The following is a 144179-nucleotide window of genomic DNA, read 5'->3' on the forward strand; positions in this document are numbered from 1 at the left end:
AAGTCTCTTCAGTCCTGTCCAACTCTTGCGACCCATTGTAGCCTGCCAGGATCCTATATCCATGGGATTCTTCAGGCAAGAATAATGGAGCAGGTTGCCATTCCCTTCTCCAGGGGATCTTCCTGACCCAGGGATCGATCCTGCATCTCCTGTGACTCCTGCATTGAAGGCAGATTCTTTATTACTAAGACACCAGGAAAGCCCTATCTGCAGATAGGTAGGTAGGTAGATAGATATGTGTGTATGTATACACATACCCACATAGATAATATGAAAACAGAGATATTTGTATATGTTTATGTATTCGTATTGGAGAAGACAATGGCACCCCACTCCAGTACTCTTGCCTGGAAAATCCCATGAGCGGAGGAGCCTGGTGCGCTGCAGTCCAGGGGGTCACTAAGAGTCGGACACGACTGAGCGACTTCACTTTCACTTTTCTCTTTCATGCATTGGAGAAGGAAATGGCAACCCACTCCAGTATTCTTTCCTGGAGAATCCCAGGGATGGCGGAGCCTGGTGGGCTGCCATCTATGGGGTCGCACAGAGTCAGACACGACTGAAGCGACTTAGCATAGCATAGCATAGCATAGCATGTATTCATATGTATGTTCTTAGCTCTGTATAATGAAGCGGCAATGGGGTAGCTTAGGTAGCAATGAGTACACCTCATACTAAGATTCTGGTTTCTAAATACCATTATTAATGCAAGGAACAAGAACTCCATGGAGAAATGACTAATTCAAGGCTTAGACAGAGAAAAGTAAAAGATGGATTTGAAGAATTTTATAATGCCAGAAAGTAAGATATTACTCCAAAAATTGTAGGAAAAATGAGACAGCTTGAAGGAGTACCAATAATCAAATATGGAACACTTTGAGAAACAAAATAATTAGTGATAATGATGGATTGTAACACATAGACTAAAATTAATATCCACAAGTTCACACTGAAATATATATATATCTCAGTGTGTGTGTATATATATATATATATATGTATGTATATATATATATATGCGAGTAAGCAAATTTGCAGCTATTATTATAGACAAGTCTTCAAAATTCACACCACCAGTAGTAATGAGACTTATAGATTGTTGGCACCTCTAATGTAGTGCACTGAAAAGGGCAAACATCTCTCCTGAAGTGTTTGCATTAAGAAATACACACCCTCAGTCTAACCAAGAGAAAATATCAAACAAATCCAATTTGAGAAAAATTCTCTGAAATAATTGACTAGGATTTTCCATTATTTCAAGGTCATAAAAGACAAAGACTGAGGAACTAGCCTAGATTTAGAGAAGAAAGAGGAGATATGACAAGCAAATGCAATATGGGATCCTGGATTTTAATCAGTACTACAAGGCAATAGGCAATCTCTGAATGTGATTCTATAAATTTGTTAGTAGCATTGTGACAATGTAAAGTCCCTGGTTTTAGCAATCATACTACAGTTGTGTCCAACTCTTTGCAACACCATGGACTGTAGCCTATCAGGCTTCTCCATCCATGGGATTTTCCAGGCAAGAGTACTGGAGTGGGTTGCTATTTCCTTCTCCAGCGGCTCTTCCTGACCCAGGGATCAAACCTGGGTCTCCTGCATTGCAGGCAGACACTTTACCCTCTGAGCCACCAGGGAAGCCCCACTATAGTAATATAAAGTGTTAACATTTGGGGAAGTTGAATAAAGGGTACATGGGAACTTATACTGTAATGTTTGAAGTTTTTTGGTAAACTATATGCAAACACACAAAAACTTGGTTTGAACATTTCTGAACCTTTTTTCTGTTTCCTTGTGGAATAAAGCTGCTTGTTTAGGAATAATATTAATTCAGTGGGGATAAGATTTATACCGGACCAATCATAACAGTAGGACTTCCCTGGTGGCTCAGTGGTAAAGAATCCACCTGCCAAAGCAGGGGACACGGGTTCGATCCCTGGGCTGGAAGATCCCCTGGAGAAGGGAATGGCAACCCTCTAATATTCTTGCCTGGGAAATTCCATGGAAAGAAGTCTGGAGGGCTACAGTCCAAGGGATTGCAAAAGGGTCAGACACAATTTAGCAACAAAACAACAACAACAAGTCTTAACATTCATGGAAAAAAAAATCCATGGAGTGTGGCACAGGAGACGTCTTTGAATGGCCATTTCAAGGCATCATATACTTAAGTGTCCCAGTGAATGAAATGCATGAGCTATACACATATATGAGGCTTTGAAAAATCATAGAATCATAGAATTTTCTCCCTGTAAAATTTCTTTCTTACATTTCCAACTTCTTAACATCAAGTTCTGTTACAACACTTCAGTGACAGGGAGTTCATGTTCTTAAAATACAGTTTACTTTATTGTTTAAGGGTTCTAGTTATCAAAATGTTCATCCTTTTATTAACCTAAATCTGTCTAATTGGTCTCAAGTCTTCAGTGTAGGACAGTCTAACTTCTTTTTCATAGGACAACTCCTATAAAAGTTTAGAGCCATGGTCACATTCACTTCTTCATCTCTTCTATTCCCAGTTCCTTCAGTTACTTCTTATATATTTTAGATTCCAGACAGCTTACTGAATTGATTGCTTTATTCAGCATAATATTATCATTCATTCGCTGAATGTAGTTCAGTTCAGTTTCAGTCGCTCAGTCATGTCCGACTCTTTGCGACCCCATGAATCACAACACACCAGGCCTTCCTGTCCATCACCAACTCCTGGAGTTCACGCAAACTCATGTCCATCGAGTCGGTGATGCCATCCAGCCATCTTATCCTCTATCGTCCCCTTTTCCTCCTGCCCCCAATTCCTCCCAGCATCAGAGTCTTTTCCAATGAGTCAACTCTTCGCGTGAGGTAGCCAAAGTACTGGAGTTTCAGCTTTAGCATCATTCCTTCCAAAGAACACCCAGGACTGATCTCCTTTAGAATGGACTGGTTGGATCTCCTTGCAGTCCAAGGGACTGTCAAGAGTCAACACCACAGTTCAAAAGCATCAATTCTTTGGTGCTCAGCTTTCTTCACAGTCCAACTCTCACAGCCATACATGACCACTGGAAATGTGGTATTTCAAGCCTAAAAGGAGTTGTTTGCTATTCTCTCTAGAGAATTCAAATGTAAAAGGTCCAATCAACCAATAATTCTTTACCTAACATGATTCATATGTACTAATTGATAAGGGAAATTAAAAATTCAAATTATCTCATTCTTTTTTTCTTTTTTCTTTTGGCTATGCCATGCAGCATATGGGATCCAAGTTCCCCAACCAGGGATCACACCCATACCCTTTGCAGTGGAAGCATGGAGTCCTAACCACTGGACCAACAGAGAAGTCCCCAAATTACTCATTTTAAAGAGTGATTAGAGTATGCACTTACCTATAATGCACAGGAATTGTGAATTTTTTTTTGGGGGGGGGCATCTAAAGTGAAAGAGGAGAGTGAAAAAGTTGGCTTAAAGCTCAACATTCAGAAAACTAAGATCATGGCATCTGGCCCCATCACTTAATGAGAAATAGATGGGGAAACAGTGTCAGACTTTATTTTTTGGGCACCAAAATCACTGCAGATGGTGATTGCAGCCATGAAATTAAAAGATGCTCACTCCTTGGAAGGAAAGTTATGACCAATCTAGATAGCATATTCAAAAGCAGAGACATTACTTTTCCAGCAAAGGTCCGTCTAGTCAAGGCTATGGTTTTTCCTGTGGTCATATATGACTGTGAGAGTTGGACTGTGAAGAAAGCTGAGTGCCAAAGAATTGATGTTTTTGAACTGTGGTGTTGGAGAAGACTCTTGAGAGTCCCTTGGACTGCAAGGAGATCCAACCAGTCCATTCTGAAGGAGATCAGCCCTGGGTGTTCTTTGGAGGAATGATGCTAAAGCTGAAACTCCAGTACTTTGTCCACCTCACGCGAAGAGTTGACTCATTAGAAAAGACTCTGATGCTGGGAGGGATTGGGGGCAGGAGGAAAAGGGGACGACAGAGGATGAGATGGCTGGATGGCATCACTGACTCGATGGACGTGAGTTTGAGTGAACTCCGGGAGATGGTGATGGACAGGGAGGCCTGGCCTGCTGCAATTCATGGGGTCGCAAAGAGTCGGACACGACTGAGCGACTGAACTAAACTGAACTGAATATTGCCCTGTTGCAGGGTGCAGAAGCTTCATTGATGCTGCCTAATGATGTGTGCGAGATATCCTGATATTTACGAAGAAATTAGACATTCAAAAGAATTCTTTGTTCTCAAAAGACATATATATACAAATTTTCGCTTTGCTCTCTGTTTTTGTGTTTCTCAGTCTTATTATTCATCTATTGGCACTTAAGCACATTCACTAAACTGCATCATAAACTCAAAGTAGATTATTTCACTTTACCCTATATGAGATTATTATGCTTATCAACCAATATTTGAGCCCTTAACATGAGCAAATCATCTAACCTGTTAAGCACAAAAGGACAGAGTATGGAGTTGAAAGTGCACATACTTAGATTTGAACAAATTACTAATCCTTCTAAGTCTTCATTTTTGTACGTGTAAAATCAGAATAATTACAACATTGAACTCATAAGGCAGATGATAGAAAACATCTAGGTGCTACATAAAAAAAGTTTATTTGACTACCTGGAGAAATATCCATTCATTATTAACATGATGTGCTAATGATGCGGAGAAGGCAATGGCACCCCATTCCAGTACTCTTGCCTGGAAAATCCCATGGACGGAGGAGCCTGGTGCGCTGCAGTCCAGGGGGTCGCTAAGAGTCGGACACGACTGAGTGACTTCACTTTCACTTTTCACTTTCATGCATTGGAGAAGGAAATGGCAACCCACTCCAGTGTTCTTGCCTGGAGAATCCCAGAGACAGGGGAGCCTGGTGGGCTGCCGTCTATGGGGTCGCACAGAGTCGACACGACTGAAGTGACTTCAGTGCTAATGATGATGATGTTGATGAAGCTACCAGCAGGTGTTCTTATTAGGCCGGTAAGAATAGTGAGTAAGGCACAAGATCATGTGTACATTTGCTTTCTAAAGCTTCACGGCCTTTGCCTTCCCTCTGGCTCCACTCCTCATCTATTTAAAGATCTCCCAGGATAGCTCAGGTCTTCTCTTCTATGAAGTTATTCTGAACTACTCCTCTAGAATGAACTTAAAATATGTTGCTTCCACTTACATCAATTCACATCAAGTACTAACTTCTGCAGTGGAATTTAATTTCAGTCTTTGTCTCTCAATCAACTTGCAGCTCTTTTGAGGAAAGAAACTGGTCTTATTCCTTGAAATTAAAACAGTGCCAATCATGTAAGTCATAAATGTCAAGTTCAGCACACTGAAGTTATTTTTTCCTAATATGTTAAAGAAAACACTTTAGGGAAAATCAGACTCCATGTTCATACAGTCCTAAGAATGGACTTTCTTATAACTTGTATAATTCTGTATGTAGAAAGTAAAGATTAATCAATAGCAAACTTTCCTTTATTTATATGTATATAATCTTAAACTAATTTAAGAAAAGGCATTTCATCTTGCTGAGTTAAGTTAAAAACATTAAGCTTCTTAAATATTTAACCAAGAGTGAGACTAGCTTTCTTCACAATTCTGTGTTCTCAAATTTTAAACACTTTCTACTATCATCTTCCAGATTCAGTTACAGTGTAGTTCTTAACATAACCCCAAGTTTTAAAACTAATGAAATAAGGTTAAACATCTAGTGATTTCAGACTTTTTTGGTGAACCTAAACATTTCTTCAAAAATAATTCCCATTAACAACATCTACTCTTTCAGTCTTTTTTCTCTAATAAAAACAAGAAAAAATTCACAGTGACAGTTCCAGAATCATCCACGAGGGGGCAAACATGCCTCATATACACACAATGAAGCAAAAACGAGTAATAAACTGGCTTCTTTGGTGGCTCAGACAGTAAGGAATCTGCCTGCAATGCTGGAGACCCAGGAGATGAATAATAAACTTGCTATACTGAGAAAAAATAAAAATTATATCAATAGAGAGATTTGACCCATATTAGAAAGAAAAGATGTTACATATCTCTTTGAAGATAATGTATTTGTTGAGCTTTTACAGTTTACTCTTATTTTCAGTGCCAGAAAAACACCTGGAGATTAGAGCTAGATGTAACAGTGGACAAATGTCTCTTTAGAGATAAGCAAAGTACTTGAAAACACTGAAAGCTCTATTATACTTATTTCTATTCCAACACCTTTAAGATTAAAAGTAGTCTTACAAAATGCATTTCTAACAGACTTTATCAAAAATGCATACCTCACCTCAGATAATGTCATTGACGCAAAGGTCAAGAAATTGCAGTCAAGAATTTAGCAGAAAGAAACACAGAGAATTCCTGTGTAACAGAGTGAACTGTGAAGGTTCTAACTATGTTGGTTCTTACAATCCCACTATCAGCCCACATTTCCCGCTCTTGTGATCCAACACAGAGTTAAAATCAAGTATAGAAAAATAAGCAATAAAACAAGTGCAGCGCTCAAGGCCTCATTCCCAAGTTCTCTGCTCTCCATGGTTAGAATGGTCCGCCGTTAGAATCACACTTCCACGTAGACTCTCTGAAGTCCCTTGGCCCTCACTCTCAGCTGGTATTGGCTGTGCAAAATGCCAGCCCCAGTGAAATGGAACTTGATGCCAATTCAGCATCTGTGCCAAACACCTAAACATGACTAGAGAAAAAAAAAAAGAAAACCAGCAACCTTGCTAATTGGTCTCATTTAAATTCACATTCATTTATCCCATGTGAACTCTTAGTACTTATTAGAAAACTGACTGCTTAATCAATTCTCTTTTCTTCTGTGCTAGACAACAATTTTGTAACTCCTCTTTCTTTACGTCTATAACATGTCTTCCTCTCTCTGAATTCTCGGCTGCTTCTTGTTTCACTGAGACCACAGGAAGGATCAGAATAGAACATCTATGAACTCCAAACATCCAGTCTGCCTCCCTACCTGGGTCTACCTGAAACTTCCTGTTGCCTTCCCTCCTACTTTAGCACAAGACATGTATGTCTTCTGTTCTAAGGCAAAACCCTCTCTTTTGCACTGGATCTCTCATCTCTTGCTTAATCCGGGATTTTTCTTCTACTGTATCTCCTCTTCCCTGAATCTTCCATTAGTTGTTCTCTACCAGATGTTCTCATTAGCATACAAAGATCTAATATCTTCCGTCTTAAAGGGAAAAGAACTTTTTCTTTGTTCCCATATCAGTTCTAATCATTGTCCCATCACTCCACTCCTCTTTATAGCCAACTATTCAAAAAAAGGTAGCTCTTTTCCCCACTTACCTGTTTCTCCCACTTATCTGTTTTTGTCCTCTCCACTATATAGAAACTATTTTCTTCTCAAGGTTATTAGTGATATCTGTGTTTCCAAGTCCTGTATTAAATTATCAGTTCTCATCTTATCCACTAGTAGGATTAATAGTCACTTCTCTTCCTTCTGGGGCTTCCCTGGTGGCTCAGAGGATAAAGCATCTGCCTGCAATGAAGGAGACCTGGGTTCGATCCCTGGGTTGGGACAATCCCCTGGAGAAGGAAATGGCAACTCACTCCAGTATTCTTGCCTGGAGAATCCCATGGACAGAGGAGCCTGGAGGGCTACAGTCCACAGGGTCTCAAAGAGTCAGACATGACTGAGCGACTTCACTTTCACTTTCTTTCACTTTCTCTTCCTTCTAACACCTACCACTTGGCTCATGGGTTCCTGTTAGGGTTAGGGTTAGGGTTCTTACTTCTCTTCTCACTTCTTATATCCTCTGGTGAATTCTCTAGATATTGGAGTGTCTCGTGGTTCAGTCCTTCAACATCATCTATTCTCTGCCTACACCTACTTATAAAATGATTTTATCTTTAAATCTAAAGACTTTACATACCATGTGCTTAATCACTCAGTCGTGTTCGACTGTTTGTGACCCCATGAACAGTAGCCCACCAGGCTCCTCTGTTCATGGGATTCTCCAGGCAAGAATACTGGAGTGGGTTGCCATTTCCTTCTCCATTTACATACCATGATGATTTACAAATTTTCATCTACAGCCATGATGTCTCTTGCTACTGAATTTCAGACGAGTATATCCATTTGTCTACCTCACATATTCACTAAGATCTGATAGGTATCACAAATTTATTTTGCTCAAAAGTAGACCCTTAATCCTCTAAAATTCTCTTGTGACCACTGCCTTAAAGGCCCTAAATTATTTTTTTACTGACTTAACTGTCTAGTCCCGTCTTCTTAGCAATTTCCCTTTTGATTTTGTTGTTGTTTAGTCCCTCAGTCATGCCCAACTCTTTGCGACCCCATGGGCTGCAGCACACCAGGCTTCCCTGTCCCCTGCCATCTCCCAGAGCTTGCTTAAATTTATGTCTATTGAGTCAGTGATGCCATAGCCAGCTCATTTCACTCAAACTCTCCTCCCAGTCTCTGAAACACAGATAGTATAAGCCCAACCACCTACATATGCCAAGCCTCTTTTTCCAATGTATTCATATGGCTTGTTCTCACACTTTTTTCAAATCTCTACTCAAATGTTCCCTAAACACCTTGTATAGTTGACCCAACCCTTGCATCACTATGCTGCTCCTTCATGGTCCTTTCTACCAAATAGCAGGCTATATTTATACATTTATGGTCATTTCCTTCTACTGAAAAGTAAGCTCCATGAAGAAGAGATCTATTTGTTCACTCCTGTATCTCTTGTGTCTAAAACAGTGGCACAAATTAGACACTCCTTCAATATCTGCTGAATAAATGGATATCAACTTGACTGATGACCAAGCGCATTTCATTGAAACTTTCTTTTTAATTAAATTTAAATTTCTTCTTTTTATTAGCTTAAATTTGGTTTGAAAAATAGAGACAATTATTTATAAAAACTATTCAATAATCTATTTATTGGGGCTTCGCAGTGGCTCAGTGGTAAAGAATCTGCCTGCAGTGCAGGAGATCTGCAAGAGATGTGGGTTCAATCCCTGGGTGCGGAAGCTCCCCTTAGAAGGAAACGGCAACCCACTCCAGTATTCTTGCCTGGAGATTCCCATGAACAGAGGAGCCTAGTGGGTTTCAGTCTATAGGGTCACAAAGAGTTGGACACGACTGAAGTAACTGAGCACACACACACACAGAATCTATTTATTACAATAGAAAAGTTTTTTCAAAGCCTGCTTTTTTCCAGGAGAGATTTTGGTTTTAGTTTTGTCAGATTCTTTAAAAACTTGAGGTTAAGAAATTTAAAAATCATTAGCCTGATTGTTTTATTTCATGACTTTACAAGATAATTTTTTTAAAAAAGAGTTTATCTCAGAATTAGTTATACCACACTATTGAATATATCATATGCCATTTACCAAGCATCTCACTTAAGTAAATATATGCATTTTACAATTGAATCTAGAGTTCCAATTACAGAATACTACCTGTATTATATAGATATGGTATTATGTGGCAATTCCTCACCAGTAAAAACAAGGTGAATTTTTAGTAATGTCTAAAGAAACAGTTTCTGTTCTGTTTGTAATCACTTCCCTTCTCTCATTTTCCTATTTCTGCTATAGATATTCAGTATCAAATACCAATCTTCAGACAATGATCATTTTCTAATACTCCTTTATCAGTGCTTTCATATTAATGCAGAAAATTAAACCTACCTATAATTACCCAAAAACAGTTCTATTTCTGTTACTATAGATTTGCTATCCCTGAACTACACTTGTGCATAATTTACATGATATGCTTTCTGACCTCATTGAAAAGGCAGATGTTTGTCATTAAAATTTTAGAATTCTGTAGAACATACTTAATCAACTTAAGCTGAGCAGCTATTCCCCTCAACACACATAAAAGTACTATTATTATAGAAATCCTCTTCCTATCCTTTCTCATAAATCAATTGCATAAAACAAAATTGATTGTCTTGGACTAAGCACTCGATTCTTTCCTGGTTAACTAAGTTTCTAGCTTAGTTAGAGCAGACCCCTATGCAGTGATGAGGGCAGGAGACCTGGCAGTCAGTGGGTGACAGATGCGTGGGCCAAATCACCCTGGCAACTTCTCTCCATAATAAATCTGAGAAGCTAATCTCTACTAAATTGTTAATGCCTGCTAATGAGATACTGGATACAGGGTTACTCCTTCAGATAGCCTATTTGCATTTTAATGAGTCTTTTCTGGAAGGACTCCTTAACCCAAAGCAGTGGTTCTAATGCTGACAGCTTCAGGCAGGGAGAGCCTCTGGCTCAGGTTTCATATTGTCTGTCCATTGTGGAAACTCATGGTATCTTTCACTATTCCACCTCTAACTCCAGGATATCAAATAGGAAGCATTGCAGACCTCAAAGTCACTATCTGAAGATTGTTTTTTTCAAAAAACAAAACAAAACAAAAAGGATTGTGCAATGAAAAGTCATAGATTAAAAAAATGATCTTTTTCACCTCACCTTAGCCATTACTCATTAATTTATCTGGCATATTGCTGCATGTCAAGCTCCAAGCACACAGATGCAAACCCTACATGTTGATGTAAGACATTTATCAGTTCACTTTGTAATTTTCTGTTTACCCCTATGTCTCTTGCCATGGTACAGTATCTGAAGCAGTTAATTCCTGCCATTTGATAGCTTTAATTTTTGCTTTTCCCATAGCACCCTCAACACTTACTGACTTCTATGAATAAAAAGAACCAGGCATACATATGTCTCTTTCAGTGATGGTTTTCTCAGGGTATATGCCCAGTAGTGGGATTGTTGGGTCATATGGTAGTTCTATTTCTAGTTTTTTAAGGAATCTCCATACTGTTCTCCAGAGTGACTGTATCAATTTACATTTTCACTAACAGTGCAAGAGAGTTCCCATTTCTCCACATCATCTCCAGCATTTATTCTTTGTAAGTTTTTTAATGACAGCCATTCTGACTGGTGTAAGGCGATACCTTACTGTACTTTTGATTTGCATTTCTCTAATAATGAGCAAAATTGAGCATCTTTTCATGTGTTTGTTGGCCATCTGTATATCTTCTTTGGAGAAATGTATATTTATGTCTTCCACCCATGTTTTGATTTTAGGTTGTTTGTTTTTCTGGTATTGAGCTGCATGAGTTGATTGTATATTTTGGAAATTAATCCTTTGTCAGTTGTTTCGTTTGCAATTATTTTCTTCCATTCTAAGGGTTGTCTTTTAATCTTGTTTATTGTTTCATTTGCTGTGCAAAAGCTTGTAAGTTTAATTAAGCCCCATTTGCTTACCTTTGTTTTTATTTCTATTACTGTAGGAGGTGGGTCAAAGAGGATCTTGCTGTGATGTATGTCAAAAAGTGTACCCCAGTGTTCATTACAGCACTTTCTACAATAGCTAGGACATGGAAGCAACCTAGATGTACATCAACAGATGAATGGATGCAGAAATTGTGGTACATATGTACAATGGAATATTACTCAGCTATAAAAAAGTATGCATTCAAGTCAGTTCTAATGAGGTGGATGAAACTAGAGCCTATCATACAGAGTGAAGTAAGTTGGAAACAGAAAGACAAATATTGTATATTAACACATGTGTATAGAATCTAGAAAGATGGTACTGATGAACCCATTTTCAGGGCAGCAATGGAGACACAGACATCAAGAACAGATTTGTGGGCATGGTTGGGGGGTGGTGAAGAAAGAATAGTATGGAAAATATACATTACCATATGCAAAATAGAGAGCAAGTGGGAATTTGCTGTGTGACACAAGGAGCTCAACTCAGTGCTCTGTAACAACATTGAGGGGTGAGGTGGCGGGGGAGATGGGAGGGGGATTCTACAGGGAGGGGACATACCTGTGGCTGATTCATGTTGATGTATGGCAGAAACCAACACAATAATATAAAGCAATTGTCCTCCAATTAAAGAACAAAGAAAAGCACCTGGCAAGAGTACTTTGATGGGTGAAGAAAACTAAACGATTATAAGAAACTCCAGTAAGTCCAACTTCATAGAATTAAAACTATAGTAGGAAGGACAATATGGTATGTTATGGGATTGTCCCAAATTACCACACTTAATCCCCACTACTGCACACAAATTAAAAGACATAATGAAACATCTATTTTGGCTCTTAAGGACAAGCCTATGTAATAGCCATTGTTCTCCTTATTTCAAAAAGAGAAAACATCAGGCTATGAATGGTAGGATCCAAGGCCCAGTCTCTTCAACTACAAAGCCCCTTGCCTTCACAGTCATCCTGGTCTTCTGGCTTCCTTCATCTTCTCATCCTCCCCTTAACATTACATGAACTTTTACCTCCAATACCTGATACCTAGCAAGTCCTTCAACTAAATGATAAATTATTAAGGCTTAGCATGTTCTGTCTTTCAAGGTATTTATTATTTGTTATTTCTTAACATCTGTTCCAGATAACTTCACATCATCTCATTATAACCTCACAATAATCTTCCTGCAGTTGAGATTCTAACCTTCTTTTTACTGTGAATCCCTTTGACAATCTAGAGAAGCCCATCTAAATCTTTTTAAAATAACACTTTTAAACTTATAAAATGCAATATATAAATTTCAAATGAAACTAATTGCTACTGTTTAAAAGATTTTAAAATTGTATTTACTTTGGCTGCACTAGGTCTCTGCTGCTGGCTGTAGTCGCAGTGAGCAGGGGGCTACGCTAGTTGAAGTGCACAGGCTTCTCATTGTGTTGACTTCTCTCATTGTAGAGGATGGGCTCTAGGGCATGTGGGCTTCAGTTGTTGGGGTCCTTGGGCTCAACTGCTCAGCTGCATGTGGAATCTTCCCAGACCAGGGATCAAACTCTTGTCCTCTTCATTGACAGGCAGATTCTTAACCACTGGGCTACCAGGGAAGGCCCTAATTACTAATTTTTAAATGCAGTTATTGGAATAACTTACAAACCAAATTTGTGATTTGGAAATGTATGGGCATTTAAGCTCATTAAATAACAAGATGTAACAGAGATTCTATTAACTACTATACTTAAAAATAGTTGTTGTTGTGGGCATAGGTTAACAATTCTGATACATGTGCATGGGAATTGAATAATTAAATAAATAGATGGTGGATGGTGGAAGCCACATTTCTCAATACTGAAATATGAATTTATGGATAAATAAGAAGAGAAAGCTAAAATAATCTGTTAATGGATTATAGTGCAGATATCAGTATATACTCAGCTCAATATAGGTATATCAATTTGTTATTTAGTCACTGAGTCGTGTCTGACTCTTTGTGACCCCATGGACTATACCCACTAGGCTCCACTGTGCATGAGATTTTCCAGGCAAGGATACTGGAGTGGATTGCCATTTCCTTCTCCAGGGGATCTTCCCAGCCCAGAGATTGAACCTGCATCACCTGCATTAGAAGTCGGATTCTTTACCACTGAGCCACCAGGGAAGCGGATATATTAATAGCTATATACAGAAATATTGATTGATATGTGTATATCCATGGGTTAGTACAGACATATATTTCTTTGCTCTCTCAGTTAAGAGAACCTAAAGAAATAATATCCCATTAACAATCAGCACATCTAGAGCCCATATTTTGGTTTCTATTACTACTCTCCAATAAAAGGAATCAGTGTTCCTTAAAGAACTGCGGCAGGAAATACACAAAATGAGCCTGGAGCATCTTGTGGTACCAGAAAGTCAGGAAGTGTTAAACACACCCATACACACACACGATAAACACTAGTACACACACACACACACACACACACCCCCAAAAGGTGTATGTCAAAAAAAGATAGCCACCAATAGAGAAAGCTCCCAATGGTGAGAGCTGGAACAATTTAAACAATAAAATAAAATACTACTGGATTATAACCCAAAGTATAAAATAAATATTCATGTATCTATACTGATATAAATAAACAATTGAATTAATTAATATTTAGGGGAAAATAGAACTTCCTATGTGCTCCAAGTGGTAAAGAACCCACCTGTTAATGCAGGAGACATAAGAAATGTGGGTTGGAACTCTGGGTTGGAAAGATACCCTTGAGGAGAAAATGACAACCCACTCCAGTATTCTTGCCTAGAGAATCTCATGGACAGAGGAGACTGATGGGCTACAATGCCTCAGTAGTACATTGCAAAGGGTCGTACACAACTGAAGTGCCTTAGCACACAGACAAATCTCCTATGCAGAAGAATTCCAAATAGTTTGTGTACATACTCTGTTCTCAAGGAGGTGAAGCTAAACTCTCCACTCCTTGGGTGTGGGCTTCAAATAGTGACTTCTTCCAACAAGTGAAGTATGGAGGGGTGAAGGAGTAACTTTACAGAGGAGAAATCTGAGACACTACCTCAGCCAGGTTATCAAGGTCAACATCAGCAGTCAAATCACAATGATAGTATGTACCCTTGATCTGACGTTATAAAAATGGCACTTTATCTGAGTGTTCTCCCAATAAACCATAATCCCAGTCTTATCATGGAAAAGCATTAGACAGATTACATTAGTGAAGTATGCTACAAAATCCTTGATCACTACTTCTCAAACCTGTCAAGGTTATCAAAGACAAGAAAAGCCGAGAAACTATCACAGCCTGGAGGCGCCTAAGGAACTTGATAACTAAACTGTACCGTGGTGTCCTGGATGGACGCCTGAAACAGAATGAAGGACGACAGGCAAAAGCTGAAGAAATCTGAATAAAGTACAAACTCAGGTTAATATTATTGTATTAATATTGGCTAGTTACTTGTAACTAAACTACTATTATAGTGGAAAGTGTTACTAATAGAGGAAACTGGGAATGGACTACAGGAGAATTCCAAACTATTGTTACAGGGAGGAATCTGTTTCTTGTACTTTACCTCTGTTTCCCATCTCTTTTATTTACTAAAAGGCTACTATTTATACATAATAGCCTGCCTCAGGGAACCCTGCCCTTCTGCCTGAATGTTAAACCAAAGTGTCTTTGTTCAGGGAAACACCTTGACTGTGTCCACAGGAGAATGGTGGCTTGGTTGCTGTGTCCAATTCTTGGGACCCGATGGACTGTAGCGCACCAGACTGCTCTGTCCTTGGGATTCTCCAGGCAAAAATACTGAAATGGATTGCCATTTTCTCTCCAGGTAATCTCCCAGACCCAAGAATCGAACCCAGGACTCCTGCATTGCATGAAGAAATCTTTTACCAACTGAGCTAAAAGGGAAGCCCAAATGAGAACAGCTTCAAGAAATAAGAAATTAACACATCTCTACCCTGAGGCTGGTCATTCCAGGAGATATTTGTGAGATAAATGGCCTTTTTACTTTACTTCCTCACTTTTTATGTTCTATAAAAGAACCTGGAATCCAGACCCTGGTAAGATAGGTATTTTGAGACATTAGCCTGCCATTTTCTTGGTCTGCCAGCTTTCTGAATAAAGTTGTTACTCCTTTCCTCAACATTTCGTCTCCCAACTTATTGATCCGCTGTGTAGTGAACAGACTGACCTTGGACTCAGTAGCACTATCTTAATTTTTTCTGTATATCTAAAACCATTATAAAAATATACAGTCTATTTAGTAAAATAAAAAACATAATGATGATTTGAGTGTAACATCAGGAGTGATGTTGTAGCCATGCGTTCCCGGAAACAAACTCACTTAGAAGGACAATGCAGATAGTGGAGTGCAGTTTATTACACCGGCAGGCCAAGGCACAGTCTCCTTTTAGCCAAGGGCCCGGACCAGTTTTTGTGAAAACCTTATATACCCTAAGTGTATGTGCATAAACCTGCCTCCCCAAATTCCCTGAAACTAGCTTGAACAAAGGAAAAAGAAAGATACAATCAAAGTTAACCTGTGATTCATATGGCTTAAGCCTAGGTAGTTAACAGTGGATAATTAATAGGCCTGTGGTCATACCCCAATAAGCGTAATAGAATGTATGATTCTATTCAGTTACACAGATAATTCAGTTCTGTTCAGTTCAGTCACTCAGTCGTGTCTGACTCTTTGCGACCCCATGAATCGCAGCACGCCAGGCCTCCCTGTCCATCACCAATTCCCAGAGTTCACCCAAACTAATGTGCATCGAGTCGGTGATGCCATCCAGCCATCTCTTCCTCTGCTGTCCCCTTCTTCTCCTGCCCTCCATCCCTCCCAGCATCAGGGTCTTTTCCAATGAGTCAACTCTTTGCATGAGGTGGCCAAAGTACTGGAGTTTCAGCTTTAGCATCAGTCCTTCCAATGAACACCCAGGACTGGTCTCCTTTAGAATGGACTGGTTGGATCTCCTTGCAGTCCAGGGGACTCTCAAGAGTCTTCTCCAACACCATAGTTCAAGAGCATCAGTCCTTCAGCGCTCAGCTTTCTTCACAGTCCAACTCTTACATCCATACATGACCACTAGAAAAACCATAGCCTTGACTAGACAGACCTTTGTTGGCAAAGTAATATCTCTGCTTTTTAATATGCTATCTAGGTTGGTCATAACTTTCCTTCCAAGGAGTAAGTGTCTTTTAAGTTCATGGCTGCAATCACCATCTGCAGTGATTTTGGAGCCCCCCAAAATAAAAATAATTAGGGTATTCTTTTAGGTGATTGAGAGCCCCCGGGCTCTTCCTTCCGGGGGCCTGGTTTTCCAGTTGGTATGTCGTTTCCTTAGGTACTGATTATAGAGCTCAAAGTCCACAGTTCAGCCCAAGATGGAGTCCTGTTTTCAAGATAGAGCCTGTTGTGTTTCCTCCTTCAGGATACTTTGAGATAGTTATAAAAACTGCAATAGGAAATTATCTGTGACATATACTAGTGACAAAGTCACAGGCATCCCAATACTATTGTGGTTTGATGTCTGCATTTATAGTTAAAAGAAATGCTAAACACTGTTTCAGCTAGAGATTAGTGAAATCAAAGATACAATATTCCCACCCAGACTACAGACACCTTTTGATACATATCCCCTGCTCTTTGGTGGTATTCATGGCGTAATTTTATGAAAGTGAAGCTCAGAGAAATGAATTAGATTGTTTTAGCTTGCATTCTAGGGTCCAGAATCCTGAGTCTCGCTGGATTCTGTTTGCTACACTATCTCCTAATTTTGGAGCCGCTAAACAGAGGTTTGGGGATTCTCCCTAGATCAAGCCTTGGCCTTGTGCAATTACACTCTTTAGGTTTCTGGGCAAATTCAAGCCTAAGACTGTCCTAGACCTGTTATTGTTGTTCATTCACTAAGTTGAGTCTGACTCTTTACGAACCCATGGAGCGACTCGAGCATGCCAGACTCCTCTATTCCCCATTATCTCCCCAAGTTTGCTCAAATTCATGTCCAGAGTCTTTGTGCTATTTAACCGTCTCATCCTCTCCTGACATCTTTTGCTTTCAATCTTTCCCAACAATAGGTTCTTTCCTAATGAGTCTGCTCGCTCTTCACATCAGGTGGCCAGAGTATTGGAGCTTCAGCTTGAGCATCAGTCCTTCCAATGAATATTCAGGGTTGATTCTCTTTAGGGTTGACTTACTTGATCTCCTTGCAGTGATGGGCAATTCCAAAAGGAAGTTGAGTATAAGAACTTCACTCACAGAACCCGTGTCCAAGAGCCTTTCTCATTGGGACTAACTCAACATTGGGAAAAGAAACCCTGGTTTAGCTGTACAGAGGACATCTCTTTGGCATTTTTTTTCCTTCTAAATCCTCAAATTGTTGATCTAAACCGCTTAGGAGTGGGAGGGAGAATGGAAGACAGAGAGACAGAGATACCTGCCAATTTAAAGAGAGAAGAGCTTATATGCATAGATGCTTATATTATTCCCAAAGCAATTCTGATAAAAATCCTTTAGGAAAGAAAGAGATGCAGCCATCTGTTAATGGGGATTCGGCTTCTTTGTTTCCAAATGTTATAGCTTTCACCAGAGCAGCCATCCCACGTGAGGCAGGGCTGGTATGGGAGGTATTAGAGGGGAAACATCTGTTCACTAAGTACTCTACTTAACAGCAACAAAATCCTGGGCCACCCCGTCTTTGCTTGAGTGCTTTCTCTAGCCGGTCCTACTTCTCCACTCCTCTGGGAGTTTCCTTTTCCATTACGTAGGTAAGAGAGCAAGAAGTCCTGGCTTTCATAATTGTGAGTGGTTTGACTGTGTGTGTACGTGCGCGAGTAGGTGTGTGTGGGCGTGTGTGTGTGTGTGTGTGTGTGTTGGAGGAAAGTGGAGCCTGCTACAAAGGGCTTAGAAATCTAGTTGCCAATTTAAAATATTTTCGGAGTGCTTGAATGCTAGCTCCAAAGCGAATCCCACTCTCAAATTCAGCAAAATGAACAATACTGATAAGGAAGATGAAGAGGGTGGGAAACCCACACGCCGGAATGGAGCTGTCCATGAGGCGGCAGTGATAGGGGAGCGCTCGGGGGAGAGGCGCTCTGCAGAGAGAGTCTCTCGGCTTCTTCTCTCTCGGTCCACCTTTCGGCGACCCTTCTTCGGTAAAAAGCATTCATAGAAAATAATCCGAAAGCCGGGAACCCGGGCGATTGTCGGGCGCAGTTTCTGGGCGCGGGTGCCCGCAACCGGGAGAGATCCCTCTCCCCCCGCGGCTGTTGCGGAGTGTGGCGATCCGGCCCGGGGCGGGGGATGACTTCATGCGGCCGGAGCTCGGCGGCGGGAGCGGCTGCAGCAGCTGGCAGGTGGGGTGGGGGCCGGCCGAGCTGACCACGCAGCGCCGGGCGCGGCGGCACTGCAGCCCGGGGCAGCGGACGCCTGGGACGTGCGCTGCCTCGATCGCGCCCCAGAAGGTAAGCTGCCGGGCTATCATTAGCCTCGGCCCCGCTGTGCGGTGCTCTGCGCTCGGTTAATAATGGGGTTTGTGATACCCTGGGAAGAAGGCGATTGTCCCTGCTGCATTCTGTATTGGGGTGAAGGAGCAACAATTGGAAATGTTAATCAAGTGCTTGGGATCGGAGGAGCGGTGTTTTGGGGCAGACAAAGAAGGCGGTCAGCCTCTATATTCTCATTAAAGATAATCGACCGTTGCAATGCCAGACTCACTTAGATATTCAAAGAGTATTCAAAATGTAAAATAATTTTGAGTTGCACTTTTAAAGTTGGTGCCTTCAACCTTCGTTTGGGTGTTTTCTGGTTTGTGAGCAGCAGGTCCTTGGCAGGAGCCTGGAGAAGTCATCGAAAATCTTCCCTCTTCTTTTGCCTTCCTCCGTCTTCCCCCTTTCCAGTGCTCAGAATGGGTTCCATGCACATTTCGACGTCAAACGCCCGCTTCAACACCTAACCCTTAGAAAGAGTCTCAGATTAGAGATGAAACTTGCCTTCTGGAGTTCAGGTTGGGTTGTGCAGCACTTGTCTCCACTTTTCCCTTCATTTCTCTTGTCAATCATTTAGTTGATTTTCCCCTCCCCCCGTGGATGCTGTGGCTATGCACCGGCCAGCTCTTGTCAGCCCCTGTCCACCACCTCTTTTCCATGACTGATTTTGTCAAGGACTCAGAACGGGTATTGCCCTCCACCACGTTTGGATTGTTACTTGTGTCCTTCCCCCAAATACAGGGCATGAAAACAATCCTTTCAGTCCAGTACCAACATGGTTCCCGATAACTCGCTTCATTGGAGTCACTGCAGCTACCCAAGACGGGTTTCGAGGACGGCAGAATCCGTTGGGCTGTGAGAAAGAGAGCTAGCTATACCTAACGTATTTTGCTCCTGTGCCTAAGAATAGGTGGAAGTAGGGATGTCAGCCAGCCTATCCCGTTTTTCTTGAAGCCTTTTTAGAAGGTTGTGAGACACCTAGCTGGGTAGGATTTGAAGCAAGTCCTCCGGCCAAAGCAAGCAATGCGTTTATCCTAGGATTCCCCCAATACCTCAAAAGAGTTTCCGGAGGCTTTCCCCACAGGCAGTGAGAAAGCCAGGGGAGCTGGCCAGTCTAAGCCTCGGGTTATTGGGGCATCCTCAAGTTTTTAGGGGTTCCGACCTCGGATTTCCCCACAGACGCCTTGCTACTGAGCTCAAGTGCCCATTCCTGTGGCCCACCTAAGGACGTGCATTTGAATGATATTGTGTTAAATGGTTAAGATGGCTGTGATGGGAATTGCAAATGTGCCACTTCCCCGACGGAGAACAGTTGAAATAAGCCGAATTGTGGTGTCTGTGTTAATAATATTCTATTTAGAAAGACATTTATTCTCTTTACATTTGAAATTATAGAGACAGTTTGACTTCAAAGCCCTGCAATTTTAACACATTGAGAGAGGAGATCAATGAAAAAGAGGACCAGGGTTGTATAGCTAAAAAACTGACCTCTGCTTATCTTTTTTTTTTTTTTTTTTTAATACGGCTTTTAGACAAAGATACTGGTTCTGCAAAATCATGTTACCTCTATTATATATCATTATTGTTTTTTCTGATTACAGACTCTCTATTTATAAATACACTGTGGAAAGATTTGAGTTGGTTTCTTTGTTCCTACCTTCAGTATATGAGGCAGAAGGAGTAGGGATGGGGGGTGGAATTTCACTCCAAGTGGTCTACTCCAGAAACTGTTCCTCTGAATCATGAAAACCTTTGGACCGAAAAATTTTTTGGCTTGTTGTTGTTGTTATTATTATTATCCGTTGAATGTGATTTGGGTTTGAGATATTAAATTTTCAAGATTCTGAAATTTTGACACAAGCACATCAACTAGACAGGGAAACAAAGAACAAAAACAGCAAAACCCTTTCTTTTACGACCTTTCTTACCTAATCGTAAAATATTTAACCATATGAATAATTATTCTGAATAATAAGTGAAAAGCATAGTAAATAATATTTCATTTTTAAAATAATAGCCCACGGTCTACAAAATACAGGTTAGTGCAATTGATCTTAAGTACAATAAAAATTTCTATAATTTTAAGAGGCATATTTATGTTGAAGATAGCACATGAAAATATGCTAATGATGGTTAGAAATTGAAAGTGTCTTTTACTTGGTTTCTGAAGAATCTGAATTGTTTGCCAAGAAGTGGGTGAGGACTAGGGGACTGGTGCTGCCTAAAATCATCTTACCTGCCAGTGATTTTACAGGTGAGATGAAGGCACTAAGTTATAGATTATGGTTGGAGAAGCCTTTAGGGAAGAAAGAAAATCAGATAGAAAATAGAATTTCCTATTGTAGTACAACTAAGATAAATAAATTTAAGGGATTTCTGAACTTAGACCTTGCTACATTTAAACAGTTTCTGAGGAAAGTTTCTAAATTCAAAGCCTTGGGAAGAAACAGTTGTGTGATATCCTGACTGAAACTGATTTATGACTTTATTTCTTTTTTTTAAAAAATGTTTCCCAGAGAAAGGAAAAAATAATCACCTGGTATTGAGGAGGAGGAACATCAAATAGAAGGGTGTGCACTATTAGATGTTAAATGAACTGTAGGAATGTTTTGTAGGCTTGACAAGATAGATTTGAAATCGGTCTGTTGCTTTCCAATCAAGTAAAAATGTATTTAGTCTGGTGGGTGGTCAGTGTTATCAGTAACTTTATTGTCATTATGCATGCATGCTCAGTCATGTCTGACTCTGTGACACCTTGGACTGTAGCCACCAGGCTCCTCTGACCATGGAATTTTTTTTTAGTTTTTTACAAATCCCCTTAAATTACCCCATGACCAGCCTAGACCAAGTAGTCTTTATTCCAGTTTGTGCCCCATGACATCACACCCCTATGTCGTCTTTGTTCCATTCACCCACATGTTGAAAACTTAACATCTTATACTGCTTCTTCCATGAAGCCTTCTCCGTAAGCCTACCCACCTTCCTTTGTGTCTCAGATGTGTTTCTCCCTTGTTTGAATTCCTATGGCATTTTCCATTTTGGTCTGCCCTTTAGTTTGAACATGATCTGCTAGAGAGCAAAGTCTGTGACTAACAACTTTTTATTACCTGCAACTCATAATACAGTGCTTAGCTATGTATATGCAAACTAGATGCTCAGCAATTTGATTTTAGTGAAGAAATTAGTTATTATTTTCCAGGGGTGTAGATCCACCTACTCTCATAGCCAAGTTGGGTGTGTGTGTGTGTGTTTAGTCACTCAGCTCTGCTGACTCTTTGCAACACTATGGACTGTAGCCCACCAGGCTCCTCTATCCATGAAATTTTTTTCAGGCAAGAATACTGGAGTGGGTTGCCATTTCCTTCTTCAGGGGATCTTTCCAACCCAGGGATCAAACCTGCATCTCTGGCGTCTCCTGCATTGGCAAGCAGATTCTTTGCTACTGTGCTACCTTGGAAGTCAAAAGCCAAGTTAGGCTCTAAATAATGTCTGCAAGTACCACTTTACTTGTTTAAAATCCTTATATAATGAATAAATAGTGAAAGTACATTCAAATAGTCATATTCAGCAAAAGTTATTGTGAACTTACATGCCCTTAAATGTATATTGGCTCATCCATATTAAAAAACATAGTAAGCATCATAAAACAAAACTTCCACTTATCCAAAAAGTCATTACCAAGACCCCTGTAATATATAATGAGCCTTATGCTTATATTTTCTTCTAGCAGTTTCATAGTTTCTGGTCTTACACCTGAGTCTTTAATCCAATTCAAGTTAATTTTGTGAGTGTTATAAGATTTATTGGTCCAGTTTCTTTCTTTTACATGTGAATATCCAGTTATCCCAGAGTTCCCTTATATGTACCTTTTCTCTTTTCTCTTGCTGCTCTTAAAATTCTTTCTTTGTCTTTGATTTTGACAATTTAATTACAATGTGTCTCAATGTAGCCATATTTGAGTCCAACCTATTTGGGGTCTTTGGACCTCATGGATCTGGTATCCGTTTGTCATCCCAGGTTTGGGAAATTTTCAACCATTATTGCTTTAAATATACTTTGTGTCCCTTCCTCTCTTTACTCCTGGAATTCCCATAACATGTATATCATTTATTCTTTTTCTTTTGTCCTTTCATTGGGTAATTTCTAGTGTCTTATCCTCTAGTCTGCTGATCCTTCCTTCTGCATGGTTGAATCTACCTTTGATACTCTATTGAATTCTTCAGTTCAGTTATTGTTATTGTACTTTTTAATTCTAATATTCTTGCTTGTTTGTTTTTAATATGTCTATTTTCTTGTCTTGTTCACTATTATTTTTCCCAATTTCGGTTAGCTGTCTGTGTTTTTTTGTAGTTCACTAAACTTCCTTAAGAGGATTATTCTGAATTCTTTGACAGTTCCTAGATCTTTACTTTTTTAAGGTCATTTATTGGAGCGTTATTAGTTTCCTTTGGTGGTGTCATATTTGCCTAATTTTTTGTGATCCTTGATTCCTTACATTGGTATATGGATATTGATTAATTTGGCTCCTCCTCCAAACTTTACTGGTAATTGTGTTCAGTAGTATATGGGGTATGAATTAGTTTCTTGGCAGGACACCAGGACAGCAACATATATATATACACCTGGTGTATATACACCAGGACAGCAATATATATATACAGAACCTATATATATATATAGCTCACTGTTTGGGGACCCAAGTCAGGCCAGAGTGTGCACTGAATTCCCTGGTCAGATGAAGACACTGGTTTTGCTTTGCAGATGGGGGTCAAGTGCCACTGTATCTTGGGCTGTTGAATGGGCTATATAGCTTCCCATGTGCTCTGGTTAGACTCTTGGTTGGTCAGACTGAAGTCTTTTTTTCCAGTGATGAGTAGGGCTATGAATTAAATTCCCTGCCCAGGCACAGCAGCAGGAGAAGCAACTTTAAAGCCAGCTAAGCTCTTTTGTTGTCTTAATTCAACCTGACCCACGCACCAGGTTCTCTGACTGAACAAGGTCACTGGCTTTTCTTTGCAAACTATCAGCTGTGCCTTCTCTAGGTTTGCTCACTGCTGGGCCACACAATTTCTAGGAGTCGTCACCAACCCTTCTAGTCATTCGGGGCAGGAAGACTCCCTTCACAGAGTGGAGATGGGGGATGGGTGAACTGGGGAAGGGCCACTCCAGCTATGCTTGATTTCTTAAACAGTTGCCCCAGTTGGGAGGAGCTGGGAGCTACTCTCAGCCTTGGCTAAGAATTAATCTCCCTGCCCAAGCATAGTATAGGAACCCTCCACACCTGATACTCTTTGCTTTGGGGGTGATTGCTCTGTCTGCCTGCCTCTTGGTTAGCGTGCCATTGGACCACACAGCTTCAATGATTTATTGCCAGCCCTTTTGTTCAGATGGCCGGAAGACACTCTCCACATTGGTAGGCTGTGACTGTGCTCTTTCCCTGGGGGTAGGCAAACCAGGCTCTAGGGCTATATGAAAATCAGGTAGGTCTGTACCCCTCTGATTTCCCTGGTTGTAGTGCACCCTAACCTGGCTCTAGAGATGAACAAAGACACTAGTTGTGATCATTACTTGGGCACTGCAGGTATGAATTCTGTCTGTCACAATCCATGTGCTGGCTGTTGCATGCCCCTTACCCCTTCATCACCATCCAGCTTTCAGTAGTCAAGCCCTGCAGATTCCCTGCAAACCCAGTGGAGCAGATCAGAGTAGTGGCTCCCACAAAGCTACCCCAATGCTAGGGGCAGTGCTCGCTGTCCCCCAGTTCTCTTCTCCTACTGGAAGAACCAGACCTTCAGTGGTGCTCCACTGGCCTGGGGGAGGAACAGTGTAGTCTAATACAGTCTGTCTTGGTCTCTGTGGTGCAAAGGTGCTTCAGCCTTACCTCTGTGTTCTAGAATTCTCTCAAATAGCATACTGTTTCCAAATAATTTTTGGTTGTTCCTCCTGTGAGGGCGAGTGGAGCCAGGAATGACCTTGGTGATGTCACACTCTGGGCTTACTTTCACAACACGATATTTCTGGTACATGAGATGAGGTTCTCCTTTTATTGTTATCCCAGCTTTAGGACCTGAAATCAGAACTCTTCACTAGCCTTGGCACAAAGGCAGCTGAGAAGACTAGGAAGCAAGTGCCAAGGAGGATAGTGAGTCAAAGAACCTTGATTCATAGAAAAGGAATCCCAGAAGGAGCTCTAAATGTTGTACATTCCAAATGATTTATTTAGGATTTTCCAATCAAAATCATTTTTACGAAAAAGAAACAGCCCTCAGACTTGGAGTACTATACTGCCAAATATGTGGAAGAGCATTGCCAGCAATTGAGTGGTGTAGTCTACTCTGAAATATATTCATTTTCCTTAGGATGGATGTATGTCTGCCTGAAAGTTAGTATTTCTTTCTAATAATGCTATACTACAGTAATATATTTGCTTTTTCCAAGAAATTACATAGCCCTCAGGTTCTAAAACAATTACCAGTATAAAAGTACATTAAGGTTTTTAGCTGATACTTAAGGAAACCAGTATGAGCTAACTGCTTCCTACTGATGCTAGTATTCAGACAGGTGTGAGAAGACCATTAACCTAGAAAAAACAGAGAGAGATGGAAAGATGGAGAGAAAATACTCAAAAAAAGACTACTTAAACTGCTGCTTTCTTTGTTGTTGTTCAGTCACTTAGTCGTGTCTGACCGACTCTTTATGACCCATGGACTGCAGCACACCAGGCTTCCCTGTCCTCCACCATCTCCCAGAGCTTGCTCAAACCCATGTCCATTGAGTCGGTGATGTCATCCAACCATCTCATCCTCTGTCATCCCCTTCTCCTGCCTTCAATCTTTCCCAGCATCAGTGTCTTTTCAAATGAGTCGGCTCTTTGCATCAGATGACCAAATTACTGAAACTTTGCTTTCTTTATATGTCCCAAAATATGATAATAGCTGTGTAAGTTCCTAAAATAAATGCAAGTTTATGGAAACTTCATAATATACCTAATATGAGGTAAATTTTTACTTTATTTTGTAGTTTATTTTTATTTTGGTAAAATGTCTCATAACATAAAGTTTACCATTTTAGCCAATTTTAAATGAAATCTAAGATTTTAATTAGATTAATTTTAAAAATAAAAAGCTGAATTTTTAATCTAAAACTACCTTATTTCATATTTAAGTACCTGCATTATGGTATATCTTTTGTTGTTTTTTCTTAGTTTCTCTTTAGAGTATCTTTTAAACTTTATTTTGAAACAAAATAATGAAATCCCAAAGATGCGAGTGTCTTATTTAAGCTAAACTACATAATGTTGGAATATCTGAAGTGTGAACACAATTGGCAAAACTTTTAACTACCTTCCTTAGAAGAAGGCTGTCTTGATTTACATTGTCTCAGAAAGGAGAAACGGAGAGCTTGCTGGGGATTGCATCATGCTTTACTTAATTAGACATTAACATGCTAAAAGGACAAGGATGAAGCAACATGTTATAACATATTTTTGAAAAGCTACATAAAGGTGAAGGGTTGAAAGAATACAGGCAGACACACCCTAGACATTTCACAGCAATATTTAAAGGATGCTGTTGCTTTAGTTGATTGGGATGGAGGAACCTATTAACAAACATTTCCCCTATGTACTTTTGTCCTTATTGCTGTCTAATCAAGCGCTCATTAAACCAAGCATTCTAACTTTGGCCTAGGTAATCAACAAGCCCATATCTTAATGCACTGCGATGAGCATGAGACTGAGGATTCTTGGTCATTGCAACACGAACAGCAGCAAAACCTGTTTTGTTCCTTCTGTTGTATACTGCAGAATGTGGATAGAGAGAAGTCCGTGATGTCTTTAGGCCATTTTTGACAGTTCTCTCCACGAGGTTTCACACTTGGGTTCTCTGGTAATCAAAGTGTAGTGAAAAACAACCAGGGTGCTAATGCTCTCTCTCCATTCACAAAATTTAATGCTTCTGGGATTTGCAGAAATAATGTTGAATTTGAATTGGTTGTACCCAGTAGGCACTGAGAATAATCCATCAGACTCACCAAATCCAAATTCAGATTTAAAGCCAGTGAAATTTTAAAGATTATAAAGATTTCCGTATTTGTGAAGTCACTATTTCACTACAGAAATTAAAATCTGACACCAAAATAAGCTGATATTAAAAAGTCCGTTTAATAAGGGGAGGAAGATTGGCATCTTGGCCATAGTAAAAAAAAAAAAATCAATAAACTGTTCAGGTAAAATACTTGTGTTTGAATTACCTCTTAATACATGAAATGGAAAATGAAATAAAATGGCAGTATAGCGTTAATGGAAGGAAAGCAATCTGGTTGATTTCAAAGTGTGTGAGTGTAAATAAAAGGGTTTTTTTGTTTGTCTGATTTAATCACAATTTTATTCTTGAAACTTTCAGGCAGCTAGCTTTTGGTCACTTTTAAGATCAATCAAAAAGTTCTAAACATTGTCTTCAAGGTTTGCTACTAGGCCCTCCTCTTCCCTTTCTCTCTTTAATTTTTTATTTATTTTGGGGAGTTTGGGCTACCGTTTATGTCCCAATCATGTCTTTCAGGAAGTGAATTTGGACCTTGAACCCCACCTAGTTTGAATCCTACCCCTACTGTTTTCTATCTTTATGACTTAGGATAAGTCACTTAACCACTGTGAGTTGTTTCTTGACATTTAAACAGGAAAATCATAGGGTTGTCATGAAGATTAAAGAAGGTAACATAAGAATTTATAACATAGTAAGGGTTAATAAATGTTTCCAGCTTTTATCTTTTTAATTTTTCTGAGCAATTTACAATGAGATCTCATTACCACAATTGTTCCCCAACTTTGTGAACCTCTTCCTACTGCTCTCTATTTTAAACTAAGCCTTGAAATGACTGAACTTCATGGGAAGGTGTCTCAATAAAGGTAATCCGAGTGGCAGGAGAGGTTGGAGCTACTGCAATGCAAAGTTGTCAGGCTCTGATCTGGCAGAGGCTGTGGGAATTAGACTTAGCTTCTATTTTTAATTCTGCAAGTAGTTGATTGGATGAGTTGGGAAAGCTCAGTTGGCATCTTACTCTCTTTCTGAATTGTACCATATGTCTAGTCACTCTTTTCACTGACTCATGATCAGACATGATATCAAGGTTGTTGAATATGGGTGTTGATTTCAGAAGCTAATGTTATAGAAAGTGGGAATTGCTCTGTCTTAAAAGCAATAGTTGACAATTTAATTTTTTGGTAATACAGTGTTGAAACTCTGGAGAGAAGGCAACTAAGGTCTTGTTAACATTCACTTCCTCTAACAAAAGCCTTTGAAGATAATCCCACTATCTGCCTTGTTCCCCAACCTTTTTTTTAAATGTGTAACTATTGAAGTTTTTTAAAATGTTAATCAATATCATTAAGTTGTCCAAAAAGGAAAATTAATCTGTAACTCTACTGTACATCATATACAAAGAAATCTTGGCATATGGTATCTTTCTATTTTACTGAATCTCAAAGAATTTAGAGCGTACATGTAAGAATTTTAATGGACTATTGTTCATTACTGTGTGCTACTGAGTAGATTCAATCACTAGCAACACCTTTAAACAGAATTAAAAAAATAAAGCCTTAATTAATATGAAAACTAGTACCAGAAACACCTGCCTATAACAACTTTACTTTTAGTACAAAGACATGCTTTAGTGTGATAACAATTTTGTTTAGCTTAAAAAACACATAATTTTATATTTTTATATGACTTTTATATGAACCATTTTGGTTTAAGCAAACAAGTACAAAAAGTGCCTAAAACCTTCCATTTAATATATGAGCTGTAGTTGTTCAACAAGTGAGCATTTTGTGGTGATAAATAGCTCTTGCCAAATTGGCAGTAATTTATTTCTGTTGGTAGAGTCTAATCCTGTGTGTGTGTGCCTATGAGCATGTACATGCATGCACGCTCAGTGTGTCCAGCTCTTTGCGACCCCATGGACTGTATAGCTCACCAGGCTCCTCTGTCCATGGAAATTCTCCAGGCAAGAATACTGGAGTGGGTAGGTTGCCATTTCCCAGGAGTTCTTCCTGACCCAGGGATCGAACCCGTATCTCCTGATTTGGCAGATGGATTCTTTACCACTGTGCCACTTGGGAAGCCACAAATCATGTGTACCTAACCTAACCTTATTCTTGTAAAGTATAAGACATTTTAAAAAGTTTGTCCTTACTTCCTAAACCAATATTTTTAATCCCCGTTTGAATGCTGAATTCATTAGTTAGTCACCAAAGGCTTGATGCATAGATTTTGTGTATAATCTGATCTTCAGATGATGTTGCACACAGTGAAAATTCCTGTTTTAAATATACGTGTGCATACATGTATATACAAATATTATACAGAAAATATACATATAGACATTCCCCAATTTATAATGGTTCAACTTAACGATTCTTCAGATTTACGATGGTGCAAAAGTGATACTCATTTAGTGGAAAAAATATTTTTTGAATTTTGATATTTTCCCAGGCTTGCACTATGCAGCTTGATGCTTTCTGGTGATGCTCAGCAGCAGCAGCTAGCTTCCACTCCCAGTCAGCCATGCGTCACAACTGACACACTTTACAACCATTCTGTTTTTCACATTCAGTAGTGTTCAATAAAACAAATGAGATGTTCAATATGTTATAAAATAGGCTTGTATTAGTTGATTTTGCCCAACTGTCGGCTAATGTGAGTGTTCTGAGTATGTTGAAGGTATGCTATGCTAAACTTTGATGGTTGGTAGATTTGGGTATACTATTGTGTCAATTGCTCAGGCATGTCTGACTCTTTGCGACCCCATGGGCTGTAGCCCACCAGGCTCCTCTGTCCATGGAATTCTCCAGGCAAGAATACTGGAGTGGGTAGCCATTCTCTTCTCCAGGAGATCTTCCGGACCAAGGGGTTGAACCCCAGTCTGCCACAATGCAGGCAGATTCTTTACCATCTGAGCAACCAGGGAAGCCCTGGGTGTCGTATAAGTGTTTGCAATTTATAATATTTTCAGTTAGCAGTGGGTTTATCAGGATGTAATGCTATATAGTAAGTTAAGTATTTTATGTGTATTATATATTAATTATATTTAATCACTTATGTGTCTATTAATATATATACATATGTATGGATTATACATGTCTGTTTTCATGAACATCTGCCTTCTGTTTCAAATATTTGATTATATTTAAGATAAACAAATTATTGGAGAAGCATTTGAATAATTTTTGTTTCCAGAGTCAAGTTTTGCAAAGAAAATTTATGTTTTCACTATGTATTTTTCAAAACTTAAAAGAATATTTTTGAAATTTTAAAGTGATTCTTTAGTATATGAATACAATATATTTCAGGTACTACATATGTTATTTATATATATATATATATATATGTAGATTTATACATATTTAAGTGTTTTAAACCTGATCTTACTGGGTTATAACTACTATACAATCATGTGAGAATAGTAGTATTGCTGCTTTTCAGCTTGGAATATGTTTCTGTTTCATTTGATTATATTTTATCCATTAAATGCTCTGGGCTTCCATTATCTCTTTTGTTTTAAGGAATACATTTTATGGTGCATTAGAAATTTATTCTTCTGTATTTCATGCCATAATTTTCAGTGTCTCACAGAATCCTAATTTGGAATGTTCTCACTTGAATTGTGTTTCAGAATAGAGACTTGCCCCTTTTGGAACCATCAGATCTGTTGGTTAGGTATTTCTCATTTATTTTGTTGGGGAAAGGGAGGAAGGAAACTGCACTTTGGAACTTTCTAGTTTCTTTCTACACTTGTACCTAAAAAAATTCACTCTCATAATAAAGCTAGAAACATGAGATTGGCAGTTACATAGTCCCAAATTAGGACAACCCAAAATACTGTAGTTTTTTCAAGTAAAAGAAGCAAACTTGGTCTGGCATTCATTTTGATCTTCCTCACCACCCTAACCCAGGTAGTTTACTATTAGCCAGATTTTTTAAAATAGCCACTTGTTGATTAATAATTTCAGTTTTTCCATTCTTAGATTCATAACAGTTTTATACAAAGTTTTAACAAATCTGTGAGATGGATTATTGGTTTCCTCTTGATTTCTGATTAGTTCTGTGATTTAAAGATGCTTAAAGAACAGACTTCTCAGTTAGAAAATATAAGCATAGTAAAAGCAAACTTTTTAAAATTAATTCTGGGATATATTCTCTTGATGGTAAAGAAATATCTTATAGATGTCTAATGTTTGGATGCTTTATAAATAAAAGTAGTATGATTAATCATGTATTAACCTATACTATCAGAAATGCCTTCTACATCCTTTCTAGGACACAAATATGACATTTCTATATTGTTTTCATTTAATCATTTTAATGAAGTATTACACATGTAATATTTCATAAAAACACACTGCATCAATTGTAATACTATATAGTTTAGGACTTTTGATTCCATATGTGAATATATTAACTTCCGTTGAAATTGCTACGATGTAGGGTCAAAATTAACTGGAAAGTTATTAGTGTTATTATTCTGGTTTCTAATAGCTTCTGTTGCAAATAAGTTATAGAGACAAAAATATCCCTGGTTTAGAGCTTCCGCACTATTAATGACATACTGAGATGTCTCTTGGCTATCAGTAAATGATATATTTTAGACCATAGCCTATGAAATGAATTGCCAGTTGGCAGGCAGCCTTTGACAATAAAAATGCACAGATGTTTGCTACTCTATCTTTGCAAAATCATTATATCACATAAGTATGATCTTAGTAATTGACATATGACTATTAATGTTCGATCATTCTCTATAATATTCCTGTTACCAGTTATTAATAGTATAATGGGTAGACAACAATTCTGTGGTATGTATTCATATTTTTATTTAAACTCAATTGTAATCTATATTTCAGTGGTGTTTTGGTAATATATCTACCACCTCACTTAAGTAGAAGGAAGTTTTCTAGAGGTTTCATGTCAGCTTTTAAATAAAGTAGTCTTTATCTGGGGCTTCCCTGGTGGCTCAGATGGTAAAGAATCTGCCTGTAGTGCAGGAGACACACGTTCGATCCCTGGGTCAGGAAGATCCCCTCCATTTAATTATTTTTGTTTAAAAATACTAATTTTTTTTCATGGTCTTTAACTATAAATATTGGAATTGTCTATGGAACTTATAAACATAGGGATAAAGCATATGAATTTTAATATATTTATAGTATATGCTCACCTTTATATAATAGCTCACAGGTAACCTTCACTATTAAGTATTTTTAAATGCTTAGAATAGGAAACAATACAGAAACTAATAAATTAAAATTGTTTTTTGTAGTATGTTAAGTGAGAAGAGAACGTTAAATAATACACAACGCATATTTACAGCTTGGTTTTCAGTGTCATATACATAGAGAAAAAAGACCTAAGGAAAATTTTAAAAATCATTTATCAATGGTTAACTCAAGAAACAGAGTCAGGGTGACTCTTACTGCCTTTTAATCTCTTTCTGTATTTCCAAAATCATTGCAATATATATGCATTACTTTTGTAACTGTTTAAGAAGAAATGTGCCAGCTTGGATAATTTTTTTTTTTTTTTTTTTTTTTATTTAAACATTGCTGCTGCTGCTGCTGCTAAGTCGCTTCAGTCGTGTCTGACTCTGTGCGACCCCATAGATGGCAGCTCACCAGGCTCCCCCATCCCTGGGATTCTCCAGGCAAGAACACTGGAGTGGGTTGCCATTTCCTTCTCCAATGCATGAAAGTAAAAAGTGAAAGTGAAGTCGCTCAGTCGTGTCCGACTCTCAGCGACCCCATGGACTGCAGCCTTCCAGGCTCCTCCGTCCATGGGATTTTCCAGGCAAGAGTACTGGAGTGGGGTGCCATTGCCTTCTCCTAAACATTGTCAGGTATTGTTAAAATGTTCAAGTTTTACATAGCTCTCTGGAAGACCTAAGTTGGTCATAAAAACACTGAATGTATTAGAGGAGGGGGAGATTTCCCTCATCCTGAAATAATAATGATAATATTTTTAAAGCATTAAATAATTTTCAAAGCATTTTTTACATACATTTTCTCTTCAGACCACCCTAATTCTCTAGAATTGGTAGAAAAAGGATTATACTCATTTAGCAGAGGGTATGGGAGGGAATTAAAGTTCATAAAATTTAGCAAATTGCCCATTTAAGAAGTGCACAGTTATTAAGTATCAGCCAGATTTCAAACCTGTTTCATGCCATGGCCAATCTAGTGCTTTCCTCTGTGCTGTAGGAACTGGACTCGTTTAAGAGAAAGTGGAAATAGACCTGACTTTTGTTCTAGTTACCAATTTGCCCAGAGACCTCACTGGAGCCTGAACCAGGAAAACTTACATGAATTTCTTTGTTCAGTCTAAAGAAATGGCTATATTAGATAAGTTCCTAGGTTTAATTTTTTTTTTAAATCTATGTTGTTTTTCACCCTATTCCCATTTGTGTATCTTGTGTCTGTAAATTTCTACAGAGAACCATGCCTCTTACCTAAAGGACTGCATTGCTTAATGAACAAACATTGACAGTGCTGATGCTGAGTTAAGTAACATGCCAGTCTAGTTTGCATGGACATAGTGTTGACATTGGTATCTTTCCTAATGGCTCAGAGACGGTAAATAATCTGCCTGCAACACAGGAGACCCAGGTTCAATCCCTGAGTTTGGAAGATTTCCTAGAGAAGGAAATGGCAACCTGCTCCAGTATTCTTTCCTGGGAAACTCATAGATGGAGGAGCCTGGTAGGCTATAGCCCATAAAGTCCCAAAAAGAGTTGGACACGAGTGAGCAACTAAACAACAACAAAATCTAAAATTCACAGAAAATTCTCTCCTATAACGACATTGGTCAACTGAAATGTAATTCACTAAGTTTCTGTGTGTGTTAGTCATTCAGTCACTAAGTTTCTATTAAGCATAGTTTAAACAGATCTTTATGAGATCTGCCTTAGCATTTTTATGCTCCTGAAATATCATCACTATAACCTGCTTTTTAAAATAGTCTTGACACCTACGGAATACTTTCACCTCCTACAGAAAGCAAGAAAAAGAAAGCATTTATGTTTTTAATTTCAGTGAAAGGTTCTTGATTTAAGAATTAGTCATTTACTGTCATTTGAATTTCAAGTGTGCTGTAAGTAGTTGGGGTTCTTCCTGTATGACTTCTCCAGAGTTTTCACATATATCATCATTAACTTCATCTTTCACTTGGGATTGGTAAAATAAAAAGTTTATTTACTACTATTTCTTAGTTTTCTTCATTTCAAATATTCAATGTCTTTTCAAAAATAGTATTATAGTCTTATACTGTTCATTGATAACAGATAATGTTAAGAAATTGTGATTCTTGTATTCAGTTTAAAAAAATGAGGAAGTAAAGAAATAATTACTGTAACAATTGTTTTTTCTCCATTTAGCTAAACATATTTTTTTAGATTCTGAGACTATGAATCCCAGTACTAAATGTTATATATACAAAGAAGTGAAAAATAATACTTATTATGATTTCTCTATACTAAACAACTGTTTTACAACCAATTAGAAGGACTTCCCTGCGGTCCAGTAAGACTTTGCCTTCCAACGTAGGTTCAATTCCTGATAGATGAGCTAGGATCCCATCTGCCTCGCAGCCAGAAAACCCAAACATAAAACAGAAGCAGTATTACACCAAATTCAGAAAAAGACTGGTCCGTGTTAAAAAAAAAAAAAAATTGTAATTTCCCCTCAAAATAATCCTAAGTGGCAAGCAGTATTATTACATATTTTACATATGGACAAACTGAGGCACAGAAAGATTAAATTATTCATAGTCATACAGATAGTATGGTGCAGATAAATGTTTAAAATCAAGTCTCTATTTTTGTGAGATTCCATATTCCCAACCCCTATAATGAATATAAGAGTTTGATACCTCCTATTTGTCATATGCCCATTAACTAGCTTTGTGGAAAGAGGTTGGGGGTGGGAAGAGGGAGGGAAAGAGGAAAAGGAGAAAGAATAAAGGGTGGCAGAATTGTCAGAATTTTGCCAGCTTGTAGATACGGTGTGTTATATCTTATAATAAGGTTCAAATTAAGGACTTGAAGAGATTTACATAGAATAAATAATTTTAAATTTCCTCAAGGGAAGTTTCTGGTAATATTATCAAATGGAGACAGCAAGTCAATTTCTATCTAATTCTAATTCTAATTAAAATGCTATGGCAGGTGCAGTGTTGGAACAAAAACAGTTCTGGTAATTCTCATGGTAATAATTCTACCTTAAGTTTATTATCTTTTTTCCACACTTAACACTCTCAGCTTACTTAATTTTAATACCTACCCTTTTTCAAAAGTACATAAATTCTAATTAGGCTTAAATCATAGGAAAATTGAAGAAGTTTAGAGCCTGTAAAAGAGGGAAAGCACCCATTTCGCACTCCCAAGTCCAGCTCTGTCCATTTCTATCAGAGCTATTCCACCAAGAAAGGAGGACTTACTCTGATTGGTCAGATTTATTTGAGCGTTCACTGAACCGTGTTCTTTTACATAGGGTCACTGTGTTTATTTAAAGGTACACAACAGCAGTTCCCACAGATTTTTCTTGTCTGTTGCCTGGTTCTATTACAGCAGGTAAGTGGAGTGAAGATCCTCAGAACCGAAGCCTCAGTCTCTTGTTTCTGTTTTGTTTCATGCACTAGCCATAGCCATGTCACTCAGTCGTGTCTGACTCTTTGCGACCCCATGGGCTGTAGCCTACCAGGCTTCTCTGTCCATGGGATTTTCCAGGCAATAGTTACTAGGGTGGGCTTAATCTAGCAGAACAGTAAACTCCTCTATGTTTCACTGGCCATTTCCATGCAGATGAGTCAAGCTCCATTTAGAGCCTGGAAAATCTTGCATGCTCTCTCATCAACTTCTTCTTTCAGTATATACTCAGAAAATGGTAACATGCCCCAGGTAAGCTTTTACCTCAGCTCTGACTCAAGGTTATCAGGAATTCCAAATCTCTGACATGTTCTGTATCTTAATCAACAGATAATTTGTACATACTCCCATGCAGTTGTGGCTCAGTGGGTAAAGAATCCACCTGCATTGCAGGAGATGAAGGAGACTCAGGTTCGATACCTGGATTGGTAAGATTCCCTGGAGGAGGGCATGGCAACCAATTCCAGTATTCTTGCGCAGAAAATCCCATGGACAGGGGAGCCTCGTGGGCTACCATTCGTGGGGTCGCAAAGAGTCAGATATGACACTTTTACACTGCTCATGCAACTGGAACCTATATCTGTGTTTATGTGCTTCAAGCTAGGATGACTGTAGATTTTAAACAAGATAATTTAGAAATTTTATTAAACATTTCTTATGTGGCAGGCACTGTTCTAGGTACTCTTGATAAAGTGTTAAACTGAGCACTTATAATCAACAGTCTCAGAAAGGGTGCTTAACATTAAAATTGAAACAAGGAAGATATACAGAAATCATACACAAAACCGACAAAAAGATGTCGGTTTAATATGCATGGTTGGCATTTTGGGGGTAAAAGACATCTAACACAAGGAGTTTTATAAGATTAATAATAAATAGTAATGTCATTAATCTTGTAAATAATTAATGGGCTACAGTCCATGGGGTCGCAAAGAGTTGGACATGACTTAGCAACTAAACACCAAGGCTGTCAGTGTAGTGACCCTTTTCTCTTTATTCTTCAGGTGGCATTGATCCTGTGCAATCAGAAGTAAGAGGGAATTACGGAGCATTCATGTCATAAATTAATGTAGATTGAGCCTGGTGATTATCAAAATCAGGTTGAATCAGAGGTAGTGCAAGAATGATGTTCTTTGGAATTTTTCCTTGATGACATCATTATCTATCCTTGAGTTACAATGATAGAAGCCAGTGAGTAATTTATCAGTTTGGTTCCCTGTGGGAACTAAGTTGAATGATGTTTTCTCCTTTAGTCATTGACTTTCTACAGAGATAGAGGAGGCACTTCAAGTTTCCCAGACAAGAAATCTACCAGTAAACAGCTATGATGGTAGATGTGTGTTATTTATGGCCATGGGCTTGGTGAGCTGCATTTTGACTACTTGTCAAGCATTCTGACATATTGGAACAGAAAGTGCTATTTAAATATAAACAGCAGTTTTTATTGAATTGCTATTAGTCATCTCTATGAGGAAGTGACCTATTAAGTAATAGATCCAAGTATAGGAGATCTGCCATGAAATAAGATTGATTTCTGCTAAAGAGACCTTAAAGTAACTACATGTTTACATTTGTGGTTTTTCTTCAATCATTTGTAAATTACCACAGAAAAATGCCATATGAAAAGCTATCAGAATTTACTTTCCAGTGTAGTTTCCTAGGCATTCTCTATCTCTCCCTCTCTTCCTCTCTTAGACCCAGACGAAGAGCAATGTGGGTCTCAAGCTTTAGTGAGAATCAGAAGGCTTGTCAAAACAGTGATTTCCGAAGAATCAGCTGGGAATTTGCATTTATAACAAGTTTCTAGGAGAAACTTCTGCTGTTGTTACCTATTTGATGAACCATTGCTCAAGTAAAAGGAATGGGAATTTAGGAAGCAGAAAGATTGAGAGCTGTGAAAAGCTGCCGGCAGCCTCTAATCTGGGTCACCAAGCTGTCCTAACTCTGGGGAAGATCACCACGACTGCCGCAGGGAGCTCATTGAAAGTAAATGGCCTTCCTCTGAGTGGAGGCTGAGGGCGGCAAGATAGAACACTCCTGACCTTCCTTCCCTCTCTTAAACCCAGGTTACCAGTTAATGGGCCGTTTAACCTCTCTTTGCTCCATTCTTTCTCAGATTCAAAGTGGTAATGGTAATTTCTTTTCCCTGTGATTAAAAAACAAGACAAAACAAAAATCTCGATGGTGCTTTCCCTATGTGAAAATTTTCTTTGGATTAATCCATCTATTACTCACTCTGATATAGGAAGGAAGAAATTTAGCAAAATTTCTCTCACTCTATAAAGTGTTAGGCTTTTAAGTTGAACTCTTTAGCAAAAGTTACCAAATACCTATTCTCCACTGCCTGGGGCTAGCTATTTTCTTGACTAAGACTTGGGGAGCCACAGGGGAACAAGTACTAGAAGAGACTCTAAAAAACCCTGTCAAATCCACACCACTTTCATCACCGCCAGCTCTCCATTTAATCCACTGCTCTTCTCACTCTTTCCACACCAGGAACACCAGCCTCTTTGTGCTTTCAATACTCTAAACATCCTCTCACCCCAAGACGTTTATAATTTCATCTTCTGGAAATGTTTAAGAAAAGTAATCCATATACACATACATAGATTATGATACTAGAGGGTATGATAATAGATGGGTTATGACTACCTTGACGTCTCTGCTCAGATGTCACCACATCAGTGAGGGCTTGATCATCCTATAAAAATAACTTTTGTGCGTCTCCATGCAGTTGCACATGTTAACCTTCACATGCTCCATTCCATCCCTGATTTGTTTTCTCTGTATGTTTGGTCCCATCTGCCAAACAGTATATTTTGGTGTTGGTTTATTTTCTGTCTCTTTCCTAGGTAGAATGCAGATTTCAGGAGGGTAGAGTCTTGAATTTTTTCATTGCAGAACCTACAATAATCATCGATATGTAAGAGTCACTCAGTAAATATTTCTAGGATGAAAAAAAGAAAGATGGTATATCCTTACCATAGGGTATTCATGAAAATTTTGGCATTGTTTGCATTACTTACTCAAAGGATTTTATACTCCACTCATACTTAACTACTGGCAGTTCTTTAGAACTATTGCTATTTATGCTCTTTAAATCATGCTGTAGCCTCTGCCTATAATACTCATTTCTAAACCTTTTTTTTGTCTTTCACATTTATGCATTTCCTCCAAAACACATATCAGTTGTACTATTCTTCAAAAGTATTTCATGATAAACTCATTTTTTCTCTGTGTCCTCCTTCCCACCCTGGTTCCCTCTCCTGGTACTTATCTAGTGGTTATGTTATACTATTCGGTCCAGTTGAAATTCTTTCCAATTTACCACAAACCACTTGAAAGCAGAGACAGTTTCTGACGTCAAAAGCACAAGCTCGAATGCCTGGCATATGACAACTCCTCGTAAATGTTCAGTAAATGGATAGTAATCCACCTTAATCTTTTTCTTATCATAAGAAGCTACTCTTCATTTCTCTAAACTTCTAAAATTTCCCTGAGGGATATGAGAGTAATGGTAATAAAAATATTTAACAATATGAAATAAAAGACAATAAAATAATAATAAAATATTAAATAAAAATAATAAAAATCAAGAGGATGGGCACTTATGATAACTAACTTGAAGATTAGCCTAGTAAAAACTGGAATAGTTCTCCCAACTATCCCTGGGTGGAGAAGGTCCCTTGGAGGAGGGAATGGCAACCCACTCCAGTATTCTTTCCTGGAGAATCCCATGGACAGAGGAGCCAGGCAGGCTATAGTCCATGGAATTGCAGAGTCAGACATGACTGAGCGATTAACACACAAACTCACAGGCATTACACACTCACAGGCTTCCCTTATAGCTCAGTTGGTAGAGACTTTGCCTGCAGTGCAGGAGACCCAGGTTCGATTCCTGGGTTGGGAAGATCCCCCGGAGAAGGAAATGGCAACCCACTCCAGTAACCTTGCCTGGAGAATCCCATGGACAGAGGAGCCTGGCAGGCTACAGTCTATGGGGTTGCAAGAGTCAAAAACGACTTAGCAACTAACTAGCCCCCCCACAGGCATTACAGTTTCAACAGAGGAATTTCAACATAGGAATTCAACATATGAAACATTCAGAACACAGCAGATCTTTAGGAGTCAAAGCTTGTTCTAAACTTTATGTAGCCATGGAGACTGGTAGAATTTGGAGATGTTTAAGGTAGTGTATGTGACTGAGATTTGCATGTTTGAAGATGATAAAGACCCATCCCAGCAGAAAGATCCTACACACAACTGAGAAAAAAAAACCACTGGGCATTGTGAATGAGTGTATGCCTTGGCAGAAAGATGTTACATCTGTTCTTCCTACATCTGTGAGTGAATTATGCATGATATTACAAGAGGACTTTAAAATATGAGCAATTGGAAGCAAAAATAATAAGGAAGTGCATAGAAATGCAGTGAGTGAGTATTGAAAGGCAGATGTGGTGTGCCGGTAGGTCTGGAAATCAACTGTGAGAACTTTAAGTTGATTAAATGTAACACAGAAAATGTACAAGAAAAAGTTGATGAGATCAAATTAATAGGCAAAATAAACAGTTTCCTCAACAGTAACATTTTTGCTGTATCAAAGTATGAATAAAAAGCAGCACATAAAGGATTGAGAAAATGAGTGTAATAATTCCTTTGTCACATGACTAGATCTAAGGGAAAAATTAGAACTCTATCTCAATGTATGGAGGGAATCATTGTTAGGAAATAGCATTTAAATTGAACAAGGATATTCAGGCATGATCCAAAGATAAGAACTTGCATCCCATTTTCATAAACTATGGTGCACAACTATCAAACAGTAGTCAGTATGGAGGTTGCAGAGAACAAACTTTTATTTGGGAGTTGGTCTTCCCTGGTGGCTCTGTGGTAAAGAGCAGTGCAGGAGACGTGAGTTCAATCCCTGGGTTGGGAAGATCCTCTGGATAAGGAAACAGCAACCCATTCCAGTATTCTTGCCTGGGAAATCGCCATGGACAGAGGAGTCTGTCGGGCTAGAGTCCCTGGGGTCACAAAGAGTCAGACATAGCAATTGAACAACAACAAGAATTGTACTTCTGGAGACACAGATTCAGGTAAAATCTAAAGAGTGCTCTGTAGAAAAGAAAGAGTCATTGCTTATAAAGATAAAAGGTACAAGGTTGTTAAAGCTATCTGGCAGGAATTATGATTGACGCAGGAAAGGAAGTATTTGTCCTTAAGGGATTCTCTGCCACAAGTTTTTAGGGTAAGGGTTTGATAAGTATCTTGAGTTTCTGGAACCTGCTCTGGATGCTTACGTCAAAACAATAAGTGATCAAAGTTCAGAGTCCACGTCAGCTGAGATGTGCTAAGTCACACTTGCTCAGTGGCCTCCTCAGAGGCTCCATTTGAGAGAACTCTCCTAGCAATACCAACTCAATTTTGATTTTCGTTTTAAACAACTTACCTTCATTCCTCAAATCTGTTCGGAACTGATAAGCATATTCTTGTCATAGTACTTACTGTCTCTCACTGCATTAAAATGTATAATCACTATTAGTCGTTTGGTTGTGTCTAACTTCTGCGACTCTGTGGACTGTGGCCAGTCAGGCTCCTCTGTCCCGTGAAATTCTCCAGGCAAGAATACTGGAGTGGGTTGCCATTCCTTTCTCCAGGGGAATCTTGCTGACCCAGGGACTGAACCTGGGTCTCCTGCATTGCAGGCAGATTCTTTACCGTCTGAGCCATCAGGGAAGCCCTATCTATATACTATACTGTATATAGAAGTATATATATATATTTTTTTAAATGTGTACTTTTGTAAAAGCTTTGTGAAATAACAGCTAAATTGTACTCAAATATAATTTTCCTTAACATTGGCTTAAATATTCACTATCGTTTATATTTTTTCCGATTAGTCCAGAATTATCAAATTAGAGAATTATCATTTTGAGACTAGTTTTTACTGACTTTAACTCCCATGTTCCTAATGAATAAACTAAGATTTTTTTATTATTAATATCTTCTGACCATTCAAAATTTGGATTGTTTCAAATGATTCTTCTTCCATCTCCACCAGAAATTTAGCTTTCTCTTTCTCTAGTGTAAGAAGAGCCTGTCTGCTTCATACATTTATGTCACTTTCTGATTATTATTTTATAATCTCTGTATTCCCCTAATTTTTAATTTAATGTTAGAAACTAATGTTGGACCTTTCTCTAGTCAAGTCAGTCCTGTAGCTTCCAGAACCAGTGTCTACGTATACATTTCTAAACGACGTCAACTATAGTTCACCAAGCTCTCTAGTTTTTTATAGTTTTATCACCTATTTTCACCTATACTATGACCTTATTTCTCATTCACATTTCAAAATTAAACTTTCAGAACTCCATTGCAACAATGATCAGTGGTGGTCAAATGAACTTGTAAAAAGATAACCAAAAGTTAAAGTACTGTAACCATTAGCAATATAAAAGTCCAACTACTGTCTGTTCTGCAAATTAATAGATAGTTAATACTAAAATTTGTAGTTTCACAATGGTAGTGTGCTTCTTTCGAACATTTATTACATTCCTGTTATATGCCGAGCACTGACTGACTCTTTGATTTCATTTTTGTCTCAATTGGTGACAAGTTTCAAAAATTTTGTTTTCCAAACACAGAGTGATAACTTGGTCTAAAAGCATGCTGTGGTATACACCAAATACTAAGATATGCATTCCTTCCATCCTCACTTTTCTGTTTGCATTTATCCCATCATAGTTTAAATATTTATTTAATTTATTTGTTTGGCTGTGTCAGGTCTTGGAGAAGGCAATGGCACCCCATTCCAGTACTCTTGCCTGGAAAATCCCATGGACGGAGGAGCCTGGTAGGCTGCAGTCCATGGGGTCGCTAAGAGTAGGACATGACTGAGCGACTTCCCTTTCACTTTCCACTTCATGCACTGGAGAAGGAAATGGCAACCCACTCCAGTGTTCTTGCCTGGAGAATCCCAGGGACGGCGGAGCCTGGTGGGCTTCCGTCTATGGGGTCGCACAGAGTCGGACACGACTGAAGCAACTTAGCAGCAGCAGTGTCAGGTCTTAGCTGGAGCACACTGGATATTCAGTCTTCGTTGTGGCATGTGGAATCTAGTTCCCTGACCAGGGATGGAACCTGGACCTGCTACACTGGGAGCATGGAGTCTTAGCCACTGGACCACCAGGAAAGTCCACTATCATCGTTTAGATTCTGTCACTTTTCACTTCAGCCCTTATAATAGTCTCCTATTATGGGAAGTCTCCACTTCCCATCTCTTCTCCATTTGTTAATTTCCTCAAACACAGTTCATACACACAGAACATCATCTGAATGATGTTCACTACTGATGGCTGCTTGCTTTCTCAAAAACATTTAAAACATGCAGAGTCTTAGAGGGGGAATGCTATCACCACCTGCTTACTTGAACCCAGCGTCTCAGAGGATGAAACTTCTTTCAGAAACGAGGAGGCCCTGCACGGAAATGAAATGAGGAAGTGCCACAGAAGAGCTTATGGGCCTTTTAATGACTTCTCAGAAAATATGCGTACACACATACCCCTGCACAAGATGTCCAGTGTGGTTTCAAAGAGATTCTCAGAGACCCCGTATGTCTTGAACACTGGGTTAAAACCCCATTTCCAGACGTTCTAAAATTTATAATAATGCAAAATTTGCAATAATGCAATCCAGAGAGCTGTGCAGTCAGACCAAATGACTTATATCCCTTATAGTATTATTTCTGCCAAGTTGCCCCATCTTCTATTGGCTTGCATAACATAAAATTCTTGCATAACAAGAATTTTTCCATCTTCCATTTCATCCTTTATACAAAGACTATATAAATGCACGTAATGTCTTGCATATTATTTCTTAGGGTTAATAGATACCTGGTGTCCAGTATAGAGTTTCATGGACTACGGGCTAACTATTCTATAAAGGATAAACTAGTTCTTTGAAAACTAGACTGTTTATGTATTTCTCAACGCTCTCTGTTTCGGTTATTCTCTCTTACCATTTCATAAATTCTTTTGATGTCTCTTCTGTACCATTTGTACTGAAGTGAAACAAAGCAGGATGTTTTTGTTTTCTCCATACTTTGACAGAATTGTAAGAATGGAGGCTAAGAGGCTGCCATGGTGGCAGAAGTGACAATCAAAACGAGAGAACCCCTAAGCGGGTGTGGTTTTCCGACTTCAGTTATCTGGGGGTTGTTTTCCAGTGCTAAAACTAGGATGTTCTGAATTTTGCCGTCCTGAAAGGAGTTAATGTTTCCTTCAATTGCTATTATGTTTCCTCTAAAATTCTTATTTAATTCCATTGACCACTGAATAAATCCAAAGTAAACTCCTCTGCCTGCCTCTCTAGACACTTCAGCTATTTAACCTATCACTACAGCTTCATCATCTCCCCTTCTCCTACATATAAGCCTATGCTGTCTTCAACCTGCACAAACCTCTCTTTGCTCCAGTGTTGGGGAGTTCTTCTAATCTCTGAGGCAGTTTTCGTTCTGTTGATTATGCCAAGATTATGCCAGGATTTGACTTTTTCAGATGTGATGCATATTAAATCTACTTTACATGTGTAACACGATTATATAATTAATGTTAGACCAAGAGTAGTATTACATGACACCTAATAGTGTCTATGATGTTATAAAACCAACATCTAAGTACATATATGTGTGTTTTTTCATATATATTCATGTCTTTCAACACTAACCTCACCCTCTACGTTCTCATGACTTAAAATGTGCTTTACTTTTTTATTTTCCAGGCCATTGCATGTGGTACCCTCTTTGCCTAGAATTCTCTTTTCTCGATACTTCTACTTGCCACAACTTGGCCATGTAACAACCGTATTTGGAGAAAACTTTTTCCCGCCCCTCTTACGGGTTGCCCAGCTCCCTGTTCTAAGCTCTGTCTATTCACAATGCATTGTAACTCCTTGTTTACTGTCTTAGTTCATCACTGTGTCACCAGTGCCTGTACAGCACCTAGCATATGCAAAGCACTCGAATGAATGAAAGTTGGTGACATTGAAATGTACATATAACTGGTTTAGAGGAGTTAAATGATAATTGTCATTGAAATCCATAAAGATATTTATGCTTTTGATCCAGTAATCCAAGAGTCAAAAACTCAAATGATTTAAGGGTCAGACAGGTAAGCTAAATGTGCAGTGTTGGCCTGGGGGGAAGGCAATGGAGAATATAGGTTACTGTACTTGCCTCCCTTAAACACATTCAGATCCACAAGCCAAAAAAATCATAACCTCTGAGTCATTCTAGAGAAATAATTCTGTAGGGAAAAAAATTAAAAAATAATTTGTAGTAATGTTATTTGTGAATCTAACTGTAATAAGGAAAAAAAGAACACAAATCTAATAACTAAAATAGGGACCTGACTAAATTACATATAGATCATATCCACTAAATGTTATATATTCTTTAGTATGAAATAATCCCCCAAACTGTAATATATGTAAACTGCATTTGTTGTTAGAAGCGGTGAAGGAATGATGTCAAACCCTATGTTTGCTGTAACTGCAGCCACGCACAAATGTGCATCCTTGTTTAAAAAAAAAAGGATTATGCAAAATGAAGACAGCTATGTTAGGGTGCTCAAAATAGAAATGATTTTTTTTTTAAGTTCAGCATTTAATAATGTCATCATTTTCCAATCCCAATCTCGGGAGAAAACTTTGGCAATATCTTTTTGAGTCTTAGAAGATGGCACCTAGCAAGCAGAACCAGGTTACTTTGGGTAAGAGCTGAAGAATATGAATTGTGGGCTGAGCTAGAAATAACATCGTCATAGCAACCTCCAAAGATTTCATAGGAAAAACATGGCTTGGATTTCTTTTTTTTAAGGAGTGTGACTAACAAGATCGCTTTTGAAACAGTTCTGATGTAGTGAGGGATAAGATACAATAAGTTTGATAAAGAGTTTTGTTGAGATTGGGATATGGTGGCTAACCTTGAGATCAAAAGTGAGACTCCCTAGTTTAGGCTTAGCACATTTCATTTGTTGATTAATATTTAGTGATTTAACACTTAATGTGATGCCAATCTGCCTTCCCTGCATATAACAGTATTTATTTAATAATAAACTTTTAATTGGAGAAGGCAATGGCACCCCACTCCAGTACTCTTGCCTGGCAAATCCCATGGACGGAGGAGCCTGGTAGGCTGCAGTCCATGGGGTTGCGAAGAGTCGGGCACGACTGAGCAACTTCCCTTCACTTTTCACTTTGAAAAGTGAAAAGTGAAAGGGACGGGGGAGTCTGGTAGGCTGTCGTCTATGGGGTCACACACGACTGAAGTGACTTAGCAGCAGCTAACTTTTAATAATATAATAATTCTATAATGATAATGATGGTTTTTATAAGTTAGAGAGTTCAGTTCTCCTTATCCAGAGACATTTAATGTATTTTTCTGATTCTTTGTTGTTGTTGTTTAGTCACTAACCTGTGTCCGACTCTTTGTGACCCCATGGACTGTAGCCCACCAGGCTTCTCTGTCCATGGGATTCTCCAGGCAAGAATACTGGAGTGGGTTGCCATTCCCTTCTCCAGATTTCCCCAACCTAGGAATCGAACCTCTGTCTCCTGTATTGGCAGGCAGATTCTTTACCGCTAAGCTGCCCGGAAAGCCCTTCTGATTCTTTATAAAGACTCAGTTTTCTGTTCTAAGCGTTTTTCTGGGATAATATGTATAACCTCCTGGAAACAGATGCCTGTAGAAATTGAGGTAACATTAGTGGGGAAATTATTGTAACTTCTTCCTTGGAAAGGGCATATTCCATCAGTCTCATTGCCTCGTTTGTTAAGCTGAATTGCCATCCTAAGTTACAAATCTTTTCAGTGTCCAAAATTCCTGCAAGAATTTATGTGTTAACCCTATTCTCTCTGAGTTTAGATCAGAAGTGTCCCTTAGATTATTTTATAAATCCCAGGAGGTTTCCTATAGTTTTCAAAAGCTGGTCCAGCCCACTGGCCATGAAATTGATCTCTTTATACAATGAAAGTTTCCTGAAGCAAATCAAATATGTGGCTTTGTACAATATAGCAACTAATGTTCTAAAGCTGCTAATTCTTTTGATCATGCTAAAACTTTTGAGTGGTTTCTTGACTGCATTCAGAAAATCTGCTTCTGATAACATAATCCTGTGGTATCAACTTTGTTATCTTGCACAAATAAGCAGTCCTGATATAGGGCCGCATGGTTAAGGAGGAAGACATTGTCAGTAATTACATTTAAGAGGAAACTTCTAGTTCGTCATTTTTTTCCAGTTCAAGGTAGATTTTTATAAATATGGGTTTATTATAAAGAGCAATATCTCCAAAATATACTATTGCTCATAACACATACAAATTTTTGACTCTAACTTTCCGTGTAACATTAAAAACAAAACCAACAAAGCACAGTCAAATCACCTATTACCTCAAAACAAGGAGCTGCGCAGCAGCATCGGTGTAATGAGTTAAGCCATATGAACAAGGAGCAGGGCCGAATTTGAAACCCCTACAGTTCAGGACTCATCATGGAAACTGGCACCTGATCATCCTTATAAGTAACCCACTTAGTATGTTCTTCTGAAGCTAATGGTAAAACTAACCGTTTTTAACCATCTGCTAAGGACAGAGATCATGTTATGGAACTTTGATTTCTATTTCCATTTCTAAGCATTTGACTGCGAATTAAACCTCAGATTCTTAAAGAACTCTGTCTTCTATGTGAATGGGATCTGTCCACTCATTCATTCAACATTTACTGAGCTGGTACTTCATATAAAAGACTGAATGAGTGGGTTAAAAAATATTTGAGGAAATTACTGTCTGGTTAGTCATACAGCTGATCTTCACTCATACTGAAGTTTTGAATCAGAAAAAAAGAGTTGAACTAATATTTGATAAGTTTTGCACATAAATAGTTCTAGAGAGCATAGAAGAAAAGACGACTTTTTCCATTGGAAAAAAAAATGACTTTTCTGAATAAATTAATATATATCTTAATCATTTATATTTCAAAAGAGGGGAAAGTTTAACAGATTTTTTTCTGTGAACCCCTACTGCTTTGAGGCATACAAAAATTTGTTGCTAATTTGAGGCTTTCCCTTTTTAAAGTCATATGCTAAGTTGAGCAATTAATAACCTTGAAATTTAGGAAACTGACTGACATGGACTACCTAGGAAGTTGTTTGCACTAATTTGATTTATAATTCTGCCCTAATCACTTGTAAAACTCAGCTAGACAGCAGTAAAAAGCCCTCTGCTTTCAAACCTCATGATGAAGTTTTCCAAGTTGATCTGAATTGGTTTCAAACATGATGCAAGGATGGAGATCACCGAAATTTAGTTTATCTGTACAGCCGCATACAAAAGAATGATATTAGACCACTCTCGTACATCATACATAGATATCAACTCAAAATGGATTAGAGACTCCAGGGTAGACCTGAAACTGTAAAACTCCTAGAAGAAAATATAGGCAGTACTTACTTTGACTTTGGTTTTAGCAATATCTTTCTGGATATGTCTCCTCAAGCCAAGGGATGAATAAAAACTAAACAAATGGGACTATTATCAAACTACAAAGCTTCTATACAACAAAGGAGACATCAACAAAATGAAAACTTATCAAATGGGAGGAGATATTTACAAATCATTTTTTCTAAATATCCAAAATATATAAAGAATTCATACAGCTCAAAAACAAAAACGCAAATAGTCAGATTAAAAAATAATTAGATAAGCCGAATAGCTGTTTTCCCAAAGAAGGCATATATATGGCCAACAAGCATGTGAAAAATGTTCAACATCACTAATTATCAGGAAAATGTAGATCAGGACCACAGAGAGAGATCACTTCAAACTCATTAGAATGGCTGTTATCAAAAAGACAAAAATAGCAGGTATTGGAGAGAAAATGAAGAAAAGGGAACTCTCGTGTCCTTTTGATGAGAATGTAAATTAGTGTAGCTACTATGGTAAATGATCATGGAGATTCCTCAAAAAATTAAATCATGATTCAGCTATCCACTTGTATTTACCTAAAGAATACAGGAACACTAATCTAAAAAGTTATATGCCCCTCTGTGTTCGTCACAGCATTGTTTACAATAGACAATATATGGAGACAACCTAAGTGTCCACTGGCAGATGAATGGATAAAGAAGATACATACATACACACAATAGAATACTGCTTAGCCATAAAAAGATGAAATCTTGGCATTTGAGACAGCATGGATGGACCGTATATGTTAACTAGAATGAATCTCAGATGGAAAAAGACCGATATCTTATTATTTCACTTATATGTGGCATATAAAAACAAATGAAACAAACAAACGAATCAAATGAACAAGCCAAATTGAGACAAACAGGTAGACACAGATAACAGAGTAGTGATTACCAGAAGGGAAGAGAGTGGAGTGAGGGCCAGATGGGCAAAGGGTAAAAATATGAGAGATGAAAAGTAGACTTTAATAGTGAGCACAGTATAGTGTATATGAATGTCAAAATTTAATATTGTACACATGAAACGTGTCATAAACCAATAAAATGTAATCGTTAAATAAATTTCTTTAACATGAAATAGCAACATACTTTGTCTAATTTACTTAGCTTCAGAATTTTCATTTGTACAGATTGAACAAGAAGAAGTACCTTCATTGGTCTGTTTGTTTTCTAAAATTCTAAGACTAAACTGTTTTATAGTGACTTCATAAAATTATTGATAAAATGCTTTCATAATCATGAAAATAGTATGATAAATATTATGATAAATAACTAAATAAAGATAAATGTGTAAGAGCTGCATTTTCTCAAACTGATAAAGTATTTTTTCTAAATGTATATCTCAAGAAGAATTAAGCTGCACAGATACAATATTTACTAATCTTCCTCAAATGATATGAACTTAATATCAGGAACCTGTAATATATTAATACCTTCATAATGGAATTCGGATTTTCTCAGCAGAAAATGATCAGGGCGTATGTGAATGATTTTTTCCCCCTATATTCCTGTTGGATTTGTTATCATGACCTCATTGTATATCATTTAAAGTGTGCTCTTAAGCATTTGCCAGTTAAAGAAACTCAATATAAAGACACAAGGACCCCATCTGAGTTTGCTGAATTTGCAGTGTTAATAAAACCATGTGTCATTGGAATCTAGTGTGTTATAGGAATTTTTTGCACAGTGCTAAGTCACTTCAGTTGTGTCCAACTTTTTGCTCCCTATGGACTGTAGCACACCAGGCTCCTCTGTCCATGGGATTCTCCTGGTAAAAATCCTGGAATTGGTTGCCATGCCCTCTTCCATGGGATCTTCCCTACCAGGGATCGAACCTGTGTCTCTTATGTCTCCTGATTGGCAGATGGGTTCTTTACCAGTAGCACCACTTGGGAAGCCCTTTTTTGCACACTTAGCTCTTAAACTAAGGGCTTCCAGGTGGCTCAGATGGTAAAGAATCTGCTTGCAATGCAGGAGACCCAGGTTTGATCCCTGGGTTGGGAAAATTCCCTTGGAGAAGGGAATAGCTGCCCACTCCAGTATTCTTGCCCAGAGAATTCCATGGACAGAGGAGCCTGGAAGCTCTTAAACTAATTTGTTTTGGATTCTGGGCAAATTACTTGGTACCTTGGTTAAGTGAGCTTTTGAAAAATATTTCATGTGTAGAGTCACTTCACATTGAGCTAATAGCTATGTGTTTGCTAAGTATTTTGTGAGGAAAAAAGAGCAAAGAAAGCTAGATTTTCTTAAAAACACCGAACTGTAATGTGTATGTAAAGACTGGGTAATTACTGGGCAGAAACAGGGCTGCCAATAAAGGTCAAATATATGCAACTACCTTCTTTTGCTGAAAATCTGTCCTAGTTCCATGTTAAATTTTATATTAAAATGATACTGCATTTTCCTATAATGATATTAGTATAACACAGAGGGTATATTTCTGACCAAAGACTCTACATCCACAATACATGATAAAAGCAAAGATGTGATTATTATCTACTATTATCTACTATTATTATTTACTCATTTAAATAGTAAAATATATTCTAAACCTCATAATAGACAAATATATGAAGTGTGAGGTGGTTGTATGTGTCTCTAGTTTATTTTAAAAAGGCATATATCATTATGTTTAAACCATATTTCTAGTATATCATAAAGTATAGCTACATAAAATGAACACATTAACTTTAATTACCACTTATTTACACTAATAGAAGTCTGTTCCCCAGCAGGAAAGATCTACATATGTATATGGGTGTTTGTGTGAGTTAAATGACTGACATCTTTTTAAAAACTGTCCAAGAAAGTTTTAAAGTAATGAATTTTCATGTACCATGAGGAGGTAATCAAAATCATTCTCCCATATTTCCTTAATTCTGAGGTGCCATATGTTGTATATGTCCTTAAGTTAGTAAAACTCCTTTTGGAAAGAGAAAAAGCAAGTATAGCAACTGTGCACATTAGAAGGAAGATTCTGATCTTTTAAATTTTATAATGAAAAAGAGGTATGAAGATGGAATACATTTTTTATTTACCTTAGAATTAAATTTGAATTTAAGATTAATTTCTACGATGTGTGTGTTAGTCTCTCAGTTGTATCCAACTGTTTGCAATCCTATGGATGGTAGCCCTCCACGCTCCCTTGTCCATGAAGTGTTCTCCAGGCAAGAATAATGGAGTGGGTAGCCATTTCCTTCTCCAGGAGATCTTCCCAACTCGTCAGTTGAACCTGGGTCTCCTGCATTGCAGGCAGAGTCTTTACCATCTGAACCACCAGGGAACCTTGTTATGCAATCTTTCTTGAAGAAATTTGTAATTTACTATGAGTGATTTAGAAATTTCCAGATTTCCATTCATTTTTGAATTTCGATATTTTGGCTAAATCCAATTATCTGTGGCTTCCCTGATGGCTCAGTGGTAAAGAATCTGCCTGTCAATTCAGGAAATGTGGTTTGACCCTGGGTCAGAAAGATCCCGTGGAGAAGGAAATGGCAACCCACTCCAGTGGTTGTGCAGATGGCTCTGCACATCACATTTGGACGGATACTGAGATAACATCAGAAGGGCTCTTCTCTTATACTTAGGACATTCTCTGAAATATCTTTCAGAGATATCTTGCCTGGGAAATCCCATGGACAGAGGAGCCTGGTGGGTTATAGTCCATGGGGTCACAAAAGAATCAGACACAACTTAGCAACTAAACACAACAATAGTCAATTATTTGAAATCCTCTCTCAATCTAGACTGCCCATGAGGCCAGTGCTTGAGTTGATCCTCTAGAGAGCTTCATGGAGAGTATAGTAAGGAGAGCTCTTGTTGAGTAATTTATAGATGGTTAACATCATTACGAATTGCTCCCAATTTTATTCATGATTCTGAACCCTTGAAATCATTGAAATATCAAAAGAATGAGTATAAAACTATTAGGAAGAGTCAATACTTGAGCCTACTCTCACGGTCTCTTTGAGGCAAAGGCACATTCTGTGCAGAAGTGTAAAGGAATATATTTTTGGAAAAATAATTCTAGTTACAGTTAGAAGTTGGTGAACTCTGAAGTTTCTTTTATTACTGGTGAAAGAGTTTAGAGCCATTGAAAACATTTCCCTCTAGACATTGATATGATGAACTTATTTTAATCAGCAGTTACAAAAGTTGACCCAAGTGCTAGGCAGTAGTGAGTAAGTTACTGGGCAAAAATTGTTTCTTTCTGTTTGTACAAAACCTGGATGCATCTTCTCAAAGGACAGAAGTAACCAGACAAAAGGGACGTTTATTCAAAACTATTGAAATTGGAGAGAGATTGAACTCAACTCTGCTGAAACAAAAGCACTCAAGGAGTACCTGGAGAGCCTTCTAAAACTTTTGAAGGCGGTGTCAACACAAGAGACTCTGTCTCCTGTAGCACCATCAGCTCTGCACATCACAGTTGGATGGATACTGAGATAACATCAGAAGGGCTCTTCTCTTATACTTAGGACATTCTCTGAAATATCTTTGTTTCTTTGGTTTATCACCAAAATGATTATTTAAAGGAACATCCTTTTTGTTTTTTTCAGATACACACAGGGAATGCTATTTATTAACTCTCACTATGTGCTAGAGTTATGCTGACAGTCCTCTTATATATCCCTATGTATCAGACAGGAAATGTTAAGACTCCTGATATTGGTCCCATCTGGTTAAATAAACTATTTAAAGGAGGATATTCCTGAACTGGAGAGGGATGTCTGGGACAAGAGCAAGCCAGATGGAGACAATTTAATCAACCATTTAGTCTTATCTGGAAGTCGGATAAAATTCAAATACCCATGTCTGGCTTATATGGAACTTATTTTTCAACGTAATATGGCTTGTCTATTTTTCATAAGAATTTGGGATGAAAAGGAAAAAATAATTTAATCTAGTCAATAAAAGAAATACTGATGATCCTCATATTTCTTTGAAATGCTTTGGTAAATTTCTTGACTTGTCATCTGACTGATTTTTACCCTTTTCCAGAAAAAGCTTACTGTGAGGAAGTAAGACTTAGTGCTTTTCCAGTGCATTCTTGGTATTCTTCCAACTCTTCTGGAAAACATCATTCTATCACATATTCTTATAGAACTGTCAGCTGAAATGAGGAACCCTCTTTCACAGATTCTGAGACAAACGTATCCGGATATTCTTAAAGAGACCATATCCAAAAGGCATATTTAAAATAATTAGTTCATCATCATGCCCGGGCAAGACTGCAAGGTTGCTTAGCAACAGAATCAGGCACGCTTAACAGGAACATGGATGGAAACAATGGAGAAAAGTGATCGAGATCTTAGCAACAGAATCAGGCACGCTTAACAGGAACATGGATGGAAACAATGGAGAAAAGTGATCGAGATCTTATAAAGGCAAATTCTTTGAATTAAATCTTCATGAAAAGATATCATGGAAAGAATGAATTTTTTAACCTAGGAATTGTTTCCTGAGATTGGTACAACATTATTTCATAGCTAAACATCAACCACTTTCCATAGACTAGTTAGAACAATGGTACTTTTAGTCTTTATGTAATTTAGGGCACTTACAAAACAGTATTATCAGTGTTAACTTAAAAATGCAAAATATTTCTATGCTGTCCCATTTTCTTTAAAGCTGTAGAACATAAAGAAACAAAGATACTTACAAAATATATACTTCAAATATATTTGATAAATGGTGTATTGTATTTTATGTCATCATACATAATTCAACTATAAAAAGCAAAGCTATATTCTTTTACATTTGAACAACATATAAATATATATATGTGTATATATGTATACATACATACACACAAACATGCATTGTCTATCTATCTAGTTCCATTTCTAGTAAAAAAAAAAAAAGAATTAAAGAAAGAAAAATCCTACAAAGCATTATCTCTTTGGGATTCCAAGACTGACTAATTTTTGACTAGTTTGACTGAATCGTCTGATTTTGTACTACAATACCTGAAAAAGCACTGACTTGCTTCTGTTAGTAAATGGAAACAAATCCAGCACATATGGGTTCTCTTGGTGTAATACGTAAACACCTAAGAAGCTCGGTCAAAGAAGAAGCTCGACATCCTGGCAGAAACCTCTACTCTGACCCTAGTCTCATCTCTGGCTTGGACAATTCACTTAACTACCATAGACCTCATGTTCCTCGTGTATAAAAGGAGACCTCCAGATTATTTCCACATTAAAACTCCTAAAGCTCATGGCCATCAACTCTAAGTAGCATCATTCATTTTACTCATGTGAAATTGGTTGTTTTACTGAATCGGCTATTGGACTACTGTCTTTATGTAAGTATTAGAAGTAGCAGGCTTGTTCACCAATACATTCAAGTATCAGAAGATTTTCAATACTGGCTTTCTTTTGTTGTTTTTCTCTTCATGCCTGATTACATGTTGCTGAACTGCTTTTTAGTTTCTGGAAGCTAAAAGCAGGCAGATGCAGATATCACATGAGCAGCCCTTTGTATCACCAGCCATTCTGTTTTTAAAACAACTGGCTTTTTTGTACAGCTTTCAGAAGAGGGTTAGATGAGCAGATCTGTTTTCCTTCTCTTGGGAAGTTTTGTAACAGCACCAAAAGGTCATCCTTAAAATGTCAGACAAGATCAACAACAAAATCTTGGAAAACAGCCAGCCCACCAAGGAAACAAACCCCAAGTACTATTTACAGATGCTAACTATAAATAAGCAGTAGAACCCTAGAGTGGAAGGAGAGCAGGGGAGAAAAATACTTTGTAGGCACAGCAAAGAAATACTTTCAAGAGATGCCTCATGGCATAGAACCCTTGGGAACCAGTAGCAGCAAATAGACCTGGCCCCTAGCAATTGGTAAAGGGCTCATTCATCAGGAAGTTGGAAGCAAGACGTCTAAGATCATGAGTCAGAGAAGCAGAATCACGAGCCACAACCCACACTGGGTGCTGTACGCTATTGTTAAAACAAAGAGTTAACGTAAATATTTTAATTGCAAGGAAGGGAAAAGGTGGCTTTTTAATCCCACTAGTTGATGTCAGGCCAGGTTTTTGATTATGCAACAAAGGATGTAGCCCTATAGCCCTGATAGAGAAGTACTAGAGAAGAGCTGTTTTCTTCCCACAAAAATACCACTTCTCCTACTAACAATTCCAAAAGGGAGAGAAAGCCTTTAACAGAGAACACATTAAAGGAGAGTCGCAGATACTTAAAACCAGAAACTTAATATTGATGAAAGAAGCAAGAAGGTTTAGGAAGAGGAAAGGCTACAGAAAATGATTAAAGTTTTACACTTTTAGTTGATGTTTTTAAAATTATGAACAGAAATGGAGAATTCTCTGCCATTTGTATTTTATCCATGATTCATTAGAAGTTTACTAGGATGAAAAGTAACTTGCTGGCAAATGTGGAAACTAACACTGAAGCCATAGTATAAGCCAGAGACATATTTGTAGCAAAGGATTTCACAGCTTTGACCTGGTTGACACCAGAATCATATTATAGTTATACTTAATATTAGATTTTTAAATATTAAATGTATATTCAGGAGAAAGAGTCAATAAATTGTACATAACATATTAGAGTAGTAAATGTTAGGTTCTTTTCAATGAATACTGTATAGTCTTTTTGCAGTCTTTTTAAAGAGACTCGTTTTAAATAAACATTGTTTCAAATTTGGGGAACGAGAAGTTTAAAATAAGACGAACCAGATTTCTACAGTCCATTTTCAGATGCTCAAAGTGAGCAGGCTACTAAATGGAGAATGGTGGAGGCCATGTGCTAATCTGTGCATTCCTTGCACTGTTTTAATTTTATATCAATACATCTATAATAGGCAGGGGTACAGATCATTCATTTTTACGCTTTTCAGGCAAACTTATACACAGGAATAGCAGTCACCTTCAGAACTTTCTTTTCCACCTAATTAGAATAGACCTTAAGCAAAACTGTGATGTTTGCTTGTTTCATCATGCTCCACTTTCCAAGTTTCCCCTGTGAGTCTATCTGTTGCTCTGTCCTCTTTGTTTCCTAATACCCTCTGTGGAACTCTTATGCCCTCAGGTTCTCATTCCTCCTCCACAGCATCAAAATTTGCTTTTGAATCATTCAGGTTGAGATAAAAGTGACTAAGGTCTTAAAGCACCACCAGTATTTGAATTTCAATGGGAAAGAAAGATTGAGGGTAAAGGGATGAGATTCAGAGATAAAGGGATGAGAGTTGACTGCAGACCATCAGTTAGTAGATGGGAAGACATTTTTAGGCATCAGAACTTTTCTGCCTCTCCAGTCATAGTACTAATTCTGTAAGCTATACAGTCGGAGAGATGCAATCATAGGAAAGTCTCAAGATACCAGAAAAGAGAAACAAAACTGTTTCTTCTTAGTTCATAAATAGGCTATAGGTCTACTGAAGAGAACATTAAAATTGCCTTTTCCTGAGCCCCGAAACCAGCCAGCAGGGCAAAGGAGTTGAACAATGTGGCATTCGTATTGGTTAATGGCAGAGAAAATTCAGTGTGGAATTACAGATGCTAAAGCAGATATAGGGATGTTATTTGCATGTTTGCGTCCGTTGTGTATGTATATGGAAGCCACTTCTGTCATCTAGGAAAAGCCATTTAAACCTTCCAAAGTTATTAATTCATTGAGGAGAAACGATTAGCTTCAACATCATTTTATTGCTAAATTCGGTAATATTTGAAGTATGAATCAATAACAATGATTTCCTTGAAAGGTCTCTTAAGGCTATTGATTTTTTTTATGGCAGTGGTATGAAATGGGGTTGCTCTGAAAGAACACAACAGGTAATACTATCTTTCAACAATTTTGGCAGTAGTAATTGAGCAAAAACTACAATATGATAAAAAGCACAGTTAGTTTTCTTTGTCTTGTATACAAAGTTAAAAGGTGGAAAAACCCTACATTTTATTATTTTATATTTAGTAGTTATGTAAATTAAAACAAACTGATCATATTACCCATTATGGTTATTCAGTTACCCCCAAAAAAATTTACTTTGAAAATGATTCCTGAATATGGATACATTTTGTATTCAGAATCATGGGGAAAAAGAAGCCTCCGTTTAACTTATGTGGGTGAATCCCATAGTTATTGATCATTAATGAGGGAAAGCCAACTAATTTTCCAATATTTCATCATTTTCTACTTTTTAACAAAAGAGGGATTTTATTGCTTAGTGCAAGGAACTATAGCCATTATTTTATAATAATTAAACGTAGTATGGCAGAAAGTGAAGAGGAACTAAAAAGCCTCTTGATGAAAGTGAAAGAGGAAAGTGAAAAAGTTGGCTTAAAGCTCAACATTCAGAAAACTAAGATCATGTCATCTGGTCCCATCACTTCATGGCAAATAGATGGGGAAACAGTGGAAACAGTGTCAGACTTTATTTTTTGGGGCTCCAAAATCACTGCAGATGGTGATTGCAGCCATGAAATTAAAAGACGCTTACTCCTTGGAAGGAAAGTTATGACCAAACTAGATAGCATATTCAAAAGCAGAGACATTACTTTGCCAACAAAGGTCTGTCTAGTCAAGGTATGGTTTTTCCAGTAGTCACGTATGGACGTGAGAGTTGGACTGTGAAGAAAGCTGAGCGCCGAAGAATTAATGCTTTTGAACTGTGATGTTGGAGAAGACTCTTGAGAGTCCCTTGGACTGCAAGGAGATCCAACCGGTCCATTCTAGAGGAGATTAGCCCTGGGTATTCTTTGTAAGGACTGATGTTAAAGCTGAAACTCCAGTACTTTGGCCACCTCATGCGAACAGTTGACTCATTGGAAAAGACTCTGATGCTGGGAGGGATTGGGGGCAGGAGGAGAAGGGGACGACAGAGGATGAGATGGCTGGATGGCATCACTGACTCGATGGACGTGAGTCTAAGTGAACTCCGGGAGTTGGTGATGGACAGGGAGGCCTGGTGTGTGCAATTCATGGCGTCACAAAGAGTCAGACACGACTGAGCAACTGAACTGAACTGAACTGAACTGAAACACAGTATAATCTATAAAAATACCAAATCACTAAGTTGTACTCCTAAATCTTTTGTAAATCATCTATACTTCAGTAGAAAAGAGGGATTTTGTTTTTCTTATCAGATGTTCTTTTCTTTGTTAGAAGTGAGGAAAACAGCGCTGATCTAAAGAAGTCAGTTTCTTGATTTGCCTGATGGTTGTAAATATGAATAGGCGTGTTCTCTATAGAACAGTAGCTCTAAACCAAAGAGAAGGCTGGCTCTGACATATTTTACGAAGAAAAGTGTGACAAGATATAGCAATCCTTTTAAATATTTTTGAAGGTTAAACAATTTGTGTACTCTGCATGAATTTTATCTTTCAACTAAATCATTCTACTCTCGAATTTATGATGTGTGATCTAGGTGAATTTATAATACTGAATATATAAAGAAAGTATAAGTAGAATTCACATATTTCCATATCTTATGTTGATGGCGTTTTTAAATTAAATTTATTTTTAATGCAGGATAATTGCTTTACAATGTTGTGTTGGTTTCTGCTGTACAACAACACTAATCAGGCATCTATCACCTCCCTCTAGAGCCGCCCTCCCACCCACCGCTTTCTACCCCTTTAGGTTGTCACATGGCACCGGCTCCAGACTGGGCTCCCTGTGTTATGTAACAGCTTCCCACTAGCCATTTTACATATGATAGTATATATGTCAGTGCTACTTTTTCAGTTCTTCTCACCCTCTCCTTCCCCTTCTGTGTCCACAAGACCATCATCTACATCTGTGTCTCTATTCCTGGCCTGTAAATGGCTCATCATACCATTTTTCTAGATTCCATATATATGCATTAATATATGATATTTGATTTTGCCTTTCTGACTCACTTCACTCTGTATAACAGGCTCTAGGTTAAATTCTAATACTAAACTATTATTGTTTCATAAACCAGGAGAAAATTCTTCTGATAACAAGCAGGAGAGGCGGGCAGGGATGATAGATTTTCCACTCTTTCTATTTTTTGTGAGCCTAATTACTCTTGTTGACCAATTAATGGCAACAAAGTGACAAAATTTTCCTGACTACTAATTAATTAGCTCTAATTTCACTAGTTTTGTTACTGCTAAGGCTTCTACTATTTCTGTATGTGAGTATCTTCTTACCCTACTCACATAGGATAGAAAATTATCCTATTTTCCTCTTCAAACTTCCTCACATGTAGAGAACTCAGTTCATTGACTTGAGTCAGATGATACTTATAATCAGAGAAAAAACAAAGAAGAATTAATATAATGCCAACTAGTGTAACTATTAATTAGAAATTATGTTTTGAGGGTTTTAAACAAAAGAGGGGTAGAAATGATAATAGTTTAATTTTAGGAAAACTGTAGTATACAAATAGAACACAAAGAGACACCACAGATAATTTTCCAGGAATTTAATGTATTTGATATACATCCAATATGTGCCTATGGATGGTGAGCAACTAGTAGTAAAAGAGAATCACATAGTTACATTTCTGGACAAATCAGGTTACCTAAAAGATGTAATAATGGCACTGTTTACCTCAATAATTTCTTAGGCATTCTTTGTTGATTCTCCTGGAGGTTACACGAGATTATCTGAGTAAAAGCTTTACAATAACTTCAGCACTGTGGGACAGGAACACAGTAAGAACTAAAGGCAGGGAAGGAAATGCATAAGTAAGAAGGAAAAAGAAATGAAAGAGCTCAAAGATGTATTACTTGGCTATCAGGTGCTAGGAGAGTTCATTTTGCTTTCTTTTAATCTTCATAATGCTCTTGTCAGAATGATATTAACATACCCATTTTTTAGACCAGTGACCTTTAACCATAGATTGCACTTGATTGTCTGCCAGGTTTTCAAGTCTGTGACGGGGACAGTAAAGTCCGAAATTTCAATCCCAGTCAAATCAAGACCTAGTAGAGACACCATCATGGAATCACATAGCTTAGACTCACATCTGACCACATTAAAATGTTTGTTCTTCTACAGGATGATAGCCTATGTTTCAAGAGGAATGATCATTCTTGCCCCTGTAACAATTTCTCTGAGTTATTTGTGCCAGCTAAAGACTTTGATTGATTTTCATATTAGCAAAGCCCTGGAATTACATGAATATGACTAGTTATCTACCTATCTAGTTATTTTTAGAGAAGGGATGCATAGCTGTTATCAGATTCTCAGAACTCAAACTATCTAATCAGTTCAGTTCAGTTCAGTTCAGTCACTCAGTCATGTCCAACTCTTTGCGACCCCATGAATCTCAGCACGCCAGGCCTCCCTGTCCATCACCAACTCCCAAAGTTCACCCAGACTCAAGTCCATCGAGTCAGTGATGCCATCCAGCCATCTCATCCTCTGTCGTCCCCTTCTCCTCCTGCCCGCAATCCCTCCCAGTATCAGAGTCTTTTCCAATGAGTCAACTGTTCGCATGAGGTGGCCAAAGTACTGGAGTTTCAGCTTTAACATCATTCCTTCGTAAGAAATCCCAGGGCTAATCTCCTCTAGAATGGACTGGTTGGATCTCCTTGCAGTCCAAGGCACTCTCAAGAGTCTTCTCCAACACCACAGTTCAAAAGCATCAATTCTTCTGTGCTCAGCCTTCTTCACAGTCCAACTCTCACATCCATACGTGACCACAGGAAAAACCATAGCCTTGACTAGACGGTCCTTTGTTGGCAAAGTAATGTCTCTGCTTTTGAATATGCTATCTAGGTTGGTCATAACTTTCCTTCCAAGGAGTAAGCGTCTTTTAATTTCATGGCTGCAGTCACCATCTGCAGTGAACTATCTAATAGTTGACATTAAATGAGGTAATTAATTCCCCTTCTGGGTTCAAGCATTATAATTATTTTTAATCCTTACCATGGTCCCTGAAATAGCTATAATCTCTAATTATCAGTAAGGAAACTGAGAAGTAGAGAAGTCTAAGCAAGTGAGAGGGCTGGAATTCAAATCCAGGTCAGTTTCATCTCTTGAACATGATGAATTTTATACCCTACACTGCATTCTATACTCTCACTGTAGATAATCAGTAAATGTTAATTTATTTCCTTTACCCCAGTTGGGGACAAAGAACACAGGTATGTAAAAATAATGTAGAATTGTAAAGCAGTTCCTAAACCAGTACAGATTAGTTTTAATGTAAATGATATAACAATAATGCTACTCAGCAGTTACTGAATAATTTATATTGTGCTGAGCTGAGCATGGAAAAAGGAAGAGAGTTCCAGAAAAACGTCTATTTCTGCTTTATTGACTATGCCAAAGCCTTTGACTGTGTGGATCACAATAAACTGTGGAGAATTCTGAAAGAGATGGGAATACCAGACCACCTGACCTGCCTCTGGAGAAACGTGTATGCAGGTCAGGAAGCAACAGTTAGAACTGGAGATGGAACAACAGACTGGTTCCAAATAGGAAAAGGAGTATGTCAAGGCTGTATATTGTCACCCTCCTTATTTAACTTATATACAGAGTACATCATGAGAAACGCTGGGCTGGAAGAAGCACAAGCTGGAATCAAGATTTCTGGGAGAAATATCAATAACCTCAGCTATGCAGATGACACCACCCTTATGGCAGAAAGTGAAGAGGAACTCAAAAGCCTCTTGATGAAAGTGAAAGTGGAGAGTGAAAAAGTTGGCTTAAAGCTCAACATTCAGAAAACGAAGATCATGGCATCTGCTCCCATCACTTCATGGCAAATAGATGGGGAAACAGTGGAAACATTGTCAGACTTTATTTTGGGGGGCTCCAAAATCCAAAATATGCACTGCAGATGGTGATTGCAGCCATGAAATTAAAAGATGCTCACTCCTTGGAAGGAAAGTTATGACCAACCTAGATAGCATATTCAAAAGCAGAGACATTACTTTGCCAACAAAGGACCGTCTAGTCAAGGCTATGGTTTTTCCAGTGGTCATGTATGGATGTGAGAGTTGGACTGTGAAGAAGGCTGAGTGCTGAAGAATTGATGCTTTTGAACTGTGGTGTTGGAGAAGACTCTTGAGAGTCCCTTGGACTGCAAGGAGATCCAACCAGTCCATTCTAAAGGAGATCAGTCCTGGGTGTTCTTTGGAAGGACTGATGCTATAGCTGAAACTCCAATACTTTGGCCACCTCATGCGAAGAGTTAACTCATTGGAAAAGACTCTGATGCTGGGAGGAATTGGGGGCAGGAGGAGAAGGGGATGACAGAGGGTGAGATGGCTGGGTGGCATCACCGACTCGATGGACATGAGTTTGGGTGAACTCTGGGAGTTGGTGATGGACAGGGAGACCTGGCGTGCTGCAATTCATGGGGTTGCAAAGAGTCAGACACGACTGAGTGACTGAACTGAACTGAGCTGAGCTGAGTATTAAGTACTTTACAAGCATTCTTTAATCTAAACAGCTTCCCTGGTAGCTCAGTTGGTAAAGAATGCACCTGCAATGCAGGAGACCCTGGTTAGATTCCTGGGTCAGGAAGATCCCCTGGAGAAGGGACAGGCTACTCATTCCAATATTCTTGGGCTTTCTTGGTGACTCAGATGGTAAAGAATCTGCCTGCGATGCCGGAGGCCTAGGTTTGAGCCCTATAGATAGTATAAATGTGCCCAGGTGATTAAGATAGCATGATCATGTACAGGCAATGAAACTGAGAAAGGGTTTTCTGGGCTGATAGTTAAATTTTGGCCAAGACATTAAAGAGAGAAGGGATGAGCTTTAGTGGGGAGACTGGAAAGTTATTCATTGGAGGGAGAAAACACTTGATGGAAGCCTTGTACTGCTTGCTTAAGAACTGTGACCTGATAACTTGAAAACTGAGGTTCTGGTGAAAACTGAAGGCATATTTTTTGTAGTGTGAAAAAAATTAATAACCAGTATCTATTCATTTGTTCATGTTTGAACATGACTGTTTGGTAAATGTGTTGAAATGACTTAAGCTCTCTTTCAGGTCTGGACTAAATGTTTATATCACAGCATCAGGGCCCATGGGGCAGCATTTGCAAGTCCAAACTTAACTCCCTCTTTCTTAGTGTGGGAGGTGAGTATCTGTGGACTTGCAAAGCAAACAACAGCAACAACAAACTTGTAGTATTTTCTTTTATCTATAATTATTAATAATGTTGTGAAGAAACCCAATTTGATATATTTATGCCAAAGTATAAATGAAATCTTTTTTCCCAGTTTTCTTGGGATTTAATTGATTTATAATATTGTATTTGTCCAAGAAATAGAATGTGATGATTTGGTATATGTATATATTGTGAAATGATTACCACAATAAATTTAGTTAAGCTCAATTCACATAATTATAAATTCTGTTTTTGTAACAAGAACTTTTAAGATCCTTAGCAACTTTCAAACATACAATATGGTGTTGTTAATATGGTTATTGTGACCAAGCTGCACATTATATCCTCATTTATCTTATCTCATTTATCTTATAAGTGGAATATAAGTGGAAGTTTTTATCTTGTGATCATCTTTACTCATTTTCCCTATCTCCAGCTTCCTGCTCTAGCAACCATCAATCCATTCTTTCTATCATAAGTTCAGTTTTTTAGATTTTACATATAAATGAGATCATAAAGTATTTATCTTTGTCTGATTTATTTCATTTAGCATAATGCCCCAAGTCCACCCATGTAGCTACAAATAGCCATATTTCCTTCTTTCTAATGGCTGAATAATAGTAGGTTGTTTTACATCCCATTTTATTTATCCATTCATCCATCAAAAAACAGTAAGATTGTTTCCATATCTTGACTGTCATAAATCCTACGGTGAACACGGAGGTACAGATATCTTTTGGGGGTAGTAATTTCATTTCCTCTGGATATATAGCTAGAAGGAAAATTGCTGGCTCGTATGTTAGTTGTATTTTAATTTTTTTTGAAGAAACTCCACGCTATTTTCTATAGTGGCCGCACCAATTTACATTCTCACCAACAGTGCATAAGTCTTTCTCTTTTCTCAACATGCTCACCCAACACTTGCTATCACTTGTGTTTTTGATACTAGCCATTCTAACAGCTGTGGGGTGGCATTTAGTTAATTTAATTAGTTCTTCCTATAGAATTTTACTCATTTCTACATATATTATCACATAAAGATTTTTGGTCATATCATAGTATCAACATGATAACCTAGATCAGCTAATTCTGTGTTCTCCATTTAAATAACAGTAAATCACACAAATATTTCTGAAAGAATATTATAATTAATCTCCAAAGATAGTTTATAATTCTGTATGCTCTGCTTTCATACACATGTGGCATTCTTTTGACTTTCAGTATCTATTTATTATATTTGCAAGGCTTTTGTTAAAATAGCTGGTACACAAATCATTTCCTGATTGCCACATGATTCTATTTGTATTTTTGAGTTATTAACCTTTGCAATACAACAGTGGCTGGAAATTAGAAGGCAAAATAGTGCTTCCTTTTGGGACTTTTTGGAAAGAATACTTGTAAATCTGAATTACTGATGAAAGAAAACTGATTTATTTTGCATTCTAAATTTATATGGCACTTTCTTTTAAGCTAATGTAAATTAGACTAATTATAAGCTATCCTTTTTCCCACCAGAGCAAATAAAAATAGATTTTGTAGAAAAGTTTTTTCCTCTCCACATATTGAATCATTGTTCTCCTCTTCTTTGAAAGTTAATTCTGATGAAGATGTATTTATATCTCATTGAAATCTTTGGCAAAACCTTGGCATCCCTTTGAGTAATGACATACCACACTATGCATGTGTGCTTAGTCATGTCCAGGCTCCTCTGGCCATGGGATTCTCCAGGAAAGACTACTGGAGTGAATTGCCATTTCCTCTTCCAGTGAATCTTCCTGACCCAGGAACTGAACTCTCATCTCATCTCCTGTATCTCCTATATTGACAGGCCATTGAAATACCTTTAAACAAATGAACAGTAATAGCTTAAATGGCAAATATTACTAATATTGATGCAATTTACTAAGGAGAATATATTAGAATATATTAAAATGAAGATAGACAGTGAAAGAACAAATTTAATTTTCAACTAAATATCGCATTGATATTTAGACCATTGGTTAAAACATGAGAACAGGTTTCTTCCACTTCAGGGAAGCAAAATACTTGTAGATCACTTAACATTTATAAAGCATGTTCTCAGTCTGTAGGTATATATTTCCTTTATATATGTCATTTAATTTAACTACATCCCTCTGTAATTGATAGCATTATCCTATTTGCAGATGGGAAACAGGTTCAGAAAGATTGAGAATGATAACTAATCCTAGTAAGTAGCAAAACCTAAACTGATCTAATTCCAGGGCAAAGCTCTTTCTGACACATCAGTGTGGGTCTTTATCTCTTTGAAAACTGATGAACATTAAGAGCTTTCTTCCAGAAATATGCGTGGAGAAACAACATGAGCAGTGATAAATCAGTAATCTCAGTAAACCATTAGTGTATGTGTGGTCTTGCTTTCACTGATAGATCTTTTTGCAAAATTGCTTTCCTCTGAGATGGTGGACTTTAAATATTTTCTCTGGAGGCTTTTCTAAATTATAACTATCAGAAAATGTTTTGCTTGAAGGCTAAAGAAAAATGAAAGCTTACTTAACTACACCTCATAATTCCTGTCAGGGTAAGTATTATGAACTCTACATCTGCCAGGATTCAAACTTAAATAAGGTGCCTCCACAAACTGTTCATTTCTCTATGATTTCTTCCTGACATTTTGAAGTAGAAATAATCTGATAACTATTCACGAAGGAGAGAAACACTTTTTCTTGATCCTCAACATCATGTTGCTGTAGGCTAATTCTTACTCTCTTCCATTGCCCCTTAATACAGAGAATGTGTTTTGGGGCCTCTCCCTCAGTCTGCTCCACTCCGAGTGCATCTTACATAAACCTTCTCAATCAGCCAGTTTTTGCGAAATGGTCTTAGGGTTGGTTATCCCCTTGTATGTATAATTCTGAACTTGTCTACAACTTAAAGTCAATAGAGCGTAATGGTTAAGAGAATTGGCATTGATTTGCAAAAAAGTCGCACACGACTTAGCGGCTGAACAACAGTAACAACAACCAGACCAGAGTCCAAATACTGCCTATGCCCCTAATTAGCTGTGCAAACTTGGAGAAGTCATAAAAGACGAGAGTCCTCATGCAGAAAATGGTATAATAAATGCATCTACCCCATATGGCTAATGTGAACATTAATGGAATGTGAGATAGTGCATATTAAGCATTAGCACGGCCTGGCTCTTGTTAGTCATACCTGCTCTTATTGTCAGTTATTCACTTTATATTCCCGGTTTCAACCCAGTGCCTAATATATAATAGTTGTTCAACACATATTTACTAGATAAAACTAGTTCTGATACTTAAGCAATGGGCCAACAGCAGAGTAGACACCCCTACTTATCACTTTGTCCTCAGAAAGAGAGAATAGAGGCAAACCAGTCATCATCATCTCTTTTCTCACTCTAAATTTCCCATCCAGCCCCAGTAATAAAATAATATTCCTGAACCCTAACAAATTAGAGAATTTTTCAAATCATACTATTTGAAAATGGTCAGGCTTCCCTAATCTAATAATGGACTTTGCAGGTGGTGCCAGTGGTAAAGAATCCAACTGCCAATGCCCGCCAGAGATGCAGGTTCGATTCCTGGGTTGGGAAGATTCCCTGGAGTAGGAAATGGCAACCCACTTTAGGTCCCAGGACCTCAAGGTCACCAGGTATATATTAATGCAGTCTAGTTAAGATAAATGATTATAGTTCATAAACTGCTTATGAACTCATTTGTGCCTTTTAAAATTTACCACCTGCAAACTGCTTTGTTCACCTGTGAGTTCTCCAAGTGTTACAACAGACAGTGGCACGTGGAAGGTATTTAGGAAATGTTTGTTGAATAAATGAGTAAATATGTGAATGAATAGAAACTGTGAAACACTAACACAAGAATATTTTTCTTTCCAAAAAATAATGAAAAATTTTCATTCAATAAGAATCATTCTTAGTACTGATAGATAACTTAGTAGTTCCTATTCAATACAAAATGTTCCACTCCATTTTTTTCTGATATTTTACAAGTTATTAATTAATGGTTTTCCTGGTAGCTCAGATGGTAAAGCATGTGCCTGCAATGCAGGAGACCCAAGTCTGGCCCTGAACTAGATTTTCCTTTTACATTCCTTCTCTGTTCAGTGCAGCGCCTGGGTAGCTAAGAGAGGAGCTTGGTTTCTCAATAGCCAGCACCTTCATTTTAGAGGGTTTGTGGGTTAGGTCTTAGTCTCTAAATTACCATATCCATGAGACTTATTGGCATTCTCTTTAAAATCAATTTAAGTCGTGTCCAACTCTTTGTGATCAGTTTGCCCAAGTATATGTATATCTGGTTGTCTGCTCTCTCTCTTTCTCTCTACACACACACAGACAAGCACACAAAGAGAGAGATTTTCCTTGACTTAGGATGGGGTTATGTCCTGATAGACCGATTGTTAAGTTGAAAATATTCTAAGTTGAAAATGCATTTAATACACCTGACCTACTGAACAACATAATTAATTATCAGGGCTTCCCTGATATCTCAGTTGGTAAAGAATCTGCCTAAAATGCAGGAGACCCTGGTTTGATTCCTGGGTCAGGAAGATCTCCTGGAGAAGGGATAGGCTACCCACTCCAGTGTTCTTGGGCTTCCCTTGTAGCTTAGCTGGTAAAGAATCCGCCTGTGATGTGGGAGACATGGGCTAGATCCCTGGTTTGGTAAGATCCCCTGGAGAAGGGAAAGGCTACCCACTCCAGTATTCTGGCTTAGAGAATTCCATGGACTGTATAGTCCATAGGACAGCGACTTTCACATTCACTTTTCTTTCACTTTCAAAGGCAATACAAAGATCAATGCTAATGAATTAATGGGTTTGGCAGTGAACTATTTACTGACCTCTATTTTCTTAATGAGATATGAATCAATTCACCAGCTGAGTCTGAGGGAAGCAGAGAGGATGGAGGAAAATTTGAGGAGAGTGGGTAAAGCCTCTAAGAAAATGGTCCTTAAGAGGAATTAGGAAGAACTTACTGGTAAGTCTGAGCAGTATTTCCAGTCTTGAAAACCCATTTGAAGGTGGTTTGGTCGTTAATTTATTGGAATACCAATTTGCCCTGCCAAAAGATATTTTTCACATGCCTGGCTATGTTATAAAGAAGTAGAAAAGAATGAGAGATAACAACCAACAGAAAATTCAATTAGTGTTTTTAAAAACTTCTTCTGCTTACCCCACTCCCCTTCTGGGGAGCCTTCACAGACACAGCTGCCCTCCCAGTCACACGTACCCCAACAAGGCAGCACTCCATTATCAAAAAATTCAAGGAAATGGAACATAGATTTCCACGTTGTTAATTTAGCAAACTCAAATATTATACATAATATCTTCAGTTGGCAAAAATTTTTGCAGTATAATTTAGTTTGATCTTTTAACAAGTAATTTGTCAATGTCTAGCAAGATAAAAATGTTAATAGAGTATTACACATTAATTCTAATTCTGGACCCTTATGCCAATAAATAATTTACATCCATAAAACTATTATATAAATAAAAGTGCTCATTATCACATCATTTTTAATAACAAAAATTGGAAACACCTTTAATTGTTAATAGGAAAATAATTTAGTAAATTATACCCACTTATTAGAAAATTACACAGTTGTTATAATTACAAGACTATGAAGCAAAATAGAATAATGCTTAATGAGGAAAGTATGAAGAAAGCTGACTTAAAATTTTGTCTCCCTTGTGACAGTGATTATATAAACATAATATTTATTAAAAATTAAGATAAGATTTTGAAAGCTCTGTAACAGTAATAAGGATTTTATGTTTGTTTCAAAATGTTTTTAACATGGCTATTCTTTATAATTTTTTTTATAGGCATAATAGGTTTTTTCTACTCCCTTTCTTAAGAATGTCTGATTATTACTTCATTTTTCCATTTCATAGTTTCAAATAAAATCTGTGATTTTATCGTCAGAGAAGATTAGACTTAATTTGACACTTCATAATTCCAAGTTATTTGGTATAAAAAGACCACATGCACTTGTAAGTTCTTTAAAAATATAATTTCAAGACATTTTTTGTGCTTAATCTTGCCTAGTCTGGAGATTAAGCAAACTACCTAAAACTGCTGGCACTTTTTTTTTTTTTTTCATTTTTCTCCTTTTTATTCATTTATCTTGCCCTTCACAGAAATGATAACAAATGAGTCTGCAGGTGCAACTGCCAATTTCTTAAATCCCTATTATCCACATTACAAAATCATACTAGTAAGAATGTTTCCATTATTTTCAGAGCTCTTTCGTTTTTATGCTTCAGCATTCTGTAGGACGTATCTTATATAAGTGCAAAACTTGGATTCAACTTCTGGAAGCTTTTGATTTCTTAGTTCAAAAGTAAGAGATCCTTAATTCAGCCATATGATTCATAATTGTTTGTACAGTAAGAAGCTCCTAAATCATGCTTTGATGAATACCTGGCAGTTTTCTTGCCATTTTCCAAAAGTTCTTTATTAAACATTCTCTCTCTCTCTCTTTCTCTCTCTCTCACACACACACACAAACACACACACATTTTGATTAAAAACACAGACTTTGTCGTTATTAAGTTTAAGATTCTATTTCCAGTTCTATAGTATCTGGGCCACTTCTCTTTAGGCAAGTAACCTAATGTCTCTGAATCTTGTTATTTTCATCTCTAAAATGGGGATTACAATTACATCAGAGAGTCCTCAAAACATCTGTAGTGATTTCAGAGTTTCTTTTTCAGAGTCAGGTACAAAGCAGGCACTCAGTAAATAACTAGTGCTTTTATTAATTTATTACTATTTCTGTGTTTAATTTTAACTGAGTCAGTGAGTTCCTATAATAAAATGCAATTTCCAGTAAATCAAGTAACACCTGTTATCAGCAAAAATTTTAACTGAGTTCATTATTTTCTATGTAACTCAGATTAGTGTTCTGCCTTTTTTCTGTGCCATATGTAGGTGTTCAACAGATGAAGTTAATAAATGTATGAATGCATGAATGTGTAGATGAATGATTAAATGCTTATTTTTGACAAGGTAGAAAAAATATAACACAGTGGAACAAATAAAATAGCCTATGGAGAAAAATGGCAAACTCACATATGTGCCCAGGGCCAGCCTAGGAAAAATTGCTTTTTTTTTTTTTAAGGAAAAAAATGTGTCAAATAACTTATTTAGCACTAATAAAAATAATGTCATATCAACCATGCTAAAATAGAACATTGAGCTACAGTTCCATTAAGTGGTATTGTGCCAGCACTCATTCAACAAGTTGTGCCCGACTCTGCGGCCCACACTCCTCTGTTCATGGGATATTCCTGGCAAGAATACTGGAGTGGGTTGCCATTTCCTCCTCCAAGGAGTTTCCTGGGAATCGAACCTGTGTTTCCTGTGTCTCCCACCTTGGCAGCTGGATTCTTTTATTGGATCCTTTTATCACTGAGCCACTTGGGAAGCCCCTGAGTGACATAGTCTAAATTTATGGAGAACTTTTGAGATGGCTGATAAAAAGATGGTTGAGTAACTTTGAGCAGAAAAGATAGAAATGGCTTTTTCTACATTCTACTGTGCCTTTAAATAAAATGCTTCATAATCTTGCTGCATAGCTATATGTCATTTGGCTTTAGGCACCTATTGTGATTTACCCTGTGAAGATAAGGTTTTGCCATGGAGAGGATTTGTAGAAGTAACACACTTTCCAGTACCATTGGCAACCACAAGTACCAAAACTCCAGTTTAGGTGAAACTACCATCAAATGATAATATCATTTCCTTGTGAGTGTTTTGGGAAAAGATGGGCAGGAAATGTATAAAAGTCAATCATTTATTGACTGAAATAACATTTCATCATTTTGAAAACATAAAATACATTAAAGTTGGCAGAGCATCGTACGTTAATATTTCACTGTACTTTAGACATGGCCTACAATCAATTGCCTACCTACAAATTGTAATAATTTCTGCCCTTTGAAACACTATCATTTACTAAAGTCCATACATTAGTCAAATGCCTTAGTTTTTACCTAATTCCCTTCTTCTGTTTCAGGATTTCATTCAAGACATCACACTACATTTAGTTGTCATGTTTCCTTAGGCTCCTCTTGAGATTGATGGTTTCTCGGACTCCGTGGTTTGGATGACGAGAACAATTTTGAGTTAGTCAGAATTTTGTAGGATGCCCATTATTGGGATTTGTTTGATGCATTTTTCGTGATAAGATTAGAATTATGTGTTGTGGGGAGGAAGACCACAGCGTAGAAGTGTCGGATCACAAGTGTGCATAGTGTCAGCATGCATTATGAATGCTGAGTTGATCTTGATCACCTGGCTAAGGTAGTGCTTTCCAGAGTTCTTCATTGTAGAGTCACTCTTTCCCCCCTCTTCTCTTATACTTTTCGGAAGGAAGTTCATGTCCTCAGCCCACAACTAAGGAATAGGAAGTTATGCTTAAGATGGAGTATCTACATAAACTATTTGGAATTCTTTTTCACAGAGTTTTGTCTATTCTCATTTATTTATTTATGAATCAAATTATTTACATCAGAAGAACTCATGGATTTTTATTTTATATTTTGGGTAATCCTCTAACTCTATTTGTTGCTTAAATTGCTTTAGTCCTGAACCTTATGAATTCTTTCAGTTGGCTTTTGTGCCACTTTGATGTATCCCCATTTGGATGGTTTGTTTGTTTTTACACGTCCATACCCTATATGATGGTCTGAGCTCATCTTGTATATTTACTGCCCCAGTCTTAAAATCAGCTATTTCTTCAAGGATAACTAGATCTTCTTATTGGAGAATGGTATTAGACACGAGGATCTGGGTTTGGAGTATGCTAATTGTGATGCAAATGTCGTTGCTTCCAGGTCTTCTCAGCCGACAAAGCAGAGATAGTGTGTGTGTATATTAACCATATATATATACACATATCTATAAATATCTCTCTACGTAACTGTGTATTAAGCTAATATGAATATTAAACTAAATATGAATGTATATCGAGGTTTCCAACTCTAATCTGTTATCACATAGATCATTTTAGCCCCATTTCTTGCTTATCTTTAAATTGCGACTCCAGCAAAGCACTTGACTTTTAGAAGTGAGAAAGTAAAATTGTAGCAACTTTGGGAAGCCACGTTATCTAGCAGAATAATTCTTAAAGGGCAAGGTGTGCGTCATCAAATTTTAATTTACAGGAGCCTCCAATCCATAACCACCAACAGAACACACAAAAAGCTTCAAAAAAAAAAAAAAACACCAAAAAACCCTGTTCTTCCAAGCCTAAGTATGAAGAAAGGGGTTGCTAAAAACAGAAAACTGTTTGGGCAATACACACACCCTTCAGTGGAGGGTACCTGGTGGTTCAGATAAAGAATCTGCCTGTAATGCGGGACACCTGGGTTTGATCCCTGGGTAGGGAAGATCCCCAGGAGAAGGAAATGGCCACCCACTCCAGCCATTTCTCACCTGGGAAATCCTATGGACAAAGGAGCCTGGCGGGCTCTAGTCCATGGGGTCACAAAGCAGACGTTACTGAGCGACTAACACGTTCACTTTTCACACTATTCAAGATAAATGCCAATGGAAATATTGCACCCATTCCCTACTTTCTGTGATTTTGGTTGGGCCAAGTGAGGCTATGATCTTCCATGCCACCCCACTCCTGCCCTCCAGAAAAGGTAGCACTCTGATTCCCCACCAGGTTTGCAACCCACTCTAGTATTCTTGCTGGGAAAATCCCATGGACAGAGGACCTAGTCAGACACAACTGAGTGTCTGCATGCACACATGCATCCATAGTGTGTATGTCAATCCCAATTACCCTCCCTCTTCCGCTTGGTATCCATAAATTTTTCTCTATGTCTGTGTCTGTATTTCTGCTTTGCAAATGGATCATCTGTACCATTTTTCTAGATTCCATATATATGCATTAATATATGATATTTGTTTTTCTTTTTCTGTCTTACTTTACTCTGTATGACAGTCTCTAGGTCCGTCCACATCTCTGCAAATGACCCAATTTTATTCTTTTTTATGGCTGAGTAATAGTCCATTGGGGGTTCCCAGGTGGAGCTAGTGGCAAAGAACTTCCCTGCCAATGCAGGAGACATAAGAGACATGGATTTTGATCCCTGGGCCAGGAAGATTACCTGGAGGAGAGCATGGCAACCCACTCTAGTATTCTTGCCTAGAGAATCCCATGGAGAGAGGAGCCTGGAGAGCTACCATCCATAAGGTTGCAAGAAGTTGGACATGATTGAAGCACTTAGCATCAGTTCAGTTCAGTCGCTCAGCTGTGTCTGACTCTTTGCGACCCCATAGAATGAAGGACGCCAGACTTCCCTGTCCATCACCAACTCCCGGAGATTGCTCAAACTCATGTCATCAAGTCGGTGATGCCATCTAACCATCTCATCCTCTGTCTTCCCCCTCTCCACCCGCCCGCAATCTTTCCCAGCATCCGAGTCTGACAGTGAGTCAGTTCTTCACATCAGGTGGCCCAAGTATTGGAGTTTCAGCTTCAGCATCAGTCCTTCCAATGGATATTTAGGACTGATTTCCTTTAAGATTGACTGGTTTGATCTCCTTGCAGTTCAAGGGAATCTCAAGAGTCTTCTCCACCACCACAGTTCAAAACCATTAATTCTTTGACACTCAGCTTTCTTTATAGTCCAACTCTCACATCCTTACATGACTGCTGGAAAATAGTGTGTGTGCAACTTAGCATGCACACACACTATTCCATTGTGTGTATGTGTGTGTGTTTGTACACACATCTTCTTTATCCATTCCTCTTTTGATGGATATTTAGCTTGCTTCCATGTCCTGGTTATTGTAAATAGTGCTGTAATGAACACTGTGGTATACGTGTCTTTTAGAATTGTGGTTTTCTCAGGGTTTATTCCCAGTTTTCGGGATCATATGGTAGTTTTATTTTTAATTTTTTAAGGAACCTCCATACTGTTCTCCATAGTGGTTGTATCAATTTACATTTCTACCAACAGTGTCTAAGTGTACTCATCTTTCTATAGCCAGGATTATTATCACCCTTCTCTAGCAATCCAGCCAGAGTAGTTCCAGAATATACTGTCCACAGCAAGAATTAAGATCTTATTGTGTCTTCCTATAGCATTCTGTAATAATTTTTACTGTAATTATGAATTTTATTTGAATGTCACATTACATTTAATTCTAGATGGCAAGATAATGATTTTAGTAACAATAACACTAGTGTTAGCTTAACCCATGATATACTCTAGCTGTTCAATAAATGTTTGTTGAAAGAGTGAATGAATAAATGAATGCATGAATCGTCAGCTTGAAATCTTAATCATTTTACCTTTAAATAATCTGTTCAAATACATAGTTTTTCAAAAAAATAAGGACTTAGGATCCTAAACTTCATTTGATAGAGGAAATTTTTACTGACACATTATCTTTAAATACCTCCAGGTAAAACAATTAACCCAGGAATTTAAGGTTATCCATTTAGACTTGCAAGCCAGTAACTAATACCTCCTGCCCCCACTATATCAGATGGTATCAGTGCTCGACTCATAACTCCCCAGCTTCATCATTCCAATATATACTGATAGAATCATCTAACATATGCAATTAGCCACTCTAGGACAGGTCAGAGGAGAAGGCAATGGCACCCCACTCCGGTACTCTTGCCTGGAAAATCCCATGGAAGGAGGGGCCTGGTGGGCTGCAGTCCATGGGGTCGCTAGGAGTCGGACACGACTGGGCAACTTCACTTTCCCTTTTCACTTTCATGCATTGGAGAAGGAAATGGCAGCCACTCCAGTGTTCTTGCCTGGAGAATCCCAGGGACTGGGGAGCCTGGTAGGCTACCGTCTAGGGGGTCACACAGAGTCGGACACGACTGAAGTGACTTAGCATAGCATAGCATAGGACAGGTCAGAAGTGTACAGGAGTTAATATATCTGGGTGTAGCTCTCAACCAAGGACAGAAGGGGACTGGAAGATAAGTACTTCAAGTTTCTCACTCAGTCTTGAAATAACTCTGAGACATGTTCTATAGAGTTTTAGAGAACTCCCCTGGAGGACTGACAGCAGTTTTCTGCAGGAGAAATCTGTTCAATAATGTACCTCTATTGATTTATTTCCATATCTCTGCTCTCAAATCCCACTCCACTCCTGAGTTTTCTGGAAGAACCTCCCAGATGAATAGTTTGCATTCAAATTCTTGCCTCAGGCTCTGCTTCTAGGGGAATTCAAATGATAGCATCCTACCAATCCAGTGCTCCTACAGAGCCATCACTGCTACAAGTATGAAGGCATGGCTCATTTTGGGTCACCCTGCCTGCATCCTAATACTTTTAAACAGATTGGAAACAGCCTGACCTTGAAGAGAAAAATAGCTTATATGAGAATGGCCAATGGATAAAGGAAAAGAGAGACAGTGCCATTTGTTTTCCATTGATGATAGTATGAAATTTACACGCAGATGGTCTAACAGGTGTGACTATAATTTGAGGAGACTGCCCCCTTGGTTACTAAGGAAACTGCTATTATTATTGTGGAAACACAATCTCACTTTATTGCTTCACTTGTAGCCTTTTTCTTAACTCTAGTATCGCAGCCAACAGATTCATTCTTTTCCCAGGACTTCATCACAAAGAGACACACATGTGCACATACACATATACACACACACTTTTGTGTATGCCAGTGCTAGAGAAGACAAGCTCATGGTGCGTGTATGCGATGGATACTGTAAATTACAGGTCTCCATGAAATACTCTTCTGCAGGTTTCATGAATAATTAAGTTTAGTAAAATTAATAATTTCCTAAAGATCTTGATGAAAACTGAAGAAAGAAAATTCTAAAGAAAACAACTTAGAAACCTGCCTTTTTGCCCTCACTTTGTGCCTTAATGAACAAAGGAAAACAGGGACTTTTTTTGGAAGTCTTTGCTTGGGTTGAAGACTGTACTATTATGTTAAGTTTATGAGTATGTAAACTTTTTCATTTCCTGCACTGGCAGGTTCCTTACCACTAGTGCCACCTGGGAAGCCCATGCAAACTTAGGAAGCATGAAGTTTCCAAAAGCTGTTATACAGTTTAGAAGATGTATGCTTGGATGTTTACTTAAAACTAAAAAATGAGGTCTATATGTACAAATAATTTCTCTTTTTGTATCCATTTCAGTTTTCCGAGTTTCTGGAAAGGCCTGGTATCTCCAAAGGAACAGTTTCTGATAGAAGTTTGGAGGTCTGATTCAAGAAAAAATAATCAAGGATAGCCAATGAATTGAGGACAAGAAGGTTTCCAATCAGGTAGGAACACTTAATCTCATACAATCACCTTAAATAAAGTGTGCTGTTAGCTGGATATGATACAACTGCTTGGAAAAGATGGATTTATAACCTACCCTACAAGGAAACTATCCCCAGTTCCCTTGGAGGTTGTAGTGTTTATCAGAGGGAACCTTGGGGGAAAATGAGTACAATAACAGTATGATGCTTTTATCCATTTTTAGCTCATTGTTGCCACGTACCCTTGGTGATCATGGTGCCTGTGATTTAGTCCCATGAGCTTAGGTATGTTGAACAGCAGTTAACCCTTTTTAGTATTTTCTCCCAAGACAAATCGTTTTTATAGGTTTTTTTCCATGATCTAGTAGCTTATCACAATTAAGCATCAAGTCTCCTAAATGAGGTATAGTTCCATTCATTCTAAGGAAATTAGCTTGATTCTTATTGGGACACATCTTGGTCTTGGCACATAGTGAATTCACATAAGGAGTTACAAGGAGAAGAATGGGACATGGGAAAGAGGAGTTCATTGTTCCTGTGCACATCAGAACTCCTCTGACAATTGTATTTTCATTAGCAATGTCAACTTAAAAAATATTCACAACCTAAAGGTTGAGAGTTATGTTTTATTTGGTGGGAATTTTTAGGACTTCAAGATCAGGAGGCAGCATCCCAAGTAACCCTGAGAGAACTGCTCCTAGGAGGTGAGACGGGGAGCCAGGTTTTATAGAAGTTTTGCAACAAAGGGCAGGTAGACTGACCGAACATCAGAAGATCATTGTTAGTTAAAGAAAAATCAGATCTTTCAAGTTAAGTAGTTTAGCACTTTTCTATGTATGGGAGAGTGCAAGAGTCTGGGCTCATTGAAATCATTCCTTTGATATGCACCTCAGCTATATGGAACCAGTATCCTGTGTTTTCATATCTTGAGCTGCCTCAGGGATGACCATAGAGAGTGGCTGCAGTCTGATCTCTGCTAGATGGTAGGTAGTCTTTTTTCCTGAGTTCCCTCAGGGCTCACCAGTTTACCATCAGTGATGCCTGCAATCACTGATGACTTTCACATCTTTTGTTTACTGATATGCCAGACATTTTCCATTTTTCAGAGTTTGTGATAAAATCTTACAGTAAAAGGAATAATGAAGATGTCCCATTATATGGCAGGACAAAAGATAGTAGTGACATAAAAATCAGGGCTTATCTGTCTTATCTGCAGTTAAAGACTCAGTGTTTAGCTGAGTATATTTGACTCCTTATCAATATTCAATAAGAAAACCATGTTGAATGACTTAAGGATGAATTAATGAATGAAAAAAAGTTAATATAGTAGAAACTGTTTTATCCTTGTATTTTCTTGTGTGTTGACTTCTGTATTTCAGGACCTAGCACTCTTACTGACACATAGAACAATTTATTGAAAGAATGAAACCTCACAATTCTAAGAATAATTTTAAGACCAATACAGACCTCATATTTGTCACGGTCTATGACAGAAGTATCCAGAGATGAAAGCCTGGATCTCAATCTCAGCTACTGATAGAGTTAACAGAATCTATCAGGTTTTAATAATTTACAGTTCATCCTATTACATTTAGGCATTTACCTACATGAGCCATACAATTAAATGTTGACTGGAAAAAAATGCACAACCTAAAAGTTGAGAATTCTGTTTTATTCAGCAGACATACTGAAGACTTAAGTCAGGAGACAGCTTCTCAGATAGCTCTGAGGGACTGTTCTGAAGACGTAAGGGAGGAGCCAGGATATTTAGGGCATTTTGCAAGAAAAACAGGTAGTCAGAACATCAAAAGATCACTGTTAATTAAAGAAACTAGACATCTCAAGTTAATGAGTTTAGCACCTCTCAATATCTGGTAAGATGCAAGAATCTGGGCTCATTGGAATCATTCCGTTGATATGCACTTGAATCTAGGGCCAGTATTCTGTTTTCTCCATCTTGAGTCCCCCCAGAGTGCAGCTTTGAGCGTGGCTGTAGTGGCCGGCAGCTTGATGACTATAACATCCTTTGTTACTGATATGACAGGCAACATCTTTGTCCACATAAATGACTTGAATATGGATAGCACATCCCTGGATGTGCAAAACATGATTCTTGGAGCATTTTTACAAAGTCAAGGGCAATTTCAGAATCACTAGCAGCTAAAATTGATATTTATACGTCTCCACAGGTAGGTAGTAAACTGCTGTTGCTAGCTTCTTTATTCCCAAGGCATAACAAAAAGCCATGTAATTCAAGAAAGAAATGTAAAATTTAGCACAATGCCATTTCCACAAAACCAAACACACAGATAATCAGATATACATACACACATATTCAAACTCTCTCAGATATGAAGTAATAATCTAAAATAGGACCCTGGAACTCATTGCAAAATAGCAGATGTACTAATATTTGATGATTTTCTTTGATTTATGTTTGATATTTATATAGATATATATTAATAACATTCAGAGTTGCTATATGGAAAAATAACTTTGTACCAATATTGTCTTTGTCTGTGTTATCGATAATGTATGAGATTACCTCTCTGCTCCATCCTTTTCCTGTAATATCTTATGGGCAAGAGATGTAGTTATCAGTTGTTTTTAAAATTTCTAGATAGCCAGAAGACTAATATCACTTAAATAAAGAAGGCAAATTATCCCAAAGTAGGTGGCTTTGTTATGGAACATAAAGTCCTCATAGTAAAGGGGAAGAATTTCATAGCTAAAAGCCTTCAGTTGAAGAAGATTTGTGAGTAAATATGTATGTTGTTTCAAAGTGGACTCTCTTTTCTATAATTAATGTCTGGGACTTATCTTTGGTACCTAATGGATTTTGATTTTAAAGTATTATTAGGTAATATACCAAAGAATATATTAAATTGGATGTAAATTATGAGAAACTATAAAATAAACTCCTTCAAACACACCACCAAAACTAGAATCAAAATTGTTGAACCTTCTCTCTGTTCTCTACCCCGGTTTCACCTTCCTTTCATCAAAGAAACCACTCTCATCTTGGCTTTCTATTCAGCATTCATTTAATCTTTATGTTTTTGGTTCATTTAATCTTTATGATTTTGCTTGTTATTGAGATTTATAAAAATTGATATCATACTTTAGTCTTCTGTGCTTGCTTTTTTACTCAACATCATGTTTCTAAGGTTCGTACATTTTGTTTTAACTCATGTTCATTCATTTTACTGGAGAAGGGAATGGCAACCCACTCCAGTATTCTTGCCTGGAGAATCACATGGCCAGAGGAGAAAATTCCATATTGTGTAAATATAAGAAAATATATTTATTAGTCTATTAGTGATATTGGGACCTATTATGAACAGTACTTCCATGAACATTTATTTTAATGTTTCCTAGTACACATGTACAAGAGTTTATTTAACATAAGTAAAAGAGCACACCACTAAGAGTAGAATGGCTGAAAATTCAAATATTCAACTTTAAAATATTATGCCAAGTGTTTTCCAAAGCTATAGAGTCTGTTTTTAGTCTTTCTGTTCTATAGCCTCACCAGTAAGAATGGGCAATCTAGTCAGTATAAATTCTCTTCTGGTTTTTGTATTAGCTTGCTCGGTTTCCCCTAAAAAATATACCACAGACTTAATGGCTTAAAAAAAAGAGATTTATCTTCTCCCGGTTCTGGAGGCTGGAATTCCAGGATCGAGGTGTTGGCAGTTTGGGGTCCTTCTGAGGTCTCTCTCCTTGAGTTGCAGATGGCCCCTGCCTTCTGGCTGTGTCTTCACATGTCCTTTTCCCTGTGTGTGTGCATCTTTGGTCTCTCTTCCTCTTCTTATGACACTGGTCATAATTAGGTTGAGAATCCTTCATTTGTTTAAATAGTTGCCTGTGTTTCCTATTCTGTGAAATTCCAGAAAATATCTTTTCTCCATTATTCTGTTGTTTATCTTTTTCTTACTTATTTCTTATTGTTCTTAGTGCTTAGTCACTCAGTTGTGTCCGACTCCGAGACCCTATGGACCATAGCCTGCCAGGCTTCTCTGTCCATGGGGATTCTCCAGGCAAGAATCCTGGAGTGGGTTGCCATGCCCTCCTCCAGGGGATCTTCTCAACCCAAGGATTGAACCCAAGTCTCCTGCATTGCAGGCAGATTCCTTACCAGCTGAGCCACCAGGGAAGCCCTGGTATTGTTCTTTAAATACAAGCAAATAATCCTTTGTCGGCTATATCTGACACAAATAAGTTATGTCTTGCCTTCTTACTTTTTAATGTTATCTGGTGATAAATAGCAGCTCTCAATTTTAATGAAATCAAATTTATCTTTTAGCCTAGTGCCTTTTTTGTCTTACTTTTATAGTAGATTTTCTTCTGAAAGTTCTGGTGTATCTGTGTTCTATATTCAAGCCATTAATGTATTTAGAATTGACTTGTATATATATATACTTCCCAATTTCTTTGTTTTCTTATGAATAATTAAGTTTTCCAGGATCACTTTGGAATGATTTTTTTTAGGTGTGTCTGAGCTATTCTTGGACATTTGACCATTCATATGAATTTCAGAATTAGCTGGTATGCAAAACCTCTGTTAAATATTTTTATTGTAAATATATTGAATGTTTAAATGAAGTTGGGGAAATTTTACATCATTATGATGGTCTCTTTATTCATAAATAAAATGTATTTCTCCATTTATTTATGTTTCAATGTCTTGCACATCTTTATTTGGATTTATTCCTAGGCAACTTTTTTTTTCTATTTTAAATAATTTTTAAGCTCTTCCTTTTTGCTGGATTAGAGAATCCAATACGTTTTTGTTTCTTGATCTTACATCTATCCATCTTGCTAATACCGCTCTTAGAGAAGTTTCTTAGCAAAAATGAATAAATGTAAAATTAAATAAAAATGTTTTAGGTCAGCTCTGGTCAATAATAGAACTGTCTGTGATAATGGAAATGTTCTTATGCTGTGCTTGTGCTTAGTCGCTCAGTCATGTTTGAGTCTTTGCGATCCCATGGACTGTAGCCCACCCTCCTCTGTCCATGGGATTCTCTAGACAAGAATACTAGAGTGGGTTGCCAGGCCCTGCTCCAGAGGATCTTCCCAACCCAGGGATTGAACCATGTCTCCTGCACTGCAGGTTCTTAGGCTGTCAAATCTATAACCATTAGTCACATATGTTTAAAAAAAATTTTTAATGCAAATTCAATAAAATTCAATAAAATTAAAAATTCAGTTCTTGAGTCACACTTGCCCACATCTCAGGTATTTAATAGCCACTTGTTAATAAGGGACGCTATACTGGACATTTGGCTCTAGACTAGTAGACTGTGGAGCCATGCAGTCCTGGGATTTTATCTTTGTCAGTGCATAATGAGATCTTTTCACGTGCCTATTATTCTGTTATTAAAAAGAGAAGTTGCTTAACAGTCATCTCTAACTTTTTGAAATAATCCAACATACAGCTTTCACCACCCATGAATTTCTTGAACCATATTTATGTTTCTAAGCTACTTCTTGAATCAAGTGTTCATTTGATTCATGACCTTATAAATGCAATTTTGATCATTTTCCCCTGAAATCTCATATTTGTATAACCGTGTGGAAATGCATTTCCTACCTTTTTGCCCTCTTGTAAGCTCTTCCTGTATTTTAATCCTCATGAGCTTATATCCCCTAATGTTAAATACTTAATACAAGTAGCTTGTAAAAAAATTTAAGAGATTATTGGTAAGCTCTTTTTTCAATCATCCATACATTTAAGCAGTGTGTTGCAATAAGAAATAATACTTAGTAATAAAAAGACACAAGTCATAGTTTTACCCATAAAAATGAACTTTATATGCATTCAAGTAAGGTTTATATAAGGTATATAAAATTTATTCTCATTCTAAAATTGTTATGATTATTTCCCTGGTAGCTCAGCTGGTAAAGAATCTGCCTGCAATGCAGGAAAACCCCATTCGATTCCTGGGTTGGGAAGATCCTCTGGAGAAGGGATAGGCTACTGATTCCAATATTCTTAGGCTTCCCTGTGGCTCAGATGGTAAAGAATCCACCTGCAATGCGGGAGGCCTGGGTTGGATCCCTGAGTTGGGAAGATCCCCTGGAGAAGGGGAGGGCTACCCACTCTGGTATTCTGGCCTGGAGAATTCCATGGACAGAGGAGCCTGGCAGGCTACAGTCCTAATTTTCCCCAAACTTTAAATACTTACTATAAATAGTTTGTAAAAAAAAAAAAAAAAAAATGAGATCACTGGTAAGCTCTTTTATTTTCAATCATCTAGACATTTAAATAATGTGTTGCAGTAAGAAATAATCCTTGGTAATCAAAAGACTCAAGTCATAATTTCACCCATAAAAATGAACTCTGTATGTATTCAAGTAAGGTTTATATAAGGTACATAAGATTTATTCTGATTCTAAAATTGTTATGATTATTTAGAAAATCATGTTTGAAATATGATAAGATTCAAAGGCAATAAAGGTTTGAAGTCTTTAAAGAATCTATAAAGAATTCAAGCATTTTACCTTTCCCCTTATTTGACATTCACCTGTCCTCCTCCTTCTTTCACTTACAGCATGCTGTAGCTGCAGTTAACACAAAGACATAATATAATGTCTAAGTATTCTGTACATTTTTTAATGAATACTTTGTTTAAAATTGTTATAACCTAAATTCTTGATTCCTCTTTCACAACTTTTTCTATCCTCCATGCTACTGCAATCAATCACGTGATAGAAAAGTATTCCTTTTTTTTTGTTTGCTAATCCTTTTTTAAAAATATCATGTTTCAAACTATCATCAGTTCAGGAAACATTGGAAAATGAGCCTCAGAATTCCCAGCATTAATGTTTTGTTTCATTGGCTATCAGGGCACCATTCTTTGCTAGATTTCTCCCCTCCTCACTTGCCATTCGCAGTCTCCTTTGTGATGCCTCCTACCCCTCACAAAATTCAAAGACACTTGCTCCTTGGAAGAAAAGCTATGACAAACCTAGACAGCATCTTAAAAAGCAGAGTCAGACATCACTTTGCCAACAAAGGTTGATGTAGTCAAAGCTAAGGTTTTTCCAGTAGTCATGTGCGTATGTGAGAGTTGGTCCATAAGTAAGGCTGAACCCAAATAATTGATGCTTTTGCACTGTGGTGCTGAAAAGACTCTTAAAGGTCCCCTGGACAGCAAGGAGATCAAACCAGCCAGTCCTAAAAGAAATCAAACCAGTCAATCGTAAAGAAAATCGACCCTGAATATTCACTGGAAGGACTGATGCTAAAGTTGAAGCTCCAATACTTTGACCACCTGATGCAAAGAGCTGACTCATTGGAAAAAACCCTGATGCTGGGAAAGATTGAGGGCAAAAGGAGAAAGGGGTGACAGAGGATGAGATTGTTAGATAATCACCAACTCAACAGATGTGAGTTTGAGCATATTCCAGGAGATAGTGAAGGACTGGGAAGCCTGGCAAGCTGCAGTTCATGGGATCATAAAGAGTTGGACATGACTTAGTGACTGAACATCCTACCCCTCAATGTCTGTTAGAATGCCCTAATGATCATTCCCAGCCCTTATCACTCTCCACCTACTGTCACTATTTGTAAGTTTTACTCTAGTTCCATTACATTAATGAGAAGATGTCTGTGAATCCCAAATTCATACTTCTAGGCCTAACCATTCACCATGCCTCCAGACTCCTAATTCCAGTTTCCCACTAAGTATCTACAATCTAGGCACAGTAGACATTTCAAATTTAGCAAATAAAGCAAAATATTTTGGTTTGATACACCCATTGCATTCTAGTTTCTCCTCATAACTCATCCAGTTGTTCAGGCCAAAAATGTTAAATCCATCCTTAAACTCTCATTTTCCCACAATTCCTACATCCAGTCTATTAGAAATACTTGTCAGCTCTAACTTGAAAATACATTCTGAATCTATCTACCTCTCACCTTACTGTTGCCATCTTCACTGTACTCGAAGCCATCACCTCTAGCCTCATCTAATCCAGTAGGCAGCCTCTTCAACAATCTCCCTGCTTCCCGCTTACCCCAATCCTTATAGTCTTTAACCAGTACAATAGCCAGAATAATCTTAAAAAAGCATAAATCATATCACATTATTTCTCAAAACCGGTTACCATCACTCTTAGAATAGAAACTTTGCTATTTTTACCTATTTATATGCTTTATTCAGTATTTCTCCTGCCCTCCCCAGCAAACTCATCTACTGCTACCATTGTCTCACATAACCACACCCAGAATTTCTTCCTGCAATGGCCTTCCCAGTATCAGGGCTTTTGCACTTGCTAGTCCCTAAAACCTGGAAGATTTTGAAAATCAGTAAGAATCCTCCCAACAGAGATCTTAGGTGGCGTTTACATGTCATTTTGTAGAGTTGTTTGGTAGAAGATACTTTGCTTTGGAGACTGTTCACACATGTAGCAGTTTACAGGTTGGTTAAATAGCAAATGAGACCTATGTGCAGTTCTTTTTTGTTTTAGCTTTATCAATTCACATTTGCTATTTAACCAACCTGTAAACTGCTACATGTGTGAACAGTCTCCAAAGCAAAGTATCTTCTACCAAACAACTCTACAAAATGACATGTAAACGCCACCTAAGATCTCTGTTGGGAGGATTCTTACCGATTTTCAAAATCTTCCAGGTTTTAGGGACTAGCAAGTGCAAAAGCCCTGATACTGGGAAGGCCATTGCAGGAAGAAATTCTGGGTGTGGTTATGTGAGACAATGGTAGCAGTAGATGAGTTTGCTGGGGAGGGCAGGAGAAATACTGAATAAAGCATATAAATAGGTAAAAATAGCAAAGTTTCTATTCTAAGAGTGATGGTAACCGGTTTTGAGAAATAATGTGATATGATTTGTGCTTTTTTTAAGATTATTCTGGCTATTGTACTGGTTAAAGACTATAAGGATTGGGGTAAGCGGGAAGCAGGGAGATTGTTGAAGAGGCTGCCTACTGGATTAGATGAGGCTAGAGGTGATGGCTCCGAGTACAGCGAAGATGGCAACAGTAAGGTGAGAGGTAGATAGATTCAGAATGTATTTTCAAGTTAGAGCTGACAAGTATTTCTAATAGACTGGATGTAGGAATTGTGGGAAAATGAGAGTTTAAGGATGGAAACACCTGGAGTAATAGGCAAATTTGGCCTTGGAATACGGAATGAAGCAGGGCAAAGACTAATAGAGTTTTGCCAAGAAAATGCACTAGTCATAACAAACACCCTCTTCCAACAACACAAGAGAAGACTCTATACATGAACATCACCAGATGGTCAACACCGAAATCAGATTGATTATATTCTTTGCAGCCAAAGATGGAGAAGCTCTATACAGTCAGCAAAAACAAGACCAGGAGCTGACCGTGGCTCAGACCATGAACTCCTTATTGCCAAATTCAGACTTAAATTGAAGAAAGTAGGGAAAACCACTAGACCATTCAGATATGACCTAAATCAAATCCCTTATGATGATACAGTGGAAGTGAGAAATAGATTTAAGGGCCTAGATCTGATAGATAGAGTGCCTGATGAACTATGGAATGAGGATCGTGACATTGTACAGGAGACAGGGATCAAGACCATCCCCATGGAAAAGAAATGCAGAAAAGCAAAATGGCTGTCTGGGGAGGACTTACAAATAGCTGTGAAAAGAAGAGAAGCGAAAAGCAAAAGAGAAAAGGGAAGATATAAACATCCGAATGCAGAGTTCAAAAGAATAGCAAAAAGAGATAAGAAAGCCTTCTTCAGCGATCAATGCAAAGAAATAGAGGAAAACAACAGAATGGGAAAGACTAGGGATCTCTTCAAGAAAATCAGAGATACCAAAGGAACACTTCATGCAAAGATGGGCTCGATAAAGGACAGAAATGGTATGGACCTAACAGAAGCAGAAGATATTAAGAAGAGATGGCAAGAATACACAGAAGAACTGTACAAAAAAGATCTTCACGACCCAGATAATCACGATGGTGTGATCACTGACCTAGAGCCAGACATCCTGGAATGTGAAGTCAAGTGGGCCTTAAGAAAGCATCACTACGAACAAAGCTAGTGGAGGTGATGGAATTCCAGTTGAGCTCTTTCAAATCCTGAAAGATGATGCTGTGAAAGTGCTGCACTCAATATGCCAGCAAATTTGGAAAACTCAGCAGTGGCCACAGGACTGGAAAAGGTCAGTTTTCATTCCAATCCCAAAGAAAGGCAATTCCAAAGAATGCTCAAACTACAGCACAATTGCACTCATCTCACACACTAGTAAAGTAATGGTCAAAATTCTCCAAGCCAGGCTTCAGCAATATGTGAACCGTGAACTTCCTGATGTTGAAGCTGGTTTTAGAAAAGGCAGAGGAACCAGAGATCAAACATCTGCCAACATCTGCTGGATCATGGAAAAAGCAAGAGAGTTCCAGAAAAACATCTATTTCTGCTTTATTGACTATGCCAGAGCCTTTGACTGTGTGGATCACAATAAACTGTGGAAGATTCTTCAAGAGATGGGAATACCAGACCACCTGATCTGCCTCTTGAGAAATTTGTATGCAGATCAGGAAGCAACAGTTAGAACTGGACATGGAACAACCAGACTGGTTCCAAATAAGAAAAGGAGTTCGTCAAGGCTGTATATTGTCACCCTACTTATTTAACTTATATGCAGAGTACATCATGAGAAACGCTGGACTAGAAGAAACACAAGCTGGAATCAAGATTGCCAGGAGAAATATCAATAACCTCAGATATGCAGATGACACCACCCTTATGGCAGAAAGTGAAGAGGAACTAAAGAGCCTCTTGATGAAAATGAAAGTGGAGAATGAAAAAGTTGGCTTAAAGCTCAACATTCAGAAAACGAAGATCATGGCATCCAGTCCCATCACTTCATGGGAAATAGATGGGGAAACAGTGGAAACAGTGTCAGACTTTATTTTTCTGGGCTCCAAAATCACTGCAGATGGTGACTGCAGCCATGAAATTAAAAGACGTTTACTCCTTGGAAGGAAAGTTATGACCAACCTAGATAGCATGTTCAAAAGCAGAGACATTACTTTGCCAACAAAGGTTTGTCTAGTCAAGGCTATGGTTTTTCCAGTGGTCATGTATGGATGTGAGAGTTGGACTATGAAGAAAGCTGAGTGCTGAAGAATTGATGCTTTTGAACTGTGGTGTTGGAGAAGACTCTTGAGAGTCCCTTGGACTGCAAGGAGATCCAACCAGTCCATTCTGAAGGAGATCAGCCCTGGGATTTCTTTGGAAGGAATGATGTTAAAGCTGAAACTCCAGTACTTTGGCCACCTTATGCGAAGAGTTGATTCATTGGAAAAGAGTCTGATGCTGGGAGGGATTGGGGGCAGGAGGAGAAGGGGACAACAGAGGATGAGATGGCTGGATGGCATCACTGACTTGATGGACGTGAGTCTGAATGAACTCCGGGAGTTGGTGATGGACAGGGAGGCCTGGCGTGCTGCGATTCATGGGGTCACAAAGAGTCGGACACGACTGAGCGACTGATCTGATCTCTGATGTGTTTTAAACCGTGAACTTTGAGTGACTAGACATAGTTTCAGTATCAATATTTAATTCATGAGAATTAGCTAAAGTCTTCTAAATACCCATTACCCCCTACAGAACTTCTGAACAGATATCATGACAAGGTCCATGGATCTGAATTTTAGCGAGTACCTCAGTTGATTCTGTTTCTGATGGTATTCAGTCCTTTAAGAGACAGCAAGCTGGGGGTACAGCAGTAAAGAATAACCTGCCAATGCTGGAGACGCAGGTTTTATTCCTGGGTGTGAATATCCCCTTGAGGAGGAAATGGCAACCCACTCCAATATTCTTGCCTGGGAAATCCCAAAGACAGAGAAGTCTGGCAGGCTCCGGTTCATGGGGTTGCAAAGAGTTGGACATGACTTAGTGACGGTACAACAGGCTGGTGTATTTGCTGAGATATGAGGAGATCAGATTCAGTGCTTTTTATCATGCAACTCACCAATGAGATGCAACTGAGCTTCAAGTGACAAAAGAGAAAGAGGATCAAATTATGTTTGATGAGAACAGGATATTTAGATAATTACAAAGTAGTTTACCACAAAATTATTAATATTAAAGGAGAAAAAATAACTTTACAATGGAGAAGACTGATACTCCTTACTCAAGTGAGTAAAATAATATTCCAGTAAGGTTACAAGTCAAAATTTGCCAAAATGATTTGTAGGATGCAGTAAGAAGAACAAGAGCTTCACCACTGTGTTATTCCTGCTAATTACACATATCCTGAATCTAATGAGACAAATACAAACTAAATCCTACAAAATAACTGATTTATAGTCATTAAAATTTTCTAGTTAATGAAATTTAGTGGAAGCCTGAGAAAATTTTTTAGATTAATACTAAAGAGACAGGTCAACTAAATGCAATATATGATTCTGGGCTGGTCATTTTATTATGAATGGCTTGACTGGGACAATTGACAAAATGGAAAGGGGACTCAATATTAGATAGCCATGTAGTAACGAGTCAGTGTTAATTTCCTGATTTTTATGATTATATTTGAATATATTGAATATGTTTGTAGGAAATACTAGAGGATTGGGGGAGACGTTGCATTGTGTTGGCAGCTATTCTCAAATGGTTTGGAAAATTAATTGTTTTTATTGTCATTTTAACTTCTATAATTTTTGAGACTGCTAAAAAAAATACAAAATAAGAGGAAAAGATCCCTAAGTTAGGTAATCCTCTTTTTCTTGGAGAATCGCAAAGTTAAAAACTCATTTATACCATTGTAAAAAATTGTGGTCAACTTTTCAGTCTATTTGTGTTGATTTATGTTATTAACAGCATAACATCTTATTTTCTATTCAAGATTTTTTAATTTTTCCCTAATTATGCATTTTGTTTTTCACTCTACCAATGTCTATGAATTTGGTAAAGTTTTCAGTATCAAAATAAAATACAGATTCATAGAAATGAAAATAAGTTCTTAGAGAAATTTATGAATGTCTACCTGCCTTTAGAAATGGAGTAAATTGGCATGAAATTTGTAAGGGAAAGAAACTATACAGAACACTCCCTTGCAGAAACTCAATATGGTTGCATATGTTTATCTGTTAAGAGGTCTATGATGAAACAGTAGCTATATGTTCAAATTTACATGCAACTTTTTAAATCACATTTCATATCAGTCCATGTAACTGGACAATTCAGGAAGTAAATTAAAACAATTCTTGCTTTCAATACTTCCTAAGGTCAAGACTTAGAATAATGGAAAACTTATCTTTCACTCGAAGAAACCTGGGCGGTTATTAGTTAAAGCAGATGTGTTGTCCTACTGGCCTACACCTGGTTATAAATAGCAGTATGACTTGAGATCACCCTGGACACAGAGTGGACTCTCTAAATATAGCTTTTCCTTTCCACAAAGGCGTTTTACAAGAATGCTACCTTTGTGAAGGATACGGACGCTAAAGTCAGTGACTCTTAGTCATAAAAAAGATTTGAAATATTTTCTTAGCCTGGGAACTCACATTTCAGAGGCATAGAAACTGAAGTCCAATGAAATTAAATATTTCGCCCGGCATCAAACAGCAGACAAGAAATAATGACAGCCCTCAAGCCTCTATCTTCTGAATCCATCGAATGCAGCATATAATAGTTTGCAATAACTGCTTATTTTCATTGCCCTCAACACCACATTCCTTCTGTGCCTTATCCCTCTTGCTTCTTTAAGAGGGATGATAATATTATCAGCAAGCTTTAGTTACAATTTTTTTTTAATTTTGCTGTTTTGTAATTCATTTTTGAAAAATTGTATTTCTGTGTTAAAAATGTGTGAGGACAGTTTCCTTCATTCTTGAAATACCTCTCCCTGCATTTACCATCTTTTATTGTTAAAATATTGTGTAGCAATAAGTACAAAAACACATATAGTAGAGGAGATAAGTATGAGGCAACAAAGTGTGTGTGGAGAGGATGGGAGGCAGGTGGAGGTTAGAGCTGACATATCTTAAAGGGAGATGGGAAGAGGGGGAAGAGAAGAAAGATTTATTTGTTTGAAAAAAATATAATGGCAAGTTAGACAGGGTCTAAACTTAATACAATATATTTTCCTTAATTTAAGTCCCAGGTTAACTTCCATTGTTTGCATTGCCACAGACAAGAAAATAAAGCAAAGAGATTTTTGTGTACCATAATTTTACATTAATTTCATAAAGATTTCTATAAGACTGTAAAAATAAATTTAAAAAACAGAAGTCTTATCTTTCACTTATTTTACCTGCTTCCTTGCACTTTAATAAGTTTGTAAATGACATTTAAGTTCAATAGATATGATTAATTCTGTCCCACAGATTTTAAATGTACTGGTGATTGTGTGAGTGTGTGTGTGTGAGTGCATGCATACCTTTACAGACAGTAAAATAAAGTTCTTGATCAAATAATTATTATCATCTAGACTAAAATCAGATATGATAAAGGGGCCAGCCATTGGTAAGTTTAAAAGTCACCCCGGGTGATTAATACATGTAGCAGGACTGCAGGCTTCTCTTTCGATGAAGCACTTAAATGCAAGTATAACTAACCATGGCTCTAATTTCATATCTGAAATCTGCTTTATTTAGAGTTCTTTGGCTTGTTCTGTTTCTGTAGTCTTTGCTGAGCTATAAAAATATCAGAATTGTGAATTAATGAACTGATATGTAAAAGTGAAATACTGGAAGATAAGATAAACATAAAGTCCTCTAATTGTCATGCAAATAAGTTTGGTTGACACAAAATTGGAAATTAGATAAAAACATTACATGCATGCTAAGTCACTTCAGTCATGTCCAACTCTTTGCAATCCTATGCACTGTAGCCTACCAGGGTGCATGGGATTTCCCAGGCAAGAATACTGGAATGGATTGCCATGCTCTCCTTCAGGGGATCTTTCCAACCCGGAAATTGAAACCACATCTCCTGTGGCTCCCACATTGAAGGCAGAATCTTTACCCCTGAGCCACCAGGGAAGCCAAGAAAAAGACATTAATAAATCATAATGCTGAAATTAAAATCTTCTACTTATGTCAGTACAAAAGAAATCCTAATTTGTACCACAAAGTAATGAATTCAGTACTTTTCATTTGTTAAATATGTGCCTAGTACCCTGCACTGTGCATATAAAACTTCGGAAATTTGGAGGACAAACAAGAAAAACAGAAGCTCTCTACCCTCAAGTTATTTATACCGTAGTCAATTAAAGTTCTCTACTTTGAGATTTTTTAATTCCTCAGTTTATTGTAGTATCTTCATCGGTTTTCTTTGTTAAAACCAATCTTTAGCTCTTAAATAGTTTCTTAAATGTTCCTGTTAATGAAATACAGTCATAATAGTAACTTTCAATGCTAATAATATAGTTGATAGGAGAAATGCTCAAAATTGACTGGAAAGTGATTTTGATAATCTGCAAAATGTCATGAGGTTTCCCAGGTAACGACTTCTCTCCTATGCAAAAATGCATTTATTATTTATTGTCTAAGCTTATAAAAACCATCTTACTTTATTCATATACAAGTTTGACAACATTCTTTAATTCATATTTTAAGGTATTTTGTTCAGTTATCTTTCTGGAAACTGTTGATTTATATATATTATATAAATATGTATTTTTCAATGGCTAGATAAAAAATGGCTTTTTTAACTGCTTAAATTTGTGTAATTTATATTGTCCTTCAGCATTTCATTTTCTCACTGAAGCCTATCCTACTGATTTCAAAATACCTGAAAAATCTGAAAATCCCATTTTAAGTAAATGTATGGAAAATTTTCAAGATAACATATAATGATGGTAGATAAGAAGAGTATTAAACATTGTGCTGAAGATCATTCCATTAATAAAGAGATTAATCAATAACCCTAACATTCAGACATACAATAAAAAGGAAAAACATTAATCATAATACTGAGCAATGACACTATCAATAAAGGGAGCTATTGAATATTGTATAGGCAACTAGTATCTGCAAAGCAGATAAATTGGCAGTGATTATGCATATATTCAAAATATGTTGAAACACAGTCATAAAAACAGTTTTCTTTTTGGCAGAAAAGAGGCATATTGAAGTATTCAAGCACTACTTCAACTGGAATAGACAGACACTGTGCAGAAAGTACATGATTGTAAAAGAGCAGATATTAGCATTTGTGTGAATATGTGTGCTTTTAATTAATGCATTTTCATTCATTCAGAAAGGAAAAGAATGATAAACTTACTTTAAATGTGGCATTGTGATAAGCTGAAGTTCCATTCTTAGACTTTTACTGCTGTTCCTTGGTGTGTGTTCAATCGCTCAGTCTTGTCTGACTCTTTGCAACCCTGTGGGCTGTAACCCACCAGGTCCGCAGTCTGTGGAATTTTCCAAGCAAGAATACTGGAGCAGGTTGGGGGATCTTCACAACCCAAGGATCAAACCCCTGTCTCTTGAGCCTCCTGCACTGGCAGACAACTTCAGTATTCACCAAAGAATACTATACTGTCATTTATCAAATTAAAAATTTGGAAGCAATCCTAGGATTCTCATTATAGAGTCCCCTGCCTTCATACTCCCCACTCAATAAGAATCCCTGACTTTCCTATATGGGAACGCTCTCTCCAATGCACACCTGCTCTGTCACTCTCCAGGGCCAGCATCTCTGCCTCAGCATCCTAGTGAAGTCACTCCTATTTCAGTGTGTGCAGGGCCATTTTTAAACCTTTCTCAGTCCTAGGTAATTGCACTTTTAGAAGCTTCACCCTAAATGTTATCAAATGATTTAAAATATGCTGGAGAAAAACACAGTCCCAAAGGATAAATGCACCTCAGTATTCATTGCCACACTGTTTACAATAGCCAAGGCATGGAATCAACCTAAATGCCCATCAACAGAGGAATGCATAAGAAGATATCTCACACACACACACACACACACACACACACACACAGAATCAACCTAAATGCCCATCAACAGAGGAATGGATAAGAAGATATCACACACGCACACACACACACACACACACACACATATACATAATGGAATATTAGCCATTAAAAAGAATATAATGAAATAATGCCATTAGCAGCAACATAGATAGATCTAGAGCCTATCATACTGAGTGAAGTAAGACAGAGAAGGAACAATATGATATCCCGGAATCTAAAAAGAAATGATACAAATGAACTTTAAAAACATTAAGAGACTCAAAGACTTAAGAGAATGAACTTATGGTTGCTGGGGGTGGGGTACTGTATGGGGAAGGATAGTTAGGGAGTCTCAGATGGACATGTACACACTGCTGTATTTTAAATGGATAACCAGCGAGGACATACTCTATAGCACATGGAACTCTGCTCAGGGTTATGAAGCGACCTGGGTAGGAGAAGAGTTTGAGGGAGAATGGATACTTGTGTATGTATCGCTGAGTTCTTTCACTGTTCACCTGAAACTCACAGCATTGTCAATCTGCTATACTCCAACACAAACTAAAAATCATCCTTATTTTTATTAAAGGTGACCAAATCCCATATTCAGTATAATTATAGATAACTATATGAAAGTTAAAGTAACATTACCATTGATGAGTTGTAGTAATATTAGTTGGAAATATCAATTAAACAAGTTTTTATCACAGTTTTGTAGATTTTTATTCATATTTCAGAGCCATTTTTCAGGTGTCAAACAATTTTCTAAGTCCTTCTCAAGCTCCTGTTCCCTAGTGAATGTGCTTTTACTGTCACAGCGCTGAATAGCCACGACAGCAAGATGTCTGAAGATAAAGACCATCACATGGATAAGTAGACCAGATATGTGGAAGTGGGAATGCAAAATGTTTGCAGAAAAAATATAGAAATCAAGAAATGATAATATTAAAAAGTCGGGTTCTGTAGGGATGTCAATAAAATATCACCCTACATAGTAAGTCTCAACACAGTATGTGAACTGCTTACATATTTAAAATAAATGCTGATGGCAAGCCATCAATAAAAAATTAAGTACAGTATGTTTCAAAATGAATGTTGGAAAATGTCAGTTGGTTTTATAACTGGTTAAGTCACCTATCAGTTTCATAACAGTGTTTCTAAACCTTTATTATTCTATCTTTAAAACTGAGATAATGAGCATTCCTATTTGATATACTTGTTGATAAATTTATGCAATATGCATAAATGTCTTGTGACCTTTCTGGCAAATACTTGATATTTTTGTTATTATTATTGATAAATAATTAGTAAACTATCTGTTTTGTTATGGTCATAGTTACAACTTGGAACAGAACAGACAATATTACGGAGATTGATTTGATCAGATGGAAAAGTTAATAATGAGTTATTTTGAGAAGAAATGTGTTGATGTTCAAACATCCTTTCCAAAGCTAAATATTTATTTAATGTAGAAAAATAGTCTTAGTTTAATGAGAGGTACAGATTTTAAAAGTATATTTCCTCTTTGGACTCTTAAAGAGCCAGAAAAGGAGATTAAACAAAGGCTTTAGAGAGTATTATATAATAAAGAACAGCACCAGCACCAGGCTGTTGATGCTTTTGTGGTTTTGATGTGAATAACTCCAGGGCCCTGTTCTGACACCAGTACTACCACTCACTGTGTAAGATACAGGCAAGTCGACTAACCTCTCTCTGCTTTAGTTTCTTCATCTGTAATGTGCAAGTAATATTACTTGTCACTTGCCAACTGGCAGTACTTCTTCAGCTAATTGACTGTCTCAGCAGGGATGTCTCAAAGATCAGCTAATAAATGATTTATAAATCCACTGAAATATTAAGTGATGTCAAAAACCTTAACAAAAGGACAGAACAAATCATTCCATGTATTAATTGACTTAGTCACATATATTTTGTATAAAATAATGTAAAAAGAAGTAGCCTTCCATAAAGTGAAATAGAATAGATTAGTTGGAATTCTGGAGTGCTTTTTGCTGCTCTTATTTTTAAGAATCTTGTCATAATTAAGGATACACAGAAGAACACGTGTATTAGAGGAAATAACAGTTCATCTCTTTATATTGATGAAAAGTATTGTGAGACAAGAAATAAATACGAATAAAGAAACGTGCTTTCTGAGCTTCTTTTACCACTGACAATGGTATAACCTTGACAAATTTACTTTAACAATTAAGATCTAGAGTAAGATAATTAAAAATAAATCTACAATATACTTTTGGCAGATGTAAGAACAATATACAAAATCTTGTGCCAAGCATTCTGAGGGACTCCAAGGACTCAGAGGTCAAAGAATATATAAGAAGAAGAGTACCATGAAGATAATTAATGCTTCCATGTGTGTGTGGTTACTTCAGTCCATAGCCAAATAAATATTATAATAAAAAGTACTCAGTATATAATACTGGAGATGGGGAGGTGGTGTGGCTGATAAACTAGGCTTGAAAGATGAGGAGGATTTTGTCATTGGGAGAGATGGTCACTCCAGGTTGAGAAGATAGCTTGAGAAGACCAGTAAGAGAACACCAGAGATATTGCAAGTGTTTACTGCGATCTAACTTTGTATGCTTGGGAGAGGTAGTATAGGAGAACAAAGCAAGTAAATTAGGCTGGCTTCAGATTTCAGAAGGCCATGCAAAAAACCTAAAACTGTATTTTGTGGGTTCCTAGGAACCAGTAACGGAGAAGGCAATGGCACTCCTCTCCAGTACTCTTGCCTGGAAAATCCCATGGATGGAGGAGCCTGGTAGGCTGCAGTCCATGGGGTCGCCAAGAGTTGGACACGACTGAGTGACTTCGCTTTCACTTTTCACTTTCATGCGCTGGAGAAGGAAATGGCAACCCACTCCAGTGTTCTTGCCTAGAGAATCCCAGGGACGGGGGAGCCTGGTGGGCTTCCGTCTATGGGGTCACACAGAGTCGGACACGACTGAAGTGACTTAGCATAGCATAGCATAGGAACCACTGAAGATTTTTGAGTATTTTATGTTTTAGAAAGTTAATTCTGGTGATAGTGTAAAGGGTAAGTTGGAGAAGAATAAGTTTAGATAACTAAGTAGTTAGCCTGTAATTGCAGTAGTTGAGAGAGAAGATAAAGGGAGTGACCAGAGAAAGAATGGAAATGAAAAATATGTAAGAAACACTGAATAGATAGAATTAAGGAGGTTTGGGAATTGATTGAATGGGAAGAACTAGTGAGATGGAAGTTCAGTTCAATTCAGTCGCTCAGTCATGTCCAACTCTTTGCGACCCTATGGACTGTAACCCACCAGGCTCCTCTGTCTGTGGAATTTTCTAAGCCAGAATACTGGAGTAGGTTGACATTCTCTTCTTCAGGGAATCTTCCCAAACCCAGGGACTGAACCTGGGTCTCCTGCATTGCAAGCAGATTCTTTACTGTCTGAGCCAAAATGATAAACATAATAAATAGTTTTGGGAGTAGAGGTAGAGATGTAGCAAAGCAATTCCATTTGAACTTAATGAATTTGAGTTTTTAAGGACATCCATGGGTCAATATCCAATAGGCAGTAAAAATTCCCAAGCTACGCTTCAAAAAATTATCTTGCCCCCAAATTATAGATTTCATAGCCATCTATACACAGTTGAAAATTAAGACAATTGGGACAAATGGAATATATGGGGCAAACAGAATATAATATAAACAATATAAACATAATATAATATAAACAATATGGGACAAACAGAATATAAAGAACAAAAAAGAGAAGAACTTCTCTGGTAGCTCAGACAGTAAAGCGTCTGCCTACAATGCAGGAGACCCAGGTTCTATCCCTGGGTTGGGAAGATCCCCTGGAGAAGGGAATGGCAACCCACTCCCGTACTCTTGCCTGGAAAATCCCATGGACTGAGGAGCCTGGTAGGCTATAGTCCATGGGGTCGCAAAGAGTCGGAAACGACTGAGGGACTTCACTTTCACTTAATAGATAAGGGAGGGAAAGAGCAAGAAGAAATATAAGGAGACTATGAGGGAATCAAGAGTGCAATCACAATCAGAGCCAAGGGAGCAAGAGGTTTCAAGGAGAGAGGAATAACAATGTAAAATGTTATATGTAATTTAATATAGATGATTATTATGAAAAGCCCATTGAATTTTGTGATTAATCTGTAATTTTGTGATTAGTTCTGGTAAATTGATAGATATATAAGTTAAACTTCAGAGGAATTAAAGCAATGTAAAGAAGAGATTCTCAACCCCAGACCACAAACTAGTAGCAGTCTGTGACCTGTTTGGAACCAGGCTGCACAGCCCCTCCCCAAGGCTCGTGTTACCAAAGTGACGGTAACCAAAATGAGATTATGGAGTAGACTGGACACAAGCAATAAGCTTTAGGTATCACTGTCTCCTATCACCCCCAGATGGGACAGTCTATCTGTAGAAAAACAAGCTCAGGGCTACCACTGATTCTGCATTATGATGAGTTTTATGATTCTTTGATTATATATTACAATGTAATAATAATAGAAATAAAGTGCATAATAATTTTTATGTGCTTGAATCATCCGAAACCATCTCTCCCCCTAACCCCCAAACTGGTCTGTGGAAAAATTGTCTTCCATAAAAACAAAAAGGTGCCAAAAATGTTGGGTACCGCTAATGTAAAGGATGCAGGAAAATTAGTATCTACCTCTTGTAAGTTTACAAATAAATGAAAGTAAAAGGTGAGTGTTGTAAGAACATGCAGAGTTAAAAGATGAAATATTTTATAACAGGTAAAATGTAAGTGATTTTATAGGCATTGGAGAAGGAGAGAAAAGGCAGGAGGGCATGGGAGGGTTGAAGGAACAATAATAGGGGCACTAGTCGAGTATTCATGTTGGCAAAAGGACTCAGATAAAGAGATGGTAGTTGTGATGTGATGATATAGAAAGAGAAACTGAAGGAATTTATGTAGGATGACCTTGACATTCTCCATAAAGTCAATAGGCAAGGTTTTCTATGGAGAGTAAGAAGATGAAATACGACTTAAGAAGTGCAAAACAATAAATTGTTGTTTTTAGGGATGGTAAACAGGTCAGCTAGAAAGGAGCAAAGAAATTCATGAGTAGCTTTGAGGTCACTTGTTGCCTAATTAGATACTATAAATGTTTCCTGGAGCAAGGTAGCCTGTGTTTCTGGCTTTGTAACACTTTTAGGCTCAGATTTCTCATTACAAAGTTTTTTTGTTAGGTACTGTGGGAAGAAAACAAAAAGGATTTGAATCTGGCTGAAGGAAGAGAGAAGTAATAATACAATGAACTAGGTCATGAATTTACAAAAACAATATGAAGATATGCCCATGTCATTTAAGGAAATATAATCTTAAATGAAGGCATAAGGATCACAATTATCACATGACTGGGAGATCAGAGATGATGAATAGAGGAAAAACAGAATAATCATTAGTATCAAATGTTGGAAATTCTTGAACTTGAGAATTTTTATTATACACTGAAGATCAGGGACGATATAAAGAACTCCCCCCGACAAATGTAGATGGGTTGTTATTTCTAGTAGCATTAATCAAAAAGTTACTGTGAAAAACCATCAAAGACTAGCTGTTTTTTCCTCATGTTAGGCAAAATTCATTCTGCCAATACTTGGTCATTTAAAAAAAGTCAGTGCCTTGGATTTAGAACAAAAGAGGGTTTGACTTGGCAGCATTAATATGTGTCGGCATCATTGTGTGTTATAACTCAGTATACGAGATTGCTTTTTTAAAGTGTACTTTTGATAGGACACTATGCAAACTCATAACAATAAGGGTCCCATTATACTGAATGGTATTCCAGAGCATGCAGTATCATAATCTAGTGCAGGAATTATAATTGTGCTTTAGCAAAGGAGACTTTTGTGGAAATTTTCAAATTGTTGCTATTAATAGAGTGCTGTTCTTGATTTCTTTACTGTCACTCACTCCAAAGTGTCACCAGGAAATAAACCGGTTCAAGAAAAAGGGGGAATTAAAGTAGCCTTAAGTTTTGGCACCCTGTTCTGAGCTCCTGAGACTTATTTTGAAACCCTCTGATATGTGAGACTGGGGGGTTGTTTTTAGAAAAAGTTACTAGATTCTTCGTTAAGCGTGAATTAGATAAATAAGTAATACCTTATACAGGAAAAGAAAAAAAGATAGTGCTTAGCATGGAAATAGCTGATATTTCCAAAATGTTTTAGGAATCAAAAAACTTGCTTAGTGAAGTTCTTTACTAAAGGGTTCCCTTCTCTGTAGTGTTGGTTGGACAGCTTTCTGTTACTGTGTATATCAGCAGTACTCAAAATTTGGTCCCCCAACTCCTGCATGTCCCACAAACCCTTTAGGTCATTCCCTGAGATACTTCCAGTGGATTCACAAGTTCAAAATAATTTTCATACTAATACTGATGCTTTTTCACTTAACTAACTGATGTTCGTTTGCAGTAATGGTGCAGACCCAAAGTGGGGAAAACTGCTGACACCTTAGCATGAATCAAGTCAGCACCAGCAAACTCTGCTAGTAAGCCTGGTATTCTTCACCACCACACACTCAAGAGTTAGTATTTTTAAAATGCAAGATTTACCTAAGAATGTACATGATCAAACAGTAAAGATATATTAATCTATTAAAAATATATACAATCGCCACCCTTGAGTGGAGGTCTTTTTAATATTCTATGTGATGAACTGGTACATCACTAAAGCAGGTACCCACCGCATGGCTATCTTACGTATTTGTATGACTGCTTGGGTCAAGAGCTGAATTTGCAACTTTTCTCATGAATCACCATTTTTACTTGAAAGACCTGACAAGCAAACTGTGGATTTTCAAACTTGGGTATTTGGCAGAGACTTTCTTGAAAATGAACAGAGTGAACTTGTCACTTCAAAAGAGGCAAAATCCAACTGTATCCAATGATAAAGGCTGAGCTTTTAAACAAAAATTATAATTTTAGAAAATGTGTTAGCTGCTCCTGTGAACTTGTCAGTTTCCCAATTCTTAAAAACTTTTCTGCTGAGATAGATGGCATTACTAACAAATGAAATATTGTATAATGATCTATGGTACCATTTGGAAATTTTGCGTAACCCAGTGAACCAATATTTTTCCAAATGATATTTTTTAAAACATATGTGGTCAAAAGATCCATTTAAAGTGCAAAGTAGACAATAGATTTTAATAAAGCAGTATGGGAAGCATATTGATACGGTTTTTAGATTCCCCATTTCAAAATTTAAATATCGACAATTATCTGAAAAAGCTATTAAAGTTCTCCTCACTTTTCCAACTAAGAAATCTGTGTGATGCCAGATTTTCTTCATATACTTCAACTAAAACAACATATTGAGACAGATTGAATGCAGAACCAGATATGAGAAACCAGATGTCTTTTATTAAGCCAGACATTTGTGAAACTAAGCCAGAGAATTTCAAAATGTAAAATAATGCCATTCTTTTCACTTTTTTTCTGGCTTTGGAAAATATATTTTATTTCACTATAAATATATTATTTGTGGAAACATGTAATGGGCTTGTTATTTATATTTTAAGTCAATTAATAAATATTTAAAATTTTCAGTCTTAATTTCTCATATAGTAAATATTGACAGATGTAACCATATATACAAAATCTCATTGGCAGTCTCAATAATTTTTGAGAATATAATGGATATCTGAGACCAAAATGTTTCAGAAACACTAATGTATAGACCAAGCCCTAAGCACACAGTAAACTACTCAAGGACTTTTAACAAATTTAATGTTATTTTATAAAGTAACAATTGGGAAGTCAAGGAATTGCATTTATAAATGATAAATAGGAAGTATTTTCCTTCTGTTTTAAAAGCAATCATACCATTTATATTAGAAGACTTCAGTGCCTGTGATGACATTCTCTCCATTCTTTCTTCCAAGTCTGTGAGTCTCATTTCATGTGTCCCCATTTACAGGAATAAAATTAGCATGTTATCCAGTCACCATTTGGCTCATGACTCAATGTCACTATAAAAATCATTTAAGCAGCTTCATAGAACCAACTTCTCTTAGGATACATCTGTGTGGACGCTTTAATTTGTTTAATATAGGAGACGTAAGTACAATCTATTTAAATCTATAAATTCCACTAGGGTGAAGTCTTCTGGTTTATTCTCTCAATCTGTGTAAATGATATTTAAAAGGATAAAGGGCATTAATAAGGGAAAGTCCAATGTGAATAATCTCACTTTAGAAATCCATTAGACAAAACAAAATTTAGAATACCAATATACTGTTTGCTTTGTTAAAAAGAGAGAGTGAGACTTTTTTAAGAAAACAAGACTATTTTTTAGTCATGAGTTTTGATTGGATTTTTAAATATCAATATTTAGAGACATGCTTTAAAATTTAATCTAATTTTAAACAGTACAATACTTAAATAATAAAGTGTCTTTTCCTTTCTCTAATCAGACTTTGGATATTAGTATAAATAGCTCTTGTGTATAACTAGAAAAAAGCATATTATATTTTTATAGATATTAAATAAAAGAATACTATCTTTTCTAAATATGACAAAATACTACAATTTTGTCATATCTAGAAAATTCTAAGTATAGCAACATAAACAGGAAGGTCTAATGAAGAATCAGGGCCCACCTTTGGTAAATTTTCCAGATTTTCTTCCAAGTTTATTTTATATAAGGCCAGAATATGTGCTCACTGCTACTCTGTTAAACTTCTACCAGCTGCAGACACTTGTTAGATATTTTTTGTTGTCATTTTTGGGTGAATATCTGTCAGACAAAACATTTGGCAACAGTTTCCCCAGAATGTCTAAGCAAGCAAGAAGTCATTATACAGTGATTATAATGCTGTAAAAGTTATTTCCAGTCTCTGGTAGTCATTTCAATAAATTTAAGAGCTGTGTCTAAATGTTTAGTTGGACGTGGAAAGATAGCCGCTATGCGTGTAAAAATTACTGTTTTGAGCACCTAATGTAAACTCACTAAGGAAGTGTAATCATGGAGAGAGGAAAAAAAAAGATCCAGTTTCTAGCATCTATATATCTTATTTCAAAATGTAATTAAATTCTTCCTTCATGTATTTACATATGCATTATTTGTCAGCTGTTGTTTTTTTAGTGAAAAATAAGTTTATTGTCTAGAGTAAGAAAATGTAAGAAGAGTGGTATACTACTTTACAATCATAATTATTATATTAATGATTATAATGTGTGCCATAATTGAATGCCCAGTAATTAGTTTCTGAGGTTTATAATTGGATGCACATCAGTCTAGCAAATATATTTCATAAATGCTTAAGGAGAAGAGAAGTTTACAGAAGTACTCTCTTACAATTCTCATTATTGTCTTTACTCAATCCAATTGAAAACTAGGCATACACATTTCAAAGGTGAACACAATATACGTGTATCAATACATCTCTCATAACCCTGTTTCTTCTTCCGTGAGCTCATTTTTTTAGTAGTACCCTAATAAAAATTCAAATTAAGTCATTGGCTCCCCTCTTACAAGTAGAATTACCACATCCCTAGGAATTAACATCCCCAGATATATAAATCATAGCATAGTACGCCTTTTAATTCATATCTTCTCATGGAAATTGTCACCACTTTTTTGTGTCTCACTCTGATATTTCAAATCTTGTTAAATCTGTTATCAGCAAGGTGAATTAGAAGTAAACTCCTACATACATGAGTATTATTATGAGAGTCTGTATTTGAAAAAAAAAGAAAAAAAAGAAAAAATGATAATGACAAAAAACAAGGAACTTTATTGAAGAATACAATACTCTTTATGCAAAACTCACAGACCTAGGTTTAAGCCATAATTCTGTGCTCCATTTAGCAGTCACTTAACATCCCTGAAACTTACTTTCATCAATTAAAAAAAAGATTTTTTTGCCTGTGTCATAGCACTGTTATTAGATGAGAAATAATAGCGGTTGTGCTATTTTTAAAGCCTATGTTTTAAAAAGTCATGAAGAGACTCAGAATGAAAGACAATAACAATGGATGTGAGATTAACTTATTCCTTATTTATCAGATATATTTGCTGGATATAAGAAGATCAACGACTGATTCTTAATTTCCACAGCATGTGTCCTTATTTCAAAACATGACCATAGAAAGATATCTGTAAAGATATCCAATTATACATCTTTAAAGTAACATAGAAACTAAGTACTATGTTTGTTAATGGTGGTGAAGTAAGTAATGAAAATATTGTTATATTTAATGGTACTGAATTACTTCAAGGTCAAAAACTATCCAAATTCATAGCTTACCCATAGACAAGCAACCTGGTAGAACAGAAAGAGTGGACTGGGAATTTGTAGACCTTCATTCCAAACAATTAATTATGTGAAAATTGGCAGATTACTTGAACTCTCTGGTCTTCAAATTCTTCATCTATAAAACTTTCCAGAGTTTTAGAATTTGGTAATTTAGTGTAGGGCTTCCCTGGTAGCTCAGACAGTAAAGAATCTGTCTGCAGTGCAGAAGACCTAGGCTCCATCAGGAGTAGGGATGTGCTCTGTGGCTACTGATGAAAGGTTATCAATATATTTCTTCTTCATTGTTCAGTTCTTTTCAACATACTTTTATTCAGCACTTATAATGCGCTAACGGCTCTACTAGGAATACTTTGCAGTTAAAATATTAACAAAATTCAGTTCCTGTCTTGTCAGAACTTGTGATATGTCTAGAAGGTAAGTCAACCATAATGCTAGTTAGAGTTTTAGTGCTCTTCAGTTCAGTTCAGTCGTTCAGTCGTGTCTGACTCTTTGCGACCCCATGAATTGCAGCACACCAGACCTCCCTGTCCATCACCAACTCCCGGAGTTCACTCAGACTCACGTCCATTGAGTCGGTGATGCCACCCAGTCATCTCACCCTCTGTCGTCCCCTTCTCCTCCTGCCCCCAATCCTTCCCAGCATCAGAGTCTTTTCCAATGAGTCAACTCTTCACATGAGGTGGCCAAAGTACTGGAGTTTCAGCTTTAGCATCATTCCTTCCAAAGAACACCCAGGGCTAATCTCCTTCAGAATGGACTGGTTGGATCTCCTTGCAGTCCAAGGGACTCTCAAGAGTCTTCTCCAACACCGCAGTTCAAAAGCATCAATTCTTCGGTGTTCAGCTTTCTTCACAGTCCAACTCTCACATGCATACATGACCACTGGAAAAACCATAGCCTTAACTAGACGGACCTTTGTTGGCAAAGTAACATCTCTACTTTTCAGTATGCTATGTAGGTTGGTCATAACTTTCCTTCCAAGGAGTAAGCATCTTTTAATTTCATGGCTCTTAAACAGGCACAAATCAGGGCCCATGGGAATACTAACTGATGAGATAGGGGAAAGAAGACAAACAGAAGATGGGATTTGGCTGAATTTTGATGGCTAAATCCATTTCAATAGGCAAGTTTGGGGATTTCCCTGGTGGTCCAGTGGTTAAGATTATGCTCCCAATGCAGGTGGCATGGGTTCAATTCCTGGTCAGGATGATTAAGACCATGCATGCTGCCCTCTCCCCTACCCCAAAAAACAAGCAGACTAACAGACTTGAACAAATGCACCATCAGAGAAGATCTGAGAAGATAAATGTATTATTCTGTAACATACAAAGTGTGAGAGTGAGTGGTTAAAGTTAATGCACCAGAAGTGGGTTCTTCCCAGGTTATGGGAAAACTCAGCACTAATCCTGGTAAGAGTTTTTCTTATGTTTTACAGAGAATAATTATAAATGACATCAAATAAAAACCAACATGACTTGGAAAATGATTAGACATGGATATTAAGTAAAGAAATAACTAAAAAATTGGGGTAGCAAAAAGTCAGACATGACTGAGCAACTAAGGACAGCATAGCACATGGTCAACATGGTGTATTAATGAAGCAGATTTTCTCTATTTGTGTGTTTAATTATTGTCTAACTTTTTTTTTATTGAATTTGAAATGTTTGCAAAACCAAGTGGAAGTCCCTATTCAGCAGCCAGTTCCTCTTGTGTGTGAGGAGCTTGGGAGAACATTCTATATAGAAGATGCATACTTTTATATTATCCATAGTGAGAAATTAGAAGCATTGAAATTAGATGAGTTATTCAAGTCAATAAGTAAACAAGGTCAATGACTGATTCTAAATCTCCACAAAATGTGCCCTTATTTCTAAAGATGACCCTAGAAAGGGAAATCTGTAAAGAATACAAAAGTCAAATGGGATGGAACCAGGACAGTATGAAAGCTAAGTAAGTGACAGCTGTTGTTTTTTTCTTTTTTAATCAGCACTTTTCCACCATGTGCCAAACACTGTGTTAGGCTCTTGAGATACATAATCCAAGTAAATTTTCATGATCATTTTGGGAACTAAGTATATTATCATATCTATAAATAAAGAACTGAGTACAGAGTGATTAGACATGACATAACAAGTAAATGGAAACTCTAGATTCAAATACAGATACATCTGATTCCTATTTTGCCCCTATACCTTTTAATTTGTGCTAGGGGAGAGTTTTGAGGAGAATGTAACTAGCAGTATCATGTCACAGAGAGCTCAAACAGGATGGACCCTCACAAGACCCTTGAAGCAGTTATTTAATGTTAATACAGATTATTTAGTGATCTGTACGAAAGTAGTCTCTGTAAAAAAAAATAATAATAATAAACCTATACAAAGGCCAGTGGAATAGAAAAATTCTAAAGGTTGGGTCAAGAAAAATGAGAAAATAAAAGTAGCTGAACTCTTCTGATAAGTTTGATGAAGGAAAGAGAAGGTAGTGCAAAGATGTATGAAGGTTGAGGAAAGGGTATTGAGTTGAATGGTTGGTTCAGTTTTTTAAGTAAGGTAACACTTGAACATGCTTATAAACTCAAAGAAGAAATCCAGAGGAGAAAAAAGACACAAATTACCGAGGGCGGGGAGGGGGTAGGGGATGGATTCAGCAAGGTCCTATCGGAGGTTATAAGAAATAGAATCAATTTGTCATTGTTGTTCAGTCGCTAAGTCGTGTCTGCCTCTGTGACTCCATGGACCATAGCACTCCAGGTTCCTCTCTCCTCCACTGTCTCCTAGAGTTTACTCAAATTCATGACCCTCGAGTCAGTGATGCCATCCAGCCATGTCATGCTCTGTTGCCCTCCTCTCCTGCCTTCAGTCTTTCCCAGCATCAGGGTCTTTTCCAATGAGTCCCTTTTTCACATCAGGTGGCCAAAGTATTGGAGCTTTAGCTTCAGAATCAGTCCTTCCAATGACTATTCAGGTTTGATTTCCTTTAGGATTGACTTGTTTTGTCTCCTTGAAGTTCAAGGGACTCTCGAGAGTCTTCTCCAGCATCACCATTTGAAAGTATCCATTCTTTAGTGCTCAACTTGTTTATGTTCCAACTTTCACATCTGTACATGAGTACCAGAAAAACCATAGCTTTGACTATACAGATCTTTGTCAGCGAAGTGATGTCTCTCCTTTTTGATATGCTGTCTAGGTTTGTCATAGCTTTCCTTTCAAGGAGCAAACATCTTTTACTTTCATAGAATCAGTTGCTGCTAAGTCACTTTAGTTGTGTCCGACTCTTTTTTTTTTTTTTAATTTTATTTTATTTTTAAACTTTACATAACTGTATTAGTTTTGCCAAATATCAAAATGAATCCGCCACAGGTATACATGTGTTCCCCATCCCGTGTGTGACCCCATAGACGGCAGCCCACCAGGTTCCCCCGTCCCTGGGATTCTCCAGGCAAGAACACTGGAGTGGGTTGCCATTTCCTTCTCCAAAGCATGGAAGTGAAAAGTGAAAGTGAAGTTGCTCAGTCGTGTCCGACTTAGCGACCCCATGGACTGCAGCCTACCAGGCTCCTCCATCCATGGGGTTTTCCAGGCAAGAGTACTGGAGTGGGTTGCCATTGCCTTCTCCTCATAGAATCAGTAGCATGCCTTAAAAAAGAAAGCAGCTAGTTTATCTAGAAAAAAAAAAATAGTGATTTGCAGAGAAATACATTTGAGATAGGAAAAAAATTAAGAGAACTTGTAACAGATATCCTAATCTTTTCCAAGAAGAAAGATTCAGAGTCATCGCTTAAGGCAGGTAGTATCTGGTTGTGTGGAGTAGAAAGGGTTTGAAATGCTTCCCACAGACAGCAGCATAGTGAAGAGTCAACCACAGTGAAACAAAAGAATTTCTGCACAACTCATATACAAATAATTGAGTAAAAAATGTTCAGTTGAGCCAATTGGCACAATTTTGTGGCTTCTTCTGGTAACACTCAGTCACCAAGTAATGAGATCAAGGAAAGTGCACCGTGCTGTTTTCCGGGTGATGTTTAGGAACATCAGGGTGACAGTAGAGCAAAGGCACTTCTTGATGCTAATAAGACACTGCACGAAGTGGCGGGCAGTTGATCCACACTGCGCTAAGAGGAAACGAAAAGGAAAGAAGGTTAAAGAAATTAAAGATATGACCAGTGTGAAGAATAGATTCATTGAGAGTAAGGGGAAAAGAAAAAAAAAAAAATACGTGGTAATGGTCACAGAAGGGAATTCCAAATTCAAGATTCTAGAAATGATAGAATTTTGAATGATCATTTTTTTTTAAACTATCACTTCAAGTGTCACTAATGATTACGTCATCCAGCTGTCCTGCTTTACTTATTAGAAAATGGAAGGCCAGAAGCTCAAGTGATTTTTTTTTGACTATCACTCCATGACCCAATGGCAAAGCCAGGACTAAACCTAGGATCTTCTGAAAAGCATTTGGAGATTTTATTAAATCTCTGTTAAATCACATTGGCATAAAGAAGAATGGTAAATATAGTCAAGTGATTGGAAACCAATGTTATCCATAATATAGTAAAACGTGCAGTATTCATATATTGCCTATTTCAAAGCTTGTATTATGCTCTTCCCTTTTTCCTCTTTCAGCTTGCTCTTACAGGAGAGATTTCCCCAGATTAAATTAATAGCTCTCTAGTTACACACTGGAAGAAGAACTAAGTCTTAAGGAAGGTGCTTGACTACCATCCCGAACTGCACTGTAAATGGCATCAATTTATTTCAAAGTGACATATGTTTATTTTAGCATGTCCATGATGGGTTCCACAATTTTAGCTTCTTCTGCATTTCATATATTTTGAAAAATTTCCTTTCTCTTGATTATTGGTTATGCGTTTTTAAACTGTAGTCAAATGTACTTTGAATCTCTAGGAATAGGAGAGAAATTGTGTTATTTTAAATTTCTGTTTAAACAAAATCAATCCAACAGAAATTCATTATTCATATCTTAATATTCATCTGCCATTCACCTTCAGGAAAAGATATGGGTTTTTAACATAGAAAATGAACTTAAAGACTTAACATTTGGTGATCTTTTGTAATTACATGTATCCCGTATTCTACTTTGAAAATATTCCTTCATTAAAGATTTAAGTATGTGTGTTACCATGTCTGTTTGGGAAAACTCACTTTCATTGACTCCTTTTTAAATTTGAAGGTTTTGTTTCAAAGATTCAATCAAGAAAGATTATCCTTCTTCTCAAGGAACGACTTACCAAGGGGGCAACGAGGGAGCTATCCTGCACTGGGTGGGAGAAGTACTTGGTCATTGGTATAGTTTAGCATTGCTGGTGCATGGTGATAATAAAAAACAAACTGGATTTTGGCCAGTCTCATTATTGTTCTTAGATTCTCTGCAAGCAACGCCCTTGCTTACTACTTACCTCTAGGATGGAACCCTTCCCCTCCACTCGCACCACCTTGGTATGCTACTGATCTCAAGTTCTCCTCTCTGGGGCTGAAGACTGACTAAAATGATATTAGAGAAGGAGAATTTTATGATCTAAACCAGGTGTCCACAAACTGTGTGCTCAATTGCTCAGTGTATCCAACTGTTTGTGACCCCATGGACTGTAGCACACCAGGCTCCACTTTCCATGGGATTTTCCAGGCAAGAATACTGGAGTGGGTTGCCGTTTCCTACTCCAGCGGCACAAACTATGGCATGCAGGCCAAATCTGGCCGTAGGCCTATTTTTATAAATACAGTTTGTTTATTACTTTTATTTCATGTATTCTTTCTGACTGCTTTTGCATTACAACCACAGAGTTGAGTAGTTGGATAAAGACTATGTACTCTCCACATCTAGAATAGTTACTATCAGGCTCTTCACAGAAAACGTTCCCTGACTATCAGTAATCAAAGTATTACTTGCTTTGTAGACATGTAAGCAAGACAGTTATTTCATATTCATATTATAGGCCAGTTATTTAACAAGTGTTTTTATTAAGTGTTTACCATTGTCCACCATTACATTTACCTATCAATTTTTCTCTTTTTTGTAGCCCCTGCTATGTGGATATTTGTTAGCAATGACTGATGTGGAAACTACATATGCAGATTTTATTGCTTCAGGAAGAACGGGTAGAAGAAATGCAATACATGATATCCTGGTTTCCTCTGCAAGTGGCAACAGCAATGAATTAGCCTTGAAATTAGCAGGTCTTGATATCAACAAGACAGGTGAGTTGTTTGACGTCTGTGAAAATGGAGTGATTTGCAGCATTTCACTAAGCAGGATTAAGGCATGAAAAAAAAAACACCTTTGGAAGTAACCTAATAGAGTCATAAACAGTTTTATATATAAGGTAAGGTAAAAGGCAGGTACTAATCTCTTAATCACGCCCACTCTGCTATACAGTTTCCTACTCAGATGCAGAGGTCTTAATCTGATTTTACTAATGCAATCAATGAAACACAAGAGTTTTTTAAAAAATCCTCATCTCTATAAAAGCTCTTAAATATCTTATGAAGAACATTTAACAAAGCTGGAGCTAGAACAATACTGGCCACCTCTAACATTTAACAACATAGATGTTTAACAAGATACACAGGTGAGTCTGACAGACCTCAATTTCAAGAACCATTTCAAAATAAAAGGGTCTCCAGGAACATTTTTGTTGAGAATGGAAGTAAAATGGTTACATAAACAAGTTTTAGGTAAGAAGTTCTTTTGGATTTCCTTGACTCATAGACTGAGTTTGAAAAGTTGTCATATTATTGGGCCCCAAAGTCCTACCCACCAAATCTAACTTGACCAATGAAAAAGTAAAACAAGTTTGACATGTCAAAATACTTCTGAATCCCCTGATAGTTCTTCCATCCATAGCTTTTGCAAGTATCAATGCTGAATGTATTTCTCTGAAAACAAAAAATTTGTGCAAAAAATCTTTTAAAGTAAAAAGCAGTTCATGATTAAGGAACCACAGTGTTATACATATGAAAAACACTGATCAATTTCTGATTTGTGATAACAACTTGATATTGTTGTTGTAACTTCTATGCTATTAGAATTTTTATGCCAAGCCTTCCAGTTATAGTATTGGAAAACTGAGTCAAAATATACATATATGAATGAAATAGCTCAGCAACATTATCTTAAAATGCTTAGGGACAGAACTTTATTCAGTGATTACAGGTCAGCAAGTTATACCTTGGTCTTTTCAAATTCAGGTTGAAAATAAAACCATAACAATCACTTCTATGGAGCATACACTTGAAGTATATTTTAGTTTTCATTGTTTCTCTATCTTTACTACTGGGAGTTAATTTTTAAAATTAACTGCTAACTCTGAGAAAGCCTGTAGGGAATCATTCCAATTTGGTGGCATAAAGAAGTAGATATTTTTTTCCATCAATCTTTGAGAATTTGTTAATCTTTTTAATTAAATTTGTATTCTATATAAATATTCTATTTTAAATCTACATTAATTTAGCCACTTTTAACATGAGGATATTTTTACTCATAGTGTAGTTAAATTTATTTTTGTTGTTGTTTTCACTGAAATTAAGACCCATTAGCCACAAGACCTTTCTTATACCAGAGATTATAGTCTCAATATACATTATGTTAAAATTTAAATAAATTGAAATTTTATATTAATACATAAATACATTTGTATTTGATGTTAATATACTATAATTGAATATTAATAATTTAAAATAACTCAGAAATCTTTATGCTTCCAAATGTTAAAATATTTCTACATGTTAATTGCAATTCAGTGGGCTCTGAAAGAATTTTGTTTCTCTTAAAAATCACAAAGTCCAGACTAAGGCAAAGTATAAATAGCACTGACTATTATTCTAAATACAAAGACCTAAAAATAATAACTATGACCAAAAGTCTAAAATATTTAAAAAATGACAACTGTACGGTGACAAATTAAATAACACTAGCTGAGAATAGTATGGGACTTCCTTTGTAGTTCCTGAATATTTCGGCTTCTTTTTAAGTTTGTGTTCAACAATATTATTGTCTCATGTTTATCTTGATTTGTTAACAAGCATCTATTTAGCCACAGCTCTGTGTCTGCAGCATTATGCTGAGCCCTGAGAAGTGTCCCTGGATACCCAGAAAGTCCCAAGCCCCATGGAGTCAAGATTCTCATCTTGTATTTATGCAGTCACTTTCATCTTTAATATTCTACTGTCTTGCATCCGCCCTAATATGACTTCTTTCTTTTGGCTGCCAAGAGCTTCTCCTGTTTATCAAGTTCTTATTTCATATGCTAATCTACACATCTCAGGTTCGGCTAGCTGCATACCTTGGGGGCTTCCTCATTGCTCTAATAATGAAAATAGTACCTGAACATTCTATATAATGTGTCATATTTTTGAAACTCCTTTAGAACAGAATATGATTTTTATGTGGAAAAACTGCTTTAAGTTTCCCTAAAGAATGGTGTGGGCTTCCCTGGTGCCTCAGACAGTAGAGAGAAGCCACCTGCAATTCAGAAGACTGGGTTCCATCCCTGGGTCAGAAGATCCCTTGGAGAAGGGAATGGCTACCCATTCCAGTATTCTTGTCCAGAGAATGCCATGAATAGAGGAGCCTGGCGGGCTAATGAGGTTGCAAAGAGTCGTACACAACTGAGTGACTAGGCACAGCACAAAGTATGGTGTATGGTGAGGTGTCTTATATGTACTTGTTAAGCATAAAGGAGAAATTGCCCTCAACGTTTTCAGCCAAATAATGGACAGCCTACTTACCTCTATGAATTTGAGTTATGCTAATAAATTCTTAGTAAAAATTTGCAAGACCTCCAAATATTTTGTCTACTAAGCCATTGTTGCTTAGTAAACACGTGTAAATATTTAAATCTTTGAATCAAGAATTGCCTGCAGCTTGCACTCATTAAAGTAACCCAATATGAAGAGAAAGCATTTTTTCATTTTGGTGTTTAGATTGTTGCTAAGGGTGCAATTATGAAGGTGGTTTTATTGGATTTGTACATAAGTTCCATCAGGGCAGGCCAGAGGCCATCATAACTATCCAACTAGGGGGTAACCACCTGACATGATGTCCTTCCACTGTTGTTTTTTAATTTAAATTAATTAAACCTCTGAGAAGTCAGCTAGGTTATCATCATGTGTTCAAAATAATGTAAAACACAATTTTAAAATATTTCTTAAAATAAGACAGTCAAACATCAAAAGGTAAGCTTGTTCCCCACTTCTGATTTCTGCCTAAAGACACATTTGATTTCTATAACCGGCATAATTACAAGTGCCATGCTATGACCTGGCCATGAGATTTCTCAGCTATTTATCAAAAGCATACAGCATCACTAATCACTTTAAAAACTCAGTTATTTTTTCCCTTTTTGAGCCACGCTCTCCCAGAACCAGAATTAGTCTGCCCTTGAAACATTTAGGGGTTCCGAGGTGGCGCTAGTAGTAAAGAACTTGCCTGCTAATCCAGGAGACATAAGAGACGTGGGTTCAGTCCCTGGGTTGGGAAGATTTCCCTGGAGGAGGGAATGGCAACCCATTCCAGTATTCTTGCCTGGAGAATCCCATGGACAGAGGAGGACTGTGGGCTACAGTCCATGGGATCGCAGTTGGACATGACTGAAGCGGCTTAGCACTGGCACTGAAACATTTAAGCTGTTTTCTTTCTTTTTAATATTTATTTATTTATTTGTATATTTTGGCTGTGCCAGGTCTTAATTGAGGCATGTGGGATCTTTAGTTGCCACATGCCCAGGGATTGGACCAAGAATTGAACCTGAGTCCCCTGCATTGGGAGCATGGAGTCTTAGCTACTGAGCTACCACTGGCTAAGTCCTGAGGGAAGTCGTAAGGTGTTTTCTTAATGGGGCGTTGATTACTAGGAAAATGTACTTGTCTGTATGAGGATTTCAGAATAGAGGATTTCTAAAATTTCCAAAAAGATATGTTGAGAGTCAGTAAATAAAAGCAGTCATTTTTATTTTGCCTTTATCCTTGTTTATGTCTCTAACAGAAGGGGAAGAAGATGCACAGCGAAATCCAACAGAACAAAGTGGGGAAGCCCAGGGAGAAGCAGCAAAATCTGAAAGTTAACACTCCACTTTGACCTTCTTCAACACCTGACGATGTCTCCAATCTCCAGGCCTGGCTGGAATGCATTTATGTCCAAGAGTGAAAAGGGGAAGAAGAAAATGGCTGTACTGCTTTGCAGGAACCTGCTTGTTCTGTTAAAAGTGGGGGCAGAGGCTGTGGCTGCAGACAGACTTTTCTCTACCTCTGGCATTAGCAATGGTTGAAATCATGTGGCTTGTGTTTGGATGTCATTTTTGTATGGATCCTTTCACTTGACCATATGATGAAATGCTTGTAGAGAGTAGCAGTGATCTAGATGATGATTCTTCCTGTAGCATCTGGCCCCTCACAATGTCAGAGGATTTAATTGTGTCTAATAGCAAAGGGTTGGTTGAACCCCAGAGTTTAAATATCTCTGGCCTGAGTATTCACCCAGTAAAAGAACCATCCAGAAAGTACTGTTTTTAGCATTATGTATCTGTGTGTTCCTGCTTTGTTATTTACACTGTTTTGTATTGTACAATATAGATGCTCAGCACTGCCCCCCTTCTCCGATTGCTTATGAAAAACAAAAATGATGCACATTACTGTGAATTTTTATACCACTCATTTTTTAAAGGGCTGCCTAAAAATTCTGCTCCATAGTGTGGTGGTGTACACAAGATAGGACACACTTTTTTTTAAAACAATCTGTCCCCTTAATTCACTGCTGATGAATTAAGTCTAACAGATTCATCAGGACTCCTTTGCTTATTATACAGACATTTGAAAATATCCATTAATGTGAATATTACCTGAATTCAGTCTGTTTGGTGTCTGCACAGACCAGAGTTCAGTCTGCAAATTTTGTCTTATTCCCAAATGGAGAACTTTTTCTGACTAATATTTTTATTTCAAATTGTGAGAATTTTTGAGAACTGGGAATATGGGAATGAGAATAGAAAATAATACTAAGCACTGGAAATATTTTCTCCTCTTGAATCAAATTTCTTACAGTGCTGTATGATACTACTAACATTTGGAGGACAGCTTATCTCCATGGAGCTGAAAAAGATGGAGAAAATGACCTTGCAATCATGTGGACACCAATCACAAAAGTAAAGCCCTTGTGTTGTATTTTTCATGTCTTTTTTCAGCCCTATCAGATCCAAATGTTATTATGCACTTTTTAATGTTTGTAAACTTTTACTAATAATTAGTGTGAATTGCATTCTGATACAATAATAATCATCATTAGAAGCTGACAAAATCCTTATTAATACTGTTGATGGCCTCTGCTGTGTTTTGACATCGTGTTTCTTAAATGGAAAGTTTCTATGAGCTGTGTAATCCCTCTGGTCAGTATTATGAAATCATTTCTCAGTGGTAATAAATAAGGCACCAGTGATATGCCAATGGCTCATGAATTACTGGACACATAGCAGGCAAAAGGAAGACCTTTACAACAAAGACCCCACTTAACTGTCCTCAAGGTCTTAGACATCATTCCATATGAAATAGTTTCAGCAGCTTTTCAACGGGTAATCTACCTGGATACACCAGGAACTCAACCCTCCTTTGTAGTTGCATGAAGGATGCAAGGTAAGTTTGCCCTCATCTCTCTCTACAGTACTTTCTGAATGAGTGGGATAGGGGCATGGATATCACTTGGTCCTCAAGCATATAGTAAAAAAAAATTAACAGTGTAAGTCTTTGAGAAAATAGGAAAGATTAAATTTTAGAGTACTTCCTTCTGCTTAACCCAATAGGATCCAAAACATCCAGTTAATATTCAAGCACATCCACCTATTATTACACTCACAAGTGGGAAAAGAAGCTCCTGAGGCTATTGTAGACAATTTCTGGTAGTCCGTTTAACACATTCAACCCATACAATCACTTTTACAGTATCCTTATTTATTATACTCATAGCTTTTTTGTGAATGTAGGTAAAGTTCTCTCCATCCTTAAAATTGTGGAATTCCAAATTGATTTCATGTGATTTTGTAAAGTTTAGGACCAGTGCTGAGTATATGTGGAGGATTTCTATTCCTGTGTGATATATTATTATTAATGCATGTGGTATCATGCTCGTCTTTGAATATCTATAGTTGCTAAATTGTGAAGTCATATGGAGCTTTTGAATTATTTTTGACCTCTTACTGCTACTTTGTATGCTATATTCAAACCCAGAAAAAAAAACCCTATATTCCCAAGCCAGAAAATTACCAAAAGATTCACATCCTAAAATGTTGCTCAGCAAAAGTTCATATTATCTTCCAAGTTTTACCATAATATCTTTTACTTGAAATTCAATAATATACATGGAATTGATACTTTAAGGAAAGAAGGAAAGAGTAGAAAACTAAGACATTGATCTGATAATACACATTGAATGCCTGTTAACCAACTGACTTTATGCTATTCACTTCACAGCCCATATTCTCCCATTTAATCCTCAAACAATTCAGTTAAAGAGGTACTATTATTCCATTTCACAAATCAGGAAATGAAGATTGAATAAGGTATAAGTTTTACAAGCTTAAAAAGCTAATAAATGATGAAATAAAAATTGAACCTGTGTTTAACTCCTGAGAGTTTTCTACTACACATGCCATAAATCTGAAGCCAGTTACAGAGCATGTTTATCTGGAAGGGAACTTTTAGGGATGGACTAGCTCAATCTTCATATTTTAGAGGAGGAAACAGTCCTGAAAAGGGCATTTGTTTTTCTCAAGGTTACCTAGATGAGCAATAACATAGATGTGAATAGCAATTGTATTTTTAAAAAATAATAATAATAAATTTAATTAAAACGTTTTTTGAGTTATACTTCCCAAAAGACATTTTTTCTGAAATGAAGTCTGCTAACTTAGCATGGTTTAGATTTTTTATGTTCCATGCTACTCATTTTGTTTAACTAGAAATGTGAAAATTTCAGGTTTTCAACTGATGTGCAACAGGTGTAAACTTTTCAAATTTACCCTTTGTCAGTTTTAAGCATCCTGTGCTGACATATTGATATCATAAATTCATAGTAATGTTTTTCAGCAGATAAGAGGCAGGAAACCTCCAATTTTTAGGTAGCACCCCTAGAGCTGTGCACAGTAAATGCTCGACACCTGTGTCTTACTGAGACAGTGGAAATGCACTGGTTTAGAACATAAATGATATTGTTCTCTTTGGAGAAGCAATAAGAGGTAAAGAAATGTAACTGCAGGCAGTGGTTTCTGACTGAAGTCACTAGTAATAGGGTGGAAATGTCTAATCATCAAGTGAAAACAGGAAAGGAACTATGTTTATGATGTCTTAATAGGCCCTAAACTGTTCTTTAATTATGAGTGGCAGTCTCTGAAGTCATTTGTGAGCTTGTATGACTTTTGTATTTAGCGATGTTGCATGCTCACATACTTGATATTAAAAATAATACATTTTTCTGAAATGTATGCAGTCTATTAAGAGTATTTATTGAACACACATTATGTACATGATGCTCCGGAAAGTACTGCGGGTGACAGAGGAGAAGGCCAAAGCTCAGTCATCCTATGGTGGACGTACCCAGCATTCCAGCCTCACTTTTCCTGGCCTCTACACCAATAATGTTCACCTCCATCCCATGCTGGTAGCCCACTTCCTGGACTTTATCACCTATCAGAGACATTCCACCTCTCCAAATATTGAACTCCAATATCACTGCTGTCTTCTTACTTGCTCACCTGCAGGACAGTGGTTTTCAATCAAAAGAAACACAGATGTTTTTCAGAATCTTCTGAAAGTTTTTACAGGGCTCCCTCCTCTCTCTGCACACACACAGATACATTTATGCACAAATACCTTCTTCTCCTTGGAAACATTCCCTGTGAGAGTTTCATATCTTTTTGCTTCCTTCCCACCCCCACCTCCGCACTTTAAGAACCACTTATCTAGAAGAAGTTCAAGGTTTTCTGATGAACCCACCCTGTTCACTGAAAAACTAAAATGAATCAACAAGAAGGAAGAAGGAATGCTCATAGACACACAGGGTTTTACTATATTATTGATAATAGGATAGAAGAGCAAAGAGTATAACTCTTATCTTAGTGTTGCTTTCTTTTCAAAGTATTTTTCCCACATACAGAGACCAGGGCAGGGCTTAGGAGAAAACAAGCACCAAATAGCACTCAGCCTGAATTCAGGCAAAGATATAAGCCAAAGGCAATAAAGGGTGTGTATCTTTAAGTTCTTCTTACTCAGGTCACCAGGATAAAATAACTACATAGGAATTTGGGACAAAATACTAGCAAACAATGCAACTGGTTTGCGTTAGTCTCTCGTGTCTCTTGTAAATGTTTTGCATCTGTCTAGTCCAGGATATCGGAGAAGGCAATGGCACCCCACTCCAGTACTCTTGCCTGGAAAATCCCATGGACAGAGGAGGCTGGTGGGCTGCCGTCTATGGGGTCGCACAGAGTCGGACACGACTGAAGCGACTTAGCAGCAGCAGCAGTCCAGGATATGGGGATTTGGGGTCCTGGCCATCTCTCATTGTAAAGTTGTAATTAACAACGATCTGACTATCACTCATATCTTTCTAATTTGTACCACATCTACTTTCTGATCATATCAAGATAGATATTTTGTCAGCAACTCATCTTAGCCTGGAATCCCTGGCAATCTTTCTCTTCCATGTTTTCAATTTTCCTTGCTTTCTTGTCTTAGTCTCTCTCTCCTGTCCAATCCAACACAACCAAACCATCTCCCTTCTCTCTGCTTGTCTTCTAGATGACTGAAAAGTTTATAACAATGTTTATTCATTGTTTGCCACCTCAGTTTAGACAGAGTGCTGCACAGCTCTTTTTTCCTGTCCCTGGGAACAGAGGAAGTTTACCATTTCCTAAGATTATTCCTTCATCTGAGGTTTTAAAACCATTTTCTTTCTGACCTTAACAGGAGGTCTGTTAGTTATCCTTTTCACTGACTTTACCCTTTTCCACAAATGTGCTCAGGTTCTCAAGTTCTCTTTCCTTCACTGCTTGCTTCCTAAAATAACAATCTACACTCCTTGTTTTCATGCTTCTCCTCATTTCTTATTCTCTTGCAGTTTGACTTCCAGCTCATTTTTTTTTTTTTTTCATTACTAATGACATCTGACCTCTCAGTAATGGTCAAAGAAGCCCTGGACAATGTGAAAATTAAAAAGTGATGTTGTCTCAGATGTCTCAAGCTTCACCTAAAACCAAAATTAATGATTTTATAATTTTGATTGATATTAGCATGGCACAGTATAGCTATATAATACAAGTCTTCTTGAGGATAAAATCTACATATCCCAAGAAAAAGTCTGTTTTGTCCACCAGGTTCATATCTTCGTATGTACGTGTCTTTTCTCTCTGACCATATTCTTTCCATGTTTCTCAGCTACATCCTCTGATCCCACGGTGTCCATTTCTTCATAGGGGTGGTTGTTACTTGTAAGCACTAACCCGGGGCTCATGCATCCAGAGATGGGCAATATTATCCTGTGATGTTTTGGAGTTCTCTGTTTCATTGTACCCTGGGATGACTGTCAGTGATATTACCAGCTCCTCCAACAGCAGTCACATACATGCAAAAACACTTAACATCTTTGTATCCAGTCCCATCCTAGTCCTCTGAATTAGACCTCCTAAACAAATATATCAATCCAAATGGTTAAATATAATGGATAGTTCATGTACATTTTATTAGCCAAACCTATGGAATTTAATCTTATTCACCATTGTGTGTGTGTGTGTGTGTGTGTGTGTGTGTGTGTGTTTTAAGATGTCTCATTTGCCTTCCTTTTTTTCCCCAGGAGTATTTAATTTAGTTTGTTGTCTTTTGTCCTTTTCTCTTTGGCAACTCCTCACTCTCCTTGATGAGTTCTTTTATTTTCTACATCCCCACTACCTCCCTAGAATTCCATCTTTATTCCTCTTACCTAACCCCACTGGATGGACATGAGTTTAGGTGAACTCCGGGAATTGGTGATGGACAGGGAGACCTGGCGTGCTGCAATTCATGGGGTCGCAGAGTCGGACATGACTGAGCGACTGAACTGAACTGAACCCCACTCTACACTCCTCTTCCACTCCAACATCATTAGTTACCGTATTAGCCATGATGATTCCCATGTCCTCATCACTGGCCCAGAGGTCACTCCTAATTACCTGACTTATTGGATAGCTTAACATGGGTTTCCCAAGAGCATCTTAAAATTCAACATTCCAACACTAACTCCAGGATATGACACCATTCCCTTACCTGACTTCCTGTGTTACAGATCCCATATAATAGTGCTACTGGTTTCCCATCAACCTTACATCAAAATTCTCAAAACGTCTCTTAACTCTTCTTCCTCTAATTTTTTTTCAGTCCATCCAATTTTAACTACCTCTTGAAACTGCCCACTTCCTTTTGTCTGCACTTTAATGCTTTAAATCATTTCCTATCAAGTATGTCTGAGCAATGGCCTGCCTTGTCTGACACTCTTTCTAACCATCTTACAACCAGAAGTATCTTTCTAATAAAAAAGTCACACGGTTTCCCTCCTCTAATTTGACAAATCTTTCCATTTAGTCACCCAACACTTTTTTTGGTATAAGTACCATATTTTATCTTTATATAACTCCTTGGTCTGTATTAGCTGTTTTTCCTTTCCCTAAGATGTTCTTCATGCTTGTTAGCAAATTCTCATTGATCTTTCAGACTAGCCTAACTTCACCCTTTTTTAAGAGACTTTTGGACTTGCTTCCCCATTCTCAAGCCCTAGGAAACTTACTATTCTATGTATTTTGCTGCCCTAACACTTGGTCTGGAAACATATCTCACTAAACCACAGCTATTTGTTTTCATACATATCTCTCAAAGTAGAATATGAACTCCTTGAGGGCAGCAGCCCTCTTTTATTAATGCTTGTATCTTTATTGTCTATTAGATACTCAACAAATATTTAGAATAAATGTCTGCTCTCCTGAAGCTCACACTATAGTTGAGACACGTTTCCACACAGATCTATTAGAGAAAAATGCAGTTCAGAGATAAAGTTAATGTTTGAAAATAATAAAAGTTGCATAAAATTGCACTGCAGAAAATAAACATTTGATTTATATCACCTAGTCAGTGCAATAAACTTCTAAGATTTCATTCCCAAATTATGCTGCACACACACATACACACGAAGATTTGATATAACTTACAGAGATGTGCTGTTTAATATAGTACAATGTACAAATAAATGAACAATTCAGAGTGTGTCATTTAGCTAAGCAATTATCTTGGTAAAGGTATTTATTGGCATTCTGTAGTATGAATTTCCTTCAGTTTGTGGAATTGAGATTATCCAAAAAAGGAGGTTGTATCTTAGTCTTCAGACCTAGGCAACACATTAGCCAGAGAGGAAGATCTCTGGGGAGATGTTTGTGGGCTTTGAACAAGAGTACATTGGAATTTCTAAATATGCTTTACAGAAGTGTACTCTAATATAGACTAATAGCCTAACAAAATAGGAGTTCTGATAAGAATATGATGAATTTCAATGGCAGAACTCCATAGAAAAAAGTGGGAAATAATGTAAGAAACATGTTTTTGTATACTCAAGAAAAAAGCACATTGATACATACATATATTTATATATACGCATATGGGTACATGCTCAGTCACTCAGTTGCATATGACTCTTTGCAATTCCAAGGACTGTAGCCCACCAGGCTCCTCTGTCCATGGGATTTCCCAGCAAGAATACTCGAGTATGTTGCCATTTCTTACTTCAAGGGATCTTCCCCACCCAGGGATGGAACCCACATATTTTGTACTGGCAGGTGGCTTCATTACAACTGAGCCACCTGGGAAGCCCATATATAGACCTATATATAACCTTAAATTATTTTCCCTGAATATTGTATCATTTGAAAAAAAAATAGAAAAGTAGTAGTAATCAAATTAACACTGGAAACCTAACAGGACTAAAGAAGTATCCTAACAGGACTAACAGAAATAAAGAAGTATGTTTTTGACTGTGAAACAAAGAAATAAAAATGGCCAAGGTAATGGTGTAGGTAATTTTTAACACAACACATGTTTGCACTTTGGCTGCCATGATTCATTTTACACATTTCACTTGAGTAGGATGGTGTGACTATTATGACTGTCCCATTAAATTTCTAAGTTTTCTTTTACTCCACATGCTCTTTGAAATCCATAAAACAATATATAACTGTGAATTTTAAGAGGATAAAAGCTATGTAAAAATAACTATAGCTAGGGAGTGACAACTTAAACAGAACCTGCCTTCCCAGATGGCCCTAAATAAAATTCAGTAAGTCGTCAAATTTATTTAGGAAATATTTATTGAGCTTTTAGTAAGTTTAAGTCTCTGCATTTGATGCTGTAAGGAATGAAAAATTTTAAAGACTTTTAAGAAATTTTTAAAATCTTTGACCAATGAAACTGAAATATATGATGGTGACCATGTTTTTTTCTATCAGCATTCCCAGACTTCCCCATCATGACTCTGTTCCTCATTGGAAGAATTTTCCTTCTGTTTCCACTGTCTAATGAGAAGCTGCTTTTTGCTCAGCTGATTCCCAAGCCTTTGTAACAAAAGTGGGAGAATAGATCTAGACACAGGTTAAAGTGATAAGAGGAAAAAGAAAATTTATGAAGAATCCATGCCATAATTGTTCTTTATTGAGTTAATGATTGAAGCAGATCAAAGAAAAAAACAAGTTATCCAGCTAACATGTTTAAGTCAATTTGTATAATAAAAAGCTAAGAAATAGAGGATTAGAAAAAGCTGTGAAACTAGGTTTCTAGAAGTTTGGGGGGTTTGACAAGAGGCTTCAATGAAGAGAAAAAGAATTGTATCAGTGTAATGTGGACAAAGGACAGAAAAAAAGAGCATTTTTATAGGCTATTAGCTATAATAGCAATTAATTAGCTATCCTTTACTATTTTCAAAGAGATAAATGTAAATATTGGGAATACTTTTCAATCATTTCTGTGTTTCAGATGAGACTTCTTTTGTATGTGGCTCCACACGAAGAGAGGGCCACATGATACCCTGTTTTATTGACATGTACTTATTTAATTGTAATGGTAAGACAAGTACATATATATTTGTAATAAATATCTAAGTATAATAAGCAATAGTAGCTGAACATGGAACATCCCATATAGATTCTTAGGGAGAAATGTCACTCAACAGGAAAGATCAACTGAAGCACTGGAATGATTTTTTAAAATATATTTATGTATTGAAGAAAGAGAGATTAGACATTTACATAGGAAACAAAATGACAGAAACCGAAGTCCACAGGTAAAAAAACATGCCATCATATATTTTTTAAAAAACTATCCAAATTAGCTAGAGCATACTCTGAGGAGACATTTAGACAGATGCAGGAGTAGAAATCTGAGACCCCCAGAAAGGAAACCTGGGAGACCCAGGAGCTTATGAAAGTCACTGAGAACTCAGACCAGCTCCAAGAAATCGCTCATAGGGAAGAGTGTGGGCATCAGCACATGTCCCAGGCACAAAGACCCCAAGATACAGCTGGGGTCCATGCCCAAGTGCCTACCATAGAAACAGAAGAATTCTGAAAGCTAGAGTTAAGTTTTTACAGGCAGGCTTAGAGTTTCAAGATAAAAACAGACACAAGGACTTACACCAAGGTTAAGAATCCAACAGCTGAAAGAAACAGACGTCAGAGGAAAAATGAGAAGCAGGAGAGACGCGTGCAACCAGGCATAGACAGGATCCCGCCCAGGAAAGCAGCTGCCACTGTCCTTTATCCATGTTTCTGCTCGTGCCCTGAAGTACCCCTCAGTTTTATAGACTCCATACCTCTCAGCTGACAACATGTGGTGCAAGTACAAGGGAGAAATGTCTTTTAGCATCATATATGGGGAAAGAAGACTCGTTGATCTTCTCTCAGGGCAATAATAACTATCATGTTCTGAACATACACTGCATGTTTGATTACATGAACCCCATTTCTCATGACCTCTTTGAAATGGGTAATCTCTCTCCTTATGAATGACCAGCGTAAGGCTCAGAGAAGTCAGATGGCTTGTCCAAGATCACATAGCTTTTGTGTTGTAAAGCCAAGACCGAAATCTATGTCCATCTTCTCTGACATTTCCCATGCTTTTCCAACTCTACAAGTGCTGTCTAGTAGAAAAATAATGCAAGCCAAAATGCAATTTTTTTACGTTTTCTAGTAGCCAAATTAAAATGAAAAGAAAGCAGTAAAATGACCCAATATATCAATATTTTTAAAATGTCCATTAATATCTAGTCAATACAAAAATCAGTGATACATTCTTTTTTTGCTTTTTTATGGTGCCAATTCTTCAAAATCCAGTGTCCACTTTACATGCATATCTCAAATCAGGCTAGCTACATTTCAAGTGGTCTGACTTCCCTATTGTAACATCACAAATTATATACTCTATTCTCCTTTTCAAGGTTTAAAAAGAGAAAGAGTTCACTTTGGGGACACAGGGGTATATAGCTATATGTATATATAGGGGTATGCTAAGTTGCTTCAGTCGTGTCTGACTCTGACACCCTGTGGACTTTAGCCAGCCAGGTTCCTCTGTCTATGGGATTCTCTAGGCAAGAAGACTGGAGTGGGTTGCTATTTCCTTCTCCAATTTAGGTGTATATACATATAAAGGGCTTCCCTGACGGTCAGCTGGTAAAGAATCTGCCTGCAACGTGGGAGACCATGATTCAATCCCTGGGTTGGGCAGATCCCCTGGAGAAGGGAACGGCTTCCCACTCCAGTATTCTGGCCTGGAGAACTCCATGGACAGAGGAGCCTGGCAGGCTCCAGTTCACAGGGTTGCAAGAGTTAGATATGACTTGGCGACTAAACCAACAGCATATATATATGAAGATGATCCACCTATTTTCTCACCTGAGCTTCACCTTTCACCACCCTAAACATCAACAGATCAAATGGGAAATTCTGTGAAGCCTGTAACACTAATTTCAATTTCCTCCTGAACAGGTTTTAATAGAAGTCCCAGGCTTACAGGGCTTCCCTCGTAGCTGTTGGTAAAGAATCTGCCTGCAATGAAGGAGATATGGGTTCGATCCAGGGAAGATCCCCTGGAGAAGGAATTGGCAACCCACTCTAGTATTCTTGCCTGGAGAATCCCATGGACAGAGGAGCCTGGAGGGCTACAGTCTTTGGGGTCACAAGAGTCAGACACGATTTAATGACTAAACCACCACCACCCAGGCTTACACCCTTTTCCTCAGTACTTAATTCCCCAAACTTTTGCTCTAGCCCTTCTCATTACCAAACACAGTCTCTGGCCCAATAAATTCAATTCCTTGGAAACTGCATTTGTTTTGCTCTAGCCCTTCTCATTACCAAACACAGTCTCTGGCCCAATAAATTCAATTCCTTGGAAACTGCATTTGTTTTTCCTAGTCATTGCTCTTCTTGCAGATTCAAGAGATTTAAAATACATTTCTAAGAAAATCCAAAATTTGTGTCCTCCACAGGTGTTCCTTCATTGGCTTAATCAAGGAAAACACATCAATTAAGACATTTCCGAACTCCAGCCAACCTGAGCAAAGAAAGCAAACTGCATCCCTGAGGCCCATGCTACAGTGAATTCTGAGTAAACAACTTCTTAGTGTGTTAAACACCCAACAGTATTCTGCCTGCCACTTGTTGGAATCACAATTGCTTCACAGTGTTGGGTTTTTTTTCTCCCTGTTCTCAGAACAGTGCCTTGTTGTACTTCCAGCCCATACAAGAATATTTTGAATGAGTCTGACTTTGCAAAGACAGCACTTGCAGCTGAAAATAGGAAAACATGACCATCTGTTCCCCGCTTCATATTCAATCTGACAATATCCTAATACAACTGTCTTCCTCTTTGACTCCATCCTACTCGGCAACCTGCCTCATTCCACCAGTTTCTCACTTAAGCTTCTTCACTTACATTGTGTCTCTCCACATTCCTCTCCTCCCACTCACCTATCACTACTTTCCTTTGTTTTATCACTAAATGATTCTTATAATCCTCAAGAATACCAAGTTAATTGCTTGCCATTTTCCATTCTTCCAACTCCAGATACTTCTTTCCCTCAATCTCTCTGCCTAGCACTTTCTGCACTCCTCAGCTACTACCTAACTTTTAATGGGAGAAACAAAAAAAAAAAAAAGGAAAAGAGCTCCAAACCTAAGCTTCTAGGATCAACCTGAAGTTTGCCGGAAGTAGGGAAATAAGCCGTATGTTTTGGGGAGGGACAGGGGCTTTCCAGGTGGCTCTAGTGGTAATAGAACCTGCCTGCTGATGCAGGAGGCATAAGATACGTGGGTTCGATCCCTGGGTGGGGAAGATCCCCTGGAGGAGGGCGTGGCAACCCACTCCAGCATTCTTGCCTGGAGAATCCCATGGACAGAGGAGCCTGGCAGTCCACGGGGTCTCAAAGAGTCAGACAGGACTGAAGGGACTTAGCACACATGCACCAACACAAGCCCTGGGGAGGAACAGGGGCATAATGGAAAGTGGAGAGGAGGAACGCATAAATGACACTGGTGGCAGGAGTAATGTTCACCTTTGTGCGTAGTCGCTCAGTTGTGTCTGACTCTTTGTGACCCCATGGACTTCTTTGTACATGGGAATTCTCCAGGCAAGAATACTGGAGTGGCTTCCCATGGCCTCCTCCGGGGGATCTTCCCAACCCAGGGATCGAACCTGGTCTCCTGCATTACAGGCAGATTCTTCACTGTCTGAGCCACCTGGAAAGCCCCAATTTTCACCTCTAACACTACAAATTTCCAATGACTCACTTACCAACTATGGGAGAGATGATAGTAGAGGATACCAACTTCCATCACCACCAGAAATCAGAAATTTCACAAACTGCCCAACTATCAGAGAGATACCTTGATTTTTTTCATCTATCCATTCAGTCGAACTCCAAATGACTGATAATTCTAGGAAACAGTTGGCAAATATACTTAAGAGAGATTGATTTTCATATCATGGACCCAGAACTTAGACTTCTTCTTATTGACAAAATGTATAATTTTGCCCAATTTAATTATCTACTCTGAGTACCAGTTTTTTGTCAGCAAAAGGAAGTGATATAGCATCTCTTAAGGATATCGAATAATAATAGATAAGGGGAAAGTTGAAAGATTAGTTAATACACATAAAGCTCTGAAAACAGTGCCTTCAATTCAATATAAATATTAGCTATTAACATTGTTGTGTTGTTTTATGAAATATGTATTTATAGTCTAAGATAACTCAGAGAGAATAGTCTAACAGCTTACACTTCTTTACAGGCAGCCCTACTCAATGGCACAGAGGTTTTACTTATTTACTATTTGAACAAGTATGAATAAGTTCCTTCTACACATCAGATTCTTTCAAGATGCTAACTATACAATGGTTCAACCATAGGGATAATCTCCAACCGTGTGAAGCTTGAAGTGAAGTGAAGTTGCTCAGTCGTGTCCGACCCTTTGCGACCCCATGGACTGCAGCCCACCAGGCTCCTCCATCCATGGGATTTTCAAGGCAAGAGTACTGGAGTGCGTTGCCATTTCCTAGCAAATGAAATAATTAGAATATGTACTCTAATCTAATGCAGGAAAGTCAAATTTTGAGAAGCAAAATTTGAATTGGGAGGAAAGAGAAAAAGAGGGAGGAAAATCACTTCAGGACTGCCTTAGGGTCAGCTCTAACTTTTTCTTATAACTGATACATTTGAAGTTTCACAGTGTCATAGATAGGGGACATTCATACTCATAATGCAATAAAGCACAAAGCCCTCAGGGAAGGGCCTTGGGAGGACAGGGGGAATCACTGGACAGGCTCAGTCATTTGACGATGTTAATTTCTTATTGGCACCTCTGAAAGATGTTTTCTTCTTTGCCTTCTAATTTAAGTACAGACAAAATTCCTTTCTCTTTGTTTCCCTTAGTAAAGCTGAGGCCAGGCAAAAAGTCTGATAAACACCAAGGAAATCAAAAAGAGGAAAAACAGAGAGAGTATAGATTAATTGGCTTATTAAAGGAAGGTTTCTTCTTTTCAATCTGGTTAACTGCAATCCTAGATCTCCAGGTCTCATTACTCATTACTCATGAGACCCTCTAAAGCAGAGGTGACCAACCTCTGGCACTGGTCTGTGACCTGTTATGAACCTGACTATACAGCAGAAGGTCAGAGACGGGCAAGTGAGGGAAGCGTCCTTGCTATAGTTGCTCCCCATCACTCTCCCATCACCCCCAGATGAGACCATCTAATTGCAGGAAAGCAAGCTTAGGGCTCCTACTGATTCTGCATTATGTGAGTTGTATAATTATTTCATTATATTTTACAATATAATAATGATAGGAATAAAATGATCAATAAACATAACACACTGGAGTCACCCTAAAACCATTCCCCTCACCCTGGTCTGTGGAAAAATCATCTTCTGTGAGACCAGTCCTGGTGCCAAAAAGATTGGGGACCACCGACCTAAAGATAGATGAGACACTACCCAAAAAATTCTCCCTTGGAGACTCTTCTTCCTCTAGTCAGATATGTCATGAAAGCTGTCTTTAATACATACCTATTTCCAGCATACAGTATTTTCTGCATGATTCATACTCACGTTTTATTCATACATACCAAAGAAGTATTTTTCATTGATTTAAAAACAAAATAGGCCCGAAGCCCTCAAAATCACAGCTAGCATATATAGGGATTAGGAAGCTACTTACTAAACCAGAAGAGCTGACTTTTAAAATGTTATCACTGTTAACAATTTTTAAATAAAACGAATTCTCCTCTTTATCCTAAGTAAACTCTATATAATAGACATTTTGATTAGTCAAATATTTTCCATAATTGTCCTTGAATAAATATTTTTGTTAAATAAAGCATGTTCCTCAGATAGGAAAATCAAGTTATTTAACAATAATTAAATCATCACTCATAAATCTCAAGTGTAAAATAAAACAACTCTATATTTTTATTTCTGTCGAATCATATTTCTGTAAATATCGATAAATGATAAGTAATAGATTTCTGCCTCCTGGTGGCCATTTGTGGTTCTAAAAGAAAAAATAGCCGTGTTTCTTAAAACACAACAAAGAGATTTTGTTTTAGAATTTTGTTTAAAAGGCTACTCATTCTGGAAAGCAATGGTAGGTCAGCTTGGTACCAAGAAGGGAAAAAGTCAGCAGTGGCAGCCAAGGACATGAGTGCCTTCCAAGGGCACTGTGAAACACAGTTCCCCCTTTTCACTCCATTGGCTTGTAGGTTATAAACATATGCACATAAACTCAAGTCCTCAGGAAACCAGTTTTGATCAAACAGAAATGTTTACCAGGTAATTCTAATACATTTATCACAAATATCTTCCCTTAAGCCTCACAGCCCTGTTACAGTTTGGTTTGCCTTTAGCCAAATGGAATAATCTTTATGGAGTATTCTTTATATGTATTTTCCTGCAGTAAGGTCTCTTTTGTCAATCAGATATGGCCACAGAAAGGTATGCTTCTTTGTTTGGTTAAGTTGCTTCACTTGGCAATAAAATAAAACCTTTGGGAAGTATCAAACACGCCTTGACAGGAACATAGCATTGCTTACTAAAATTATACGTGAGAAATGCAGGAGGTTGGTCAAAATAAAAATTTACTGAGGTGATTTAAAACCAGGATTTATCAAAAGCTGAGTCAAATTTTGAAGTGTTTCCTCAGTAGAAATAATAGTGAAATATGTTGCATGTCATGTCACTAACATTTAACTAATAAATAGTTAACTTAAATATTTATAAGCTTATGATACAAAATGTTTTTTGACTAGAAGGAACATGTTTCAATTGACAATCTTTACAGCTAAAATTAATCTGTAAAATTCTGTAACTTTGAAATTGTTATATAAATTAACTCAAGACTAATTAGACTCCTTGGAGAAGGCAATGGCACCCCACTCCAGTAGTCTTGCCTGGAAAATCCCATGGATGGAGGAGCCTGGTGGGCTGCAGCCCATGGGGTTGCTAAGAGTTGGCACGACTGAGTGACTTCACTTTCACTTTTCACTTTCATGCATTGGAGAAGGAAATGGCAACCCACTCCAGTGTTCTTGCCTGGAGAATCCCAGGGACGTGGGAGCCTGGTGGGCTGCCGTCTATGGGGTCGCACAGAGTCGGACACAACTGAAGCGACTTAGCAGCAGTAGCAGCAATTAGACTCCTAAATCATGTTTGTTTGTTTGTTTGTTTGTTTGCAATATGAGGGTTTAGTTGGGAAAGAAAATATTTATAATTTATTCTATATATCTCACAGTATTCCTTTGATTAGTGCTGGTCTGCAAAAGGGAAAGAATCGAATGGATATCATTTTAAGCATAAGTAATAAACATAATAAGTTAACTGAATCCAAATTACTAAACTTACTTGTATGTAAAATATTTTGTTAAACACTAGTGAAATTTGTTTGTCTTTTAAACTATTGTTTTGAAATATAAAAGGATTGCATTTCCATTGAAGAATGTCCTCTTATACAGTTAAAGAAACAATGAATTCATGAGAAGAAATAATACACATGACATATAAGGACAACTTTCATTTATCATGACAGCTCTTTAGTATACTTTAAGATACATTTTAATTTTAGAGTCTGGGAGTGTAGATGAGGGAGTTGGTGATGGACAGGGAGGCTTGGCGTGCTGCAGTCCGTGGGGTTGCAAAGAGTTGGACATGACTGAGTGACTGAACTGAACTGACATTTTAATTTTAAAAATGTTAATAGAAATATTTAAACGTATATCAAGTAAGAAGTAGTATGATGAACTCATATCTAGTCATTATCCAGCTTCAACATTATCAGTTCTTGGGGAATCTAGTCTCATCTACATTCCCAGACTCTAAAACCCAATGGGATTACTTTGAGGAAGATTCAGACATCATATTGTCTTCCTTTTAAATACTTCATTTTAATACTTTCATTTTAATACATTTTAAATACTTCACTTAATACTTCATTTTAAATACTTCAGTTTGCATTTCTAACAAAAAAATTGTTTTATATATTATTACTGTAGCATTATCACAACTAAAGAAAAGAATAATGTCATTATCAAATTGTCACTACTCCACTTTTTTTTTTTAAAGGTTGGGCGATATTTATTTTCTTTAAACAAGGTCATAAATAACAAAGAAACATAGAAGTTCCCAGACTTCGGACCCTGAAGCAGGACAGGGATAGGAAGTTATGGGGTCAAAATGTGGAGGGGGCTACGCATCACCTAAGACAGTCACAGAGAAGATGGGCTGCAGGAGACTGCCCCTCCCTACCCTTGGAAATGGCGTGCCTGGGCAGCAAGGAGGCTGAAGTGCTGTGATGAGGCAGCTGGAAGAGGGCAAATGTTGAGGATGCTGGACTGGACTGTTTCTATGAAGGGTGACATGGAAACCACAAACGACTAAGATAAGCTGCGGGTCTAGAAAAGGCAAGCGGGCACTCTGCATGCCTCCAGGGACCAACTATGAAAATGGTTAAATCTGCTTCTTAAAAACAACTCCATGGGCCTTAGCCTGTGGCTTTGTATGTGGGCTGTAGTCAACCTGGGTTGCTTTATGGCAGATGAGGGCTCAAGAGGCCCCTGGAACAGCCTGGCCTCAGCCCAGGGCAGGTGCCCAGACATGTGGGAGTGGGACGTGGGCCCTCCCTAGATGGGAGGCCATGTGCTTGGACTGGCTGAGCCTGATTTTCAGGCTAGTTTCTTGTGATGCTATCCACCACCCCTCCCTCTACCTAAGGATGAGATCCTGACCTCTCTGGGTCTTCCAAGCCTAGAATAATAAGAAGGGGATAAAAAGGTATCTGACTGGTGTTTTATTTAAAAGGGAAAAATAAAGACCATCTTGCACATGGTCTAGCCCATGATGCAGGGCAGGACCATGGCAAGAACAATCTCAAGCAATGGAGGTCCCTGTACCTGGGGAAACATGGGGAGTCATAAAATGACTCTATTGTTAGTTTGAATCTGAATTCATAAAAGGTCCATATATTATAATTTTGAGAAGTCTCTTAAAGTTCCTTTTTAATTATTTAGAATAGCTTTAAATTTGTAGATTGAGCTGACAGTACAGAGTCCCTGTCCAAAACCGGCACAGTTTCAAACCCTATTACTAACATCTTACACTATTTTGATTGTTGTTGTTCAGTCGCTCAGTCATGTCTGACTGTTTGAGACCCCATGGATTGCAGCATGCCAGGCTTCCCTGTCCTTCACCATCTCCCAGAGCTTGTTCAAACTCATGTCCATTGAGTCAGTGATGCCATCCAACAATCTCATCTTCTGTTGGATCTTACACTATTATGATACATTTGTTCAAATTAACAAATATTGATACATTATTAAGGACTAAAATTTATATATTATTCAGATTTCCTGGTTTTTACCTAATGTCATTTCTCTATTCTGGGATTTTATTCAGGATATCACATTATGTATACATATTGTCAGATCTCCTGAGGCACTTCTAGCTTTTGGCAGTTTTTTAGACTTATCCTTCTTTTAAATGACTTAATGTTAATGAGCCCTGGTCAGGTATTTTGTAAAATATCCCTTAGTTGAAATTTGTCTCTGACGTTTTGCTCGGGGTTAGACTCAGGTTCTGGGTTTTGAGAGAGAAGATCATAAAGGTGAAGTGCCATTTTCATCACATCGTATCAACATATGCCACATATTTGATGTCATGTTGATGTCGACTTTGATTTCCAGGCAGAAGTTCTTTCTGTCAGGTTTCTTCTTTGAAAAGTTATTCTTATTCTTTCCCATCTCTATGCTGTACCCTTTAGGAAGAAGATGTGTGATATTTAGAAAGAAGATGTGTGATCATCATGTACAAGCCCACGCGAAGGAATGGAGAGTGATCTATCCACTCCTTTAAGGGCTAGAGTGTCTATAATTCACTTGGGATTCTGCATGGAGATTTGTCTCTTTTCCCCCATGCATTTATTTATTCCATATTCATGGGTCATATATATTTATCTTATATTTTGGTTTATATTCTAAATAATTTAATATGTAATTCATGCATGTATGGGTGCTCAGATGTGTCCAATGATCTGCGACGATGGACTGTATAACATATAGATTGTAGTCTGCCAGGTTCCTCTGTCCATGGGTTTATCCAGGCAAGAATACTGAAGTGAGTTGCCATTTCCTCCTCCTGGGGGTCTTCCTGACCCAGGGATCAAACCAGGGTCTCCTGCATTGGCATGCGGATTCTTTACCTTTGAGCCACCTGGGAAGCCCTATATATAATAAATAATGCAAAACAAAACTGTTTTGTTTATTACTCAAATAGTTTCCAGCTTTGGTCACCGTGGATTCTCTCTATTGTCTCCTGTGCCTCTTTGACTTATTTTCTCAATGTGGAGTTTTTTTGAGGGCTTTCTTCCTTTCTGGAATTTCAAGATGATTTAGGGATAGTTTGTGTATTTCCTGCCCCATCTCAAAAATCTGTCATTTCTCCAAGAATCCCTGGCTGTTTTATGGGAGAAGAGGATTAGAAACTAAGATCTGGGTGCTAAATGTGCACATTGCCACTGTAGTCTCCTAAATGTGTAATGATTTTTTAAATTTGCATACATTAAACTTCAATCTTCGGCCTGTAAAGTTCTGTTTTTACAAATGTATAATGCTATATATTCAGTATTGCAATATTGTATACAGTAGTTTTGCCACTCTAAAAATCACCTGTGCTCCACCTATTCAAGTCCCCAGCCCCTGAACTCCAAACAGCCATTGAAGTTTTTACTATATCTGTAATTTTGCCTTTTCCAGAATGACATATAACTGAAATTGTATATTATAGTTCAAAGCCTTTTCAGACTGGCTGTATTCATTTAGCAATATGCATTTAAGCACTCTACAGTTATCCATGTCTTTTTATGACTTAATAGCTCATTTCTTTTTATAGCTGAGTAATATGGCATTGTAGCCAGAGTTTGTTCATCCACTCACTTATTAGAGGTCATCTTGGTGGCTTCCAGCTTAGGCAATCATGAGTGAAACTCTTGTAAATATTTTTATGAAGGTCTTTGTGTGGACAAAAATTTTCACCTTAAGTTGGTAGACAACTAAAAGCATAATCACTAGATTGTATAAACACTATATTTAGCTTTGTAAGAAAGCTGTCTTTCAAAGTGGTTGTTAACATTTTGTCTTCCCACCAGAAATGAATGAGAGTTCCTGGTGTTCTGGGTCCTCCTCAGCATTTGGTATTATAAGTTTTTTGAAATGCTGTCATTCTAATAGGTGTGTAGTACTTTCTCAGCTTCCTTATAAGTTGCAATTCCCTAATGACAAACAATTTTGAGTACCTTTTATATGCTAATTTAACATCTGTATGTCTTCTTTGGTGAGGTATCTATTCAGATTTATTGCCCTCTTTCTAGTTGGGTTGTTTGTTTTCTATTTTTTGTTTTCAAGACTCCTTTCTATATTTGGGACAGAAGTCCTTTGTAAGATAGGTGTTTTGCAAATATTTTCCCCAATATGTGGCTTCTTTTCCTTTTTTAAACAGTGTCTTTCATAGAGCAGAAATTTTTATTTTTAATAAAGTCTAAATTACGTATAACTGAGTATTTATAATTCTTATCTCCCTTATAATATTGTTGTCATTCATTTCTTTTATTCATATGCTAAATTTATTCATATCCAAAATTGTTGCTATTATCACTTGAAGTTATCATTAAAAATAAGAAAAATAAAATAATTCTTAATAAGAATATAAGTAAAAGATAATATAAATACATTTACTTGTTAAATAAATAAAAATAAGTAAAAGGAAATAAATCTTATTAAGAATAAGAAAAGCTTATGTTTTACCATCACTTATTCCTTCTCTTTCTCATGTTCTTCCTTTCTTTATGTAGATCCAAGTTTTTGTCCTTTATCATTTTCCTTCCTTCTGAATTCCTTCAGCTACTGTTTTTCTGAGAAAGTCTTTATTTGTCATTGATTTTTTTGAAGGATAATTTCATTAGATACATAATTCTATGTTAGTATTTATTTTTCTAATACTTTAAATATTTTTCAGGGGTGTTTGTTCTGAAAAACTAAAAATCCCATTTCAAGCTCTAAAGAATATTAGTGTTTCAATCTCACAAGACATAAATAATAATGAATTACAATTTAACATTTGATAAAGGCCTCCTTGAAAATAAGCCATAGAGGAAAGGCTGTTTCATGGCTTTCCTGAAATAGTCCCTCATTGTGACCTAAAAAGCTTGGACTGGGTATGAAATTAAATACTCAATATGCAACAGACTCAAACCAAGTTACTCAATTTCCCATTAAAAAAAAAATACCTTCTCAGAGTTATGATTTGTCTTTAAATTCTCAGCACTGAGAGAACAATATAAGAAATCACCCACAAGAAAAAATATTTCTCAGCTTTTACCCAAAATCACAGATGAATACATTGGGCAATGTTCCTTGTACACAGGCCCTCTGAATAAGTTCCTCTGAAAGTTAATATGAGGTCAGAAAGAATGCATTTTCTCAACATATTAAATACAGTATTTCCTTCCTGAAAAGCTAGCCCGAGACATAAGTGAAACATATAAAATCTAAATAAAACAAAACAAAAACAACAAACTAGAGATTCAGATAAAACCAAATAGAATGGTGAAATTGAAAGGACTGCTCTGACCACCAATACCCATGACTCCAACATTCAAACGACTTCTTTCCCTAATAGGATTCTCAAGTGCACAATTCCACTTAGTATCATTGACTTTAACCCTAACCTACTGAATATAAACTGTTTGACACTTCCTGTGTGTTGTGAACAAAGACTGTCACCGGCCATTTCAGTAAACTGAGGATGATCAAGCCATCAACCCAGTTGCCCCTTGTGGCACACCCTGGGGGGAATTGAGAATGGAGAAAAACAGGCTGCCTGCCACCAAGCCATCACCCTCTGAAGCCACCCCCAGAGGTGCACCCTGAGGGGATTCAGGATGGAGAAAAACAGGAACCTGGCCCGAGAAAGTTAAGGTGCGTATCAGAAGATTAATTTCAATAAACTCAGACTCTTGCATCTCACCATACACAGAAAAGCACTAAATTCATTAACTTGATACTTATGGTTTTCTTTAATTAGTGGTAATCTTTTCTTTAATGTTTTAATTGGTGGAAAATTGCTTTACAATGTTGTGTTGGTTTTCTGCTATATAACAATGCAAATCAGTCACAGTTATATATATAGCGCCTCCTTCTGCAGCCTCCCTCCTCCCCCCATCCCACTCCTCTGGGTTGTCACAGAGCACCAGGTTGGGCTCCCTGTGTTATACAGCAATTCCACTAGCTATCTATTTTACACATGATAGTGTACATATGTCAACGCTACTTTCTCAATTCATTCCACCCTCTCCTTCCCTTGCTGTGTCCACAAGTTTGTTCCCTACTAGGTTCACCAGTGCCATTTTTCTAGATTCCATATGTATATGCATTAATATAGGATACTTGTTTTTCTCTTTCTGACATGCTTCACTCCATATAAGAGGCTCCAGGTTCATCCAACTCACTACAACTGACTCAAACCCCTTCCTTTTTATGGCTGAGTAATATTCTATTGTATATGTGTGCCATGTCTTCTTTATCCATTCATGTGTTAATGGACATCTAGGTTGCTTCTATGTCCTATAGTAAATATTGCAGCAATGAATACTGGGGTACATGTGTCTTTTAGAATTTTGCTTTTCCCATAGTGGGATTGCTGGGTCATATGGTGTGTGTGCGTGTGTGCTAAATTGCTTCAGTCATGTCCAACTCCTTGGGACCCCATGGACTGTAACCTGCCAGGTTCCTCTGTTTGTGAGATTCTCCAAGCAAGAACACTGGAGAGGGTTGCAATTTCCTTCTCCAGGGGATCTTTCCAACCCAGAGATGGAACTGGCATCTCTTCCGTCTCCTGCTTTGGCAGGTAGGTTCTTTACCACCAGCACCACCTGGGTCATATGGTAGATTAGTCCTATTTTCTTATGGAATCTTCATACTGTTTTCTTTTTTTTTTTTAATTTATTTTAGTTGGAGGCTAATTACTTTACAGTATTGTAGTGGTTTTTGCCATACATTGACATGAATCAGCCATGGGTTTACATGTGTTCCTTATCCTGGACCCCCCTCCCACCCATACTGTTTTCTATAATGGCTCTATCCGTTTACATTCCCACCAGCAGTGCAGGAGGGTTCTTTTATCTCCACACACTCTCCAGCATTTATTGTTTGCAGATTTTTTTGATGATGGCCATTCTGATTGGTGTGAGGTGATAAGCCTCACTGTAGTTTTGATTTGAACATGTTTATTTGGCCATCTGCCTGTCTTCTTTGGAGAAATATTTGTTCAGGTCTCCTCCCATTTTTTTTGATTGGATTTTGTCTTTCTGATATTGAGCTGTATGAGCTGCTTATATATTTTGGAGATTAATCCTTTGTTAGTTGCTTCCTTTGCAATTATTTTCTCCCATTCAGAGGATTGTTTTTTCAACTTGTTTATAGTTTCCTTTGCTGTGCAAAAGCTTTTAAGTTTTATTATGTCCCATTTGTTTACTTTGCTTGTATTTCCATTAATCTGGGGGGCGGTCAGAGAGAATCTTGCTGTGATTTATGTCAGAGTGTACTAATTAACAATAATCTGTTTTCTTTTTTTCAAAAACTCTTATATATCCTGGCTCCTCACTTACCTCTTCAGAACAGTCCTTCAGAGCTATGTGAGAGGCTTAAGTGCTCAGTAAGTCCACTGAACAAAACATTAATTCTCAACTTTTAGGTTGTGCCTTTTTTTCAGTCAACAATGCTCAATACATTTTTATTCTTAACTGCCAATTATACCTCCATTTTTCACTGTGCCCATGACAGCCAATATAAATAGAATTAAAAGTACTTGAAAGACCCAAATCCACAGTCATAGACTTTGAAAGGTTCAAATTTGTGGAGTACTAGTGAAATACATGCAGAATTTTAATCTAAGATTCATAAATCCTCTACATTCTAGAATTTTAATACAGGATTCCATTTCCTAATTATTCTGTCTACCACTTCTGTCAGGTTTGAGAAATATAATAGCTAACCATGCTTTTTTTCTCTTTATCTACCACACTGTACTTATGTCACCATAAAAACAACATAACCAGACAATCTCACATTTCTGAATGTTATTATATGCCGTCTGTTAAAATGAAAATGGACACTCCTGTACTATTGAATAGCTTCTTTTCAAGTGCCAGGGTAAACGCTGACTGATTCCAATGAAATGATCTGCATTTTCAAGCACTGCACATGTCAGCATTCCAGTGAAGAACTAGGACAGACAGGAGTTGCTTCCATTCACGCAAAAAATCCACACACTTGATCTGACTAGTCTTGTGTACTTAACAAAACCCCACGTGGTGCTATCCTGCTTAGAACCAAAATACTTCCTGCTATTCTTAACAGAATTTAAATTTGTCTCCTGGCTGTCTTGCAATTGTTTTTGTGAAGCAAGACACCAAATGGCCCCTTTAGTCCCAATTTGCCCATTAGAATAGGCTATTTGCTTTGGGGATAGAAAGCAACTTAAAGAATAACAGAATTATTATTCTTTCCTAATTTTGGTTGAGAATGACCACATTTATTTCATAAAAAATAACAAAAAGCTTATGATTGAGAATAATATAGGGTTTAGTTATAAAGTTTCAGTTACATGTCCATGGAGAACAATCTCCCTAGGAAATAAACTCTTATCTACAGTTGCCTCAAAAGATTTACTGTTCTGAGGATATGGGATAAAATAATATTGAAGGTTTGAGGCAATTATTTTGATTTCAATTATGGTTGAAAGTACCTTGTCACACTGCTCTGAAACTATCATGGATTAAATATTTAGCAAGTTATGTAGACTATAAATTTTAGTAGACTATAAAAAGATCCATACAGCAAGTATTGCTAGACAATTATGGGAAGAGTTCTCCTTCTTAGTCTCCACGAGTATGCAGATGAAATTAGGCTAAAATGAAATATCAAGGACAACTTTAAAAAAATAAGAGTGTTACAAGTGGATAATTTTAAAAGTAAGGAAGCAGGAGAGGCCAATATGCGTTAAAATGTCTCTGTACTTGGTCCTCATAGCAGCCTTGAATATTGAATCTAAGAGGAGAATAAATGTACAGAGATTAATTCTTTCTCCCAAAGTTATCAACTGTGAATGGCTCCCCTGCACATTCAAACTCAGTTCATTTTGTTAGAAATATTCTTGTACATGCTCCACAGAAAGGAATTAAACAGCTACTTCTACCCTTGGTATAATGGTTGCTTAAGCATCAGGTTTATATTTAGCAGCATCTGTTGCTATCGTTTCTTCAACTCAATGCCCTACTGTGTCTCCACAACAGACTCAGGCCCTATTAGAAGGAATCCAGGAAGGACAGTTGAACAAGCCATATTAGTGCAATAGTTTTGGCAACAGAAAACCAATATGATATCCACTGATGATCTATTCCTTATGTGTGAACAATTCATATTTTTGTAGTAGATATATCTTTCTTTGATGGCTTAAAGCAAATTAGGAAAAAACATCCCCACTGAAACTCTTCTCTCTTCCCTCATCTTCCCACTGTTAGCATATTTTTTGCTTAGCATAAACATCTTCCCACTGTTAGCATAAACAAAGTTTGTTTATTACTTTGTGTATTTGTGTATATATCCATCTTCCAAATTGTAAGTTCCTTTGAAGGCAGCAACCATAAAATCTGATTTTGTATTCTTTCTGCTGGAAAGAAAAATCTCTTAACATACTGTGCGCTCTCTCTCTCTCTATATATATATTTTTAAATGTACACACATATAGATATATACCTGTCCTGTGCATGCATGCTCAGTTGCTCAGTTGTGTCTGGCTCTTTGCAACCTCATGGACTGTAGCCCACCAGGCTCCTCTGTCTATGGAATTTTTCAGGCAAGAACAGTGGAGTTGGTTGCCATTTCTTTCTCCAGGGGGTCTTCCCAACCCAGGGATCCAACCTGTGTCTCCTAAGTCTCCTGCATTGGTAGGCTGGTTCTGTATCACTGCACCACCTAGGAAGCCCCATGTGTATGGTGGTGGTTGCTGTTCAGTCACTCAATCGTGTCTGACTCTTTGCCACCCCATGGACTGAAGCACGCCAGGCTTCCCTGTCCATCACCAACTCCCAGAGCTTGCTCAAGCTCATGTCCATCGAGTTGGTGATGCCATTCAACCATCTCATCCTCTGTTGTCCCCTTCTCCTCCTGCCTTCAATCTTTCTTAGCTTCAAGAACTTTTCCAATGAGTCAGGTCTTCGCATCAGGTGACCAAAGTATTGGAGCCTCATCATTAGTCCTTCCAATGAATATTCAGGACTGATTTCCTTTAGGATTGACTGGTTTGATCTCCTTCAGTCCAAGGGACTCTCAAGGGTCTTCTCTACCACCACAGTTCAAAAGCATCAATGCAGTATCCAACCCACATCTCCTGCATTGCCAAACTGATTCTTTACCACTGAGACACCAAGGAAGCCTATATATATATATAATTTCTTTTTGTGTAGTTGCCATATTAGTGAAAACAGTGACAGATTTTATTTTCTTGGGCTTCAAAACCATTGTGGACGGTGACCACAGCCACAAAGTTAAAAAATAAAAAGCTATGAAACACCTATAAAGCATATTAAAAAGAAGAGATATCATTTTGATGACAAAAATCCATTTGGCCAAAGCTATGGTTTTTCCAGTAGTCATGTATGGATATGAGAGCTGGACTATAAAGAAGGCTGAGTGCCAAAGAACTGATGCTTTTGAACTGTGGTGCTGGAGAAGACTCTTAAGAATCCCTTGGACTGCAAGGAGATCAAACCAGTCAATACTAAAGGAAATCAACCCTGAATATTCATTGGAAAGACTGATGCAGAAGCTGAAACTCCAGTCCTTTGACCACCTGAGGCAAAGAGCCAATTCATTGGAAAACACCCTGATGCTGGGAAAGATTGAAAGCAAAAGGAGAAGGGAACAGCAGAGGATGACATGACTAGATAGCATCACTGACTTAATGGACATGAATTTGAGTAAACTCTGGGAGATAGTAAAGGACAGCAGAGCCTGACATGCTGCAGTCCCGGGGTCTCAAGGAGTCAGATAGGACTTAGCCACTAACAACAATATGCTAGTGCATTTTCTGCTAGCTAAACTCTGATGCAAAACCACTAGAGGGAGATCAAACATCATTTCCTTTTCTTTGCTTGTTCTGGTTGCTAACATTATTTATATAACAAGAGTCGGACACAACTGAGCGACTCAACTGCACTGAACGTTGTATAAATGTTTCACTATGAATTAATTTATTGGTGTTCCTGAACATTTTCCTTTCAAGCTACTAGAAATGTTTGAACAAAGCTGAATCCAATAAAATTAGTCACAAGAAGTTTAAGTACTTCCAAAACCCCATTTTGTTTAGTCTTAAAGCATTTGATTAAATAGTTGCACTCATCTTAAAATCTGCATCGGGTCAAATGTGAACCATGAATTGTTTATTCCACCAGAAGTGGATTTTTCATTCACTCTAGGTTTATGCATTACATAAATTAACCACAAGTTTGAAAATAAAATATGTTAACATGAAAACAATGAGGCTTAGGAACATTTTCTAGCATTTCAAAATTTATGTGCTAACATGAAGATTTTTGTTGTTATTGTTTAGTCGCTAAGTCATGTTCAAGTCCTCTGCAACCCCATGGACTGTGGCCTACCAGGCTCCTCTGTTCATGGAATTACCCAGGCAAGAATATTGGAGTGGGTTGGCATTTCCTTCTCCAGGGGATCTTCCTGAGCCAGGATTCAAACCCACATCTCGTAGCTTGGTAGGTATACTCATTACCACTGAGCCACCTAGAAAGCCCGATGTTAAGTATAATAAACTATAATAAACAGTCTGCTTTAAGAAAATCAACTGGTCAGTGCACAAATGAATTTTTGTTTTATTCTAATTTTGACTGAATTTCATCTTGAGAAACTTTAATTATATATTAACATTCACATATTGAGGGCTTTTCACATGACTCAGTGGTAAAGAATTAGCCTGCCAATGCAGGAGACCCAGGAGACATGGACTCAATCCCTATGTTGGGAAGATTCTCTGGAGAAGGAAATGGCAAACCATTCCAATATTCTTGCCTGGAAAACCCCATAGACAGGGGAGGCTGGCAGGCTACATCCATGGGGTTGCAAAGCATCAGACATGATTTAGTGACTGAACACACATGCAATCACATATAGATAAATTATGCTTTTATTTACAAAGAAGCAGTTGTAGTAGTTTTGAATCTCAAAGGTCTAAAGTTATTAAAAAGAATTTTGGGAAAATATAGATTAAATTATCTATTGACATTTCTGAAACAATAGGCAACTATGCAATAAAAAAGCCTTTTATTTACAGAAATAGAATGAATATTTAAATCAAGGACAACAGAAAGAGAAGTGTTTAAAAAAAATAAAAGTACTTGTCAGTCAATTCTCCCAGTCTTTGAATCATGGAAACAGGCTGTTATAAATAAGCAAGCAAATGCTATCCTCTAATTTTCCAGACAGAGTATGCTTCTGGAGTCAAACCACTGGGCTTTGAAATCAAGCTCTGCCATTTGCTAATTGTGTGACCTGGAAAAACTAGTTAACTTCTTTAAACCACAGTTGGGAGAATAAAGAGTTTCTCTCTCCTGGGATTGCTCAGTGGATTAGCTGAGACACGCTGTATGACACATTAAGCACCATGCCTGGCGCAGAGCTCTGACTCAATATATGTAGAATTACTATTATGTGAGAAGCTCTGCATCTTGACGAACAAGTTGGACAAAATGCATCATTTTCTCAGTGTTCCTACCATTGTCTCACAGACTGATTAATTCCTGTTATAGATCATCCCTCCTCTCCTATATATCATATAGATGAGGGGTCCCCACTTCCAGGATCTAATGCCTGATAATCTGAGATGGAGCCGATGTAATAGTAATAGAAATAAAGTGCACAGTAAAGGTAACACGTTTGAAAAATCACAAAACCATCCTCCACTCCCTGGTCCATGGAAGAACTGTTTCCCACAAAACAGGTCCCTGGTGCCAAAAAGGTTGGGAACCGCTGATATAGATAATTTATTCCTCCCTTAGCTTTCAAATTCTCCCATTCAGGTTCTTCAAAATACACCGTTTCAAGGACTTTGGACAACTGAACTCAACAAAATTTTTGGAATCATAAAATAGAATTGTAATGATTATAAACCTACACTTAAGTTCTGGCTCTATGCTGCAGTCAATGATAGATTAAAATAAAATATAAAACCATGGTCTCTATCCTGGAAGATGAGAATGAATTAGAGTAGCTGATGGGGGGAGACAGGACAGGAGGAGAGGGGACAAGCGGGGAGGAAATTAAATTTCTGGTTTTTTAAGCCAGCTAGTTTGTAATATACTTATAGCAGCCATAGGAAATTGATATGGAAGGACTTCCTTTCAAATCACCATAGTTACCAAGAAAGAATATATAGATGATTACAACTGGAAAACTGAATGATTTAGGTAAGAAGTGTGTGTACCCTCTGTAGCAGAGAAGAACAAATCTGACCCTGTATTGGATGGAATCCTTTAGCTCCAATCTCTGTGCTCTATTGCCTGTCCTTAGTCATGCTGGTCTACACCTTTGTAAAAGAATGTTGCCTATAGCCTGAAACATACAGCCTTATCTCAAGGCTCTGCCTCCCAGTTTGACCTTTGAAGTATAACACTTCATTCTTACAGAGATAAAAAGCTGCAGAAGAGAGAATAACATTTTTCTCTGTTAACAGGAATGTCGTCATGACCAGGCCTATGCAGACAGCTGCTCTTGCAAAGTATTACCACATCTCCTCCAGGGTTTGACCAGCACCAAAAAGTTGCAACAACTAGTCACAGCCTCTCCTCTTTCAGGATAAAAGATTTCTAACCCTGATAAGGTGGTTCTTCTGGATCCTCATCCACAGTCTCCTCTGCTGGATTTTGGAATAAAGTCACTCATCCTTTTTCCAGCAACTTGGCTCAATTTACTGGCCTGTTTCGTGGTGAGCAATACAAGCTTGGATTCAGTGACATGGGGGATGATAATCTTTGCAACTGAAAGATGATCTAATTGAAGCGTCAGTGACAGTTGAGTTTTCCAAGGTGCTCCTAGATTTTCTTTGGTTATATTTTTATGTTTGCTGTTGGTGACACACAACAGGTGAAATTGTGATTTAACTTTCACAGTTTAAGGTATTGATTTCCTCAACTGTTTTTTTTTCTCTTTCTCAGTTCTATCACATTCCTAACAGATATATTTGTCCTGTCCCCTCCTCTCACAAGTGTAGAAATGGTGGTAAATGTGTTTCCTAATGAACCTATGACGTTATGCTTTTCAGTCCTGTGGGCTGAAAATACAACTACTCTGAGTTCTTATTAACTTCAAGAAAAAATAGAAATTGATGTTTACATGAATCTAATAATTATAAATTAGTATGGGCCAGGCATTCTGTTAGATACGTTCATGTATTATGTGATTTACTCTTCACCACACTTGGG

General features: G+C 37.5%; 1 protein-coding gene across 2 annotated transcripts; it reads left to right on the plus strand.

Annotated features, from left to right (window-relative positions):
* Positions 1 to 18582: 18582 nt before the first annotated feature.
* PKIA (cAMP-dependent protein kinase inhibitor alpha) lies at positions 18583 to 114975 on the plus strand. 2 transcript variants are annotated; one of them, XM_055546329.1, is made up of 4 exons: positions 18583 to 18732; positions 76202 to 76329; positions 109566 to 109743; positions 113528 to 114975. In XM_055546329.1, the coding sequence occupies exons 3-4, from the start codon at positions 109593 to 109595 to the stop codon at positions 113605 to 113607; spliced, it is 231 nt and encodes a 76-aa protein (XP_055402304.1). In that variant the 5' UTR covers positions 18583 to 18732; positions 76202 to 76329; positions 109566 to 109592; the 3' UTR covers positions 113608 to 114975. The 2 variants fall into 2 exon arrangements, with proteins under 2 accessions (XP_055402304.1, XP_055402303.1); XM_055546328.1 differs by lacking the exons at positions 18583 to 18732; positions 76202 to 76329 and adding an exon at positions 101183 to 101330.
* The last annotated feature ends 29204 nt before the right edge of the window (positions 114976 to 144179 follow it).

This window comes from Bubalus kerabau, chromosome 14, assembly GCF_029407905.1.
Source record: "Bubalus kerabau isolate K-KA32 ecotype Philippines breed swamp buffalo chromosome 14, PCC_UOA_SB_1v2, whole genome shotgun sequence".
In the NCBI taxonomy this organism is placed as follows: domain Eukaryota; kingdom Metazoa; phylum Chordata; class Mammalia; order Artiodactyla; family Bovidae; genus Bubalus; species Bubalus kerabau.

Coding starts and splice junctions, on each gene's coding strand:
- PKIA (XM_055546328.1), top strand. CDS start 101,229: ATGACTCAATGTCACTATAAAAATCATTTAAGCAGCTTCATAGAACCA. Junction 101,331..109,565: donor ATTTGTTTAATATAGGAGAC/GTAAGTACAATC, acceptor TCTTTTTTGTAG/CCCCTGCTATGTGGATATTT. Junction 109,744..113,527: donor TCTTGATATCAACAAGACAG/GTGAGTTGTTTG, acceptor TGTCTCTAACAG/AAGGGGAAGAAGATGCACAG.